Source organism: Salmo salar, chromosome 21 (assembly GCF_965601325.2).
Source record: "Salmo salar chromosome 21, fSalSal1, whole genome shotgun sequence".
Taxonomy (NCBI): domain Eukaryota; kingdom Metazoa; phylum Chordata; class Actinopteri; order Salmoniformes; family Salmonidae; genus Salmo; species Salmo salar.
Window position 1 is genome coordinate 44,226,892 of NC_138311.1, and position 116,707 is coordinate 44,343,598.

The 116,707-nt window shown below is 46.9% G+C and overlaps 2 protein-coding genes and 1 pseudogene across 4 annotated transcripts in view; 2 read left to right on the forward strand and 1 right to left on the reverse strand.

The window, feature by feature from the left end:
- Nucleotides 1-577, reverse strand: part of LOC106562645 (voltage-gated delayed rectifier potassium channel KCNH8) — a 305,465-nt gene extending 304,888 nt beyond the window's left edge. Inside the window, exon 1 of the mRNA XM_045704813.2 lies at nt 111-577. Within this exon, the coding sequence (XP_045560769.2) occupies nt 111-186 (76 nt within the window). The 5' untranslated portion in view covers nt 187-577. The remainder of the gene's footprint in view (nt 1-110) is intronic.
- A 4,141-nt stretch (nt 578-4,718) lies between these two features.
- Nucleotides 4,719-19,782, forward strand: LOC106582376 (isocitrate dehydrogenase [NADP] cytoplasmic). 2 transcript variants are annotated; one of them, XM_014165433.3, is made up of 9 exons: nt 4,719-4,900; nt 6,947-7,076; nt 12,713-13,004; nt 14,249-14,351; nt 14,774-14,951; nt 15,186-15,337; nt 15,599-15,739; nt 16,063-16,225; nt 16,351-19,782. In XM_014165433.3, exons 1-9 carry the CDS (start codon nt 4,867-4,869, stop codon nt 16,442-16,444), a joined length of 1,287 nt encoding a protein of 428 aa, XP_014020908.3. In that variant the 5' UTR covers nt 4,719-4,866; the 3' UTR covers nt 16,445-19,782. The 2 variants fall into 2 exon arrangements, with proteins under 2 accessions (XP_014020908.3, XP_014020909.3); XM_014165434.3 differs by lacking the exon at nt 4,719-4,900 and adding an exon at nt 5,864-6,016.
- Nucleotides 19,783-24,075: 4,293 nt separating this feature from the next.
- Nucleotides 24,076-102,973, forward strand: LOC106582373 (uncharacterized; annotated as a pseudogene). Its single transcript, XR_014381984.1, has 14 exons — nt 24,076-24,442; nt 26,498-27,429; nt 42,038-42,284; nt 42,503-43,267; nt 60,419-60,564; nt 60,763-60,951; nt 64,997-66,230; nt 68,268-68,335; nt 68,446-68,538; nt 68,854-68,901; nt 68,989-69,042; nt 82,398-82,613; nt 93,001-93,158; nt 102,246-102,973. The product of XR_014381984.1 is annotated as an uncharacterized LOC106582373 (transcript).
- Nucleotides 102,974-116,707: the final 13,734 nt, after the last annotated feature.

A 116,707-nucleotide genomic window follows, 5' to 3' on the forward strand; every position in this document is an offset into this window, starting at 1 on the left:
GTCACTAACATTCTACTGGGTAGGCTATAGAGCAAGCCCTGAAAGTTAAAAACAGTAGAGGCTTTTAGGCGACCTAAAACCGCTTTATGACCTGGAGGTTGGTTACTTACGGGTGCCATCGAAGCGGGTGGCGATGGTGTCCAGGAAGGTGTTCTGCGGAGCCAGCAGACCTCTCATCACCGGCATCCTGGTACGGGTCGACTGGGTCCTCCTGCCTCGGCGCCCCGGGGCAGTGGATTCCTGTTCAGACCCAAACCCGGGAAAGAACCTTGACGTTCCGGGCGCGCATCCTAGCCCCTGGAGGAGCGCGCCGATCCGAGATGTGCGTGGCTCCACTTTGAGACCGGGGTTGTGACCATATCCTTCAAAAGTAAACGCGCATACCCAGTCTTGGAGAACCCAAACCTGGCACCAGCCTTTAGCTATAGACTACCAGCTATAAATAGCTTAGATAATGTTTTTCTTTGTCTAGAAGAACCAACGCAGAGTAAGGACAGCGCAAGTTTCGGTACTGATGCTGTGAACTGAACTCCGGAGGCAAGCTCCTCCTCGGCGGTAAGCAATACTGTGCGCGCTCTCCTCCCCCTAGCAGTTGCTTTGTTTCTCCTGGTTACTACTGCGAGCAGATGTCATGTCACGTGATACATTTGGGGGACTATAGTTCCATGGACCAATGCTCCTGGGTACATTGGAGGCTTGGCAGGGGTGATGATCCCTTGTGTTGCCCACAGACTTTACTTTGGGGATAGGATGGGGGGGTTTGACAATAGTAGCTACGCTACAAGATCCCTTTTTTCAACAAAATAAAGGAGATCCATTGTTGTGAACATGTAATATGGTATATTTCAAACTCCCTCCATAATCCGAAAATATATGTCCAGGAACAAATCAAATTCTATGTTTTTCTGTTTAATCAAGTCAGCCTGAAAACTCAATAATTGGCGCGGATAAGCATAACAGCCCCAAAATGTGGGTTTCTCTCCCGTGCACAGCTGTTGGAGTTGCTATGGTGACAGCTGCTGTGCTTCAAGGGAGCCGGTCAGAGATTCAGAAATCAAATTTGACCAGTCACCCACCATACAATAACACATCAACAATAGGCCTATAAAACGTGTTCACCGAGAAACGAAAACCCAATTATGTTTTCTCTGGGGAGAACTAAACTCCATTGCGACAATTTATGTTGCAGAGTTCAAAGCTTTTGACATGTTCCGAGTTTTCTGGTCGTGTTTTGAGAATGTTGTGGCGCCTCCTCGGCTCTCTAACCGGTAGTGAATAGGCTACATTCAGAACTGCGTAAAGGGCATGCAGTGCAGAAGGTTCATCATCAATGAGTAAGCACACAGTTTGTTCAGTCCAACACACTTCCCTTGAGAAATTATTCGATTTTGTTATGTTCTAGTATTGCTCCATTAGCCTTAGTAGCCTATAGAGCTGGGGTCGCAACCTTTTCTACCTTGAGAGCTACTTTTTAAATATGAAACATGTTGTTTCGTAGCTTTTAAATAGACATAGGCACATTCCTCTCTACCCTGCCAATCCTCCCCGGGTCCTTGGTGTAGAAGAGATGTGTCAATATAGGCCCATAGGTCAAATAATGGTTAATTAACAGGAGTCCTATTTGGCATGACAAGCAGCATCAAATTATTGTTTGTATTCTGTTTTCTCTGTAACAATTTTACTGTTTGCAAATATATACTCTACTGTCAAAAGTTTTAGAACACCTACTCATTCAAGGGTTTTTCTTCATTTTGACTATTTTCTACATTGTAGAATAATAGTGAAGACATCAAAACTATGAAATAACATATGGAATCATGTAGTAACCAAAAAAGTGTTAAACAAATCAAAATAGATTTGAGATTTGAGATTCTTCAAATAGCCACCCTTTGCCTTGATGACAGCTCCACAAACTCTTGGCATTCTCTCAACAAGCTTCATGAGGTAGTCACCTGGAATGCATTGCAATTAACAGGTGTGCCTTGTTAAAAGTTAATTTGTGGAATTTCTTTCCTTCTTATTGCGTTTGAGCCAGTCAGTTGTGTTGTGACAAGGTGTCACGTCCTGACCATAGTAAGTTGTTATTTTCTATGGTAGAGTAGGTCAGGGCGTGACAGGGGGTGTTTGTCCGTTTTTGTATTTCTATGTTTAGTTTCTAGTTTTGTATTTCTAGGTTAGTTTTTGTTTGGCATGACCTCCAATTAGAGGCAGCCGGTTGTCGTTTTCTCTAATTGGAGGTCATATTTAAGTTGCTTTTGGTGGGTGATTATATTTTGTGAGTAGTGTTTGTTCCTCCTGTGTCACGGTTTGTTGTTTTGTCCTTCAGTTTATTTTTTGTATTGCATTTAGTTTCACAGTTTAATAAATATGTGGAACGAACCAGACGCTGCATTTTGGTGTGATCATTCAAACAGCCGTGACACAAGGTAGGGGGGTATACAGAAGATAGAGCTATTTGGTAAAAGACCAAGTCCATATTATGGAAAGAACAGCCCAAATAAGCAGAGAGAAACAACAGTCCATTACTGGCCTTTTATTGTCCCCAGCACAAGGTGCACCTGTGTAATGATCATGCTGTTTAATCAGCTTCTTGATTTGCCACACCTGCCAGGTGGATGGATTATCTTGGTAATGGAGAGATGCTCACCAACAGGGATATAAACAACTTGTGTGCACAAAATTTGAGAGAATTAAGCTTTTTGTGCATATGAAACATTTCTGGGATCTTTTATTTCAGCTCATGAAACATACACTTTACATGTTGCGTTTATATTTTCAGTATTCTTTCAGGTAAGCCTACTTGGCAGTTAACATTTAATTGAGAAGATTATTGGGGAAAGTCTGTCTACCCACAAGATGGTTATCAATAGCATCACTAACTGGCTACATGGAGTAGCCAAACACACGCACCATACAGACAACAGACCAGGGGCAATATTGCTTGAAATGAATTGGCAGATATTGTGTTAGGCTACATCTGACTTTTTAAGCAAATAGGGGCTAACCAGGGATGGATAATGTCAATGTGGCTTTGATTGAATAGCAGCCTACCAGTAAGCACGTTCTTTTTCAATGTATTAAGGCAAGCGAAGTTGATTATTAAATTCAAATATGTGACATCAAAGTTATATGATAATAAACTATAGGTTAGCTAAAGTTGAAACGTTATTAGAATTTGAGCAGGTTTGTAAGATAGCTAGCAGAAAAAGGCTACTTTAATTCGCCACTTTACAAGCTTGCCAGTGAACTCCTTCAAACAGTATTTTTTTTATATGGGATATGCCAAATAGAGCTACAGACCCAACCTGACATTGGCAATTAGCTTATTTCATTATTTGTTTCGTGAAACAATTAAAAAACTGTTGCCAACTGAGAGGTACAGTGACTTCGGAAAGTATTCAGACCCCTTGACTTTTTCAACATTTTGTTACGTTACAGCCTTATACTAAAATGGATTTGAAAAGAATCCTCAGCAATCTACACACAATACCTCATAATAACAATGAGAAAACATGTTTGTAGAAATATTTGCAAATGTATTACAAATAAAAAACAGATACCTTATTTACATAAGTATTCAGACCCTTTGCTAAGACTTGAAATTGAGCTCAGATGCATCCTGTTTGCATTGATCATCCTTGGGATGTTTCTACAACTTGATTGGAGTCCACCTGTGGTAAATTCAGTTGATTGGAAATGATTTGGAAAGGCACACACCTGTCTATATAAGGTCCCACAGTTGACGGTGCATGTCAGAGCACAAAACAAGGAATTGTCCGTAGAGCGCAGAGACTGGATTGTATCGAAGCACAGATCTAGGGAAGGGTACCAATAAATATCTGCAGCATTGAAGGTCCCCAAGAACACAGTGGCCTCCATCATTCTTAAATGGAAGAAGTTTGGAACCACCAAGACTCTTCCTAGAGCTGTCCGCCCAGCCAAACTGAGCAATCGGGGGAGCATGGCCCTTCAACAACGTTGAAGATGGCTTATGGTAGAGAAATTAACGTTTAATTCTCTGGCAACAGCTATGGTGGACATTCCTGCAGTCAGCATGCCAATTGCATGCTCCCTCAACTTGAGACATTTGGCATTGTGTTGTGTGACAAAACTGTACATTTTAGTGGCCTTTTATTGTCCCCAGCAGAAGGTGCACTTGTGTAATGATCATGCTGTTTAATCAGCTTCTTGATATGCCACACCTGTCAGGTGGATGGATTATCTTGGCAAAGGAGAAATGCTCACTAACAGGGATGTAAACATCCCCCCCCGCCCCCCTACCTCGGGATTCTAGTGGGGAGACCTGAGGTCAACCTACCCCGCCCTATCTCCTACTTCTGAGTGGGAGACCTTCCCATGCATGCCCATTCTGATCCCTGTGGAATGCTTTCGACACCTTGTAGAATCCATGCCCCGACGAATTGAGGCTGTTCTGAGGTCAAAAGAGGGTGCAACTCCATATTAGGAAGTTGTTCCTAATTTTTGTACACTGTATTTTGATCCGTCCGATGTTGCTACAGCACTGTGGTCTTTTTAGAGTGAAACGTTGTGCAACATTGCAACACAAGCATTAAGGGTGGGGTGCCGTTGGTGATTTGGCAATGTGATCATAAACTTATAGAAAACACCCAGGCGAGTGTATATCTTAAGTCTATCCTCACCTGGGGTGTTTTCTATAAGTTAATGATCACATTGCCAAATCACCATAATGCTCGTGTTGAAATGTTGCACAACATTTTACTTTAAAAATAAGCCCTCCGAGCTGTAGCAACATCGACCTGATCAAAACGTTGAACGCGGCTGTCATTAATTGTAGGCATACGTTCTGAGGCAGACGAAGCTCCCTATACTTCGTTTAACGAAGACATGCTCGGTGCGCCAGATCGACTACGGTTTGGAGGTCAGTATGATCATACATTTTCGCACTTGTGCAATAATGAGGCCACCTTCTCAATGAACAGGCTATGTTCAAAAAGCTGCGGAGACGACCATTACATACGGTAATAAAGTAGGAACGCCAGAATTGTGATAGCCTAGGTTAGTGTGTTTGGGAAAACCTAAATCAACTGCATTTCCTAATAATTTAACATGAACTGTTAAATTATAAAATTAAACGGATTCGCGCAGTGCAATAGAGGCTACCGCGTAGCACAAACAACCCTCTTGGAAAAAAACCAGCTACCCGCCCATAAACCCCTCCCATAGCCGTGTGTGATTACTCTATTGGCTGGTTTAGGAAAAGATGGTGGACGTTTCAGTCCATTGACGTTTCAGTCTACTTAACTGGGTGTGTCTCCCATAGACACCAATGTAATAGCAACTGGGTCTGGTCTACGTAATACATTATTTTATTGAGAACAAAAACAGTGAGTGGGGTGTCTCTGGTTTAGGTTTTGACATTTCCCCTGATTGGTTCAGGGAGTGTCTGTCTTGTGGGTGAGTTCACTGGTGCTGACCAGGAGGGGATTCGATTAATGGCGTGGGTAAACCGGGTTAGCATTGATTACGATAGTTTTGAAACTGGGCTCTCTACCGAGGATGAACCGCGTTCCCCAGTTAAAGCCGACGATGAAGTTGGCTGAAAACCAAAATGGCATAGTTCTATGTAGGCCAGTGTTTTTACATACGAAAGTTTTGCTCTTTATAAAAACACATATCGCTTTACCTGCCTCCCCAAGGGAAACTACTTAAATTGTTATATTTATTTATTAGAAAATACAGGTTTTATGTTTCTGAGCGATGTATCATGTTGTTTTGTTGACATTGTGGCCCTGTCAAGCTCGATTTGAGCCAGGCGCTCCTCCCTTACCGCTTTTGCCCGGTGACGGGCAATAACCCGATTTACCCCGGTTCAGTGTAATCAAACTCCCTCCTGGTTGACGCCTCTATTTAAATGAAACCGCGCCTCTCCTTTCGTCAGTTGTAGCCGCAGCCTTCTAGAACCAGTCCGTGCAGAACAAGACGCTCTACCGGCTAAACTATTACCCACATATTGTGGTTCTGTAAGAAAACGAAGGTAGGCCCTCATAATATCTACTGCAAAGTTATGCTTAGTCATATTGGGTCTAAACGCTTTTATTTGGTCTGATCATCGCTAAATCACCATTGTCTGGCAACAGTGGCTACAATAGCGTAACTAACCATTGTTGGACATAAGAAATACCATCGGGGTCTTTAAAATACAGTGGACTATTTGATACGAACATGTATATTGCAATATGTGTTATGTATCCAGAGAGGGAGAGAGAGATGTAGGCCTGTTGAGATTTGTGAAGGAAGATGATGACAGCTCTCACACCAGCTGATTGTGCACACATTCAGTAAATGGTTATTCGCGATTAACATTAGGTCATTTAGCCCAGACTAACGTTAGATTCTTTAACTTCGTCTAGTCTTTGCCAGTATCCCTAGACTATTAGCCCCTCCTCATCATACGATGGCCAGTCGGTGTGCAATTATGTAACATTCTGGGGTTAACTTTTCCGGGTGGAATGTTAAAACATTGTTACGAAGTTTTCAGAAGAAGCAATGTATCGACTCAACTGTAGCACCAATACTGCCTTGTTGATTGGATGCATTGTATCTCAAGGTTTCTTGCCTTGATCTTGCTTGTAGCTATAGTAGGCTATCTATTTTCAGTTTAGGGAAATGGGCCGTAGGTGCTAAAACTAATTCTGGTTCAGTTGAGGCTGTTATACTTGTAAAACTAGAGGTTGGAATATCTTTGAAACTGTCCCTGTATAGCAAAATGGCATTTAATAGAAGAGAAATGCTGACTCACTAATCTAGTAAGTGCAAATTGTAAATTAATTTAGTATGAACTTTAGACCAGGGGAAAACTGCCTTGACTGTATCACTGCTGAAATAACTTCCACATGCAGAAGGCTTGCCAACTGCCATTTTCTTGTTACTATTGACTGACTCTCTCGTATTCTCCCTCCCCCAGGTTCCAGGATGTCCCAGAAGATCAAGGCAGGTTCGGTGGTGGAGATGCAGGGGGATGAGATGACCAGAGTTATCTGGGAGCTCATTAAGGAGAAGCTTATCTTCCCCTACCTGGAGATGGACCTGCACAGGTGACTTGTACCTGCTGCTACACCTGGGCCTGTAGTCATTACTGTACACTGTAGCAAACGGTAGCGGGAAACATTTTACAATGAAAATGAGCACTTCTTATTGGACAAGTTCAGGTAGCCCTCCTGGTTCTGACACATTTCCTATACCTTAAATACATAGATGGAAAATAGAACTGGAATGAATAGAGCAAAGTTGTGTCAGTGTTCTGAATCTACACGATGGTCAAGCATGTCTTTTCTATTCAATATGTGGGAAGATTCTGTGACAGTGTACCCATGGGGGACGGGAGGTAGGGGTTTGTTAAGGAGGGGGTTGGTGTTGGCATTGGCGTTAGACTTGTCACACCAGACGAGCTTGTCAACACCAGCTTAAGCTCCTCTGATTCAGGTTTTACCTGACTGTCGATACTTGAATCTCCAGAGAGATGCCTGACTTGCACTTGAATTAGTGGGTAGGGTTTGCTAGGTGGGTGGGTGGGTGGGTAGGGTTCGCTAGGTTGGTGGGTGGGTGGGTGGGTAGGGTTCGCTAGGTTGGTGGGTGGGTGGGTAGGGTTCACTAGGTTGGTGGGTGGGTGGGTGGGTGGGTAGGGTTTGCTAGGTGGGTGGGTGGGTGGGTAGGGTTCGCTAGGTGGGTGGGTAGGGTTCGCTAGGTTGGTGGGTGGGTGGGTAGGGTTCGCTAGGTTGGTGGGTGGGTGGGTAGGGTTCGCTAGGTTGGTGGGTGGGTGGGTAGGGTTCGCTAGGTTGGTGGGTGGGTGGGTAGAGTTCGCTAGGTTGGTGGGTGGGTGGGTAGGGTTTGCTAGGTGGGTGGGTAGGGTTCGCTAGGTTGGTGGGTTGGTGGGTGGGTAGGGTTTGCTAGGTGGGTGGGTGGGTAGGGTTCGCTAGGTTGGTGCGTGGGTGGGTAGGGTTTGCTAGGTGGGTGGGTGGGTGGGTAGGGTTCGCTAGGTGGGTGGGTAGGGTTCGCTAGGTTGGTGGGTAGGTGGGTAGGGTTTGCTAGGTGGGTGGGTGGGTAGGGTTCGCTAGGTTGGTGGGTTGGTGGGTGGGTAGGGTTCGCTAGGTGGGTGGGTGGGTGGGTAGGGTTCGCTAGGTTGGTGGGTGGGTGGGTAGGGTTCGCTAGGTTGGTGGGTGGGTGGGTAGGTTTCGCTAGGTTGGTTGGTGGGTGGGTGGGTAGGGTTCGCTAGGTTGGTTGGTGGGTGGGTGGGTGGGTAGGGTTCGCTAGGTTGGTGGGTGGGTGGGTGGGTAGGGTTTGCTAGGTGGGTGGGTGGGTAGGGTTCGCTAGGTTGGTGGGTGGGTGGGTAGGGTTTGCTAGGTGGGTGGGTGGGTGGGTAGGGTTCGCTAGGTGGGTGGGTAGGGTTCGCTAGGTTGGTGGGTAGGTGGGTAGGGTTTGCTAGGTGGGTGGGTGGGTAGGGTTCGCTAGGTTGGTGGGTTGGTGGGTGGGTAGGGTTCGCTAGGTGGGTGGGTGGGTGGGTAGGGTTCGCTAGGTGGGTGGGTGGGTGGGTGGGTGGGTGGGTAGGGTTCGCTAGGTTGGTGGGTGGGTGGGTAGGTTTCGCTAGGTTGGTTGGTGGGTGGGTGGGTAGGGTTCGCTAGGTTGGTTGGTGGGTGGGTGGGTGGGTAGGGTTCGCTAGGTTGGTGGGTGGGTAGGGTTTGCTAGGTGGGTGGGTAGGGTTCGCTAGGTTGGTGGGGTTTGCTAGGTGGGTGGGTGGGTGGGTAGGGTTCGCTAGGTTGGTGGGTGGGTAGGGTTCGCTGGGTGGGTGGGTGGGTAGGGTTCGCTGGGTGGGTGGGTGGGTAGGGTTCGCTAGGTGGGTGGGTAGGGTTCGCTGGGTGGGTGGGTGGGTAGGGTTCGCTAGGTGGGTGGGTGGGTGGGTGGGTAGGGTTCGCTAGGTGGGTGGGTGGGTGGGTAGGGTTCGCTAGGTGGGGGTGGGTGGGTAGGGTTCGCTAGGTGGGTGGTTGGGTGGGTAGGGTTCGCTAGGTGGGTGGGTGGGTAGGGTTCGCTAGGTGGGTGGGTTGGGTTCGCTAGGTGGGTGGGTGGGTGGGTGGGTAGGGTTCGCTACAGGGTTCACTAGGTTGTCATGTAATGCTCAGTTTTTCTTAAGTCGCATGCTCAGGAAAACCCTATAGGTTACAGGAATGCACACGTGATGAGGAAAATGCTGATTGTAGCTGTGCTCTGCACTAACCCTAGACACTAGCAAATATCACCAAGGACAGGTGTGTTGTCACCGCACATTATTGTGCAACATGTTCTTTATTGTACTCTCATGCTATCCTGTGTTAGATGTCTATTCAGCACGTGTGACATGTTTCAAGTGTTGGGTAAAAGGTAGTGTGATGCCCAGATCAAAGGGACTTGCATAATAATTTACCATTTTTGAAAAGACCAATGCATATTGATATTGTGAGTAGCTGTTTGTGCCCAGGGGTAGCTGTTTGTGCCCAGGGGTAGCTGTTTTAAAGAGCAGTGTATTACCCAAACCCTCCAGACCCTCCAGACAATCTGATCACATGACGTCAGCAGACTAGTTGATCTGGATGTGGCGTGATTGATCCAGAACGAATCCTTTCCAAGATCTACAACTCTGGTCTGTCAAATCTGAACTGTTCAGGTCCTATGCTCAAGTCCAGTCCTCTTTTTTGCACTAGACCTTCAGACTGTGGACTGATATTAAACACACGCACGACATTGGCTGCAGTGCTGTGATTATTACAATTGTACGTGTGCTTTTCAGTGTGTCTGTCTTAAAACAGAAATGTTTTTGAGAACTGCCAGTTAAAGGCTAAACACCTAAGGTCTGTTTTTAAGAGCTTTGAAGTTCTTACTACTTTTACAATATTTGCAAAATTGCTGCAACATGATAGTTTGTAATAGTCATTCTATAACCAACAGGAACACATGACCTCATACCAGTGTTCCAAACCCATGACCTAACCTTGTCTCCAAGCTATTGTGCACAGCACATAATAAGCCGGGTACATCAACTATTCAAAGTTGGTCTGTGGGAGTGACCATTTAGAATTCTGTGGGAGTGACCATTTAGAATTCTGTGGGAGTGACCTTAATGAGTCAACTATTTGTAATTTTAGAAAATCACACGACTGAGGCGTGGCTCTGTGCTATTGTACGGGATGGTTAGGGGGAAGGTGTTGTGGGATTTGTGCATTTGGGCAGAAGTGTTTTGGAAAGGGATTACCCATGACCTGACCTCTGTGGTCATGCTTATTACAAATGTCATGGGCAGTTTTTTTCTTTTTCCAGTAATTAAAAAAATATATCAAATTATTGCCATCTGAAGTTGGTCAAGCGAGAAGGATAGATTGAGTTGTATTTTTTGGTTTTGTTTCTTGCAGGTTTGTTATTCCTGCTGTCCCAGTTTCTGTGTCTATAAGGCACACTCATTGGTTTCATAAATCTTAGGAATGCATTCGGTGTGGTTGGGGATGTGGGGTGAGTGGACGGGTCATCTTGGTCAACCACAGTGTGCACACAGCCCTCACCATCACACACCGCCTGTAGTGCTGCATCACACACCGCCTGTAGTGCTGCATCACACACCGCCTGTAGTGCTGCATCACACAGCCCTCACCATTACACACCGCCTGTAGTGCTGCATCACACACCGCCTGTAGTGCTGCATCACACACCGCCTGTAGTGCTGCATCACACACCGCCTGTAGTGCTGCATCACACAGCCCTCACCATTACACGCAGCCCTCACCATTACACACCGCCTGTAGTGCTGCATCACACAGCCCTCACCATTACACACTGCCTGTAGTGCTGCATCACACCGCCTGTAGTGCTGCATCACACAGCCCTCACCATTACACACCGCCTGTAGTGCTGCATCACACAACCCTCACCATTACACACCGCCTGTAGTGCTGCATCACACAACCCTCACCATTACACACCGCCTGTAGTGCTGCATCACACAGCTCTCACCATTACACACCGCCTGTAGTGCTGCCTCACACAGCTCTCACCATTACACACCGCCTGTAGTGCTGCCTCACACAGCTCTCACCATTACACACCGCCTGTAGTGCTGCCTCACACAGCTCTCACCATTACACACCGCCTGTAGTGCTGCCTCACACAGCTCTCACCATTACACACCGCCTGTAGTGCTGCCTCACACAGCTCTCACCATTACACACCGCCTGTAGTGCTGCCTCACACAGCTCTCACCATTACACACCGCCTGTAGTGCTGCCTCACACAGCTCTCACCATTACACACCGCCTGTAGTGCTGCCTCACACAGCTCTCACCATTACACACCGCCTGTAGTGCTGCCTCACACAGCCCTCACCATTACACACCGCCTGTAGTGCTGCATCACACAGCCCTCACCATTACACACCGCCTGTAGTGCTGCCTCACACAGCTGTCACCATTACACACCGCCTGTAGTGCTGCCTCACACAGCTCTCACCATTACACACCGCCTGTAGTGCTATGTTAGTCTCAGATGTGTTGATTTCCCAATGACATTGAGATGCACATCTAACCGCCGGTTGTCTGTGGAGTAGCACATTGTTGTAGTACTAGGCTAAGGGGGAGGCTAAGGGAGAGGCGAGGGAGAAACTGGGTGAAAGGTTGTTAAACAAAACCCAGTTTACACGAGGAAACGCTTACAAGGAAATGAGAGGTATTTATGCTTAGTCTTGTCTTTTTTGGATGTACGTGTGCAGTGCACACATTTTAGTTCTGTATTTGTGGGGTGATTTCAATTTAGTGTTAAATCAATAAACCAGTGTTCCTTCTTGCATTGTTGTAGTTTGTGAGCGCAGACAACCCAGTCTCTAACTGTGTACTATATGTAGAAATGGGAAGTTGTTTATGTAATAATACCTCAAACTAATACTTCAATGCCACCAGGAGAAATGGGTCAGTTGTCACTAGCTGCCACAAAGTCATAAGCTGTGTCTATTTATACGATTTCTCTTAAAATAAAATGTTAAACAACCTTAACCACACTGCTAACCTTAAATTTAAGATTAAAAAGACACTTTTTTTACGATCTAGCCAATTGACTTTTTGCTTGCGGGAACTAGTGGAAATCCAGAGCACCCCCATCGCCTGCTAAGATGTGTTGGGTCTTTCAGAGGAGTAATTCATTAGTTCAGTCACGTAGCAGCAGCCTGTGAACACTGGCCTCTTTGTTCACATGTTAGCATATTGTATACTGTTTCTGGTTCAGCCTCTCACCAAGTTTGTGACCCTATCTGTGACTTACATCATTTCACACTGATTGAATGTTGCTCTGTTTGACAAATACATTCTACTTTTTGCAAGTGTTTAATTCCTGCTGCATTTGAAACAGGAATGTTTAGTTTTCTGGGTCCTGTGCTGGTTGCTACAGTGTGGCTCTGTTAGACCTGATAGAGTAGGAACTCCCTGATGAGGTGGTTCAGTCATCAGAGGTAGGCTTTGTATTGGAACCCCACTGACTTCATTATAGAAATCTAAATGACATCAAACAAAAACACACAGTAAATGTATTAGCTTTATTCTGTTAGAAACATATTTAACTTCAATTGGTTTCACAGGCCCACATACTTTTCATAGCATTTGTCCTCCCATGAACCCTAAAGGTAACAATTATCCTCCTCCCTGCTGCTCATCTGCCCTTCCCTCAGCTACGACCTGGGCATGGAGAACCGCGATGCCACAGACGACAAGGTGACTGTTGAGGCGGCGGAGGCGACGCGGCGCTACAACGTGGGCATTAAGTGTGCCACCATCACGCCGGATGAAAACCGGGTGGAGGAATTCAAGCTAAAGCAGATGTGGCGCTCGCCCAACGGGACCATCCGTAACATCCTGGGAGGCACCGTGTTCAGGGAGGCCATCATCTGTAAGAACATCCCCCGCCTGGTGCCCGGCTGGGTCAAACCCATCATCATCGGCAGGCATGCTCACGGAGACCAGGTAACCTTTTACCACCCCTTCAGCAGTAGAACCCTTACTAACCATTCATCAAAATGTCTTTATACCAGGCCCCACCCTCCTAATGATTGGCTCTCTAGGTTTCTCTAGGCCCTTCCTCCCTCACTTCCTTGAATCTGATTACCTCGAGAGAAAGGATGGATGCTTTGCTTTAGGTAAATGAAGCAATGTGTTAGTGGCATCCCGTCTCTGTTAACACCTTTTTAATTAAAGGAGATATTCTACAGTCTCCAGTTGATCACATGTTAACTTCATGCCGACTAGAGGTGTGGTGGTCAGGCCTGCTCACAGAGAGAAACATGGACTGGCGTTGTCACTGAATGCTCAGTTAGTCACTGATTAAATGGCTTTGTTGCCCTTTAGACCATGATGTTGCCACACTGGCTCCACGTCTCACAGTGCTCCATCATTCATACTGTACTATAGCTAGAGAATAATCTAACCTCTACATGGCACCATGCTGTAGTCAATACGCTTCAACTCCATTGAGAAGTGAGGTGGGAGCTTGACCTTTTGGGTGGTTACTGTATTTGAGTCACGTCACGGTATGGCCTGTAGGATTGATAAGCAGGATACATGTTTTTATGTATTGTAATACAGTGCTATTTCGGATTGCTCTTTCGGTTGCATCCACACTACTAATTGGTTGAAGCCAACCATAACAATGTTTCATTTTGGCCAGATGCATCTGTTTTTCAGCTCTCCAACAGCAATGTAACCTGTCATCTATTCTGAGATTACAGGTTACTGTCATCTACCCAGTGAACAGTAGTCAAGTGCCTGGTTGCCCCAGACAGGGATTGCACTTCTATATTTCTCCACTAGATGGAGCCCTTGTCTGTTACATCTATGATCTCTCTTTCTCTCTCTCTTTCTCTCTCTCTTTCTCTCTCTCTCTCTCTCTCTCTTCTCTCTCTCTTTCTCTCTCTTTCTCTCTCTTTCTCTCTCTTTCTCTCTCTTTCTCTCTCTTTCTCTCTCTTTCTCTCTCTCTTCTCTCTCTCTTTCTCTCTCTCTTTCTCTCTCTCTCTTCTCTCTCTCTTTCTCTCTCTCTTTCTCTCTCTCTTTCTCTCTCTCTTTCTCTCTCTCTCTTCTCTCTCTCTTTCTCTCTCTCTTTCTCTCTCTCTTTCTCTCTCTCTTTCTCTCTCTCTTTCTCTCTCTCTTTCTCTCTCTCTCTCTCTCTTTCTCTCTCTCTTTCTCTCTCTCTTTCTCTCTCTTTCTCTTTGCAGTACAAGGCCACAGACTTTGTGGTACCTGGACCTGGGAGACTGGAGATGAAATTCACACCCAAAATTGGGGAGCCAATGAACTTTGTGGTCCATGACTTTGAAGGTAAAACCACAAGTTTACTTGTCGATGAAAATCAATTTTAAAATGTAACCTTTGCTTGTAAGGGAAAGTAATATCCAGAATAGATTTTGTCCGTTATATAATATTGTGTTAGCCGATGGTGCCAGCCTGTGTATGTCAATATGACAATCTTTACAAATGTTTGCAGTGTAAATATTACAATATGAGAACGGCATTATCTGATTTAACTCTGAATGATAAATCAGCTGTGTACCTCCCTCTCCTGCACATACTGTAGACAAACATTGAATTTTGATTAACTAGAGGGTGTGATTAAGGTTGGCTCCATTGCTCTGTTTGCAAAATGGGGGGGGGGGGGCGGCGGCGGCGGCAGCTGTGTGTGTCGTGTATTCATGTGCGTGTACAGTATCTTCATGAGAATGATACATGTCTCTGTCCTCCAGGTTCAGGTGGTGTGGCTCTGGGAATGTACAACACAGACAACTCCATCAGGGACTTTGCCCACAGCTCCTTCCAGATGGGGCTGCAGAAAGCCTGGCCTCTGTACCTCAGCACCAAGAACACCATCCTCAAGAAGTACGACGGACGCTTCAAAGATATCTTCCAGGAGATCTATGAAAAGTATGTCTGCCTGGCCTCAGACATTTAAATTTAGAGTAAATCTTTATTTTCCCTATTGACAATACATTTTTCAGCATGTAGTCGATACACGAGTCACATACAATGTATGGTTGACGATAAAGGGTAATTAGCCGACAAGCCCCCCCACCTACTATGCATATTTTCAATATCTGACTCCTTTATAAAGGACAATACGAGGTTTAGGTGTGTAAACCCTGTTCCCGTGTGTCCCAGGCAGTACCGCTCTAAGTTTGAGCAGAAGGGGATCTGGTATGAGCATCGTCTGATTGATGACATGGTGGCTCAGGCCATGAAGTCTGATGGTGGATTCATCTGGGCCTGCAAGAACTACGACGGAGACGTCCAGTCTGACTCTGTAGCCCAAGGTAAGGCCAGCTAGTTAAGTCCAGTCTAGTGTACTCTGATGTAATCCAGACGCTAGTCCATTTTTGAATTTGTCATCTTTAAATTTATTTTTCAAGGAATATTCTAAGCCTAGCTCAATAGAATTACTTTTAGTTCCAGAACACTGAGGAGAATGCAGATAAAAAAAGTTTTTGTCTTGGCACTGTCTCTGAGCGTTTATATCCAGTTAGCTGTTAAGTACTTTGTGACAGATGTATTTAATATCTCTGTGTGTACCCCAGGTTATGGGTCCCTTGGTATGATGACCAGTGTGCTCATCTGTCCTGACGGTCGTACGGTCGAGTCAGAGGCGGCCCACGGCACGGTAACACGCCACTACAGACAGCACCAGCAGGGCAAGGAGACATCCACCAACCCCATCGGTAAATTAGACACGGATACAATGTATGTTCTATTTCATTCTGTCTCCGACTGATAATGCCTGCTCTTAAAAACCATTCAGCCCAGCTCATTCCCCTGCTGGATGTAGATCTGCATGTAGCAGGGCTGTATTCATTACGCTGATTCTGTTGCAAAACGTTTCTTAAACTAAACCAAACTGGGAGGGACCTACCTGAATTTGTCCAAAGAAACTGCGTTTTCTATTGATTACAGCACAGAGAAACACAGGCAACACGAGGACCTAGGAAAAGAGCTCAACGTTTTGAAATGTCCCTAACGCGTGTGTGTGTGTGTGTGAGCGCAGCGTCCATCTTTGCTTGGTCGCGGGGGCTGCTGCACCGGGCGAAGCTGGATGACAACGCAGAGCTGCGTGTGTTTGCTGAGGCCCTGGAGGTCGTCTGCGTCGAGACCATCGAGGCTGGCTTCATGACCAAGGATCTGGCCATCTGTATCAAAGGCATGGCAGGGTGAGTAGCATGCATCGTGTGTACATGCATGCATACATACGCACAGTAAACCTGACTATGAAACTAGACTGACTCCAACGGTCTTTCTTTCTGTCTTTCCTTCATCTTCTCTTCTCCCTTCTTAGTACCAAACGCTCAGACTACCTGAACACCTTTGAGTTCCTGGATAAACTGTCAGAGAACCTGAAGACCAAGATGTCCAACCAACCCAAACTGTGATGACCTCATCTCCCAACTTTAAACACACACACTATTGACAGCAGGGACTATGGGCCCCGGCCAACACTGAACCAATGACGGGGGACTGTCTGCCAGAACCCAACCAGAGCTTCTAGAAGACCTAGGACCCTCTGGACTTAATCATTCCCCCCACCAGCAGTCTGTCTGCTTCAAGGAGGTGTCTTGTCCAGGGGAGGGGGATGTCCTCCCAAAGCAAATGAATCATTCACATCTGAACTACTTGCCATTGCTGTCCCACTCTCCCCCTGCTTGCTGTTGCTTGGCAATATGAATATTCATGTGGACTCATTACACTCAACTTGCCTCAGATTTCATTGCTGTTCTGGACTGTTTCAATGTTATCCAACAATACAGACCATCTCCTTCTGCAACATAAAAGCTGTTGACCCCCTCCAACTCTCTAATGCTATCTGCTCTGCCCCTTGACCACGCCCCCAACTCACCCGATGAACTAGCTGCCCAAGTCAACACTGCTGTCTTCCTCAATTCTCTGTCCTGTGTCCTTCTCCCCCTGGTTGACCCCTGAGGTCCGTGCCCTGAAGCAAGCTGGCCGCTGCCTGGAGCGCCTGAGCAGGAAGTCTGGTCTCACTGTCCACGCTGAGGCCTACAGAGATGGCCTCAGTGCTGCCAGGTACACCTACTTCTCCAACATCAACAGCAGCTCCAATAAGAACTCCTGGACTCTGTTCTCCACTGTCAGCAAACTACTTCAGCCTTCGTGAAGACACCTTCTCTACTCGCTCCACTGAACTCTGCAACTCCTTCCTTCAGCTATTTTCAAGGAAAAGCTCACCAAAATACACTTCACTGACTGATCAATTTCTCTTAGCCGCCCCTCCCCCCATCAACCTCCAAACCGTCATCCCTGAAACCCGGCTCTACGAATTTGCACTCATTGACTCTCCCTATATCTCAACATTCATGTCATCAACACCATAACTTACTCATTAAAGCCTGCCTGCTCTCTGTCCATCCCTGGATCCTCTCCCTACTGTTCTCATTAAAGCCTGCCTGCTCTCTGTCCATCCCTGGATCCTCTCCCTACTGTTCTCATTAAAGCCTGCCTGCTCTCTGTCCATCCCTGGATCCTCTCCCTACTGTTCTCATTAAAGCCGGCCTGCTCTCTGTCCATCCCTGGATCCTCTCCCTACTGTTCTCATTAAAGCCGGCCTGCTCTCTGTCCATCCCTGGATCCTCTCCCTACTGTTCTCATTAAAGCCTGCCTGCTCTCTGTCCATATCACACACCATCAACCTCTCCCTTGCCCACGGATCTCACCTCTCCAACTACAGAACAGCTGCAGCCCCCCCCAATCTTAAAAATGGCAGGAACGGACACCATCTTTCTGCCCAATTTTCAACCTTCCTTTCCAAGACTCTGGAACAGACTGTTGCCTCCCAATTACAAACCCACCTGCTAGTCAACAACTAATTCAAGCCCCTCCAGTCTGGTTTCCACCACAGTACTGAAACTGCATTCAAAGTTGTGAATGACCTCACCTCTGCTGATGCTGGTGCCCTTAACATCCTGATTCTCCTTGACCGGCGTGCCGCTTTTAACACTGAGCCATCAGATTGAGGGTACAGCACTCTCCTGACTACAATCATACCTCATAAACCGGACCCACTACATCTCCCTCAATGGCCATACCTCAGACGCCACTGCAGTTACACAGGGTGTCCCCCAAGGTACTGTGCTGGGCCCCTTCCTCTTCATCTTCCTTGGTCAGGTGATACCCAGATCACCTCGGCACCAAATCCCTATTCAACCCACCTGTGACCCACATTGAATTCCCTTTCTCTGCAATAAAACATGACTGCAACAACACTTCCTCAAGCTAAACATTAATAAAACGGAACTCCTACTCATAGGCACCAAATCCACCTTTGCCAAAGCTAGCAATCTTGCGATTGACACCACTGTTTTCCCCCCCACGCACGCAACCTTGGCGTCATCCTGGACTCCACCCTCTCCTTTGACCACCACATAAGACAGACTGGCAAATCGTCATTCTTCCACCTCCGCAACACTGCCAAAGTCAGGTCCTCCCTGTCCTGCCGTTGAAACACGCATTCATCTCCTCCTGTCTTGACTACTGCAACTCACTACTCTCCAGCATCAACTCAAGCTCCCTCAATAAGCTCCAAATGGTTCCAAACTCTGCAGCCCGACCCCCTCGCTCACACTAAGTACTGGCAGCACATCACCCCTGTCCTCTGAACTTCACTAGCTCCCTGTCTCCCAACGCATTGATTACAAGCTCTTCTTTCTGACCTACAAAGCCCTTCACCACCTTGTCCCCTACCAACCCACACGCCCCTTACCCTAAACCAGGTTCGTATCCTAACCCCAACCCTCCCCTCCCCATACACTGATACATCTCTCTTATTTCAGCCCACCCCTCTCTTTTATTAATGTTTTTGTAAACTTTCTTTTTTTAAATTGTATTTCTCTTTTTTACAATTGTGAAGAGACTTTGGTCCTTGAAAAGCGCTATATTAATCCCATGTTGTGTTACTATATGTAGGGTTCAGATGTAGGCTGAGTTGAGTTTATTTGTATTTTTACAGGGACAGTGCACATTAATCAACGTTTCAGTAAAAGTGCTGGTTTTAGCCAGCCGGCTAATTTTCAACCGCAGTCCCTGGGCAGGTTGTGAGGCCCTCTTCTCCATTGATCACTTACCACTATGGTCTAGCCATATCTTTTGGTAACACTCAGCCAATCTAAGTGGCCTGAATCCTAATTTGAGATCCACGAGCATAACTTGTGATTTTTAAGCAATTGCCGAGTGAAGTATGTGTATATGATTCTGCCATGTATGACCGTTTTTTTATTTTTAATGAATGATGGACACAGAAATAACCAGTGTTCTTTACGCTAATTGCACTAAGGTCCCCCTATTTTTTTTTTGTTGTGTGTGTATATGGTCGGTCAGTGAGCAGTGATTGCCAGTCCTGCCTGAGGGTGATCTTACCCGTCTGTTGCCTTGTCTTATGTAAAGTGACTTCAGTCTGTCACACCATTATGTATGTATGTATGTATGTATGTCATGATGACTACTGTAGCCTGTTTAGATTTTGACTGACTTGGTGTCATTGATTCACAAAGCTATACTAGCATCACTCACTCCTTGTTTGTGGTTATGGAAGAGGTCGTAAGATATTAAAAACACACTTAACACCTTACCCCCTCATGCAGAAACTAGTGTCAATGTACCTTCATCTGCCAGTAAGCACCCAGAACAAGAGGATATGCAGGTTTGTACTTGACAGTGTGGTCAGAATATCAACTCAATAAATGGGTTTTGGGGAGAATTGTCTAGTGCGTTCAGTATTTATTTTCTATTACCCCATTAATGTTATGTTGTAAAACTGTTTATCTAGCACCACGATCTTACAAAAAACACTTTGGAAGATTTTAAAGTCTCTTACAGTTTGCCACCAGATGGTGCCATTGTAATCCGAGTGACATTGCTCATCAGGTGTAATAGCGTGACAATAGACTGTATCCAACGTATTATCAGTTGCAGTACAACATCCCTCAAATCCTTCTAAAGCACTGTATGACTGGTATGTCCACATGGAGTATAGGCCTACTGTGATGCACCTTCCACATGTACACAGTCAGGAGCACCCTTGGCATGATTAGGTTTTTTGCACCAGATGGAATCCACACGGTTAATCCTAGTGCAAGCGGCGATGGGGGAATAGACCCAGAGGAAAAGAAAGGAAACGGAGGCACTCAGACATCCAATGGAAGAGGGCGAGAACCAAGGCTTCCAAAAAGGTATCAAAGCCTGTAGGGCTGCTACTATTGTCCCAACGTAATTGGATTTTGTCTGGGAGAAGGAAGTCTCATTTACCAGTCTGAGGCTCCACATGGATGGCTTTGCCACTGAAAGAGCAGGATTGTTAGCTGCGAATGGGAACAGTGGTTACTATTTTTTAAAACCTGGCTGGATGGATGGGACAACATAGCTCAAGAAGCCCCACATATCAGCTCTGAGAGAGTAAACACATTAGCTGGTATTGAACCAAAACTCATTTGGCAGTCTTAAAGAAAGCATTTTTGCTGGAAGCTATCTAAAACGGTCAATATATTCCCAAGGCCCACGCGAGTAAGCGACTACCATAGAGATGACCATCTCTGCGCTGTAGAAAGGCTGATGTTCTGAGGCATTATTTAATTTTTCGGCATCACTACGTCGAGGTAAATAAGGTATACTTTCCAACGAAGACATCTACATGTATTTCAGGATGTGTATCACTGGAAATAATCAGAATTCATGTAAACAAGTTTTGAAAACATCGCTTGTTCAAAGAAAGTGGTCTCTTCGCACAACTTATGTAAATTGAGGTGCCTTGCGGTAAGTGGGTGCTGATATCGTGTGATGGTGCTGGTAGGTCAACGTTTAATTCATGGGAAAGGGGTGTGGTATGCTGTATATCTTAAATGTATGCCTACATTCAGATAAAGATCTCTCAGTTCAATATCACTTACCCTTCCATTTTTTGACCAGTTGTCTGGGATGTTGGTTCGATATTCCAATTTGTAAGTTCTCTGCATTTGAGGTTACTTAGCCCATGAAACTGGTCAGAAGATTCTTGATATGTTTAGCTAACTTTTTTGTCAATGAACCCCTTCAATCTCATTGTCTGTTTTCATCCCTTGTTGCTGCTTGAATGGATATCTTCCCTTCATGGGGAATGACGATGTCTGCTTTGAAACAATAAAAATGCACTATCTGGAGTTCATATGCATGACACGTTGCAAAAATACTGCGTAAAACTGACTAAATTATAGTAATTTGTATGGGGTATGGTGGCCATTGGCTCAACTTACCCCAAGGCAAACAAGTTGACTACATCACCCACACAAAAATGGTTCATCAAGATCGGTGTGGAATAACTTGACTGGCCTGCACAGAGCACTGACCTCAACCCCATCGAACTCCTTTGGGATGAATTGGAACGCCAACTGTGAGCCGGGCCTAATCGCCCAACATCAGTGCCTGACCTCACTAATGCTCTTGTGACTGATTGGAAGCAAGTCCCCACAGCACTGTTCCAACATCTAGTGGAAAGCCTTCCCAGAAGAGTGGAGGGGAGACCAACTCCATATTAATGCCCATGATTTTGGAATGAGATGTTTGATGAGCAGGTGTCCACATACTTTTGGTCATGTAGTGTATGTTGACACCGTGTTGGTTTAGTCTGTGCTTTGAACACATTCAGGACCTCTAGTTTTGTGGTCCTAAATGTTTATTGCTACACATTGGGCTGCCTTTCAATGCGGTCTTTGTCAATCCTCACTCTGATATCCTATATGAATGATATTTAAGTAATAAGGCACGAGGGTGTGTGGTATATGGCCAATATGCCACTGCTAAGGGCTGTTCTTAATCACGACGCCTAAGAACAGTGGTGGTTCGAGCCCTGAATGCTGATTGGCTGACAGCCGTGGTATATCAGACTGTATACCACGGGTATGACAAAACATTTATTGTTACTGCTCTAATTATGTTGGTAACCAGTTTATAATAGAAATAAGGCACCTTGAGGGTTTGTGGTATATGGCCAATATACCACGGCTAAGGGCTGTATCCATGCACTCCGCATTGCATTGTGCATAAGAACAGCCCTTAGGCATGGTATATTGGCCATATACCACACTCCCTCATGCCTTATTGCTTAATTATAACATACTATGCCCTTTACAGGCCCTATGGTACAGCACATATAATGGTACATGATTGTTCTGTTTGACCTTTTTACCTAGGATTGAAATGTACTGGATGTCTAAGGGACTTAGCATTACCTATCAAAAAGACATTCTGCCCAAAAAAATGCCATTCCAGCATAAAGAGAACTGATCATAATACAAAGACAAATTGCACCTATTTCTCATGAAATCACTTCCTTTCCAAAGATTTCTAAGATAAGAGCTGTGTTTTTCTTTGTGTCTGTCTGTGTTTAAACTTTGTCTCTGTTCTGATATGAGAACACCTTGCTCCGGTAGGGAGGACATAAGAGGCTTCCTCGCTGCCGTTTCCATGGGGACCCAACAGCCACTCTACTCTTCAAAAGCGGGCGAGCAGAGCAGAGGTAGCGGGCCTTTTGTGTTGGAGAGGGAGAGAGCAGAACAACACTGGCCAGATGAAAGCATTGCCATCCTTAAACCCAATCATAATTTAGTCATCAGTACAGGAGGATATAATCAAAATAAAGGGGTAGATGGATGGGAGAGATAGACAGAGAGAAAAGAGAAATAGAGGGAGGGAGAGTGGAGTTCGTAGGTCAAGGAACGAGAGAGGGAGAGAGTGCTGTTAGATGTAAAAATTAGAGGGGATATGGATAGACATGGTCTTGTTCTTAACGTTGACGCTACCTTATTTGCAATGTCAATCTCGTATCCACTTAGGTTTAAAGGTTTGTTGTGTCTTTCCTGGAGGAAGATGACAAATAATATTACAACGTCACTGACCAGGACATTGTACTCCACAAATATACATAATCAATATGGGACAAATTAGCATTTCTACTTGGAAAATTAACATTTATTTTGAGTATCCGAACGAAGCAACAAATACCATTCAATGTTAGTAGTGTTTGTGCTACATGTTATACAATTGTGTTAAACGCCATGGTGTCCTTGAGGTTATCATAATATATTTCTCTATTTATTTGTATATCCCATTTGAGAAGGCATTTATACATTACAGTATTACAGCTGTAAAACATATCCAACTATAAGTCCCTCTCTGCATCCTCCTGCATCTCTACCAAAGGCTGACTGCCATAATTGACTCTCCTCTCAGAACAAAATAAAAGAGAGGAGAGTTTGCTGGGACAAATAGCATTTAGCAAGAGTTCACATGCAGCTCTATGTAGGTCATACACAATATGGCGTCTGCAAGTTTACAGCTGGGGCTCATAGAGCCATTATCCCACAACAATGGTCCGGAGAGGAACATATTTGAGCCCATTAGCCCGGGCAGGGCCCCCTCCTCCTTCATTAGAGAAGGATTTTTTTAACGAGCCTAAACAATAAGCACATAGAAAGGGTACAGGGGGGCTCTGAGGGATCGAGGGAGGGGAGATCGCATGTTTAGCCGAGAGAGCCCACGATAATTACTGTGTTTCTCTCTCTGGCCTGAAAGAGACTGATGTTTCTCTTTCTGTAGGGTCAGCACAATGGACACTGGGTAGCTTCAAGCACCGCTAGCTTTGCCCCATTAGGAAAAAAATATGCTCCGTTCTCTCCCTGCTCATCCCCCTTTCCTCCACCCCTCCACTCAGATTCATCATTAGAGAAATGTCTTTATGACCTTTGTTGGAGGATTTTCAGTTTGATACATGGCCCCTGCTGCTGTCACCTGCCTTCGTCATTAAATTAGTATTATATTGGTTTTGCCGCAACTGTAGGTTAATTTGTGTGATGTTGAGGAATGGGTATGAAACAGGGTTGGAGTAATTTAAAAGGACTTCAAATGTTCAATTGTAAAAAAAAAACGATGTTATTTTCATGCAAAACACAGGGGGACAATGAGACATATGGATGCAGAATAAATTAGGCACAGATGTAGTAACTGAAAGGTTTGTCAACTTACCAAAAGTTTCTCAATTATTATTACTACATACACTTGTGTAATAATTATCATGTTGTTTCCATCCATGTTGAGATTATAATTACACCAGAATTATCATGTTAGTAGTACCATACTGTTGTATTATTACTTATAGAATCAATTATAAATCCCATGTTATTGCAGAATTGACAACTCTCTACAGTAATTTCTCTGAACTGATCTGCGGAAAATGAACGGTTGAGAATCAGGACACCCTTTCTCCAGAATGCATGGCCAACTCACACAAGTTGCAAGAGACGGAACATTTAATGAAGGAACTATCAGTTCTATCCGGTGAACGTTTTCTCTGACGGACCAGAAAATGATATATTTGTAAACAGAATCAGGTGAGTCAAGACTTATTAATTATTCTTTCGACACCGAGTTTGTAGGTATTTAGCATATATATTTTTTCTAACAATGATAAATATAAATATAGATAAATATGTGCGCGTGTAGCTAGATGGTTTTACCGCTAGAATCGAAATGACATTGTTCAAGGATGGGAGGCTAGTTGACGTTGTTAGCTAGCTTGCTAACTAGATGATGGACATTCACACCTGCTAGTAGAAGTGAACCAATATTCGGTGTTAGCTTGGAACTAGCTAGCTAACTATGTTAGTGAACCACTGAATCAGGATGTAGCTGGTCTGGACGTATATGTAAAACGGTAACAAACTAGTTTGCTAGGATAGCTGCATTGATTGCATTGCATGCTGCACTGTTGTCAGAAGTTATAAGCAAGGCACCTGTCTTGACTGCGCTGTCCCCTTGTATTGATCAATGAATTGTTAACTACACCAGAGCCACTCCTTCAGTTAGTTACCTCATTCATGTCAAATGAATAGACAATATACAGATGTGTAGACTACAAACACACACACACACACCTGTCCTAGCTACTGCAATGAGGGAAGATATGATGCCTGCTGTGTGAGAGAGATGTAAATAGACAGTCAGTGAGGAGGGACAGTGTGCTTCTGTGTCACACCTGCTAGTCTGCTGGGTAAGGTGAGGACACAGTTGTGACTGCTGCTCCTTGCTGCTTGCCTCAGAAAGTCATGCACTAGGTCACTCAGACAGTCATGCACAAGGTCACCAGGATGTGGTTTGTTTTTTTACACATGCTCTTGGGGATGGTTGAATATGTTTTTCTAGTTTTGAGCTGGTTGTTCTCTTTAGTGCAGGATCATTGTCTGTGGGATGATCATTTGCTATGAACATGGCCATGATGACAATGTTTCATTGGATGCAGTGAACTCATTGCTGAAGAGAGATTGATGAGTCAGATCCCTGTAGCTACTGTACCTGGAGTTGTACATGGAGTTGCAGAATTACACCCTGCCCAGGGCTCACAATGACAACATTCCTAAGCACAGCCTCATCTGGCCTGGCTGCCCTCCTTGATCCATCCACCTCACCCCTCCCTCCACCTCCACCTCATCCCCTCCTCACATAGGGCTGGGTGACATGGCCTCAAAATATTATCCAGATTTTTTCCCCCAGACTTATGGGGGATTTCGGATAATATACACTACCTGACCATATGTCCGATTCCCTTCGACCAAACCTCAAATGCAAATAGCGAGTTGAAACCGCTTGTCAGAGAGGAAGTAGTGATCTCTCATCTTTGTTGTGAGTGGCAGGAGGCGTGGCTTGGTTTGTGTGTGTAAATGGGAAGGTGCACAGAAGGAGCGAAGGAGACGAGACCAAAAAGATATGAAAACAAGCAGACATAATCACATTTTTAAATTAAACGTGATTGTTGCGCTACAGGCATGTGGAATATCGTGCTAAAACATGAATTTGATATATCGGCCGGCCCTTATCTCACCCCCTTACCTTACCCCCCCACCTCAGCCCTTCACCTCCGTCCCTCCCTCCCTCCCTCCCTCCAACTCACCCCCTCTCCTCACATCACCCCCCTTTCCCAGTGAAGTGCTGCGTGTATGCCATCCAGGGATAGGCTAGTGGTGATGTCCTCTAAATAATTCATGTCTGGAAGAAAGTGAAAAACCCAGAGCTGGGAGGGAGCAATGGGCCTGTCAGTGACAGAGAGAGAGAGAAAGAGGAAGAGAGAGAGCTAGCGAGGGATGAGGAAGAGAAAAATTGCAACACCCTGGAAGTGAGAGGCTAAACTGTCTGGCCAGAAGGAAGGCAACCCCGCCCCAACCAGGTTGGTCCAAGCCTGAGGCACAGGTTAGCTGTCTGTGTGTTAGACTAGGCTATTCCATTTACTCCCTCCCTTACTGGATAATGCCTATGTTGTTTGATGAGATCAGGAAATGTTAAGCTTGCTAAGCCTTGTTCATTGCTAAACATATCTGATCTTCACCCTGTTCAGTGATAATCAACCCTGACACGTTTCCTTTTTCTGTTCCCTTTTCTGTCCCATGGCACAGTGAAGCCTCACATTGTGCCCTTTTGATGGCATCATCATCCAATGTGGAGGAGGAGCATTCTTCTTTGTTACACACATCCTCATGTGGATTCATGTGAGAGCTGACTCACACACACACAGAGAGAGAGAGAGCCATCAGCCTGTAAGAAAAGCAGTGCCACCCCAAAACTGTGCCATGAGAATTTCTGGCAAAGGCCAGAGCTATCATAAACTCAATAAGAGTGTTTCACCTCTAGCTAGTTGATTAGCAGAGCTGTGTTAAAGAGGAATTGTTTTCCTGGAAGAAGCCTCCTGCCCTCGAGGAACATGGCTTCCCTCTGGGGCTCAGACTGCAGATGCTTCAGCTGCGAGGTCCAGAGCCACTTGGATCGTCCCCTGCCCATAGAACCACCACCCCGCCTCCCCTAACAGCCTCTACACGGGGCCAAGCCGAGGAGCACCATGAAGGAGGTGGAGGACATTAGCCCTGCCCTGGAGGCCACCGAGGACTTCCTACACTGCCTGGACGGAGGTGGAGGACAGGGAGGGGAGGGGGTCCGGCAGCCCAGGCAGCACCACCCCAAGCTGCAGGAGATGTCTGTAGCCCTGGGGAAGCTGAGCTCTAGCGGGGTGTGGGGCCTGCTGGCCAGGGAGCAGGGGACCGAGGTGTCCCCACGTAACGTGGCCTGGGCTGACCAGCCCTCGGCCTTCAGCGTGCTGGCTCTGAGGCAGGGGAAAAGAGACGTGCTCGTTCCACTAATGACCTGGCCGCCCACACCAAGGACACCAACAATACTTCCTCTAACTCCTCCAACGCCGCCTTTAAGAAAGGCCACAACCGCTCACGGTCTGATGTTAATTACCGTCCGTCCTACACAGACAACGCTAACGGCCTGCCTGCTGTGGACAAGAACACGCTGAAGAACATGGCTCTCAACGACCAGAGAGAAGAAGGTAAGGCGGGAAGGAGAGAGTGTGTCCTTCTTTGGTTAGCTGATAAGGACATACTGCCAATGTATTATTGGTTGATACTCAAATCAATGTCAGTGTCTATGAGCTTCAAACAAATCTTCAAAATGTTTGCTAAATAGGCTATCATGACATGTACTTAGTAGAGCTGGGACGATAAACCCCAAATTATGGACGCCGACCATACCGATCATTTATCGCATTTTGCTGATATTGTTTATTACGATAAGTAGCCTATACTAGAGAAATGTAAAGTTTGAAATGAAATAAGTGTGCTAATATGGGTGATTGTTAAAGAGACAATTGATGGCTACAACCATCATACTTGTAGTAGTTTAAAGGATCATGAAACACAAACTGTAGTTCACATTGTTATAAACATATAGTTCTATTTCTAGTTATCACATCAACTCAGGTCATTTATCGCCCACTTTAAGTACTTAGGTTATCATGACACTTGTCCTCTGTGTCAGAGACTAGATTAAGCCTGGGACTAGCTTCCACTTCCACGTTATGAAGATGATGTCAGTGTCCTACAGAAAACAATTGGGCCTAGGCTGTAGTGCAGCAGCCAGCATTTTATTCTGATGGAACTGAGCTTCCACTGCAGTGGCCAGTCAGGATGTGGTGAATAATACCAACCTCCCTGATGCATTGTTTAGTCTGCCTGTTTGTGTTTGTTTAGGGATGTGAATGTGAAGATCTTCACCAAAGACCATAATAGGATGTCATTCTGTCACCAAACAGACCCAAATAAGAAGAAAGAGAGTGGCCCAATTATCCTTAATATTAGGAAGGATTAGCATATGACTGAAAAGGCCTTAGTTGGCTCTGGGCAGGGAGGAGGGATGGATAGTTAGGCTACACTAGAGGACAGTAAAAGCAAGGGCTGCATTCAACAGCACTTTGCATCAGAATACACACTGCTCTTTGCCAGTCGTTATGGTTGGCAATGCTTTTATACACTGTAGCCTAATTGTATCCTCTCATGCCCTGTAACATACTTCCATGACATTTGATGACGTGTGTAGGTAGGCCTAGGCTAGGGCCCATCTCTTCTTAGGACAAACCTCAGCATATCTGTTTAATTGCTAAGAGAGTGAACCATGACATCCCCACTACCTTGAATAACATGGGGGTCCACTGCAGTTAATGTTTTCACATTGGATGCAACAGGGAAAGGAGGCTTTGGAGCTACTGGCATGCAAGAATACTTTCACTCTGTCTTACTGGTAGTGGTTCCCCCATAACGAGCCCAGCCCACACACTGCTGCTGAGTCCCGGTGGGGTGACATTTACTGATTTCCTCAGCAACACACACGCTAATGATGATGGGTCAGTTGATTTCGGCATGCGAGAGCGAGCGGGCGTCACTGAGCCTTCAGCTGTCAGTGTTCTAGTGCTGTAGAGGTTTTACTTCATTTACCACTCTACTCAGTAAGGTTTTAGATTGTCCTCTTAAGACATTTGACCAGACATGTACCTCAGGGATTTGAATGTATTGCCTAGCTTTATTAGCTGTTAATTGGTCATTCCATTGGTTCATTCATCTAATCAATCTGTTATTTTGGCTTTTGATTTAAATAGGAACGCCACAGTATTAAATACAACACTTACATATATGTATCTTAAAACAAATATATATATATATATATATATATATATATATATATATATATATATATATATATATATATATATATATATATATATATATATATATATTTATTTATTTATTTCACCTTTATTTAACTAGGTAGACCAGTTGAGTTCTCATTCACAACTGCGACCTGGCCAAGATAGAGCAAAGCAGTGTGACAAAAAAACAACAGAGTTACACATAGGATAAACAAACGTACAGTCAATAACACAATATGTAGTAAGATTAGGGAGGTAAGGCAATAAATAGGCCATAGTGGTGAAATAATTACAATTTAGCAAATTAACACTGAAGTGATAGATGTGCAGATGATGATGTGCAAGTAGAAATACTGTGTTAACTATGTTATAACTCTATGTTAACTAACTCTATGTTAGGGATGTTTACTTTATTCCTGACTTCTTTGGGTCTGTCTGTCATGGTGTCCAGGAATCACCAGGGGGTCCATTGGTCCAACATCTGCTTCTTTAAAGGCCAAAGTTATAAAATGGCACTTGTTGTTATGATTGGCTGTCCCAGTCGTTGGTCTGTCTGGGTGTGGCAGTCAGTCAGTACAGTAAGATAATTGCTAGAGCAGTCCCTATCTGCCCTTTATGTCTTTGGCAGGTTTAGCTAAGTGAGCTGACCTGACCAGTTCTCCCTATTCCCGGTACAAACCTCCCCCCAAATTACACCCTGGCCCCTGCTACAGTGTTTATCGTCATGTCCCTGTTTAAGCCTTACATGGAACTGTTTAAGCCTTACACGTGCATAAATGTATTTTGTCCCCCTACACCAAACGCGATCACGACATGCAGGTTAAAATATCAAAACAAACTCTGAACCAATTACATTAATTTGGGGACAGGTCGAAAAGCATGAAACATTTATGGCAATTTAGCTACAGTGGGGGGAAAAAGTATTTGATCCCCTGCTGATTTTGTACGTTTGCCCACTGACAAAGAAATGATCAGTCTATCATTTTAATGGTAGGTTTATTTGAACAGTGAGAGACAGAATAACAACAAAAAAATCCAGAACAACGCATGTCAAAAATGTTATAAAATGATTAGCATTTTAATGAGGGAAATAAGTATATGACCCCTCTGCAAAACATTACATTTACATTTACGTCATTTAGCAGACGCTCTTATCCAGAGCGACTTACATCGGACGGCTGTCACAACCAGAAAGATCTGGCTGAGCAGTAAATTGCCGTAAGAATACGACCCTACTGTTACGCTTGTTTACACTGAGCTGCACTGGGGTCGGAACTCAATCATGGTTACATAAGGGTGTTTTCACACTTGGTCTCTTTCAGACAATTTGTGAACTCAGTGCGGTTCACTTTACTTTTTGTGCAGTGTGAATACTCCAGAGGAACTCAGACCCCTCAAAAGAGCCCTAGAATTCCATGGTCGTTCCCTTTTTTAGGGCAATGTGAACACAAAGTTATCCAGGTTCACTTGTCATTATTCCCTCACCGCATAGTAGACCAGGGTTTCCAAAACTCAGTCCTGCCCCCTGCACCTTTTGAATTTTTGCCCTAGCACCAGTGCTTGACTTGGGCAGGAGCTCACTGGAGCTGATTACAGGAGGTCACTGGAGCTGATTACAGGAGGTCACTGGAGCTGATTACAGGAGGTCACTGGAGCTGATTACAGGAGGTCACTGGAGCTGATTACAGGAGGTCACTGGAGCTGAGTAGGGGCACCTCAAATGTTCTACTGCTTGAGCTCCTCCACCTCTTAAAGAATATTATCTCGAAAGGTATTCTGGAGCTCCTGCACCTAAATATAAAGTTACCAGCACCCATAATGAGTACCGGCACCTATTTCAGTCCAAGTCAAACACTGCCTACCACTACACAACTGATTTAAGTAATCAGAACTTGATGATGAGTTGGTTGTTAGTGCTAGGGCAAGAATACAAAACATGCACCCAAGAGTTGCCCAAGACCGAGTTTGGGACACCCTGCACTAGACAACTGCAACACTGTTTCCCCTGCCATCATAATTTTTTTACCATTATTTAATTAGTCACAACCCCTTCCAATGGTGCCACAAAAGAGATGATGATGATGATGATTCTGATGTGCAGGTTCATGGCCAAAATGTGTGCTGTTTTTGGATATGGATTAGCGATTCTCAAAGATGCACAGCAATGCCCAAAATGTGACGTTTTGTACTGACACGATGTTTAGATTATTTGTTTGCAATATGTGATATATAGGCTAAAATAGCTTCAAAAGGGGTGTATTCGATTGTGGGGTTTGAATAGGGTAAGAAGACAGCTTATTTAGTGGGAATCACAACATAGGGTACAAAATCAAGGCCCTTGCTATCAGGGATCCTTGGGACATCCCAACTCTGACGTGACCCCATTGAAGTAGCCATTTAAATTGGTTAAGGGTTAAAATTAGGGTAATCTGCAGTATTCTTCTGCTATTTATTATATTACCAATAATATTTACATGTTAATATCTTCTGATTATAATTATTATGCCTCATATTTTAACTAAATGCAATCTATTAGCTTCCAAAATGTAGTTAAGTGTATCTAGCTGTCCGATAACCAGTGTTGGGGAAGCTACTCTGAAAATATAGTTTACCAAGCTACCAATTACTTCACACTGGAAGAACAACACTAAAGCTACCCTTAAGAAAAATATAGTTTACTTAACTAACATTACTTTAAAACGTATTTCACTACATCCGATATCTAAACCTGAAATGTCAGACTAAATCCCTCTGGAGTCAGATGTTAACAGAATTAGTAATTTAGCCTATTAAGCACAAACTTTTTCATTTGAGATTGAAAACATGACTTAGTACTTGGTGCCAACAAGGGTTTTGCCAATCACAGAGGTCAGACGTTTCTTGTAGTTGGCCACCAGGTTTGTACACATCTCAGGAGGGATTTTGTCCCACTCCTCTTTGCAGGTCTTCTCCAAGTCATTAAGGTTTTGAGGCTGACGTTTGGCAACTCGAACCTTCAGCTCCCTCCACAGATTTTCTATGGGATTAAGGTCTGGAGACTGGCTAGGCCACTCCAGGACCTTAATGTGCTTCTTCTTGAGCCACTCCTTTGTTGCCTTGGCCGTGTGTTTTGGGTCATTGTCATGCTGGAATACCCATCCACGACCCATTTTCAATGCCCTGGCTGAGGGAAGGAGGTTCTCACCCAAGATTTGATGGTACATGGCCCCGTCCATCGTCCCTTTGATGCGGTGAAGTTGTCCTGTCCCCTTAGCAGAAAAACACCCCCAAAGCATAATGTTTCCACCTCCATGTTTGACAGTGGGGATGGTGTTCTTGGGGTCATAGGCAGCATTCCTCCTCCTCCAAACACTGCGAGTTGAGTTGATGTCAAAGAGCTCCATTTTGGTCTCATCTGACCACAACACTTTCACCCAGTTGTCCTCTGAATCATTCAGATGTTCATTGGAAAACTTCAGACGGGCATGTATATGTGCTTTCTTGAGCAGGGGGACCTTGCGGGTGCTGCAGGATTTCAGTCCTTCACGGCGTAGTGTGTTACCAATTGTTTTCTTGGTGACTATGGTCCCAGCTGCCTTGAGATCATTGACAAGATCCTCCTGTGTAGTTCTGGGCTGATTCCTCACCGTTCTCATGATCATTGCAACTCCACGAGGTGAGATCTTGCATGGAGCCCCAGGCCGAGGGAGATTGACAGTTCTTTTGTGTTTCTTCCATTTGCGAATAATCGCACCAACTGTTGTCACCTTCTCACCAAGCTGCTTGGCGATGGTCTTGTAGCCCATTCCAGCCTTGTGTAGGTCTACAATCTTGTCTCTGACATCCTTGGAGAGCTCTTTGGTCTTGGCCATGGTGGAGAGTTTGGAATCTGATTGATTGATTGCTTCTGTGGACAGGTGTCTTTTATACAGGTGACAAACTGAGATTAGGAGCACTCCCTTTAAGAGTGTGCTTCTAATCTCAGTTTGTTACCTGTATAAAAGACACCTGGGAGCCAGAAATCTTTCTGATTGAGACGGGATCATACTTATTTCCCTCATTTAAAATGCAAATCAATTTATAACATTTTTGACATGCGTTTTCTGGATTCTTTTGTTGTTATTCTGTCTCTCACTGTTCAAATAAACCTACCATTAAAATTATAGACTGAGCATTTCTTTGTCAGTGGGCAAACGTACAAAATCAGCATGGGATCAAATACTTTTCCCCCTCACTGTAGTTAGCTTGCACTTGCTAGCTAATTTGTCCTATTTACATTTACATTTTACATTTAAGTCATTTAGCAGACGCTCTTATCCAGAGTGACTTACAAATTGGTGGATTCACCTTATGATATCCAGTGGAACAACCACTTTACAATAGTGCATCTAAATCTTTTAAGGGGGGGGGGGGGTTAGAAGGATTACTTTATCCTATCCTAGGTATTCCTTAAAGAGGTGGGGTTTCAGCTGTCTCCGGAAGGTGGTGATTGACTCCGCTGTCCTGGCGTCGTTAGCTATCTCGCTGTTGCTAGTTTAATTTGTCTTGGGATATTAACCATCATTTTCCATCCATAACTATAACATTTTCCGACAAGATAAAACTGCCAAAGGGGGAGGTAGCCTGCAGAGTTCTGTCTTACTATCCAGGTCTGTACCCAAAGAATTCGAGCTTCAGAGGGTGCTATAGACCACCCTCTGCCCCCAGCTGTCCTCTGGACACCATATGTGAACATATTGCCCCCCCCCCATCGATCTTCAGAGCTCGTGCTACTAGGTGACCTAAACTGGGGCATGCTTAACACCCCGGCCATCCTACAATCTAAGCTTGATGCCCTCAATCTCACACAAATGATCAATGAACCTACCAGGTCAACCCCAAAGCCATAAACACGGGCACCCTCATAGATATCATCCTAACAAACTTGCCCTCCAAATACACCTCTGCTGTTTTCAACCAAGATCTCAGCGATCACTGCCTTCATTGTCGGCATCCGTAATGGGTCTGTGGTCAATCGACCACCCCTCATCACTGTCAAACGCTCCCTAAAACACTTCAGCGAGCAGGCCTTTCTAATCGACCTGGCCCAGGTATCCTGGAAGGATATTGACCTCATCCCGTCAGTAGAGGATGCCTGGTTATTCTTCAAAAGTGCCTTCCTCACCATCTTAAATAAGCATGCCCCGTTCAAAAAATGTAGCCCTCACTCCAGACCTGACTGCCCTTGACCAGCACAAAAACATCCTGTGGCGTTCTGCATTAGCATCGAATAGCCCTCGTGATATGCAACTTTTTCAGGGAAGTTAGGAACCAATATACACAGGCAGTTAGGAAAGCTAAGGCTAGCTTTTTCAAGCCGAAATTTGCATCCTGTAGCACAAACTCAAAAAAGTTCTGGACACTGTAAAGTCCATGGAGAATAAGAGCACCTCCTCCCAGCTGCCCACGGCACTTGAGGCTAGGAAACACTGTCACCACCCATAAATCCACTATAATTGAGAATTTCAATAAGCATTTTTCTATGGCTGGCCATGCTTTCCACCTGGCTACCCCTACCCTGGTCAACAGCACTGCACCCCCCACAGCAACTCAACCAAGCCTCCCCCATTTCTCTTTCTCCCAAATCCAGATAGCTGATGTTCTGAAAGAGTTGCAAAATCTGGACCCCTACAAATCAGCCAGGCTAGACAATCTGGACCCTCTCTTTCTAAAATTATCTGCCGAAAATGTTGCAACCCCTATTACTAGCATGTTCAACCTCTCTTTCGTATCGTCTGAGATTCCCAAAGATTGGAAATCAGCCGCGGTCGTCCCTCTCTTCAAAGGGGGAGACACTCTAGACCCAAACTGCTACAGACCCATATCTATCCTACCCTGCCTTTCTAAGGACTTCGAAAGCCAAGTTAACAAACAGATTACCGACCATTTCGAATCCCACCATACCTTCTCCGCTATGCAATCTGGTTTCAGAGCTGGTCATGGGTGCACCCCAGCCATGCTCAAGGTCCTAAACGATATCATAACCGCCATCGATAAGAGACAGTACTGTGCAGCCGTATTCATCGTCCTGGCCAAGGCTTTCAACTCTGTCAATCACCATATTCTTATCGGCAGACTCAACAGCCTTGGTTTCTCAAATGATTGCCTCGCCTGGTTCACCAACTACTTCTCTGATAGAGTTCAGTGTGTCAAATCGGAGGGCCTGTTGTCCGGACCTCTGGCAGTCTCTATGTGGTGCCACAGGGTTCAATTCTCGGTCTGACTCTCTTCTCTGTGTACATCAGTGATGTCGCTCTTGCTGCTGGTGATTCTCTGATCCACCTCTACGCAGACGACACCATTCTGTATACTTCTGGTCCTTCTTTGGACACTGTGTTATCTAACCTCCAGACGAGCCTCAATGCCATACAACTCTCCTTCCGTGGCCTCCAACTGCTCTTAAATACAAGTAAAACTAAATGCATGCTCTTCAACCGATCGCTGCCCGCACCTGCCCGCCCGTCCAGCATCACTACTCTGGACGGTTCTGACTTAGAATAAGTGGACAACTACAAATACCTAGGTGTCTGGTTAGACTGTAAACTCTCCTTCCAGACTCACTTTAAGCATCTCCAATCCAAAATTAAATCTAGAATCAGCTTCCTATTTCGCAACAAAGCATCCTTTACTCATGCTGCCAAACATACCCTCGTAAAACTGACCATCCTACCGATCCTCGACTTCGGCGATGTCATTTACAAAATAGCCTCCAACACTCCACTCAACAAATTGGATGCAGTCTATCACAGTACCATCCGTTTTGTCACCAAAGCCCCATATACTACCCACCACTGCGACCTGTACGCTCTCATTGGCTGGCCCTCGCTTCATACTCGTCGCCAAACCCACTGGCTCCAGGTCATCTACAAGGCTTTGCTAGGTAAAGCCCCGCCTTATCTCAGCTCACTGGTCACCATAGTAGCACCCACCCGTAGCACACGCTCCATCAGGTATATCTCACTGGTCACCCCCAAAGCCAATTCCTATTTTGTCCACCTTTTCTTCCAGTTCTCTGCTGCCAATGACTGGAACGAACTGCAAAAATCACTGAAGCTGGAGACACATATCTCCCTCATTAGCTTTAAGCACCAGCTGTCAGAGCAGCTCACAGATCACTGTACCTGTACATAGCCCATCTGTAAATAGCCCATCCAACTACCTCATCCCCATACTGTGTTCATTTATTTATCTTGCTCCTTTGCACCCCAGTATCTCTACTTGCACATTCATCTTCTGCACATCTACCATTCCAGTGTTTAATTGCGATTTTGTAATTACTTCACCACCATGGCCTATTTATTGCCTTACCTCCCTTATCTTACCTCATTTGCACACACTGTATATAGATTTTTTTCTACTGTATTATTGACTGTATGTTTGTTTATTCCATGTGTAACTCTGTGTTGTTGTATCTGTCGAACTACTTTGCTTTATCTTGACTGGGTTGCAGTTGTAAAGAACTTGTTCTCAACTAGCCTACCTGGTTAAATAAAGGTGAAATAAATGTTTTTATAAAAATAAAACGGAGTTGTTATTTTACCTGAGATGCACAAGGTCCTCTACTCCGCAAATTAATCCACACATAAAACGGTCCACAGAATCGTTTCTAGTCATCCCTCCTCCTTCCAGGCTTTTTCATCTTTGAACTTATATGGTAATTGGCATCTAAACTTTCATAGTATTACCATGACGACTGGCAACACAGTTCGTCTTTCAATCACCCGCGTGGGTAAAACCAATGAGGAGATGGCACGTGGGTACCTGCTTCTATAAACCAATGAGGAGATCGGGAGGCAGGACTTGCACCGTGATCTGCGTCAGAAATTGAAAGGACTTATTTTTTAGCCCTTGGCAACGCAGACGCTTGCGAGCAGTGTTTGTGCAATAATTGAATAACATGGATTTCTACACACTAGGGGTGTAGTCATGGTATTGTGCGCGAGCGTTGCAAAATAAATTTAGAAATCCATGTTATTCAATTATTGCACCCACACTGCTCGCGAGCGTCTGCGATGCCAAGGGCTAAAATAGAAGTCCTTTCTATATCTGACGCAGATCGCGTTGCAAGTCCTGCCTCTCCCGTCTCCTCATTGGTTTATAGAAGCAGGTACCCATGTGCTATCTCCTCATTGGTTATACCCACGTGGGTGACTGAAAGATGAACGAGGTCAGTGGCGGTAAAAGGTAGCTGCTTCCCGGCTGAAACAGTTCGGAAGAGTTCGTGCATATATTATGATGACATTGTGTGACGTTTTTGTTCATTTTGGACTTCGATGAGGGTTGTTCGGGCACACAATGTTTTCTAGAGGCAATTTCGGAGCCAAACTCTACTCCCCTTCGTCGGTGATTGGTCAACAGTAGGGATTCTTCCATCGTCTTTTTTTGTCATTCAACGAGGGACGACTCGTTTTCATGCACATTTTTCATTGAGAAATACTGTACCAAACATCTTACTTAGATGTAAAATTCCGCGACTAAGATCTCCTATGCAAAAATGTCTGACTTTTGAGGAAGCTTATACTGGCTACGGCGTCTCAAAATGGACAAACAGTACTATTGCTGCTTTTTTTTCTCGTTTTCCATGCAAAGGTCTTTTAAGGGAGTATGCGAGCACACTCGTTCGGTTCACCTAGCCGAGTTGGGCTAGCAGCCAGCTGAACTGAAGCATGCTGACGCCTTTAGTGGGATTACATCTCTGGGTGGACTGATATCCTAGTTCTGCATTTTGACAGCAGGGTTGAGGCAATTGGGCCTGAGGCTGTGTGGCGTAACGTTAGCTTGTTTATGTCTCACAGCGTTACCGGAGCATGATGTCACGACACACGGCGGAGGTGTAATTGAACAGAGCCGCACGCATGCACACACACACTGACACACTAATTCTGCTCCAAACTCCCCTGAGCGTGTCGACTGCCGATCGGAGGCTGAATCCCAATTGAGTTTCCACTGCATCTACATATTTATTAGTCCCTAAAGAGAGTTTAGTTTAGCATGCAAGTGTAAAACTCAGTGACACCTTGTCTGTCAATGATTTTGTGCAGTAAGATGGATGGGACACAGCATTCTCCCCAGGATTTCTTTTAACAAGGTGGTGCTGCTGAGTACGCTGGAGGGGGGGAGTCCCAGAGGGGTGGTGTAACACCTCTAACAGCCTTATATGATAACAAATAAAGAAAAATTCCCAAAATTATTTGGGGAGAACCCTGGGACACACCCCCGCCCTTCTTTACCTCCGTTATTAAAAAAGCAGGAAGGAAAGGGAACTAGAGGGAGAAGGGGACCGTTGTCCATTTAACCAGATTTAGCCATGTTTTTATAAGCGTTTTAAAAATATATTAGGCTAGTTCATCTAGTGAAGCTATTAAGCTATCACTAGGGGACAAGGCACCATTGTAAGTTGAGTATAATATGAAGTGACGGCTCAGACGCCAACAACGAGTTCATAAGATGTCCTCTCCTCACCTGCCTCTGGGCCAGACTATTCACATCACGTTAATGTTAAGACCCTGTGACGTTTCAGCAACGCTATCGCATCAGGTGGCCAGGACAGGCCAGGACAGCCAGTTCAATTCAGTGGAGGTGTAGGACATTGTAGGGCTAGACCGCTGCTGGTTGACCAAGCCCAGCAAAGCAGAGCAAAGCGCAGACTGCTAATTGAGTCATGTCCGTGTGCCTTGCTTCCTCTGTAGCGTGAAATGAACAGTGACCTGCTCCGCACCCACATGCTCACGGGAGCCTTTGAAGCCCAGGGGGACAGGCGAGCCCCCTAGCACCCCCCACCGTCGCCTGAGTGGCTCCTGAAAGCCAAAGCACAGCGGTCCGGCCGTCTGGTCGTCTGCCCTGGGCTTTGCTCTTGGCATCTGCTCCTCTCACCCTGACAAACTTAGACAAATTAGCCCACAACCTCAATTGCCATCGGCCTCGATTGATGGCGTTGAAGGGAGGAGGTTGGGTCAGACAGACAGCCCCCTGAAGGGGAGTAACAGTGGTTAGTAACAGTAAATGCTGCTACACACTTCATGTAGACAGAGCGTCGTATACGATCCCATTCCAAAATTTGAGCCACACAAAAGTATGTAGAACTATGTGTGAAAACGACTTTCCGTCGCTGCGTTTGTGTGAAGTGTGTAGCGGCCCTAACAGTGAAGCTTAGCACAGGGATGCACTGAAATGAACTGTCTTAATCCCTGCCAATTGGTTATCAGGTATTATCATTGATTGGTCAAGGACTACACACACCTGTTAACCCGGGTGTAACTAGGTTTCTGATAAGGATAAGGACGAACACAAGTATACTTTGCAACCCTCAAGGCCTAGAGTTGTTCCCTTGACATGATATTCTGGGCCTAGAGTTGTGTTCCCCTAATATGATATCCGAGGCCTAGAGTTGTGTTCCCCTGATATGATATTCTGGGCCTAGAGTTGTGTTCCCCTCCTCTAAATGATATACATACATACATACATACATACATACATACATACATACATACATACATACATACAGTACCAGTCAAACGTTTGGACACACCTCATTCCACTTTATTCTACTTTGTAGAATACTAGTGAAGACATCAAAACTATGAAATACCACTAATGGAATCATGTATTAACCAAAAAAGTGTTAAACAAATCAATATATTTTATATTTGAGATTCTTCAAACTAGCCACCCTTTGCCTTGATGACATTTTTGGACACTCTTGGCATTCTCTCAACCAGCTTCAACTGGAATGCTTTTCCAACAGTCTTATGTGTTATTTCATAGTTTTGATGTCTTCACTATTATTCTACAATGTAGAAAACAGTAAAAATAAAGAAATTAGTAGGTACAGTTGAAGTCGGAAGTTTACATACACCTTAGCCAAAAACATTTAAACTCAGTTTTAGTAGAGTGATTTTATTTCAGCTTTTATTTCTTTCATCACATTCCTAGTGGGTCAGAAGTTTACATACACTCAATTAGTATTTGGTAGCATTGCCTTTAAATTGTTTAACTTGGGTCAAACATTTCGGGTAGCCTTCAACAAGCTTCCTACAATAAGTTGGGTGAATTTTGGCCCATTCCTCCTGACAGAGCTGGTGTAACTGAGTCAGGTTTGTAGGGCTCCTTGCTCGCACAGGCTTTTTCAGTTCTGCCAACAAATTGTCAATAGGATTGAGGTCAGGGCTTTGTGATGGCTTTGTGATGGCCACTCCAATACTTTGTTGGCCTTAAGCCATCTTGCCACAACTTTGGAAGTATGCTTGGGGTTATTGTCCATTTGGAAGACCCATTTGCGACCAAGCTTTAACTTCCTGACTGATGTCTTGAGATGCTGCTTCAATATATCCACATCATTTTCCGTCCTCATGATGCCATCTATTTTGTGAAGTGCACCAGTCCCTCCTGCAGCAAAGCACCCCCACAACATGATGCTGCCACCCCCGTGCTTCATGGTTGTGATGGTGTTCTCTGGCTTGCAAGCCTCCCTCTTTTTACTCTAAATATAACGATGGTCATTATGGCCAAACAGTTATATTTTTGTTTCATCAGACCAGAGGACATTTCTCCAAAAAGTACGATCTTTGTCTCTATGTGCAGTTGCAAACCGTAGTCTGGCTTTTTTGTGGCGGTTTTGGAGCAGTGGCTTCTTCCTTGCTGAGTGGCCTTTCAGGTTATGTCGATATAGGACTCGTTTTACTGTGGATATAGATACCTTTGTACCCGTTTCCTCCAGCATTTTCACAAGGTCCTTTGCTGTTGTTCTGGAAGTGATTTGCACTTTTCGCACCAAAGTACGTTCATCACTAGGAGACAGAATGCGTCTCCTTCCTGAGCAGTATGGCGTCTGCGTGGTCCCATGGTGTTTATACTTGTGTACTACAGTTTGTACAGATGAACGTGGTACGTTCAGGCGTTTGGAAATGGCTCCCAAGGATGAACCAGACTTGTGGAGGTGTTAAAAAACAAATTCTGAGGTCTTTGCTGATTTCTTCTGATTTTCCCATGATGTCAAGCAGAGGCACTGAGTTTGTAGGTAGGCCTTGAAATACATCCACGGGTACACCTCCAATTGACTCAAATGATGTCAATTAGCCTATCAGAAGCTTCTAAAGCCATGACATAATTTTCTGGAATTTTCCAAGATGTTTAAAGGCACAGTCAACTTAGTGTATGTAAACTTCTGACCCAATGGAATTGTGATTAAGTGAAATAATCTGTCTGGAAACAATTGTTGGAAAAATGACTTGTCATGCACAAAGTAGATATCCTAACCGACATGCCAAAACTATAGTTTGTTAACAAGAATTTTGTGCAGTGGTTGAAAAACGAGTTTTAATGACTCCAACCTAATTCAACTGTATGTCCAAACTTTTGGCTGGTACTGTATATAAACGTGCTATCAGATTTGTGGCCCTCAAATGGGTGGAATTGCATAGTAGGCTTATTCTTTTTGTGTGAAAAAGCTGGCTGAGCAAGCTGAACCTGAATAGGCTAGACAGTTCCAAGTTTGTCCCTGCTCTTGGTGATGTGTTGCATTTGATTTGTGTTTTTTAATAAGCGGGGAATTCTATGTTTTGAAGATGTGACTTTAATGAGTGGAGAATTAATGTCCTATGTGGTATATTAGCTAAGAGAACACTGTTGAGTGCTGACTGACAAACGGAGGACAAGGTTATTGATCCAATGAGCAGATAATAAGATGAAATTGCTGCAGAGTGGTAGTAGTGTGTGGGGCCATTTGAATGGACTGCCCCCCCCCCCCCCCCCCCGTCTAGTCTCTGTTATTTTATCCACCCAGTTGGCTTCTACTTGTAACCTGTTCCAGTAGGCTATATGTTATTAAATATAAGTCAGGCCTAATAAATGTATTCCTATAGACGATGTGTTTAGTTAGTATATTAAATAGTGTCTTCCGCAGATGATCTTTTTGCTGAATATACTGTGTTTTTTGCAGGCTGTAAGGACAGCAGCAGCAGCGGCAGTGTGGTGAAACAGGGTTCCCTGGAGCATCGTGAGGGTCAGAAGGGTCGTTGGCGCGTCTGTCATGTAGAGCTTACCCCGTGTGAGCTGCGCGTCTACAGCCTGGACAGCAGCGGTAACTGGCAGCTCTGCACTGCCTACTCCCTGTCCCACTGCCAGGGGGTCACCCAGCCCCAGCCGCCCCAGGACGGGCGAGTCCTCCAGGCCCTCTTCTTCAACAGGTAAAGGAAGAAAACCATGATTCTCAACTCTTATCCTCTTGCCAGGTCTCCCTTGTTAAAGAAGTCTTCTGACCTCAACAGGACTTCCTGGATAAATATAAATTTAATGTTTATGTCAATCACATAAACATGAAAAAAATGGCCTGCACTCACTTGAAAATAAGTTGTAATTGAAGCTTTGTTGCAATGTTCTTTCTCTCATAGCAACGGGTTAAAAGATCACTCACTGACCTCTTCTTCAACAGCTCCACCCGCCTGCAGTTACGTGCCGCCTGCCAGTGGGAGGCGCTAGACTGGAGGAGGCTGATCTGGGCGAAAGTACTGGCTGCCCAGCCCGCCCACAAAAATGCAGAGTCGCTTCCAGCCTTATCCCTGTCGTCATCCGTTACCTCTGGAGGTCTCGACACCAGACCAGATCCCCGTGGTCCTGCTGAGGCTGCCCTGACCCCTGGTTGCTCCCATCTCCTCCCAGCCCGGCACACGGCCCTGCCCCTGTTCACCCAGTGCTGTACGGATGTCCTCAAGGCTGGGCTCCTCCACCAGCTGACTGACCAGAACAACTGGAGGGCCTTCACCTTCGTACTGAATCGCTCCACGCTGCAGGCCTTTCCCGCCGGGGGCCCGTGTCCGAGCCCATCCTCCACTACCCGCTGGCCTCCTGCCTGGCTGCTTCCAAGGCGTCTTCCCCAGCGAGGTGCTCCGTCTGCAGGCTGAGAGCCAACTCAAGGCCCAGGACTGGATGGAGGCCCTGCGGACAGCCGTGGCGGCCCAGAGGCCCCAGGGTGAGGAGGGACAGGGTTCCGGCCAGGCCCAGCTGGGTGCAGTGTCGACGGGGATTCTGCTGAGGACCAAGCCCTCCAGGGAGAGGAGGCAGAGGGACACCCAGAGGGCCAAGAGACAGTCAGTCACCACCAGCTTCCTCAGTATCCTCACCTGCCTGGCTGTGGAGAAGGGCCTGACCACCCAGAGCTTCCGGTGTGCAGGTAGAGACCTCCACCTCTTACCAACCACACACACACAGTGCTAAAGTGACACATTCTTCACTAGAAGAATATCTTGTCATCACACCCCACGTACTGGTTCACCTACATATCTCTGTTTATGGAAAGATCCATGCCAAATGGCTACCCGGACTATTTGGTGTGTGTGTGTGTGTGTGTGTGTGTGTGTGTGTGTGTGTGTGTGTGTGTGTGTGTGTGTGTGTGTGTGTGTGTGTGTGTGTGTGTGTGTGTGTGTGGTGTGTGTGTGTGTGTGTGTGTGTGTGTGTGTGTGTGTGTGTGTGTGTGTGTGTGTGTGTGTGTGTGTGTGTGTGTGTGTGTGTGTGTGTGTGTGTGTGTGTGTCCCAACCCCTCTTTTACGCTGCTGTTACTCAATGTTTATCATCTATGCATAGTCACTTTAACTATATCTACATATTAGCCCAACTAACCGGTGCCTGTATAGCCTCTCTACTGTATATAGCCTTGCTACTGTTATAGCCTCTCTGCTGTATAATTGGCTTGCTACTGTATATAGCCTCGCTACTGTATATAGCCTCGCTACTGTATATAGCATCGCTACTGTATATAGCCTTGCTACTGTTATAGCCTCTACTGTATGTAGCCTCTCTACTGTATATAGCCTCTCTACTGTTATACTCTCTCTACTGTTATACTCTCTCTACTGTATATAGCCTCTCTACTGTATATAGCCTCACTACTGTATGTCGCCTCGCTACTGTATATAGCCTCGCTACTGTATATAGCCTCTCTACTGTATGTAGCCTCGCTACTGTATGTAGCCTCGCTACTGTATATAGCCTCGCTACTGTATGTAGCCTCGCTACTGTATATAGCCTCTCTACTGTATATAGCCTCACTACTGTATGTAGCCTCGCTACTGTAAATAGCCTCGCTACTGTATATAGCCTCGCTACTGTATATAGTCTCTACTGTATATAGCCTCTCTACTGTTATACTCTCTCTACTGTATATAGCCTCGCTGCTGTTATTTTCACTGTCTTTTTACTGTTGTTTTTATATTTTTACTTATCCATTGTTCACCTACTACGTGTTCTTTACTTAAAAATTGCATTGTTGGTTAGGGCCTGTAAGTAAGCATTTCACTGTAAGGTCTACACCTATTTTATTCAGCGCACGTGACAAATAAACTTTGATTTGATTTTTACAACATAATCCATCAAAACCATGGCTAAATATTGACCCAAGGGGTAACTAATGTCATTAGTCAAATATCTACTGATATACACAAAAGTTTGTGGACACCCCTTCAAATTAGTGATTTCGGCTACATCCGTTGCGTAAAAGGTGTATAAAATTGAGCACACAGCCATGCAATCTCTATAGACAAACAATGGCAGTAGAATGGCCTTTCTGAAGAGCTCAGTGACTTTCAATGTGGCACTGTCATAGGATTCCTTTCCAACAAGTCAGTTTGTCAAATTTCTGCCCTGCTAGAGCTGTCCAGTCAACTGTAAGTGCTGTTATTGAGAAGTGGAAACGTCTAGGATCAACAACTGCTCAGCTGCAAAGTGGTAGGCTACACAAGGCCATAGAATGGGACCACTGAGTGCTGAAGCACGTAGCACGTAAAAATCATTTGTCCTCGTTTGCAACACTCACTACCGAGTTCCAAACTGCCTCTGGAAGCAACGTCAGCACAAGAACTGTTCGTCAGGAGCTTCATGAAATGGGTTTCCATGGCCGAGCAGCCGCACACAAGCCTAAGATCACCATGCGCAATGCCACGCGTCGGGTGGAGCGGTGTAAAGCTCGCCGCCATTTGATTCAGGAGCAGTGGAAACGCATTCTCTGGAGTGATGAATCACGCTTCACTATCTGGCAGTCTGACAGACAACTCTGGGTTTGGCGGATGCCAGGAGAACGTTACCTGCCCAAATGCATAGTGCCGACTGTAAAGTTCGGTGAAGGAGGAATAATGGTTCGGGCTAGGCCCATTGTAAGATGGCGCCAGAGAAGAAGGCAGACGTTTTACCTGTCCCCAACCGATTGTGTTTTTTTTCTTTGTTTATTTGCGTTGTTTGTAACTTCTATTTTTTTACTTATTTTGTACATAATGTTGCCGCTACCGTCTCTTATGACCAAAAATAACTTCTGGACATCAGGATTGCGATTAGTCACCATGGACTGGCAGAATCCTTTTTTTCCTTTAACGAGTCTGACGAGGCCGACGCGAACGATATACTGCTTTCTCGGGAACAGGCCCAGATCCTCGTGATTTGCGTGAAGAGGAGGCAGGGAAAAAGGGGCCAGAGGGCGGGCTGCCTTCTGAGAATTTGTAGGTGATCGAATAAATCCCCACTTCCTTCCATTCTGCTAGCAAACGTGAAATCTTTTAACAATAAAACAGATGACCTACGCGGAAGATTAAACTACCAACGGGACATTAAAAACTGTAATATCTTATGCTTCACGGAGACGTGGCTGAACGACGACACTATCAACATACAGCTGGCTGATTTATACGCTGCACCGGCAGGATCGAATAGCGGCGTCTGGTAAGACAAGGGGCGGCGGACTATGTATTTTTGTAAATAACAGCTGGTGCACGATATCTAAGGAAGTCTCGAGATATTGCTCGCCTGAGGTAGAGTATCTCATGATAAACTGTAGACCACACTACCTACCTAGTTTTCATCTGTATTTTTCGTAGCTGTTTACATACCACCACAGTCAGAGGCTGGCACTAAGACTGCATTGAATGAGCTGTGTTCCGCCATAAGCAAACAAGAAAACGCTCACCCAGAGGCGGCGCTCCTAGTAGCCGGGAACTTTAATGCAGGGAAACTTAAATCCGTTTTACCAAATTTCTATCAGCAAGTTAATTGTGCAACAAGAGGAGAAAAAAAACTCTGGACCACCTTTACTCCACACACAGAGATGCATACAAAGCTCTCCCTCACCCTCCATTTGGCAAATCTGACTATAATTCTATCCTCCTGATTCCTGCTGACAAGCAAAAATGAAGCAGGAAGCACCAGTAACTAGATCAATAAAAAAGTGGTCAGATGAAGCAGATGCTAAGCTACAGGACTGTTTTGCTAGCACAGACTGGAATATGTTCTGGGATTCCTCCGATGGCATTGAGGAGTACACCACATCAGTCATTGGCTTCATAAATAAGTGCATGGATGACGTCGTCCCCACAGTGACCGTACGTACATACCCCAACCAAAAGCCATGGATTACAGGCAACACTGAGCTAAAGGCTCGACCTGCCGCTTTCAAGGAGCGGACTCTAACCTGGAAGCTTATACGAAATCCCGCTATGCCCACCGACGAACCATCGAACAGGCAAAGCTTCAATACAGGACTAAGATCAAATCCTACTTCACCGGCTCTAACGCTCATCTGATGTGGCAGGGCTAGCTAACCATTACAGACTACAAAGGGAAGCACAGCTGAGAGCTGCCCAGTGACACGAGCCTACCAGATGAACTTAACTACTTCTATGCTCGCTTCGAGGCAAATATCACTGAAACATGCATGAGAGCACCAGCTGTTCTGGAAGACTGTGTGATCACGCTCTCCGCAGCCGATGTGAGTAAGACCTTTAAACAAGTCAACATTCACAAGGCGGCAGGGCCAGACTGATTACCAGGACGTGTACTGTGAGCATGCACTGACCAACTGGCAAGTGTCTCCACTGATGTTTTCAGCCTCTCCCAGTCCGAGTCTGTAATACCAACTTGTTTTAAGCAGACCACCATAGTGCCTGTGCCCAAGACCACTAAGGTAACCTGCCTAAACGACTACCGACCCGTAGCACTCACGCCTGTAGCCATGAAGTGCTTCAAAAGGCTGGCCATGGCTCACATCAACACCATTATCCCAGAAACCCTAGACCCACTCCAATTTGCATACCACCCCAACAGATCCACAGATGATGCAATCTCCATTGCACTCTACAGTGCCCTTTCCCACCTGGACAAAAGGAACACCTATGTGAGAATGCTATTCATTGACTACAGCTCAGCGTTCAACACCATAGTGCCCTCAAAGCTCATCAATAAGCTAAGGGCCCTAGGACTAAACACCACCTTCTGCAACTGGATCCTGGACTTCCTGATGGGCAGCCCCAGGTGGTAAGGGTAGGTAACAACACATCCACCACGCTGATCCTCAACACTGGGGCCCCTCAGGGGTGCGTGCTCAGTCCCCTCCTGTACTCTCTCTTCACTCATGACTGCATGACTCCAACACCATCATTAAGTTTGCTGATGAAACAACAGTGGTAGGCCTGATCACCGACAACGACGAGACAGCTTATAGGGAGGAGGTCAGAGACCTGGGCATGTGGTGTCAGGACAACAACCTCTCCCGTAACGTGATTAAGACAAAAGAGATTGTGGACTACAGGAAAAAGAGGACCGAGCATGCCCCCATTCTCATCGACAGGGCTGCAGTGAAGCAGGTTGAGAGCTTCAAGTTCCTTGGTGTCCACATCACCAACAAACTAAAATGGTCCAAACACACCAAGACAGTTGTGAAGAGAGCACGACAAAACCTATTCCCCCTCAGGAGACTGAAAAGATTTGGCATGGGTCCTCAGATCTTCAAAAGGTTCTACAGCTGCACCAATCATCCCCAGCTAACAATTGGCTCATTCATCCCCCCTCCTCTCCCCTGTAACTATTCCCCAGGTCGTTGCTGTAAATGAGAATGTGTTCTCCATCAACCTACCTGGTAAAATAAGGGTTAAACGCTACAGCATTCTAGACGATTCTGTGCTTCCAACTTTTTGGCAACAGTTTGTGGAAGGCCTTTTTCTGTTTCAGCATGACAATGCCCCCGTGCACAAAGCGAGGTCCATACAGAAATGGTTTGTGGAGATTGTTGTAGAAGAACTTTACTGGCCTGCACAAAGCCCTGACCTCAACCCCATCGAACACCTTTGGGATGAATTGGAACGCCGACTACAAGCCAGGCCTAATCGCCCAACATCAGAGCCCTAACGCTCTCACTAACGCTCCTGTGGCTGAATGGAAGCAAGTCCCTGCAGCAATGTTCCAACATCTAGTGGAAAGCCTTCCCAGAAGAGTGGATGGAGGCTGTTATAGCAGCAAAGGGGGGGTCCCACTATTAATGCCCATGAATGAGATGTTTGATGAGCAGGTGTCCACATACTTATGTTCACCAACCGAAAGGTTAATAGTGGTCTGAAAACATGTCCTGAGGTTTGTATATGTTTTTCTTCATTTATTTAACCTTTATTTAACTAGGCAAGTCAGTTAAGAACAAATTCTTATTTACAATGAAGGCCGAACCTGGACGACGCTGGGCCAAATGTGCGCCGCCCTATGTTACTCCCAATCACGGCCGGTTGTGATACAGCCTGGAATCAAACCAGGGTCTGTAGTGATCCCTCTAGCACTGAGATACAGTGCCTTAGAATGCTTTACTGTGTTCAGTAGGCGTTCTTGTCATCTCTGTGTATAATTCAGTGGAGGTTAGGAGGTCAGCTGGCTAAGGACTGTCAGATGGTGCAATACAGGTCTTGTGTCTCTCAGTCCAATGTAAGTAGAACACACAAACAGCAATAAGCATAGGCCCTGTTGAAGAAGTCCAGTGTGACATTAGCCAATGGGGGCATAATATCCTAAACCCTATCAGAAGGACTCGTCCCTTATCCTCCTCGTCAACCTTGACCTTTGTGACATCTTAACCCCTTTGAGGTTACACAAGGAAGTGTGTGTTTGTGTGCAGCTTATCTATTCGTCAACCCACATTTCACCACGTTTAACGACGCCAACTTGAATGGCATGTCCTGAGTAAGACCAGTGTCCTTGAATCCTTCGCCGTTCCTCTTTCCCTCCAAACAAACAATCAAACAAACACAGACAAGTGGACAACTGCAGCTCTCCAAAGTAACAATTGATAGAACATCAGTTTTTTTGTCTGTAATTTATATGAACCTCAACCCAAATATAACCCCTTTTTAGTTTGTCTTCATTTTCCATGGTATTCCCCAGAGTCCCGTGCAGTGACAAGGCAGCTTTGTTGTGTTTAGCTTCAAAAGGGCGGCTGGGGGTCATGGTGTCTGGGTCTCTCTTTTGACCTCAGACCAGTCACCTGTTACTCTACTGGGGGTCACAGACCCCTCCCCAAAATGAACACCTTACACATACACACACACACACACATACATACTGGTCATTGTCTGGTGGTAGATGTTTTATTATTCACTATGGCCTGTCTGTAATATATGAGTTCCATTACTATGCAATTGAAATGCAATTACTCAAGTACTATCTATGTAAAAACATGTTATTACAATGTTGATACTAGTGTAAAGTACACAGTTATAAGAGCAACTTAATGTAAGTTGTAACCTAGAGATATAGCTACAGTTCATAATTCCCCCTAGAGATGTCCTACTCCCCACTATATCTGTTTGCGTCGTCAGCCTCTGGACCTTAACTGATATCTCACTACCAGATAGAGAGAGACTTCACAAGCTGACTGACAGACAGCTCAGTAAATGGAACCATGGCGGCGCTGCGTTTGGTCTCTCTGGGTGTGAAATGTGTGCTCACTAAAAGGGGATGAATGAGGTGTTTTCCTCCTCTTCTGTAACCAGTCCAGTCTGTAACCAGTCCTCTATTAATGCATCTGAAAGGTCCTCTGAACAAAGAGAGCGGGCACCTGACAATAATTGGCCCGCATAAAGCGCAGGGGGAAAAATCCCTTTTTAGAATCAAAGACAGGCACCCGGGCGGCCGGGATGCTGTGGTCAATGCGGAAGCTAATTGTTGGATTCAGGGGCTCTGTTCTGTTCGCTTTGGCTGCAGAGGTGTTTGAATGAGTCGTGTCGAGACCCAAGCTTAGAATAACAGCTGGATACAGCTTTTTCCATGCTCTGTTCACAAACCTCTTTTATTACGCTCTCTTTCTCTCCCCATTTATCCTTTTTCCTTTCTCTCTCGTTCATTCAAACTCGCTCGTCTCTCATGCTCTCACTGTGTTCACTGAACTCTCTACTCTCTCTCTCTGTCCCGCTCTTTCTCTCTCTCTTTCTCTCTCTCTTTCTCTCTTTCTCTGTTCCCTCTCTGTCCAACTCTCTCTGTCCCTGCCTGGCTCCTTGGTAGAGTGCCAATTTCCTTTTGACTGCTTGGTCTTGTCAGTCACTTATCTTAGGACAGAGAGTCAGGGGCCAGTCTGTTGTATTACACTTTAATCTCTTTCCCCTAAACAAATATCTCTGGCCACCAGGGCTCTCTTAGGGGGATTAGGGGGCGTGAGGACAGCAGGCAAAGGCAGGGAGAGAGTACGAGAGAGCTAGTGTAAGTTAGAGAGAGGGGGGGAAGCATAGAGGGGAAGTTACCATGGTGGGGTCTGCCGGAGGGGGGAAGTTACCATGGTGGGGTCTGACGGAGGGGGGAAGTTACCATTGTGGGGTCTGCCGGAGGGGCGGGGGAGTTACCATTGTTGGGTCTGACGGAGGGGGGGGAGTTACCATTGTTGGGTCTGACGGAGGGGGGGGGAGTTACCATTGTTGGGTCTGACGGAGGGGGGAAGTTACCATTGTTGGGTCTGACGGAGGGGGGAAGTTACCATGGTGGGGTCTGACGGAGGGGGGAAGTTACCATGGTGGGGTCTGACGGAGGGGGGGGGGGAGTTACCATTGTTGGGTCTGACGGAGGGGGGAAGTTACCATGGTGGGGTCTGACGGAGGGGGGAAGTTACCATTGTTGGGTCTGACGGAGGGGGGAAGTTACCATTGTTGGGTCTGACGGAGGGGGGAAGTTACCATTGTTGGGTCTGACGGAGGGGGGAAGTTACCATTGTTGGGTCTGACGGAGGGGGGGGGAGTTACCATTGTTGGGTCTGACGGAGGGGGGGGGAGTTACCATGGTGGGGTCTGACGGAGGGGGGAAGTTACCATGGTGGGGTCTGACGGAGGGGGGGGGGGAGTTACCATTGTTGGGTCTGACGGAGGGGGGAAGTTACCATGGTGGGGTCTGACGGAGGGGGGAAGTTACCATTGTTGGGTCTGACGGAGGGGGGGGGGGAGTTACCATTGTTGGGTCTGACGGAGGGGGGGGGGGGAGTTACCATTGTTGGGTCTGACGGAGGGGGGAAGTTACCATTGTTGGGTCTGACGGAGGGGGGAAGTTATCATTGTTGGGTCTGACGGAGGGGGGAAGTTACCATGGTGGGGTCTGACGGAGGGGGGGGGGGGAGTTACCATTGTGGGGTCTGACGGAGGGGGGGGGGAAGTTACCATTGTGGGGTCTGATGGAGGGGGGAAGTTACCATTGTGGGGTCTGACGGAGGGGGGAACTTACCATGGTGGGGTCTGACAGAGGGGGGAAGTTACCATGGTGGGGTCTGACGGAGGGGGGAAGTTACCATGGTGGGGTCTGACGGAGGGGGGAAGTTACCATGGTGGGGTCTGACGGAGGGGGGGGGGGGGGGGTTACCATTGTTGGGTCTGACGGAGGGGGAAGTTACCATGGTGGGGTCTGACGGAGGGGGGAAGTTACCATGGTGGGGTCTGACGGAGGGGGGAAGTTACCATGGTGGGGTCTGACGGAGGGGGGAAGTTACCATGGTGGGGTCTGACGGAGGGGGGAAGTTACCATGGTGGGGTCTGACGGAGGGGGAAGTTACTATGGTGGGGTCTGACGGAGGGGGGGGGGGGGTTACCATTGTTGGGTCTGACGGAGGGGGGAAGTTACCATGGTGGGGTCTGACGGAGGGGGGAAGTTACCATGGTGGGGTCTGACGGAGGGGGGAAGTTACCATTGTGGGGTCTGACGGAGGGGGGAAGTTACCTTTGTGGGGTCTGACGGAGGGGGGAAGTTACCATTGTGGGGTCTGCCGGAGGGGGGAAGTTACCATTGTGGGGTCTGCCGGAGGGGGGGAAGTTACCATTGTGGGGTCTGCCGGAGGGGGGGAAGTTACCATTGTGGGGTCTGCCGGAGGGGGGAAGTTACCATTGTGGGGTCTGACAGTGGGGGGAAGTTACCATTGTGGGGTCTGACGGAGGGGGGAAGTTAGCATTGTGGGGTCTGACGGAGGGGGGAAGTTAGCATTGTGGGGTCTGACAGAGGGGGGAAGTTACCATTGTGGGGTCTGACGGAGGGGGGAAGTTACCATTGTGGGGTCTGACGGAGGGGGGAAGTTACCATTGTGGGGTCTGACGGAGGGGGGAAGATACCATTGTGGGGTCTGACGGAGAGCACAATGTCCAGGGAGTGTAGGAGGGGGTTCAGGGGTCCCCATTACTATAGCTTTTGCCCCTCACTTCTCTGTCTATGTGGGGTCTGTGATTGAGCACCCTGTCCCTCTTCTATCCCCCCCACCGCCCAACACCCCCATGTCCCAATTTGTTACCCCCCCACAAAGGATGGATGGTGGATTGGACCCCCTCCTGTGCCTGTGTGAGGGGCTCTGGGGGGGAGCATGTGCACCCTCCTTTCACCTGCCTTGCCCTGTCCTTTTCCCTGATAGCTTCCTGTCTGCCTTCCCCCCCTGCCCTGCCCTGTCCTTTTCCCTGATAGCTTCCTGTCTGCCTTCCCCCCTGCCCTGTCCTTTTCCCTGATAGCTTCCTGTCTGCCTTCCCCCCCTGCCCTGCCCTGACCTTTTCCCTGATAGCTTCCTGTCTGCCTTCCCCCCCTGCCCTGCCCTGTCCTTTTCCCTGATAGCTTCCTGTCTGCCTTCCCCCCCCTGCCTTGCCCTGTCCTTTTCCCTGATAGCTTCCTGTCTGCCTTCCCCCCTGCCTTGCCCTGTCCTTTTCCCTGATAGCTTCCTGTCTGCCTTCCCCCCCTGCCTTGCCCTGTCCTTTTCCCTGATAGCTTCCTGTCTGCCTTCCCCCCCCTGCCTTGCCCTGTCCTTTTCCCTGATAGCTTCCTGTCTGCCTTCCCCCCCTGCCTTGCCCTGTCCTTTTCCCTGATAGCTTCCTGTCTGCCCCCCCCTGCCTTGCCCTGTCCTTTTCCCTGATAGCTTCCTGTCTGCCTTCCCCCCCTGCCTTGCCCTGTCCTTTTCCCTGATAGCTTCCTGTCTGCCTTCCCCCCCTGCCTTGCCCTGTCCTTTTCCCTGATAGCTTCCTGTCTGCCTTCCCCCCCTGCCTTGCCCTGTCCTTTTCCCTGATAGCTTCCTGTCTGCCTTCCCCCCCTGCCTTGCCCTGTCCTTTTCCCTGATAGCTTCCTGTCTGCCTTCCCCCCCTGCCTTGCCCTGTCCTTTTCCCTGATAGCTTCCTGTCTGCCTTCCCCCCCTGCCTTGCCCTGTCCTTTTCCCTGATAGCTTCCTGTCTGCCTTCCCCCCCTGTCTTGCCCTGTCCTTTTCCCTGATAGCTTCCTGTCTGCCTTCCCCCCCCTGCCTTGCCCTGTCCTTTTCCCTGATAGCTTCCTGTCTGCCTTCCCCCCCTGCCTTGCCCTGTCCTTTTCCCTGATAGCTTCCTGTCTGCCTTCCCCCCCTGCCTTGCCCTGTCCTTTTCCCTGATAGCTTCCTGTCTGCCTTCCCCCCCTGCCTTGCCCTGTCCTTTTCCCTGATAGCTTCCTGTCTGTCTTCCCCCCCTGCCTTGCCCTGTCCTTTTCCCTGATAGCTTCCTGTCTGCCTTCCCCCCCCTGCCTTGCCCTGTCCTTTTCCCTGATAGCTTCCTGTCTGCCTTCCCCCCCTGCCTTGCCCTGTCCTTTTCCCTGATAGCTTCCTGTCTGCCTTCCCCCCCTGCCTTGCCCTGTCCTTTTCCCTGATAGCTTCCTGTCTGCCTTCCCCCCCCCCTGCCTTGCCCTGTCCTTTTCCCTGATAGCTTCTTGTCTGCCTTCCCCCCCCTGCCTTGCCCTGTCCTTTTCCCTGATAGCTTCCTGTCTGCCTTCCCCCCCTGCCTTGCCCTGTCCTTTTCCCTGATAGCTTCCTGTCTGCCTTCCCCCCCCTGCCTTGCCCTGTCCTTTTCCCTGATAGCTTCCTGTCTGCCTTCCCCCCCTGCCTTGCCCTGTCCTTTTCCCTGATAGCTTCTTGAACCTTCCCCCCCAAAAAGTGTTTGGCTAACTCAAAATGTCTACTGTTTCTCTCTCAGCTTTCTTCTTGACTGGAGAAAGAAATCAGAATATCATTGTTAGAGCAGCGGCCTGTCATGAGGAATTTTGGCCTGGCGTCTCAAAGCTACTTACATGAACCACAAACAACATTCTCAAAAATGTTCTGAGCCTGGCTGAACACATTCAGTGTATCAGTTCTTGATGAATATTGAACTTAAGACCTGTATGCATCTGGCCAGATGAATACTACTATTTGAATGCACTACAGTGAATTCGGAAAGTATTCAGACGACCTTGACTTATCCACATTTTCTTACGTTACAGCCTTATTCTAAAATGGATTAAGTAGTTTTTTCCCCTCATCAATCTCCACACAATACCCCATAATGACAAAGCAAAAAACAGTTTTAGACATTTTTGCAAATGTATTAAGAATAAAATATCACATTTACATAAGTATTCAGACCCTTTACTCAGTACTTTGCGGAAGCACCTTTGGCAGCGATTACAGCTTGGCACACCTGTATTTAGGGAGTTTCTCCCATTCTTCTCTGCAGATCCTCTCAAGCTATGTTAGGTTGGATGGGGAGCGTCGCTGCACAGAGATTTTCAGGTTTCTCCAGAGATGTTCAAGTCCGGGCTCTGGCTGGGCCACTCAAGGACATTCATAAACTTTTCCCGAAGCCACTCCTGTGTAGTCTTGGCTGTGTGCTTAGGGTCGTTGTCCTGTTGGAAGGTGAACCTTTGCCCCAGTCTGAGGTCCTGAGCACTCTGGAGCAGGTTTTCATCAAGGATCTCTCTGTACTTTGCTCCGTTCATCTTTCCCTTGATCCTGACTAGTCTCCCAGTCCCTGCCTCTGAAAAACATCCTCACAGCATGATGCTGTCACCACCATGCTTCACCGTAGGGATAGTGCCAGGTTTTCTCCAGACTTGACACTTGGCATTCAGGCCAAAGAGTTAAATCTTGGTTTCATCAGACCAAATAATCTTTTTTCTAATGTTCTGAGAGTCCTTTACTTGCCTTTGTGGCAAAGTTCAAGCGGGCTGTCATGTGCCTTTTACCAGGGAGTGGCTTCCGTCTGGCCACTTTACCATAAAGGTCTGATTGGTGGAGCGCTGCAGAGATGGTTATCCTTCTGGAAGGTTCTCCCATCTCCACAGAGGAACTCTGGAGCTCTGTCTTAGTGACCATAAGGTTGACCAAGGCCCTTCTCCCCTGATTTGCTCAGGTTGGCCAGGCGGCCAGCTCTAGGAAGAGTCTTAGTTGTTCCAAACTTCTTCCATTTAAGAATGATGGAGGCCACTGTGTTCTTGGGGACCTTCAATGCTGCAGAAATGCTTTGGTACCCTTCCCCAGATCTGTGCCTCAATACAATCCTGTCTCGGAGCTCTAGGGACAATTCCTTTGACCTCACGGCTTGGTTTTTGCTCTGACATGCACTGTCAACTGGACCTTTTCTGTAGACAGGTGTGTGCCTTTTTAAAATCATGTCCGATCAATTGAATTTACCACAGGTGGACTCCAATCAAGTTGTAGAAACATCTCAAGGATGATCAGTGGAAACAGGAAGCACCTGAGCTCAATTTCGAGTCTAATGGCAAAGGGTTTGAATACTTATGTAAGTAAAGTATTTCTGTTTTTAAGTTTGCAAACATTTCTGTAGATTTATGTGGAAAATGTCTTATTTAATCCTTTTAGAATAAGGTTATAACGTAACAAAATACTTTCGGAATGCGCTGTAGATTAGCTAATCTATACAATCATCTACACAGGTCTATATCTTGCTGGCCAGTCATGCAGGACTCACCATGAAAGACTGCCCTTCCACCCATGTGTTGTCTTCGTCAATATGTTTCAACTCAATAGAATGGCACCACATATGCATATGCGAGCCCCACCCCCATCCACGGCAAGTGATTGTTCACATCAAACCCATACTGAACCAGTATTTAATTAGCAATATTTATTCAGCTAATTACACATGGAGGAACACAGGGTTGTTCTTTTGTGGCCGGTGTTCGTTTGAAGCCTGAGACCCCCCAATACCACCTCTAGCCCTCTATGGGGTGCAGAATGTACCCCCAGGTTCCTCTTAAAGTTTGCTTGACCCTGGTCATTCAGCTTGTGTGGATTCACGGGGTCCGCAGAGGAGAGGGCTTTGTAGGGACAAGGAGGACAGGAGAACTGAGGAGAGGACTGCACTGTCCATACTCTCACTGTGTTCACTGCATTCTCTACTCTTCCGCTGTCTCTGTGCTTTTGTCTCTCTTTCTCTTTCTGTCTCTGTCTCTCTGTGTTTCTGTCTCTCTGTCTCTTTGCACACATTTTAATTTGAGTGTTGAATGAGACACATCAAAGAAGAGGCCTCTTGTCTTTGCCCCCTGTGCCACACACACACACACACACACACACACACACACACACACACACACACACACACACACACACACACACACACACACACAGAGGTGTTAAAAGCGTGGCTGAGTGGGAGCCCCTTTCTGGGGACGACAGAGCAGAAAGACCCTCTAGCTGTGCGACTGGGGCACAGGGGCCACAGATTCACCATAGAAGGCAAGCCTGGGGGGCCTCAGTATTAGAATAGTGTTTCTGTTCTAATCTAGGTGGCCTCTCAAGTGGGAGCATGAGATGGGGGGGTCATGGTTTGATACCTCTTCTTCTTTCCCACTTCCCACACTGGTGGACACAGGATTTCCAAGAGGGCATGTTGTTCCCATGAGCACCACTGCTCTGTCCCTCTGCCCTCTACACTCTACCTTAGAAGGCTTGTAGAATGCACCCAGCTGTGTTCGTGAGCTGTGGTTCTTTGGGGAGGACATGTATCCATGATGTAGCTCCACATGCGTTTGGGATTATCATTTTTTTGTGCAAGGGTTTTTCTTGTTTGTTTTCTTTACTGACCGTATCAGTAGTGCTGTCCACAAGACCCAGCAGCTAGCTGGGTCACAGCGTTTGGCCACTGGCGCTGACCATCCTCTCCTCTCTGCTGGCTGGACATTCTCCCTGGAGGCCTTGGCATCCATCTCACTCTCACTAAGGGAATCCACATCGTCCGCATCATTAGTATAGGAGCCGCACCATCCAACACAAGTTACGGTCCAGATTTAGAGATGCTGGTCTATTTCAGAGAATATAGACCATACAGAAGCCAAGGTGTAGTTGTGTAAACGACGATGTTAGCGATTTGGTAACTTACCAATCATCAATAATTTCCGAGGAACCCTTTTGAGAAAAACCCCAATGGCTAAAGCCCATCCATCCGCTGTGAGATGAGTGGATGGGTAGCAGAGCAAGCTGGTTTCTGGGGGAGTGGATGTATTTATGGAGCAGGGGTGGTTAGTGTGGGTTTGTGCTGCGCTCCTACGCTGATGACAGGGCAGCATCGACATACGACACCCCGCTGCGTGGTCTGTGGTACGCTCTGCACTGCAGCCTCCAGGACACGTGTGTGTGTGTGTGTGTGTGTGTGTGTGTGTGTGTGTGTGTGTGTGTGTGTGTGTGTTTAGGCTCAGAGTTGGATGGTAGAGAGGGGACTAGAGTTGAGGGGGAAGACACCAACTCTGTCTTTTTATAGCTTGGGGTCCCTGCCCCAAAAACCTCAAGTTGACATTAGCTCCAGTGTGCCTGATGGTGGCTGGCTGGTGCATGGCTAGCTCCTAACCTCAGCCAGTGGCAGGACAGCCCCTGTATTTATGCCATATTGGTTTGGGTTTAGGAAGGCATAAGGAGGAGATGGTCTCTCTCTCCAAGAGAAACAGGGCCACAGCACATCAGTCCCTGCTTAGTAATTTATCATACTCATTTATAATGTGGCCTCTGTTATATTGCGTTGGGTTGAGTTCTAAGTTTTTCCCTCTGACCGAATAATAAAGTAGAAACTAATGGGCCTCAAAGTTTGTCCCCAGAGTCTGAGGGGACCTTAAGGAAGACATTATTCTAATTAAGATGTCGGCTGGGGAGGTTTTGTGGTTTATGTATTCTTTGAGGTCTGTAATGTTTTTTACATTGACTTCTCTTTTGTCCACAGTGGGGAATGGAAAACCAACTCCCAGATTCATTTTACACTTGGCCCTCCATTAAAAGTGCTAGGCTTCATCTGGGTCCAGGAATACTCTTGAACCGGCCCTGTATGTGTTTTAGTTTGTTTTCTCTCTGTATCCCTAGAGCAGTAGAGCCAGTCTCACTTCCTCTAGGTCTTCATTGACAGAGCTTCAACAACAGCCAATAGAAAGCCTCTGCAGAAAACAGAGACTTGTAATGTAGTTCACAAAAGTTCAATCAGGTAGGCTGATCTGAATGTTCAATCAGGTAGGCTGATCTGAATGTTCAGTCAGGGAGGCTGATCTGAATGTTCAATCAGGGAGGCTGATCTGAATGTTCAGTCAGGGAGGCTGATCTGAATGTTCAATCAGGGAGGCTGATCTGAATGTTCAATCAGGGAGGCTGATCTGAATGTTCAGTCAGGGAGGCTGATCTGAATGTTCAGTCAGGGAGGCTGATCTGAATGTTCAGTCAGGGAGGCTGATCTGAATGTTCAGTCAGGGAGGCTGATCTGAATGCTTGTTTAACTTCATCAAGCAGCATTACCTAATTCACTCTGTTTCCTGTTCTACGGTCGTAGTGGGAATGAATACAAACATATCATCATCAGCGTAGCATCTCGTTAATCTCCTCTTATTAGCCATCAGCTGAATGTCATTTACCTATTTACCTTTAGCCTATAAGCACGGCACAATAAAGCGCGTTTGCTTTTTAACCTATGGGCTCGCTCTTATTCTCGCAATTATCACTTTCCTGTCTCAACCAATTGGTGTAAATGTTGATGTATTTATATGTCAACTTGCCCATGTTCTCTCACTTCCTGTTTTTCAGCAACAGTCTTGGACAACCCTCCACCTCCTCACCACCACCAGCTATAATAACCTTAAGGCCCGTCGCTGGAACTCCTTTCCCCCAGCGGGGGGGTTTCGATGCCATCTGCCCAGCAAAGGGCTACCTGTCATCAGCATCTGGCTCCAAGGAGACGAGGCCATACCCCAAACTATTTCATCAAATTCCATATTGCATTCTGTCTCTGTTGTCCATTCAGTTAATTAAGCCTGTACTCGATTGAATAAGGTTCATTCTGAACCTCTCTCCAGTCCAGATCGGCTGTTTTGATAGCCGCTGTTGGTGTGTTATCCTCTGTTTTTTCTCTCCTCCGTCTCTTTCCTTCTTTCTCTCTATCCACGCCTGATCTCTTCCCCCTCTCGTCTCTGTGAAGTACAGAGGCAGGCGCTACGCTCCACCGAAAAAGACAAAGAGCGTGCAAGTCCGTATCCGTCTGCGCTCCTTCCCCCTCTCCCTCCATTACCTTCTCCATCTCCTTCTTCCCTTGTTCCTTTCTTCCTCCGTGGCGTCCTGGGCCCCGTCCCTCCCAGATCGTCCTGGGGATAAGGGACACCTGCCGTTGCCGCGGTCACCTGTTTGGGTTCTGAGCGTGGCCCGTGGCGTGGGCCCAGAGTGTTTGGGGGAGCGCAGACAGCAACAACAAAGAGACCAAGACAAAGCAGAGAGTTTTCAGAGGATAGCAGCACTACTGAAGGACATCAATAGAAGCCTAGGATCTTTCCTTTCTACTGTTTTCTAAGCGAGTTGAGCATTGAGTTCACCTCTTATTTTGACTACAGGGTGGAGTGGGGAAACCTTGTAATCTGTGCCTCAGCCTCAACTGGGTTGGAGGGATTCACTGAACAGGGGATGTTTTTGGAAGTCCTTGTAGTTCTAGATGTTGGTTTGCTTGGTTGCAAGTGGTTAGTGTGGCATTGAGAGAGAGGTACATATGAAGTCTTTCAGACTGGGACTCTAATCATTAACCATGGCAAATCTGTTTTTCTATCTCCTGACCTTTGACCTGTGGAGGTCAACAGCCCCTCAATCGTTGACCTGCATGGCTGTTGCAACGTGTAATAACAGCTAATAAATTAGGGACTTCATCACTCACCTTTTTGAATTGTAGATACAGAGAGTGTTTAGTGGTTTAGTTTATCTGTAGACCCATACACTCATTCAGATATGAGCACACACACACACTCCCTCACCCAGTATCTCCTCTCTATCTCTGTGCAGGGTGTCAGAAGCCAGTAGGGTTGTCGCGGGGCAAGGCCAAGGTGTGTTGCTACAGTGGCTGGTACTACTGCCAGAGCTGTCATCAAGACAACCTGTTCCTCATCCCTGCCCGCCTGCTGCACAACTGGGACACCAACAGACACAAGGTGAGAATGGTGATGTTCTCCACAAGTCATTTACCAGAGCGACTTATGTGTTCATATGCACTCGCACGCAACCTATTCACAAACCTACAGAAAAAGTCTGAAACACCCACTGAGTGGGACAGTTTTAGTTACGTATACTTCTGAAGTTAGGATTTGACCTTACACACAGCCCACCCCTCCTCTCCCTATTCTGTCCAGGTGTCCAAGCAGGCCAAGGAGTTCCTGGAGTTTGTTTACGAGGAGCCCCTGCTGGATGTGCAGCAGTTGAACCCGTGTCTGTATGAACACTGTGAGGGTCTGGCTGCAGTACTGTGCCTGAGACAGCAGCTCCAGTCACTCAGAGCATAACTGTTCAGCTGCCGCGCTGCCGTGGCCGAGGCTGTATGGGTATGAAGAGGCTGTATGGGTATGAAGTGTGAGGAGTGTAGGGTAGAAGAGGCTGTATGGGTATGACGTGTGAGGAGTGTAGGGTAGAAGAGGCTGTATGGGTATGAAGTGTGAGGGGAGTGTAGGGTAGAAGAGGCTGTATGGGTATGATGTGTGAGGAGTGTAGGGTAGAAGAGGCTGTATGGGTATGAAGTGTGAGGAGTGTAGGGTAGAAGAGGCTGTATGGGTATGACGTGTGAGGAGTGTAGGGTAGAAGGGGCTGTATGGGTATGAAGTGTGAGGACTGTAGGGTAGAAGAGGCTGTATGGGTATGAAGTGTGAGGAGTGTAGGGTAGAAGAGGCTGTATGGGTATGAAGTGTGAGGAGTGTAGGGTAGAAGAGGCTGTATGGGTATGACGTGTGAGGAGTGTAGGGTAGAAGGGGCTGTATGGGTATGAAGTGTAAGGGGAGTGTAGGGTAGAAGAGGCTGTATGGGTATGATGTGTGAGGAGTGTAGGGTAGAAGAGGCTGTATGGGTATGAAGTGTGAGGAGTGTAGGGTAGAAGGGGCTGTATGGGTATGACGTGTGAGGAGTGTAGGGTAGAAGGGGCTGTATGGGTATGAAGTGTGAGGAGTGTAGGGTAGAAGAGGCTGTATGGGTATGACGTGTGAGGAGTGTAGGGTAGAAGAGGCTGTATGGGTATGAAGTGTGAGGAGTGAGGAGTGTAGGGTAGAAGGGGCTGTATGGGTATGACATGTGAGGAGTGTAGGGTAGAAGGGGCTGTATGGGTATGAAGTGTGAGGAGTGTAGGGTAGAAGGGGCTGTGTGAGGGGAGCGTAGGGTAGAAGAGGCTGTATGGGTATGAAGTGTGAGGAGCGTAGGGTAGAAGAGGCTGTATGGGTATGAAGTGTGAGGAGCGTAGGGTAGAAGAGGCTGTATGGGTATGAAGTGTGAGTAGTGTAGGGTAGAAGAGGCTGTATGGGTATGAAGTGTGAGGAGCGTAGGGTAGGAGAGGCTGTATGGGTATGAAGTGTGAGGAGTGTAGGGTAGAAGAGGCTGTATGGGTATGAAGTGTGAGGAGTGTAGGGTAGAAGAGGCTGTATGGGTATGAAGTGTGAGGAGTGTAGGGTAGAAGAGGCTGTATGGGGGGGTAGAAGCTCCAGTCCTTCAGAGCATACTTGTTCAACTGCCTCGCTGATATCACTGAGGACCTCTGTAGAAGGGGAGGTCTGGACAGGGGGAGGGGTAAGGACGAGGGGTAAGGACGAGGGCTGGACAGGGGGAGGGGTAAGGACGAGGGCTGACAGGGGGAGGGGTAAGGATGAGGGGTAAGGACGAGGGCTGGACAGGGGGAGGGGTAAGGACGAGGGCTGGATGGACAGGGGAGGGGGAGGGATGGACGAGAGGGGGATGAGGTATGATTCATCAAGGCCTTGATTGTTAATTAAATCCATTTTGACTAGAGATGTAAATGGTTGTCAATGGGCAAGATGTTGGGGGATGAGACAGTGAAAGGATGACGCAGTACCATAGTAGGAAGATGAAGGAGGAACACAGAGAATGGTTTTATGAGACTGGAAACATCAAAGTAGGCTTTCATAAAGCACAGGAACATAATGAAGAAGTATGGAAGGGGATTGTATGTCTGATGTCCATTGAAAGCCCCTTTGTTGACTTGATTCCTAGTCCATGTTAAGCATGAATGTGTTAAGTGTAGCCTGAAGGCTCCGCTGAGGCCAGTATGTGAGTGTATGATGGGAATGTGTTTATGTGAGGGTGCCCAGACTAAAAGGTCTGTCTCTGGGGTGATGGACGCCCTCTGACACTCCCTAACCCCCTCCTCACACTCCACACACACTAGCTCTGTTTGGTACATCAACGCTCAACATGTCTGTGAAAACAGTGTTCTCTGGTCAGTCAATTTGTAATTGAGAAGCTAATTTTCCCCCTCAATTCCTGGCATTCCAAAATATATATACAGTTGAAGTCGAAAGTTAGCCAAATACATTTAAACTCAGTTTTTCACAATTCCTGACATTTAATCAGAGTAAAAATTCCCTGTCTTAGGTCAGTTAGGATCACCACTTTATTTTAAGAATGTGAAATGTCAGAATAATAGTAGAGAGAATTATCTTTTTCAGCTTTTATTTCTTTCATCACATTCCCAGTGGGTCAGAAGTTTACATACACTCAATTAGTATTTGGTAGCATTGCCTTTAAATTGTTTAACTTGGGTCAAACGTTTCACGTAGCCTTCCACAAGCTTCTCACAATAAGTTGGGTGAATTTTGGCCCATTCCCCCTGACAGAGCTGGTGTAACGGAGTCAGGTTTGTAGGCCTCCTTGCTCGCACAGGCTTTTTCAGGATTGAGGTCAGGGCTTTGTGATGGCCACTTCAATACCTTGACTTTGTTGTCCTTAAGCCATTTTGCCACAACTTTGGAAGTATGATTGAGGTCATTGTCCATTTGGAAGACCCATTTGCGACCAAGCTTTAACTTCCTGACTGATGTCTTGAGATGTTGCTTCAATATATCCACGTCATTTTCCGTCCTCATGATGCCATCTATTTTGTGAAGTGCACCAGCCCCTCCTGCAGCAAGCACCCCCACAACATGATGCTGCCACCCCCGTGCTTCATGGTTGGGATGGTGTTCTTTGGCTTGCAAGCCTCCCCCTTTTTCCTCCAAACATAACGATGGTCATTATGGCCAAACAGTTCTATTTTTGTTTCATCAGACCAGAGGACATTTCTCCAGTTGGTAGAGCATGGTGTGTGCAACACCTCGGTTGTGGGTTCGATTCCCACGGGGGCCAGTACAAAAACAAAAAAAATGCATGAAATGTATGCATTCATTACTGTAAATCGCTCTGGATTAGAGCGTCTGCTAAATGACTAAAATGTCAAATGTAAAATGTTTGTCCCCATGTGCAGTTGCAAACCGTAGTCTGGCTTTTTTAATGGCGGTTTTGGAGCAGTGGCTTCTTCCTTGCTGAGCGGCCTTTCAGGTTATGTCGATATATAGAACTCGTTTTACTGTGGATATAGATAGTTTTATACCTGTTTCCTCCAGCATCTTCACAAGGTCCTTTGCTGTTGTTCTGGGATTGAGTTTCACTTTTCGCACCAAAGTACGTTAATCTCTAGGAGACAGAACGCGTCTCCTTCCTGAGCTGTATGGCGTCTGCGTGGTCCCATGGTGTTTATACTTGTGTACTATTGTTTGTACAGATGAACGTGGTACGTTCAGGCGTTTGGAATTTGCTCCCAAGGATGAACCAGACTTGTGGAGGTCTACAATTTTTTTTTCTGTGATCTTGGCTGAGTTCTTTTGATTTTCCCTTGATGTCAAGCAAAGAGGCACTGAGTTTGAAGGTAGGCCTTGAAATACATCCACAGGTACACCTCCAATTGACTCAAATGATGTCAATTAGCCTATCAGAAGCTTCTAAAGTTATGACATCATTTTCTGGAATTTTCAAGCTGTTTAAAGGCACAGTCAACTTAGTGTATGTAAACTTCTGACCCAATGGAATTGTGATACAGTGAATTATAAGTGAAATAATCTGTCTGTAAACAATTGTTGGAAAAATGACTTGTGTCATGCACACAGTAGATATCCTAACCGACTTGCCAAAACTATAATTTGTTAACAAGAAATTTGTGGAGTGGTTGAAAAACGAGTTTTAATGACTCCATCCTAGGTGTATGTAAACTTCCCACTTCAACTGTATTTTCATCCAGATGACTTGTATTGAGCTAAAATGTATTTTTTAAGTGAGGCATGGTCCATGCGTGTGGTCTTCATGCGTTTTAGGAGTCCTATCCATTCTGGAATGGCAGGCTTATATCGTCTGTGTGTGTTTAGTGTAGTCTACTGTTGACCATGACAGGTTCACCTGTTCTTTTGATGTCTGTCTCAATCTCTCTGCTGTGCTGTTGTTGCAGTCTGTTTGAAGACCGAGACGAACAGAGAGAGTGGGGCTCTGAGACGCTCCTACTCCACACACACACACACACACACACACACATCCCCCAGAGTTATCCCAGCTGGTTTTCGGAAGGGGAAGAAGGCCGTGGTGTTCACGGCAGTGGTGGCGACCCCGGAGTGCTCCTCTCTCACTAGAGACCCTGTTTACCAGTACATCATTAGCGCTCGGCGACTAACGCCTTGCACTTCAAAACACTGCAGGATTAATGAGGCCGGTGGTGCTAAAACCTTCCCCCGGCCATCCATGGACCCTCTGGGCCTACCATCGGCCATCCATGGACCCTCTATGGGGCTGCCATGGACCCTCTGGGCCTACCATCGGCCATCCATGGACCCTCTATGGGCCTACCATAGGCCATGGACCCTCTGGGCCTACCATCGGCCATCCATGGACCCGCTATGGGCCTGCCATGGACCCTCTGAGCGTACCATCGGCCATCCATGGACCCTCTGTGGGCCTGCCATGGGCCATGGACCCTCTGGGCCTACCATCAGCCATCCATGGACCCTCTGGGCCTACCATGGGCCATGGACCCTCTGGGCCTACCATCGGCCATCCATGGACCCTCTGGGCCTACCATCAGCCATCCATGGACCCTCTGGGCCTACCATCGGCCATCCATGGACCCTCTGGGCCTACCATTGGCCATCCATGGACCCTCTATGGGCCTACCATAGCCCATGGACCCTCTATGGGCCTACCGTCGGCCATCCATGGACCCTCTATGGGCCTACCATGGGCCATGGACCCTCTGGGCCTACCATCAGCCGTCCATGGACCCTCTGGGCCTACCATCGGCCATCCCATGGATCCTCTGGGCCTACCATCGGCCATCCCATGGATCCTCTGGGCCTACCATCAGCCATCCATGGACCCTCTGGGCCTACCATCAGCCATCCATGGACCCTCTGGGCCTACCATCAGCCATCCATGGACCCTCTGGGCCTGCCATGGACCCTCTGGGCCTACCATCAGCCATCCATGGACCCTCTGGGCCTACCATCAGCCATCCATGGACCCTCTGGGCCTACCATCAGCCATCTATGGAACCTCTGGGCCTACCATCGGCCATCCCATGGACCCTCTGGGCCTACCATCAGCCATCCATGGACCCTCTGGGCCTACCATCAGCCATCCATGGAACCTCTGGGCCTACCATCGGCCATCCATGGACCCTCTGGGCCTACCATCAGCCATCCATGGACCCTCTATGGGCCTACCATTGGCCTGGAGGGGGCTCTGAGGAGGCCTGTCACGGCCAACACCGCCCGCACTAATCTAACACACTCCTCTGAACCCCACGGATGTACCCCACACATACACACACGTAGGGATGCATACATAGTACACGTTAGACACACATATCTGCTGCATACGTGTGGATAGTCTGCACGCACACACACATGCATATATGAACACAGGCAGTCATATACTGTTTAAAGACATGGTTCTGTACTTCAGTCATATACTGTTTAAAGACATGGTTCTGTACTTCAGTCATATACTGTTTAAAAACATGGTTCTGTACAGTCGTGGCCAAAAGTTTTGAGAATGACACAAATATAAATTTTCAGTCTGCTGCCTCAGTTTGTATGATGGCAATTTTCATATACTCCAGAATGTTATGAAGAATGATCAGATGAATTGCAATTAATTGCAAAGTCCCTCTTCGCCATGCAAATTAACTGAATCCCCCAAAAACATTTCCACTGCATTTCAGCCCTGCCACAAAAGGACCAGCTGATATCATGTCAGTGATTCTCTCGTTAACACAGGTGTGAGTGTTGACGAGTACAAGGCTGGGGATCACTCTGTCATGCTGATTGAGTTCGAATAACAGACTGGAAGCTTCAAAAGGAGGGTGGTGCTTGGAATCATTGTTCTTCCTCTGTCAATCATGGTTACCTGCAAGGAAACATGTGCCGTCATCATTGCTTTGCACAAAAAGGGCTTCACAGGCAAGGATATTGCTGCCAGTAAGATTGCAACTAAATCAATCATTTATCGGATCATCAAGAACTTCAAGAAGAGCGGTTCAATTGTTGTGAAGAAGGCTTCAGTGCGCCCAAGAAAGTCCAGCAAGCGCCAGGACCGTCTCCTAAAGTTGATTCAGCTGCAGGATCGGGGCACCACAAGTACAGAGCTTGCTCAGGAATGGCAGCAGGCAGGTGTGAGTGCATCTGTACGCACAGTGAGGCGAAGACATTTGGAGGATGGCCTGGTGTCAAGACAGGCAGCAAAGAAGCCACTTCTCTCCAGGAAAAACATCAGGGACAGACTGATATTCTACAAAAGGTACAGGGATTGAACTGCTGAGGCCTGGGGTAAAGTCATTTTCTCTGATGAATCCCCTTTCCGATTGTTTGGGGCATCCGGAAAAAAGCTTGTCCGGAGAAGACAAGGTGAGCGCTACCATCAGTCCTGTGTCATGCCAACAGTAAAGCATCCTGAGACCGTTCATGTGTAGGGTTGCTTCTCAGCCAAGGGAGTGGGCTCACTCACAATTTTGCCTAAGAACACAGCCATGAATAAAGAATGGTACCAACACATCCTCCGAGAGCAACTTCTCCCAACCATCCAGGAACAGTTAGGTGACGAATAATGCCTTTTCCAGCATGATGGAGCACCTTGCCATAAGGCAAAAGTGATAACTAAGTGGCTCGGGGAACAAAACATCAATATTTTGGGTCCATGGCCAGGAAACTCCCCAGACCTTAATCCCATTGAGATCTTGTGGTCAATGCTCAAGAGGTGGGTGGACAAGCAAAAACCCACAAATTCTGACAAACTCCAAGCATTGATTATGCAAGAATGGGCTGCCGTCAGTCAGGATGTGGCCCAGAAGTTAATTGACAGCATGCCAAGGCGGATTGCAGAGGTCTTGAAAAAGAAGGGTCAACACTGCAAATATTGACTCTTTGCATCAACTTCATGTAATTGTCAATAAAAGCCTTTGACACTTATGAAATGCTTGTAATTATACTTCAGTATTCCATAGTAACATCTGACAAAAATATCTAGAGGCATTGAGGCAGCAAACTTTGTGAAAATGTATATTTGTGTCATTCTCAAAACTTTTGGCCACGACTGTACATCGTTTCCGCTTTCACACATAAGCTTAGGTCAGGATGTCCTTCATTAAACCTGTTGTAATCAATGAATTTATAGTTGTAGTCTTCTCAATCCACACATTGACTGCCTGGCTTGGCTGTGATGGTTACCCCCAGCAGGGTGTGATGGTTACCCCAGCAGGCTGTGACGGTTACCCCAGCAGGGTGTGATGGTTACCCCCAGCAGGGTGTGATGGTTACCCCCAGCAGGGTGTGATGGTTACCCCCAGCAGGGTGTGATGGTTACCCCCAGCAGGGTGTGATGGTTACCCCAGCAGGGTGTGATGGTTACCCCAGCAGGGTGTGATGGTTACCCCCAGCAGGGTGTGATGGTTACCCCCAGCAGGGTGTGATGGTTACCCCCAGCAGGGTGTGATGGTTACCCCCAGCAGGGTGTGATGGTTACCCCAGCAGGCTGTGACGGTTACCCCAGCAGGCTGTGATGGTTACCCCCAGCAGGGTGTGATGGTTACCCCAGCAGGGTGTGATGGTTACCCCAGCAGGGTGTGACGGTTACCCCAGCAGGGTGTGATGGTTACTCCAGCAGGGTGTGATGGTTACCCCCAGCAGGGTGTGATGGTTACCCCCAGCAGGGTGTGATGGTTACCCCCAGCAGGCTGTGATGGTTACCCCCAGCAGGGTGTGATGGTTACCCCCAGCAGGGTGTGATGGTTACCCCCAGCAGGGTGTGATGGTTACCCCCAGCAGGGTGTGATGGTTACCCCCAGCAGGGTGTGATGGTTACCCCCAGCAGGGTGTGATGGTTACCCCCAGCAGGGTGTGATGGTTACCCCCAGCAGGGTGTGATGGTTACCCCAGCAGGGTGTGATGGTTACCCCAGCAGGGTGTGACGGTTACTCCAGCAGGGTGTGACGGTTACCCCAGCAGGGTGTGACGGTTACTCCAGCAGGGTGTGACGGTTACCCCAGCAGGGTGTGACGGTTACCCCAGCAGGGTGTGACGGTTACCCCAGCAGGGTGTGACGGTTACCCCCAGCAGGGCGTGACGGTTACCCCCAGCAGGGCGTGACGGTTACCCCCAGCAGGGCGTGACGGTTACCCCCAGCAGGGCGTGACGGTTACCCCCAGCAGGGCGTGACGGTTACCCCCAGCAGGGCGTGACGGTTACCCCCAGCAGGGCGTGACGGTTACTCCAGCAGGGCGTGACGGTTACTCCAGCAGGGCGTGACGGTTACCCCAGCAGGGCGTGACGGTTACCCCAGCAGGGCGTGACGGTTACCGTGAAGGAGCCAACACCTCAGTCAATACACTCTGTGGGTGTGTGGGTGTGTGTACGCGTGTGTGTGTGACCAACACGTCTTACATGTGATACAGTCACCTCTGATTAGTAGTATCCCTCAATAGCTGGCTCTACTCTGTTACACAGACAGGCCTGTATCTGGGGGTTACCACCACCGCAAACACTTGGCCAATGAGAAGAAATAAGACAAGCGGAGAGGAGGAGAACAGTTGTTACTGTCCAGCCCTTGTTGACAGGCAGGCAGGCCCCTGAGAAAATGACCCAATCACACACACCTCACAGGGGATTTAGCAGGGAGTCACACGGCAGACTGTCTGGCTACTGAATGTCTCTATTGGAGGCTGACACTCAGGTTAGATATCACAGTTATGATGGAGGGCTTTTAAAACAACACTTTTTCTGTCTTCAGTGATTTGTAGTTTTGGAAGAGGGTTCTGGGTCAGGTATGTTCTTTAGAATGTAGAAGGGAAGTTCTTATGGAGACCCGTAGAGGGTTGTCAGTCATGTAATATGTCCCAAACATGTTTTGGAGGAATCAGGGTGAGAGGCAGGTAATCTCCCCTAAATATTACTGCAGAGATATACCCTCTGGTCCTGCTCTTCTGAACACTGATATCCTCCAGTATCTAGTGTTGTCTGTCTGTTGAACCCTACAGCAGTTAGATCAGTCTTCTGTTGAACCCTACAGCAGTTAGATCAGTCTTCTGTTGAACCCTACAGCAGTTAGATCAGTCTTCTGTTGAACCCTACAGCAGTTAGATCAGTCTTCTGTTGAACCCTACAGCAGTTAGATCAGTCTGTCTGTTGAACCCTACAGCAGTTAGATCAGTCTTATGTTGAACCCTGTAGCAGTTAGATCAGTCTTCTGTTGAACCCTACAGCAGTTAGATCAGTCTTCTGTTGAACCCTACAGCAGTTCGATCAGTCTTCTGTTGAACCCTACAGCAGTTAGATCAGTCTGTCTGTTGAACCCTACAGCAGTTAGATCAGTCTTATGTTGAACCCTGTAGCAGTTAGATCAGTCTTCTGTTGAACCCTACAGCAGTTAGATCAGTCTTCTGTTGAACCCTACAGCAGTTAGATCAGTCTGTCTGTTGAACCCTACAGCAGTTAGATCAGTCTTCTGTTGAACCCTACAGCAGTTAGATCAGTCTTCTGTTGAACCCTACAGCAGTTAGATCAGTCTTCTGTTGAACCCTACAGCAGTTAGATCAGTCTTCTGTTGAACCCTACAGCAGTTAGATCAGTCTGTCTGTTGAACCCTACAGCAGTTAGATCAGTCTTATGTTGAACCCTGTAGCAGTTAGATCAGTCTTCTGTTGAACCCTACAGCAGTTAGATCAGTCTTCTGTTGAACCCTACAGCAGTTAGATCAGTCTTCTGTTGAACCCTACAGCAGTTAGATCAGTCTGTCTGTTGAACCCTACAGCAGTTAGATCAGTCTTATGTTGAACCCTGTAGCAGTTAGATCAGTCTTCTGTTGAACCCTACAGCAGTTAGATCAGTCTTCTGTTGAACCCTACAGCAGTTAGATCAGTCTGTCTGTTGAACCCTACAGCAGTTAGATCAGTCTTCTGTTGAACCCTACAGCAGTTAGATCAGTCTTATGTTGAACCCTGTAGCAGTTAGATCAGTCTTCTGTTGAACCCTACAGCAGTTAGATCAGTCTTCTGTTGAACCCTACAGCAGTTAGATCAGTCTTATGTTGAACCCTACAGCAGTTAGATCAGTCTGTCTGTTGAACCCTACAGCAGTTAGATCAGTCTCCTGTTGAACCCTACAGCAGTTAGATCAGTCTTCTGTTGAACCCTACAGCAGTTAGATCAGTCTGTCTGTTGAACCCTGTAGCAGTTAGATCAGTCTTCTGTTGAACCCTACAGCAGTTAGATCAGTCTTCTGTTGAACCCTACAGCAGTTAGATCAGTCTGTCTGTTGAACCCTACAGCAGTTAGATCAGTCTTCTGTTGAACCCTACAGCAGTTAGATCAGTCTTCTGTTGAACCCTACAGCAGTTAGATCAGTCTGTCTGTTGAACCCTACAGCAGTTAGATCAGTCTTCTGTTGAACCCTGTAGCAGTTAGATCAGTCTGTCTGTTGAACCCTACAGCAGTTAGATCAGTCTGTCTGTTGAACCCTACAGCAGTTAGATCAGTCTGTCTGTTGAACCCTACAGCAGTTAGATCAGTCTGTCTGTTGAACCCTACAGCAGTTAGATCAGTCTTCTGTTGAACCCTACAGCAGTTAGATCAGTCTTCTGTTGAACCCTACAGCAGTTAGATCAGTCTTCTGTTGAACCCTACAGCAGTTAGATCAGTCTTCTGTTGAACCCTACAGCAGTTAGATCAGTCTTCTGTTGAACCCTACAGCAGTTAGATCAGTCTTCTGTTGAACCCTACAGCAGTTAGATCAGTCTTCTGTTGAACCCTACAGCAGTTAGATCAGTCTTCTGTTGAACCCTACAGCAGTTAGATCAGTCTGTCTGTTGAACCCTACAGCAGTTAGATCAGTCTTCTGTTGAACCCTGTAGCAGTTAGATCAGTCTTCTGTTGTACCCTGTAGCAGTTAGATCAGTCTTCTGTTGAACCATGTAGCAGTTAGATCAGTCTTCTGTTGAACCCTGTAGCAGTTAGATCAGTCTTCTGTTGAACCCTACAGCAGTTAGATCAGTCTTCTGTTGAACCCTACAGCAGTTAGATCAGTCTTATGTTGAACCCTACAGCAGTTAGATCAGTCTTATGTTGAACCCTACAGCAGTTAGATCAGTCTTCTGTTGAACCCTACAGCAGTTAGATCAGTCTGTCTGTTGAACCCTACAGCAGTTAGATCAGTCTGTCTGTTGAACCCTACAGCAGTTAGATCAGTCTTCTGTTGAACCCTACAGCAGTTAGATCAGTCTTCTGTTGAACCCTACAGCAGTTAGATCAGTCTTCTGTTGAACCCTACAGCAGTTAGATCAGTCTTCTGTTGAACCCTACAGCAGTTAGATCAGTCTTCTGTTGAACCCTACAGCAGTTAGATCAGTCTTCTGTTGAACCCTACAGCAGTTAGATCAGTCTTCTGTTGAACCCTACAGCAGTTAGATCAGTCTTCTGTTGAACCCTACAGCAGTTAGATCAGTCTGTCTGTTGAACCCTACAGCAGTTAGATCAGTCTTCTGTTGAACCCTGTAGCAGTTAGATCAGTCTTCTGTTGTACCCTGTAGCAGTTAGATCAGTCTTCTGTTGAACCATGTAGCAGTTAGATCAGTCTTCTGTTGAACCCTGTAGCAGTTAGATCAGTCTTCTGTTGAACCCTACAGCAGTTAGATCAGTCTTCTGTTGAACCCTACAGCAGTTAGATCAGTCTTATGTTGAACCCTACAGCAGTTAGATCAGTCTTATGTTGAACCCTACAGCAGTTAGATCAGTCTTCTGTTGAACCCTACAGCAGTTAGATCAGTCTGTCTGTTGAACCCTACAGCAGTTAGATCAGTCTGTCTGTTGAACCCTACAGCAGTTAGATCAGTCTTCTGTTGAACCCTACAGCAGTTAGATCAGTCTTCTGTTGAACCCTACAGCAGTTAGATCAGTCTTCTGTTGAACCCTACAGCAGTTAGATCAGTCTGTCTGTTGAACCCTACAGCAGTTAGATCAGTCTGTCTGTTGAACCCTACAGCAGTTAGATCAGTCTTCTGTTGAACCCTACAGCAGTTAGATCAGTCTTCTGTTGAACCCTACAGCAGTTAGATCAGTCTTCTGTTGAACCCTACAGCAGTTAGATCAGTCTTCTGTTGAACCCTACAGCAGTTAGATCAGTCTTCTGTTGAACCCTACAGCAGTTAGATCAGTCTGTCTGTTGAACCCTACAGCAGTTAGATCAGTCTGTCTGTTGAACCCTACAGCAGTTAGATCAGTCTTCTGTTGAACCCTACAGCAGTTAGATCAGTCTGTCTGTTGAACCCTACAGCAGTTAGATCAGTCTTCTGTTGAACCCTACAGCAGTTAGATCAGTCTTCTGTTGAACCCTACAGCAGTTAGATCAGTCTTCTGTTGAACCCTACAGCAGTTAGATCAGTCTGTCTGTTGAACCCTACAGCAGTTAGATCAGTCTTATGTTGAACCCTGTAGCAGTTAGATCAGTCTTCTGTTGAACCCTACAGCAGTTAGATCAGTCTCCTGTTGAACCCTACAGCAGTTAGATCAGTCTTCTGTTGAACCCTACAGCAGTTAGATCAGTCTGTCTGTTGAACCCTGTAGCAGTTAGATCAGTCTTATGTTGAACCCTGTAGCAGTTAGATCAGTCTTCTGTTGAACCCTACAGCAGTTAGATCAGTCTTCTGTTGAACCCTACAGCAGTTAGATCAGTCTTCTGTTGAACCCTACAGCAGTTAGATCAGTCTTCTGTTGAACCCTACAGCAGTTAGATCAGTCTGTCTGTTGAACCCTACAGCAGTTAGATCAGTCTGTCTGTTGAACCCTACAGCAGTTAGATCAGTCTTCTGTTGAACCCTACAGCAGTTAGATCAGTCTTCTGTTGAACCCTACAGCAGTTAGATCAGTCTTCTGTTGAACCCTACAGCAGTTAGATCAGTCTGTCTGTTGAACCCTACAGCAGTTAGATCAGTCTTATGTTGAACCCTGTAGCAGTTAGATCAGTCTTCTGTTGAACCCTACAGCAGTTAGATCAGTCTCCTGTTGAACCCTACAGCAGTTAGATCAGTCTTCTGTTGAACCCTACAGCAGTTAGATCAGTCTGTCTGTTGAACCCTGTAGCAGTTAGATCAGTCTTCTGTTGAACCCTACAGCAGTTAGATCAGTCTTCTGTTGAACCCTACAGCAGTTAGATCAGTCTGTCTGTTGAACCCTACAGCAGTTAGATCAGTCTTCTGTTGAACCCTACAGCAGTTAGATCAGTCTGTCTGTTGAACCCTACAGCAGTTAGATCAGTCTTCTGTTGAACCCTGTAGCAGTTAGATCAGTCTTCTGTTGAACCATGTAGCAGTTAGATCAGTCTTCTGTTGAACCATGTAGCAGTTAGATCAGTCTTCTGTTGAACCATGTAGCAGTTAGATCAGTCTTCTGTTGAACCCTACAGCAGTTAGATCAGTCTTCTGTTGAACCCTACAGCAGTTAGATCAGTCTTCTGTTGAACCCTACAGCAGTTAGATCAGTCTTCTGTTGAACCCTACAGCAGTTAGATCAGTCTGTCTGTTGAACCCTACAGCAGTTAGATCAGTCTGTCTGTTGAACCCTACAGCAGTTAGATCAGTCTTCTGTTGAACCCTGTAGCAGTTAGATCAGTCTTCTGTTGAACCATGTAGCAGTTAGATCAGTCTTCTGTTGAACCATGTAGCAGTTAGATCAGTCTTCTGTTGAACCATGTAGCAGTTAGATCAGTCTTCTGTTGAACCCTACAGCAGTTAGATCAGTCTTCTGTTGAACCTTACAGCAGTTAGATCAGTCTTATGTTGAACCCTGTAGCAGTTAGATCAGTCTGTCTGTTGAACCCTACAGCAGTTAGATCAGTCTTATGTTGAACCCTGTAGCAGTTAGATCAGTCTGTCTGTTGAACCCTACAGCAGTTAGATCAGTCTGTCTGTTGAACCCTACAGCAGTTAGATCAGTCTTCTGTTGAACCCTGTAGCAGTTAGATCAGTCTGTCTGTTGAACCATGTAGCAGTTAGATCAGTCTGTCTGTTGAACCCTACAGCAGTTAGATCAGTCTTCTGTTGAACCCTGTAGCAGTTAGATCAGTCTTATGTTGAACCCTACAGCAGTTAGATCAGTCTGTCTGTTGAACCCTACAGCAGTTAGATCAGTCTTCTGTTGAACCCTACAGCAGTTAGATCAGTCTTCTGTTGAACCCTACAGCAGTTAGATCAGTCTGTCTGTTGAACCCTGTAGCAGTTAGATCAGTCTTCTGTTGAACCCTACAGCAGTTAGATCAGTCTTCTGTTGAACCCTACAGCAGTTAGATCAGTCTGTCTGTTGAACCCTGTAGCAGTTAGATCAGTCTTCTGTTGAACCCTACAGCAGTTAGATCAGTCTTCTGTTGAACCCTACAGCAGTTAGATCAGTCTTCTGTTGAACCCTACAGCAGTTAGATCAGTCTTCTGTTGAACCCTACAGCAGTTAGATCAGTCTGTCTGTTGAACCCTACAGCAGTTAGATCAGTCTTCTGTTGAACCCTACAGCAGTTAGATCAGTCTTCTGTTGAACCCTACAGCAGTTAGATCAGTCTGTCTGTTGAACCCTACAGCAGTTAGATCAGTCTTCTGTTGAACCCTACAGCAGTTAGATCAGTCTGTCTGTTGAACCCTACAGCAGTTAGATCAGTCTTCTGTTGAACCCTGTAGCAGTTAGATCAGTCTTATGTTGAACCCTACAGCAGTTAGATCAGTCTTCTGTTGAACCATGTAGCAGTTAGATCAGTCTTCTGTTGAACCCTACAGCAGTTAGATCAGTCTTCTGTTGAACCCTACAGCAGTTAGATCAGTCTTCTGTTGAACCCTACAGCAGTTAGATCAGTCTTCTGTTGAACCCTACAGCAGTTAGATCAGTCTTCTGTTGAACCCTACAGCAGTTAGATCAGTCTTCTGTTGAACCCTACAGCAGTTAGATCAGTCTTCTGTTGAACCCTACAGCAGTTAGATCAGTCTGTCTGTTGAACCCTACAGCAGTTAGATCAGTCTTCTGTTGAACCCTACAGCAGTTAGATCAGTCTTCTGTTGAACCCTACAGCAGTTAGATCAGTCTGTCTGTTGAACCCTACAGCAGTTAGATCAGTCTGTCTGTTGAACCCTACAGCAGTTAGATCAGTCTTCTGTTGAACCCTACAGCAGTTAGATCAGTCTTCTGTTGAACCCTACAGCAGTTAGATCAGTCTTCTGTTGAACCCTACAGCAGTTAGATCAGTCTTCTGTTGAACCCTACAGCAGTTAGATCAGTCTTATGTTGAACCCTGTAGCAGTTAGATCAGTCTGTCTGTTGAACCCTACAGCAGTTAGATCAGTCTTATGTTGAACCCTACAGCAGTTAGATCAGTCTTCTGTTGAACCCTACAGCAGTTAGATCAGTCTGTCTGTTGAACCCTACAGCAGTTAGATCAGTCTTCTGTTGAACCCTACAGCAGTTAGATCAGTCTGTCTGTTGAACCCTGTAGCAGTTAGATCAGTCTTCTGTTGAACCCTACAGCAGTTAGATCAGTCTTCTGTTGAACCCTACAGCAGTTAGATCAGTCTGTCTGTTGAACCCTACAGCAGTTAGATCAGTCTTCTGTTGAACCCTACAGCAGTTAGATCAGTCTTCTGTTGAACCCTACAGCAGTTAGATCAGTCTTCTGTTGAACCCTGTAGCAGTTAGATCAGTCTTCTGTTGAACCCTACAGCAGTTAGATCAGTCTTCTGTTGAACCCTACAGCAGTTAGATCAGTCTGTCTGTTGAACCCTACAGCAGTTAGATCAGTCTTCTGTTGAACCCTACAGCAGTTAGATCAGTCTTCTGTTGAACCCTACAGCAGTTAGATCAGTCTCCTGTTGAACCCTACAGCAGTTAGATCAGTCTTCTGTTGAACCCTACAGCAGTTAGATCAGTCTGTCTGTTGAACCCTACAGCAGTTAGATCAGTCTTCTCAGTTGCATCATGGACTGTACATTCCCTCTGTCTGGTATGGATGCTCTGTTCTGATCTTGGTTTCGTTCCAGATGGCAACAGGACCATGAACAGCGTCCACCACCAAGCCATAAGACTGCTAAACAAGACTGCTGAATAGCTAATGAAACGGCTACCCAGACTACCTGCATTCACCTTTTCTTGCACTAACGCTCTTTCACTGACTCTATGCAAACACACTGTAGTCTACCCACACACTGACACATACTTACACTGACACCCAACACACACACACACACACACACACACACACACACACACACACACACACACACACACACACACACACACACACACACACACACACGCACACAACATAAGCCCACACACGCATAACATGCACACACGTGCATACAGATGCAACACACTGACACACACACACACACACACACACACACACACACACACACACGCACACGACATACGCCCACACACGCATAACATGCACACACGTGCATACAGATGCAACACACTTTCACACTCACCACATACAGTATGCTGCTGCTACTGTCTATTATCTATCCTGTTGTCTAGTCACTAACCCTACCTACAGTATACTGCTGCTACTGTCTATTATCTATCCTGTTGTCTAGTCACTAACCCTACCTACAGTATACTGCTGCTACTGTCTATTATCTATCCTGTTACCTAGTCACTTTACCCCTACCTACAGTATACTGCTGTTACTGTCTATTATCTATCCTGTTGTCTAGTCACTTTATCCCTACCTACAGTATACTGCTGCTACTGTCTATTATCTATCCTGTTACCTAGTCACTTTATCCCTACCTACAGTATACTGCTGCTACTGTCTATAATCTATCCTGTTGCCTAGTCACTTTACCCCTACCTACAGTATACTGCTGTTACTGTCTATTATCTATCCTGTTGCCTAGTCACTTTACCCCTACCTACAGTATACTGCTGTTACTGTCTAATATCTATCCTGTTGTCTAGTCACTTTACCCCTACCTACAGTATACTGCTGTTACTGTCTATTATCTATCCTGTTGCCTAGTCACTTTACCCCTACCTACAGTATACTGCTGTTACTGTCTATTATCTATCCTGTTGTCTAGTCACTTTACCCCTACCTACAGTATACTGCTGTTACTGTCTATTATCTATCCTGTTGTCTAGTCACTTTACCCTACCTACAGTATACTGCTGTTACTGTCTATTATCTATCCTGTTACCTAGTCACTTTACCCCTACCTACAGTATACTGCTGCTACTGTCTATTATCTATCCTGTTGTCTAGTCACTTTACCCCTACCTACAGTATACTGCTGCTACTGTCTATTATCTATCCTGTTGTCTAGTCACTTTACCCCTACCTACAGTATACTGCTGTTACTGTCTATTATCTATCCTGTTGTCTAGTCACTAACCCTACCTACAGTATACTGCTGCTACTGTCTATTATCTATCCTGTTGTCTAGTCACTTTATCCCTACCTACATGTACATAGCTACCTCAATTACCTTGTACCCCTGCTCATCGACTCAGTACTGGTACTCCCTGTATATAGCCATGTTATTACCTCGTACCCCTGCTCATTGACTCAGTACTGGTACTCCCTGTATATAGCCATGTTATTACCTCGTACCCCTGCTCATTGACTCAGTACTGGTACTCCCTGTATATAGCCATGTTATTACCTCGTACCCCTGCACATTGACTCAGTACTGGTACTCCCTGTATATAGCCATGTTATTACCTCGTACCCCTGCTCATCGACTCAGTACTGGTACTCCCTGTATATAGCCATGTTATTACCTCGTACCCCTGCTCATCGACTCAGTACTGGTACTCCCTGTATATAGCCATGTTATTACCTTGTACCCCTGCTCATCAACTCAGTACTGGTACTCCCTGTATATAGCCATGTTATTACCTCGTATCCCTGTTCATCGACTCAGTACTGGTACTCCCTGTATATAGCCATGTTATTACCTCGTACCCCTGCTCATCGACTCAGTACTGGTACTCCCTGTATATAGCCATGTTATTACCTCGTATCCCTGAACATTGACTCAGTACTGGTACTCCCTGTATATAGCCATGTTATTACCTCGTACCCCTGCACATCGACTCAGTACTGGTACTCCCTGTATATAACCATGTTATTACCTCGTACCCCTGCTCATCGACTCAGTACTGGTTCCCACATATGCACTTGGCTGCTTTTCTTTCACTCTAAGGTCCAACTCATCCCAAACCATCTCAATTGGGTTGAGGTCGGGTGATTGTGGAGGCCAGGTCATCTGATGCAGCACTCTGTCACTCTCCTTCTTACATTTACATTTACATTTAAGTCATTTAGCAGACGCTCTTATCCAGAGCGACTTAATAGCCCTTACACAGCCTGGAGGTGTGTTGGGTCATTGTCCTGTTGAAAAACAAATGATAGTCCCACTAAGTGCAAAACAGATGGGATGGAGTATCACTGCAGAATTCTGTGACTGCCGGCTTCACTCTCTCAGTAGGAGCTTCTCTCTCTGACTGCTGGCTTCACTCTCTCAGTAGGAGCTTCTCTCTCTGACTGCTGGCTTCACTCTCTCAGTAGGAGCTTCTCTCTCTGACTGCTGGCTTCACTCTCTCAGTAGGAGCTTCTCTCTCTGACTGCCGGCTTCACTCTCTCAGTAGGAGCTTCTCTCTCTGACTGCCGGCTTCTCTCTCAGTAGGAGCTTCTCTCTCTCACTGCCGGCTTCTTTCTCTCAGTAGGAGCTTCTCTCTCTGACTGCCGGCTTCTCTCTCAGTAGGAGCTTCTCTCTCTGACTGCCGGCTTCACTCTCTTAGTAGGAGCTTCTCTCTCTGACTGCCGGCTTCTTTCTCTCTCTGACTGCCGGCTTCACTCTCTTAGTAGGAGCTTCTCTCTCTGACTGCCGGATTCACTCTCTCAGTAGGAGCTTCTCTCTCTGACTGCCGGCTTCACTCTCTTAGTAGGAGCTTCTCTCTCTGACTGCCGGATTCACTCTCTCAGTAGGAGCTTCTCTCTCTGACTGCCGGATTCACTCTCTCAGTAGGAGCTTCTCTCTCTGACTGCCGGATTCACTCTCTCAGTGGGAGCTTCTCTCTCTGACTGCCGGCTTCTCTCTCTGACTGCCGGCTTCACTCTCTTAGTAGGAGCTTCTCTCTCTGACTGCCGGATTCACTCTCTTAGTAGGAGCTTCTCTCTCTGACTGCCGGATTCACTCTCTCAGTAGGAGCTTCTCTCTCTGACTGCCGGCTTCTCTCTCAGTAGGAGCTTGTCTCTCTGACTGCCGGCTTCTCTCTCAGTAGGAGCTTCTCTCTCTGACTGCCGGCTTCATTCTCTCAGTAGGAGCTTTTCTCTCTGACAGTTTAGCACTAATGAAAGTCCACCAACCTCTTTGTCTATCGCTCAATGGCTGTAAAGCCACACTTACATACACACACACACACCTCCCTGTCTATCTCTCAATGGCTTTAAAGCTTCCCATAAACACATGAAAAGGGAATTTATCCTCAGCTGAACAAATTGCCCGCCCTCTGAGTTTGAGCCTGTGTGTTTGCGTGTGTGTGTTTGCATGTGTGTGCGTGCGTGCATGCCTGCGCGTGCTTGTCAGATTAGAGCTGTAATGAAGCCAGTCTAATGAGGCCTGGGGCTAATGTGTGAATGAGGCTCTGCTCTGACTGGACCTCTGCCATCCCTCCTCCTCTCACAATGGCTACATAAACACTATCTGTCTGTAGAGAGGCAGAGAGAGTGTGTGTTTCCCTATCTGCAGAACACACTCCTGCACAAACACACTCATGTTGTTACGCGGGGTGGAGCAGGTGAACTCAGGTGCAGACTCAGACGAGGAGACAGGGATAAGGTAACCAAGGTATTTATTGAAAAGTGGAGGGGGGTGCAGGCCAGGGGAGCTCTGGCGGGTAGCAGGGAACCAGGAACTGAGGCTGGGGCAAGGGTAAGCGGGTCCGGAGCGGAATTCAAGGAAGCAGTAGAGCGGGGGTCCAGGGCAGGGAAGCTGGACTGGCGAGAAGGACCAGAGTCAGAGCGAATGGAACTGTAGCGGAGAGAAAAGCAGCGTCAGGCTAGGGAAAACAGGCACCACAGGATAATAAGGTCTGTGCAGGAACAAACAGCTTGAAATGCAGACTGACGGAGCAGAGGTTACGATCTGGCAGCGTGGAAGTGGCAAGACTGAGTATTTGTAGAGGTCTTGATTAAGGAACAGGTTGCAGCTGGTGGGGATCTGCTCTGCCTCCAGCACACCTGTCTCCACACACACAATCAGAAACACCCACACAGAGAGAGAGAGAGGGAGAGAGCACTGGGGGAGTGGCAGCAGGTTAGGGAGACACAGGATGAGAAGTAGAGGGCGTGGAAGAGACAGATGTAACTCACGTATACAGTATATGCACTCAAATTCACATAATTCATATAGATACTACTGCCTCTTTCCACAAAGGTTTCCATGGTACCTGCATAGAGCTGTGTGTGTGTTTCTCTCCACTCCCAGGAGAGGCATTGGAGGGGGGGGGGGGGGGGGGGGGGGTGTGTGTGTGTGTGTGTGTGTGTGTGTGTGTGTGTGTGTGTGTGTGTGTGTGTGTGTGTGTGTGTGTGTGTGTGTGTGTGTGTGTGTGTGTGTCCGTCCGTCCGTCCGTCCGTCCGTCCGTCCGTCCGTCCCTCTCCACTCCCAGGAGAGGCATTGGAGCTGTGTGTCCCTTCAGTGTTAGTGCAGAGAGAGACAGCGCTGCGTTATTAGTGCAGAGAGAGACACGCGGCGGTATTAGTGCAGAGAGAGACACAGCGCGGCGTTATTAGTGCAGAGAGAGAGACAGCACGGCGTTATTAGTGCAGAGAGAGAGACAGCGCGGCGGTAATAGTGCAGAGAGCGAGACAGCGCGGCGTTATTAGTGCAGAGAGAGAGAGAGACAGCGCGCCGTTATTAGTGCATAGAGTCTATATGATCCCATCTCTCGCCCTCTCCAACTCCCACCTCTCTGTCTCTTGCTATGTCACTTTGTGGATCCTTGAGCTGTAATGTGAGCTGGTGTGGATGAGTGTGTGAATTACTGTGTGTGTGTGTAGGTTTGGTAGAGAGTGTTGTGCAGAGGGCTATAATAGCGAGCCTGATGAGACGGAGAGAGCAGAGAGAGACCTCCACTTCGCTCCATTATAAGGCAGAGAGCTTTTAAACACCCATTCCCCTTCTGCCCCAGCCTGACTCTCATTCTATTGAATTAACCCCCATTTTCTCTGCAATTTGGCCCCGCCGTTACCATGGTTACACAGGCACTATCATGGTCCTTGTGTGTATGTGTGACATGACTCATCGTGTACATTCTGTTATCGTTCTCTATGAATCTCAACATGAACCTCAAATCTCCTTCCTGTCATGTTTTAATATACAATAAACCATTTCAACAGCTTTGCTGTTACAGGTCAGTACAGTGAGAGACAATGACACACAGCATTGAATTCTACTTTTTATTGGTGGGGCCACCCATACACAGTGCTGTAAATCTGCTAAATGGCATATATTATTACATTTTCTGAAAGGATCTGACTTATGGTTCCAAGAAAATTGCATAACTAAAATTGACAAAATGTTGGTCTTTCTCTCTCCCCAAAGAATCTTCCCCAGAGAAAACCTACTGCAACATATCCACCTGTACTCTCTGGCTGACCTGCAACAGGTAATACACACACTACACACATACTGTATAGTCTACACACTCATTGCAATCAATATACCACGGCTAAGGGCTGTTCTTGTGCACGACGCAATGCAGACTGCCTGGATACAGCCCTTAGCCGTGGTATACAGGCCATATACAACAAACCCTGAGGTGCCTTATTGCAATTATAAACTGTTTACCAACATAATTAGAGCAGGAACAAGAAATGTTTTGTCGTACTCGTGGTATACAGTCTGATATACCACGGCTGTTAGCCAATCAGCATTCAGGGTTTGAACATTCAGTTTACACGTGTCAGGACAATGCATTGCTGCTAGGACCAGCGTCTGTCTCTGCTTGGACTCAGACAGGCATGTGGAGCTAAAGCAGTCCCTCCCAGTGAAGAGGTGCTCTGTCTCTGCTCGGACTCAGACAGGCATGTGGAGCTAAAGCAGTCCCTCCCAGTGAAGAGGTGCTCTGTCTCTGACACCTCAACCTGCTATCAGCACCAGGCGCTGGGAGAAGAGCTCACAGTCAGAGGACAAATTGTCCTTTGCCAGTTACAGTGGGGAGCGTTTCCCTCAGCCCTCTCACTAGCAGTTTCTAGGCTGTTATGGAGGCATGAATAACTGTTATTGGGATGAGGGTTACTTTGGTTTGGCGTAATCTCTTGCCTCTCTCTCTCACCCCCTCTCTCTGATCCCCCTCCCCCAGCCTGGAGTTCTTCCACACTACTACTCTCCCATATCTCCCACCTTCCCCACCCAGCCCCCTCTACACCACCCAACCGCTCTCCCTCTCCCCTTCATGTTCCTCTCACCCTGGCCCGCTCACTAATTACAGACATTCAGAATCAACAAGCAGAAAAACTAGTGTGTTGAAGTCCACCATTCTTCCCTACATCCCCTGGCCTGACACTCTTCTCTCGCGCTCACTCTCTTTCTCTCTTTCCCTCGCGCTCTTTATCTTTCTCTCTCTCTATTGATCTCTATCATCGCTTACTCTCTCTCTGTGTGTCTTTCTCTCCCTCTCCCCTCTCTATGTGTGTCTTTCTCTCCCTCTCCCCTCTCTCTGTGTGTCTTTCTCTCCCTCTCTCTGTGTGTCTTTCTCTCCCCCTCCCCTTTCTCTCTCTGTGTCTTTCTCTCTCTCTCCCCTCTCTCTGTGTCTTTCTCTCCCTCTCCCCTCTCTCTGTGTGTCTTTCTCTCTCCCCCCTCTCTCTGTGTGTCTTTCTCTCCCCCTCCCCTTTCTCTCTCTGTGTCTTTCTCTCTCTCTCCCCTCTCTCTGTGTGTCTTTCTCTCTCTCTCCCCTTTCTCTCTATGTGTATTTCTCTCCCCCTCCCCTTTCTCTCTGTGTGTCTTTCTCTCCCCCTCCCCTTTCTCTCTGTGTGTCTTTCTCTCCCTCTCCCCTCTCTGTGTGTCTTTCTCTCTCTCTCCCCTCTCTCTGTGTGCCCCCCCCCCTCGTGTGTCTCTCTCTCCCCCTCTCTCTGTGTGTCTTTCTCTCTCCCCCCTCTCTCTGTGTGTCTTTCTCTCCCCCTCCCCTTTCTCTCTCTGTGTGTCTTTCTCTCTCTCCCCTCTCTCTGTGTGTCTTTCTCTCCCTCTCCCCTCTCTCTGTGTCTTTCTCTCCCTCTCCCCTCTCTCTGTGTCTTTCTCTCTCTCTCCCCTCTCTCTGTGTGTCTTTCTCTCCCTCTCCCCTCTCTCTGTGTGTCTTTCTCTCCCTCTCCCTCTCTCTGTGTGTCTTTGTCTCCCCCTCCCCTCTCTGTGTGTCTTTCTCTCTCTCTCCCCTCTCTCTGTGTGTCTTTCTCTCCCCCTCCCCTCTCTCTGTGTGTCTTTCTCTCCCTCTCCCTCTCTCTGTGTGTCTTTGTCTCCCCCTCCCCTCTCTGTGTGTCTTTCTCTCCCTCTCCCCTCTCTCTGTGTGTCTTTCTCTCCCTCTCCCTCTCTCTGTGTGTCTTTCTCTCCCTCTCCCCTCTCTCTGTGTGTCTTTCTCTCCCTCTCCCCTCTCTCTGTGTGTCTTTCTCTCCCTCTCCCTCTCTCTGTGTGTCTTTGTCTCCCCCTCCCCTCTCTGTGTGTCTTTCTCTCTCTCCCCTCTCTCTGTGTCTTTCTCTCGTTCTCCCCTCTCTCTGTGTGTCTTTCTCTCTCTCCCCTCTCTCTGTGTGTCTTTCTCTCTCTCTCCCCTCTCTCTGTGTCTTTCTCTCCCTCTCCCCTCTCTCTGTGTGTCTTTCTCTCCCCCTCCCCTTTCTGTGTGTCTTTCTCTCTCTCTCCCCTCTCTCTCTGTGTCTTTCTCTCCCTCTCCCCTCTCTCTGTGTGTCTTTCTCTCCCCCTCCCCTCTCTCTGTGTGTCTTTCTCTCCCTCTCCCCTCTCTCTCTGTGTCTTTCTCTCTCTCTCCCCTTTCTCTGTGTGTCTTTCTCTCCCCCTCCCCTTTCTCTCTGTGTGTCTTTCTCTCTCTCCCCTCTCTCTGTGTGTCTTTCTCTCTCTCCCCTCTCTCTGTGTGTCTTTCTCGCTCTCTCCCCTCTCTCTCTGTGTCTTTCTCTCCCCCTCCCCTTTCTCTCTGTGTGTCTTTCTCTCTCTCCCCTCTCTCTGTGTGTCTTTCTCGCTCTCTCCCCTCTCTCTGTGTGTCTTTCTCTCCCCCTCCCCTTTCTCTCTGTGTGTCTTTCTCTCTCTCTCCCCTTTCTCTCTGTGTGTCTTTCTCTCTCTCTCCCCTCTCTCTGTGTGTCTTTCTCTCCCCCTCTCCTTTCTCTCTGTGTGTCTTTCTCTCTCTCTCCCCTCTCTCTGTGTGTCTTTCTCTCTCTCTCCCCTCTCTCTCTTTACAGCTAATTGGCTTTCCATATTAACAAGCTGTTTCTTTTATTTCTCCTGAATAATCAAAGCTCGTTCATCAAGCCTGGCTTTTATTGTTTCACAGTGAGATTCAATAAAGACCGTCTCCCTGGCTAGTTATAGAGTAGACCCAGTCCTTCATGGAAAGCAGTAGTGCACTTGGCTCTATTTGCTATTGAAATCCCAACAAACACCTCCTATTCGGAGCAGCTTTTCTCTCTTTAAAGCAGTGTACCGTTTGCCCAGGGCCTGCCCAGAGGCTGGACTAGTTTGGCTACTGGCCCTTTTGTTGCTGCATAAAAACATTTTATGTTTTTCCAGTTGTGGGGTAGTGGAGAGATGGGCTTGTTGTAAAGTAGTGGGATGGTGGAGAGGTGGACTTGTGTAAAGTAGTGGAGAGATGGGCTTGTTGTAAAGTGGTGGAGAGGTGGGCTTGTTGTGTAAAGTAGTGGAGAGGTGGGCTTGTTGTGTAAAGTAGTGGAGAGGTGGGCTTGTTGTGTAAAGTAGTGGAGAGGTGGGCTTGTTGTGTAAAATAGTGGAGAGGTGGGCTTGTTGTGTAAAATAGTGGAGAGGCGGGCTTGTTGTGTAAAATAGTGGAGAGGCGGGCTTGTTGTGTAAAGTAGTGGAGAGGCGGGCTTGTTGTGTAAAGTAGTGGAGAGGCGGGCTTGTTGTGTAAAGTAGTGGAGAGGTGGGCTTGTTGTGTAAAGTAGTGGAGAGGTGGGCTTGTTGTGTAAAGTAGTGGGGTGGTGGAGAGGTGGGCTTGTTGTAAAGTAGTGGGGTGGTGGAGAGGTGGGCTTGTGTAAAATAGTGGAGAGGCGGGCTTGTTGTGTAAAGTGGTGGAGAGGTGGGCTTGTTGTGTAAAGTAGTGGAGAGGTGGGCTTGCTGTGTAAAGTAGTGGAGAGGTGGGCTTGCTGTGTAAAGTAGTGGAGAGGTGGGCTTGTTGTGTAAAGAAGTGGGGAGGTGGGCTTGTTGTGTAAAGAAGTGGGGAGGTGGGCTTGTTGTGTAAAGAAGTGGGGAGGTGGAGAGGTGGACTTGTGGGGTAGTGGAGATGTGGGCTTGTTGTAAAGTAGTGGAGAGGTGGGCTTGTTGTAAAGTAGTGGAGAGGTGGGCTTGTTGTAAAGTAGTGGAGAGGTGGGCTTATTGTAAAGTAGTGGAGAGGTGGGCTTGTAGTGGGGTGGTGGAGAGGTGGGCTTGTTGTTAAGTAGTGGAGAGGTGGGCTTGTTATGGAGAGGTGGGCTTATTGTAAATAAGTAGTGGGGTGGTGGGCTTGTTGTTAAGTAGTGGAGGGGTGGGCTTGTTGTAAAGTAGTGGAGTGGTGGGCTTGTTGTAAAGTAGTGGAGAGGTGGGCTTGTTGTAAAGTAGTGGGGTGGTGGGCTTGTTGTAAAGTAGTGGAGAGGTGGGCTTGTTGTAAAGTAGTGGAGAGGTGGGCTTGTTGTAAAGTAGTGGGGTGGTGGGCTTGTTTTGTGAAGTAGGGGAGAGGTGGGCTTGTTGTGTGAAGTAGTGGAGAGGTGGGCTTGTTATGGAGAGGTGGGCTTATTGTAAATAAGTAGTGGGGTGGTGGGCTTGTTGTTAAGTAGTGGAGGGGTGGGCTTGTTGTAAAGTAGTGGAGTGGTGGGCTTGTTGTAAAGTAGTGGAGAGGTGGGCTTGTTGTAAAGTATTGGGGTGGTGGGCTTGTTGTAAAGTAGTGGAGAGGTGGGCTTGTTGTAAAGTAGTGGAGAGGTGGGCTTGTTGTAAAGTAGTGGAGAGGTGGGCTTGTTGTAAAGTAGTGGAGAGGTGGGCTTGTTGTAAAGTAGTGGAGAGGTGGGCTTGTTGTGTGAAGTAGTGGAGAGGTGGGCTTGTTGTGTGAAGTAGTGGAGAGGTGGGCTTGTTGTGTGAAGTAGTGGAGAGGTGGGCTTGTTGTGTGAAGTAGTGGAGAGGTGGGCTTGTTGTAAATTTGTGGGGAGGTTGGCTTGTTGTAAAGTGATGGGGTTTTAGAGAGGTGGACTTGTTGTGGAGAGGTGGGCTTGTTTTAAAGTAGTGGGGAGGTGGGCTTGTTGTAAATTTGTGGGGAGGTTGGCTTGTTGTAAAGTGATGGGGTTTTAGAGAGGTGGACTTGTTGTGGAGAGGTGGGCTTGTTTTAAAGTAGTGGGGAGGTGGGCTTGTTTTAAAGTAGTGGGGAGGTGGGCTTGTTGTAAAGTAGTGGGGAGGTGGACTTGTTTTAAAGTAGTGGGGAGGTGGGCTTGTTTTAAAGTAGTGGGGAGGTGGGCTTGTTTTAAAGTAGTGGGGAGGTGGACTTGTTGTAAAGTAGTGGGGAGGTGGGCTTGTTGTAAAGTAGTGGGGAGGTGGGCTTGTTTTAAAGTAGTGGGGAGGTGGACTTGTTTTAAAGTAGTGGGGAGGTGGACTTGTTTTAAAGTAGTGGGGAGGTGGACTTGTTTTAAAGTAGTGGGGAGGTGGGCTTGTTGTAAAGTAGTGGGGAGGTGGGCTTGTTTTAAAGTAGTGGGGAGGTGGGCTTGTTTTAAAGTAGTGGGGAGGTGGGCTTGTTGTAAAGTAGTGGGGAGGTGGGCTTGTTGTAAAGTAGTGGGGAGGTGGGCTTGTTGTAAAGTAGTGGGGAGGTGGACTTGTTGTAAAGTAGTGGGGTAGTGGAGAGGTGGGCTTGTTGTGGAGGACTGAGCACTGCCATGTAGATGCTAATTGTATTGTGTGCCATGCAGCGCTGGTCCTGCCAACGACCTACAAACAACTGGAGGAGACAAAAGGGCATTGAGGGACCCGGCCCGGACTGGCTCAGCGGCCACGGTGACACACACTTACGTGCAGGGAGGCAGATTCCCACACTGACACCCTGGCATGCAGCATATGCAGGACACAAACTATGTAGTAGCCACCCTGATGTAGCCACAAGGACTCTCTAGTATAGACACCAACACTTTCACATAGACATCATGCAGGCATAGACACAGGCAGTATTCCCATGTATGCCCTTACACTGTCACTGGGTTAGGGGCATGTTGGTCATCTTGAGAACTGTTGGTAAATTATAATTATGCTGTTTTTTCCTAAGTGGAAGATATTGCACGTATTTCTGCATTAAAGAAAAAAACTCAAACACGACTGCCTCTCTTTCCCACACCACACACAGGCATTCTCACTCTCTCTCTCTCACACGTTAGTCCATAATCACTCTATACGTCTTCTGTAATCACTCTATACGTCTTCTGTAATCACTCTATACGTCTCCCGTAATCACTCTATACATCTCCCCGTAATCACTCTATACGTCTCCCCGTAATCACTCTATACGTCTCCCCGTAATCACTCCATACGTCTCCCGTAATCACTCTATACGTCTCCCGTAATCACTCTATACGTCTCCCGTAATCACTCTATACGTCTCCCGTAATCACTCTATACGTCTCCCGTAATCACTCTATACGTCTCCCGTAATCACTCTATACGTCTCCCGTAATCACTCTATAGGTCTCCCGTAATCACTCTATACGTCTCCCCGTAATCACTCTATACGTCTCCCCGTAATCACTCTATACGTCTCCCCGTAATCACTCTATACGTCTCCCGTAATCACTCTATACGTCTCCCGTAATCACTCTATACGTCTCCCGTAATCACTCTATACGTCTCCCGTAATCACTCTATACGTCTCCCGTAATCACTCTATACGTCTCCCGTAATCACTCTATACGTCTCCCGTAATCACTCTATAGGTCTCCCGTAATCACTGTATAGGTCTCCCGTAATCACTGTATACGTCTCCCGTAATCACTCTATACGTCTCCCGTAATCACTCTATACGTCTCCCGTAATCACTCTATACGTCTCCCGTAATCACTCTATACGTCTCCCGTAATCACTGTATACGTCTCCCGTAATCACTGTATACGTCTCCCGTAATCACTCTATACGTTTCCCGTAATCACTCTATACGTCTCCCCGTAATCACTCTATAGGTCTCCCGTAATCACTCTATAGGTCTCCCGTAATCACTCTATACGTTTCCCGTAATCACTCTATACGTCTCCCCGTAATCACTCTATACGTCTCCCGTAATCACTCTATACGTCTCCCGTAATCACTCTATACGTCTCCCGTAATCACTCTATACGTCTCCCGTAATCACTCTATACGTCTCCCGTAATCACTCTATACGTCTCCCGTAATCACTCTATACGTCTCCCGTAATCACTCTATACGTCTCCCGTAATCACTCTATAGGTCTCCCGTAATCACTGTATAGGTCTCCCGTAATCACTGTATAGGTCTCCCGTAATCACTGTATACGTCTCCCGTAATCACTGTATACGTCTCCCGTAATCACTCTATAGGTCTCCCCGTAATCACTCTATACGTCTCCCGTAATCACTCTATACGTCTCCCGTAATCACTCTATAGGTCTCCCGTAATCACTGTATAGGTCTCCCGTAATCACTCTATACGTCTCCCGTAATCACTCTATACGTCTCCCGTAATCACTGTATACGTCTCCCGTAATCACTGTATACGTCTCCCGTAATCACTGTATACGTCTCCCGTAATCACTGTATAGGTCTCCCGTAATCACTGTATACGTCTCCCGTAATCACTCTATACGTCTCCCGTAATCACTCTATACGTCTCCCGTAATCACTCTATACGTCTCCCGTAATCACTCTATACGTCTCCCGTAATCACTCTATACGTCTCCCGTAATCACTCTATACGTCTCCCGTAATCACTGTATACGTCTCCCGTAATCACTGTATACGTCTCCCGTAATCACTCTATACGTTTCCCGTAATCACTCTATACGTCTCCCCGTAATCACTCTATAGGTCTCCCGTAATCACTCTATAGGTCTCCCGTAATCACTCTATAGGTCTCCCGTAATCACTCTATACGTTTCCCGTAATCACTCTATACGTCTCCCCGTAATCACTCTATACGTCTCCCGTAATCACTCTATACGTCTCCCGTAATCACTCTATACGTCTCCCTTAATCACTCTATACGTCTCCCGTAATCACTCTATACGTCTCCCGTAATCACTCTATACGTCTCCCCGTAATCACTCTATACGTCTCCCGTAATCACTCTATACGTCTCCCGTAATCACTCTATACGTCTCCCGTAATCACTCTATACGTCTCCCGTAATCACTCTATACGTCTCCCGTAATCACTCTATAGGTCTCCCGTAATCACTGTATAGGTCTCCCGTAATCACTGTATACGTCTCCCGTAATCACTGTATACGTCTCCCGTAATCACTGTATACGTCTCCCGTAATCACTCTATAGGTCTCCCCGTAATCACTCTATACGTCTCCCGTAATCACTCTATACGTCTCCCTTAATCACTCTATACGTCTCCCGTAATCAGTCTATAGGTCTCCCGTAATCAGTCTGTCACTCACTAGTAGACAGACTCTCCTCTCTGCACACTGGGGGCTGGTGGTAATCCTGTTTGGTGAGTGGGGTGGCAGGGAGCGTGTCATCCAAACAGAGCTCACCATGTCTTTATGTGGGTAATCCGGGTGGCTTTCTTAGCATCACTAATGGAGGTTCCAGGCCTTCATCAGGGAACACTAGAGAGGGATAACGTAGCGGGTGTTAAATAGAGGTTTTAGGGGATTAAGTGTTTTGGACCACAAAGCCCCCTGCACGGGACAGGGCCAGAGGGGTGTGACTTTATGGGATGTGAGGGACGAGGAGGATTTGGGGAGGGTGAAAGAAGTTTGGGGTGGTTTGTTCCAGGAACAGTCACAATGACACTGCAGCTGTAGGCAGGACAAACAAACGGTGGCCCCTCTCCACTCTGTTCTGCCACCCCTTCTTCAGACCAGCTCTGGGTGGAGGGTAACTTCTCTGAGGAGAATGTATCCACCTGGTTGGCAGATGGGGAGCCCTAGTGCTACTGCCATCCAAAGCATCCCCCTGTGCATTCATACCTCTCCCGCCATTTATTTTCCTTCCTTTAATTCCACTCTCTCCCTCCTCTCTCCCTCCCTCAGTTTCCCTTAATCTCCCTCTCTCCCTGTCCACTGAGCATCAGTCACAGTCAGAACCCAGAGTGGTGTGGTGCCAGTCGTTCCATTCAGCTTAGCTAAATGATGGACTGTCTAAATTACCCCTAGTGTCAGAGTTGATCAGGGGGAGCATATATCATCTGGACTAGGCTAGGGGATGAGGCTGGCCGGCTGCTCGGCCTGGCTGGCTGGTTTATTGCTCGGCCTGGCTGGCTGGCTGCTCGGCCTGGCTGGCTGGCTGACTCCCTACCTGCTCCACACTACACACAGCCTTTGATTGGTGGGCAGCAGGCTGACTCATGTCACCATTCTAAACAGCTTTATTCACAGTGTTGTATCTCTCCCAGAATGGAGGGAACACAGCCTCTGGGATCGAGGGATGGGGGGCTGTGTTTTCAGCCACTGCTTCAGGTGTTACTGTATAAGGACTGTTCTTGGTTGTCGCCCATTCTTTAGGTCAGGGATCATCAACTAGATTCAGCCGCGGGATGATTTTTGTGTTGAGTGGATGGTCAGGGGGCTAGAACATAATGACAAATCATTTGTAAACTGCAAATTGACCACAAGAAGCACAAACAGATATAATATTTTACTTAAACGTACTCATTTCAAACTTAGCTTACATTTGTATGCAATCACATACAGTACCAGTCAAAAGTTTGGACACACCTACTCATTCCAAGGTTTTTCTTTATTTTTACTATTTTCTACATTGAAGACATCAAAACTATGAAATAACACATATGGAATCATGTCGTAACCCAAAAAGTGTTAAACAAATCAAAATATATTTTATGTATATTACATTTTACATGATGTAATGTCTTTCTCTGTCCAAACCATACAGACAACCTCCCCCTCCCCTGCAGAGCATCCATCTCCAGTAGGAGTGGGGGTTGGGGTGGTCTCCTTCTCCCTCTCCTTCCCTCTGCCCCTCTCTCTCTCTCTTTCTCCTCATTTCTCCTTCTCTTCTCTCCCCCAGGCTGAAGAATGCCTGGCAGGCCCTTTAATTGGTGCAGCCGGGGCGCTGCCAGGTGTAGCCACTTGTCTCAGCCTCCCTCAGTGTTCTCTGGAGGTCCACTCAGGCGGGGCCCCTTCCCTTCCCCAGACCCATTCAAAGGGGCCACAATGCTCTCTCTACCAGGCCCCCAAGATTCAAAGGCCCTGCTGGTTTTTAACTACGCACCCCCCGGTCCAGTAAATGGTGTTCACATATCATTTTTTTTGCTAAAACGGCCCCTCAAAAAAAGGACTTCCCCCTCGGTTACCCCCCAACACCTCCTTCCCAGGCCACTCCAGCCTCCAGTTCTTTCTCCCAGGGCCTTTATTAGTTTTGTGAATTCCTGACGAACTCTTGTCCATCTCTTTGCAGTGGCTCCCGTTGGGACCTGTATCAACAGTGTTTGTCCTCCCCAGGGAAAATTCTCCTGTCTTGTTCTCTCTCTATAGTACAATATATGACTGCAGGGAATTATTGTAGATGGGAAATATAATGGTTGCTTTAGAATGAGAATTTAGAAAATGTTTCATTTTTATTCAATAACATGTAATTAGGAAAATGTACTATATTTTTTTCCCTCCCTCTCTCCCTACAGGTGATAGATGGGAAGCTTGCTCCCTTCCTCTCCAAGGTAATTAAGTTTGCCAGTTCCCACGTCTACAGCTGCAGCCAGTGCCGAGAGAAGGGTTTCATCTGTGAGATGTGTCAGAATGGACAGGTCATCTACCCCTTCCAGGAGAGTGCTACTAAGAGGTGAGTCCCCTGTATGCACAGATCTAGGATCAGCCCAATATCCCACTAACCCGCAACCAGGAAATGGCGGAGCGATTCGGGGAAATGCAGAAAACTGATCTTAGATCATGATGGCATCCTGGAAGAATGAATGGAGTAAAGAGGAGTGTGTCTCTATCTCTTGTTAGTCACACCAGCTGGAAGGAGCACGGGTGACAGGGACATGGCACCGTGCTGGAGAGGAGCAGTTAATCCTCCTTGCACCTTGCTCTGTCCCTGTCACTGTCCTCGTCTCCTTCTGCCTGAGCCTTATGACATGCTACTGAGAAGGAATGGCCCTCTCACCTCAGGGAGGTTTGATGTTTCACTGATAAGGAATGGAGATGAGGAGAGGACAGAGAGGAGGTCAAGAAGGAGGAGATGACAGAGAGGAGGTCAGGAAGGAAGAGGAGAGATCAGGAAGGAAGAGGAGAGGACAGATGAGGTCAGGAAGGAAGAGGAGATGACAGAGAGGAGGTCAGGAAGGAAGAGGAGAGGTCAGGAAGGAAGGAAGAGGAGAGGACACAGAGGAGGTCAGGAAGGAGGAGGAGAGGACAGAGGTCAGGAAGGAGGAGGAGAGGACAGAGAGGAGGTCAGGAAGGAGGAGGAGAGGACACAGAGGAGGTCAGGAAGGAGGAGGAGAGGACAGAGGTCAGGAAGGAGGAGGAGAGGACAGAGAGGAGGTCAGGAAGGAGGAGGAGAGGACAGAGAGGAGGTCAGGAAGGAAGAGGAGAGTACAGAGGAGGTCAGGAAGGAAGAGGAGAGGACAGGGAGAGGAGAGGACAGAGGAGGTCAGGAAGGGAGAGAAGAGGACAGAGGTCAGGAAGAGGAGAGGACAGAGAGGAGGTCAGGAAGGGAAAGGAGAGGAGGTCAGGAAGGGAAAGGAGAGGAGGTCAGGAAGGAAGAGAAGAGGACCGAGAGGTCAGGAAGAGGAGAGGACAGAGAGGAGTTCAGGAAGGAAGAGGAGAGGACAGAGGAGGTCAGGAAGGAAGAGGAGAGGACAGAGGAGGTCAGGAAGGAAGAGGAGAGGACAGGGAGAGGAGAGGACAGAGGAGGTCAGGAAGGGAGAGAAGAGGACAGAGGTCAGGAAGAGGAGAGGACAGAGAGGAGATCAGGAAGGAAGAGGAGAGGACGGAGAGGAGGTCAGGAAGGGAAAGGAGAGAGGAGGTCAGGAAGGAAGAGAAGAGGACAGAGAGGTCAGGAAGAGGAGAGGACAGAGAGGAGTTCAGGAAGGAAGAGGAGAGGACAGAGGAGGTCAGGAAGGAAGAGGAGAGGACAGAGGAGGTCAGGAAGGGAGAGAAGAGGACAGAGGTCAGGAAGAGGAGAGGACAGAGAGGAGTTCAGGAAGGAAGAGGAGAGGACAGAGAGGTCAGGAAGGAAGAGAGGACAGAGGTCAGGAAGGAAAAGAGGAGGACGGCGTGGAGGTCAGGAAGGGAGAGGACAGAGTAGAGGTCAGGAAGGAAGAGGACAGGGTGGAGGTCAGGAAGGGAGGACAGGGTGGAGGTCAGGAAGAGAGGACGGGGTGGAGTTCAGGATGCGAGAAGGCAGGGTGGAGGTCAGGAAGGGAGAGGACAGAGTGGAGGTCAGGAAGGCTAGAGAGAGAGAGAGAGAGAGAGAGAGCGCTCTAGGCTAGAGACAGAGCGAGCATTCTAGGCTAGAGAGAGAGAGGGAAGGAGAGAGAGAGCGCTCTAGGCCAGGGAGGGAGGGAGGGAGGGAGGGAGGGAGGGAGGGAGGGCGAGAGCTCTAGACCAGAGAGGGAAGGAGAGAGAGAGAGCGCTCTAGGCCAGAGAGGGAGGGAGGGTGAGAGCTCTCGGCCAGAGAGGGAGGGAGAGCGAGAGCTCTAGACCAGCGAGGGAGAGCGCGAGCTCGAGGCCAGAGAGGGAGAGTGCGAGAGAGCTCTAGGCCAGAGAGGGAGAGGGAGCTCTAGGCCAGAGAGAGAGGGGGAGAGAGGGCTCTAGGCCAGGGAGGGAGAGCGCGAGAGAGCTCTAGGCCAGAGAGGGAGAGGGAGCTCTAGGCCAGAGAGAGAGGGGGAGAGAGGGCTCTAGGCCAGAGAGGGAGAGGGAGGGGGAGAGAGGGCTCTAGGCCAGAGAGGGAGAGGGAGAGAGAGAGAGAGCTCTAGGCCAGAGAGAGACCTGCTCCTCTCCTGGTCTGGTTGTGTCAGCTTTACCACCCCATTAATAACATAACCTTGGACACTCAGTCAGTTTGCCCGCTATATATACAGTGGCTTGCGAAAGTGTTCACCCCCTTGGCGTTTTTTCAATTTTGTTGCCTTACAACCTGGAATTAAAATGAGATTTTTGAGGGGGTTTGTATCATTTGATTTACACAACATGCCTACCACTGAAGATACAAAATATTTTTTATTGTGAAACTGAAGACTTCAGCGTGCATAACTATTCACCCACCAAAAGTCAATACTTTGTAGAGCCACCTTTTGCAGCAATTACAGCTGCAAGTGTCTTGGGGTATGTCTCTATAAGCTTGGCACTTCTAGCCACTGGGATTTTTGCCTATTCTTCAAGGCAAAACTGCTCCAGCTCCTTCAAGTTGGATGGGTTCCGCTGGTGTACAACAATCTTTAAGTCATACCACAGATTCTCAATTGGATTGAGGTCTGGGCTTTGACTAGGCCATTCCAAGACGTTGAAATGTTTCCCCTTAAACCACTCAAGTGCTGCTTTAGCAGTATGCATGGGGTCATTGTCCTGCTGGAAAGTGAACAGGTTTCCCTCAAGAATTTCCCTGTATTTAGCGCCATCCATCATTCCTTCAATTCTGACCAGTTTCCCAGTCCCTGCCGATGGAAAAACATCCACACAACATGATGCTGCCACCACCATGCTTCACTGTGGGGATGTTGTTCTCGGGGTGATGGGAGGTGTTGGGTTTGCGCCAGACATAGCGTTTTCCTTGATGGCCAAAAAGCTACATTTTTGTCTCATCTGACCAGAGTACCTTCTTCCATATGTTTGGGGAGTCTCCCACATGCCTTTTGGCAAACACCAAAGATGTTTGCTTATTTTTTTCTTTAAGCAATGGCTTTTTTTTCTGGCCACTCTTCCATAAAGGCCATCTCTGTGGAGTGTACGGCTTAAAGTGGTCCTATGGACAGATACTCCAATCTCCGCTGTGGAGCTTTGCAGCTCCTTCAGGGTTATCTTTGGTCTCTTTGTTGCCTCTCTGTTTAATGCCCTCCTTGCCTGGTCTGTGAGTTTTGGTGGGCGGCCCTCTCTTGGCAGGTTTGTTGTGGTGCCATATCCTTAAAAAAATAATAATAATGGATTTAATGGTGCTCCGTGGGATGTTCAAAGTTTCTGATATTTGTTTATAACCCAACCCTGATCTGTACTTCTCCAAAACTTTGTCGCTGACCTGTTTGGAGAGCTCCTTGGTCTTCATGGTGCCCCTTGCTTGGTGGTGCTCCTTGCTTAGTGCAAACTACGGTTTGCAGACTCTGGGGCCTTTCAGAACAGGTGTGTGTATGTATGTGTATATATACAGTTGAAGTCGAAAGTTTACATACACTTTGGTTGGAGTCATTAAAACTTGTTTTTCAACCACTCCACACATTTCTTGTTAACTAACTATAGTTTTGTCAAGTCGATTAGGACATCTACTTTGTGCATGACACAAGTAAGTTTTCCAACAATTGTTTACAGACAGATTATTTAACTTATAATTCACTGTATCACAATTCCAGTGGGTCAGAAGTTTACATACACTAAGTTTACTGTGCCTTTAAACAGTTTGGAAAATTCCAGAAAATGTTTAGATACTTCTGACATCATTTGAGTCAATTGGAGGTGTACCTGTGGATGTATTTCAAGGCCTACCTTCAAACTCAGTGCCTCTTTGCTTGACCTCATTGGAAAATCAAATGAGTCTGGTTCATCCTTGGGAGCAATTTCCAAACGCCTGAAGTACCACGTTCATCTGTACAAACAATAGTATGCAAGTATAAACACCATGGGACCACACAGCCGTCATACCGTTCAGGAAGGAGACGCGTTCTGTCGCCTAGAGATGAACGTATTTTGGTGCGAAAAGTGCAAATCAATCCCAGAACAACAGCAAAGGACCTTGTGAAGATGCTGGAGGAAACAGGTACAAAAGTATCTATATCCATAGTAAAACGAGTCCCATATCGACATAACCTGAAAGGCCGTTTGGCAAGGAAGAAGCCACTGCTCCAAAACCGACATAAAAAAAGCCAGACTACGGTTTGCAACTGCACATGGGGACAAAGATCGTACTTTTTGGAGAAATGTCCTCTGGTCTGATGAAACAAAAATAGAACTGTTTGGCCTTAATGACCATCGTTATGTTTGGAGGAAAAAGGGGGATGCTTGCAAGCCGAAGAACACCATCCCAACCATGAAGCACAGGGGTGGCAGCATCATGTTGTGGGGGTGCTTTGCTGCAGGTGGGACTGGTGCACCTCACAAAATAGATGGCATCATGAGGAAGGAAAATTATGTGGATATATTGAAGCAACATCTCAAGACATCAGTCAGGAAGTTAAAACTTGGTCGCAAATGGTTCTTCCAAATGGACAATGACCCCAAGCATACTTCCAAAGTTGTGGCAAAATGGCTTAAGGACAACAAAGTTAAGGTTATTAGAGTGGCCATCACAAAGCCCTGACCTCAATCCTTTAGAACATTTGTGGGCAGAACTGAAAAAGTGTGTGCGAGCAAGGAGGCCTACAAACCTGACTCCGTTACACCAGCTCTGTCAGGAAGAATGGGCCAAAATTCACCCAACTTATTGTGGAAAGCTTGTGGAAGGCTACCCAAAACGTTTTACCCAAGTTAAACAATTTAAAGGCAATGCTACCAAATACTAATTGAGTGTATGTAAACTTCTGACCCACTGGGAATGTGATGAAAGAAATAAAAGCTGAAATAAATAATTCTCTCTACTATTATTCTGACATTTCACATTCTTAAAATAAAGTGGTGATCCTAACTGACCTAAGACAGGGAATTTTTACTCTGATTAAATGTCAGGAATTGTTTAACACTGAGTTTAAATGTATTTGGCTGTATGTAAACTTCCGACTTCAACTGTAGATATGTATATATACTGAGATCATGTGACACTTAGATTGCACACAGGTGGACTTTATTTAACTAATTATGTGACATCTGAAGGTAATTGGTTGCTCCAGATCTTACTTAGGGGCTTCATAGCAAAAGGGGCAAATACATATGAACGCTCCAGTTTTTAATTTTTTCGAATTTTTTGAAACAAGTAATTTTTTTCATTTCACTACACCAATTTGGACTATTTTGTGTATGTCCATTACATGAATTCCAAATAAAAATCAATTTAAATTACAGGTTGTAATGCAACAAAATAGGAAAAACACCAAGGGGGATGAATACTTTTGCAAGGCACTGTATACGCTGTTAACCATCAAGAGGTGCCGAATTGGATTCTATTGGACTGGTGCCCCGTTTTGGTGCAAATGTCATAACCAATGCTATAGATCAAATCAAAGTTTATTTGTCACGTGCGCCGAATACAACAGGTGTAGACCTTACAGTGAAATGCTTACTTACAGGCTCTAACCAATAGTGCAAAAAAAGGTATTAGGTGAACAATAGGTAGGTAAAGAAATAAAACAACAGTAAAAAGACAGGCTATATACAGTAGCGAGGCTATAAAAGTAGCGAGGCTACATACAGACACCGGTTAGTCAGGCTGATTGAGGTAGTATGTACATGTAGATATGGTTAAAGTGACTATGCATAAATGATGAACAGAGAGTAGCAGTAGCATAAAAGAGGGGTGGGGGGGGCACACAATGCAGATAGCCTGGTTAGCCAATGTGCGGGAGCACTGGTTGGTTGGCCCAATTGAGGTAGTATGTACATGTAGATATGGTTAAAGTGACTATGCATATATGATGAACAGAGAGTAGCAGTAGCGTAAAAGAGGGGTTGGCGGGTGGTGGGTGGGACACAATGCAGATAGCCTGGTTAGCCAATGTGCGGGAGCACTGGTTGGTTGGCCCAATTGAGGTAGTATGTACATGTAGATATGGTTAAAGTGACTATGCATATATGATGAACAGAGAGTAGCAGTAGCGTAAAAGAGGGGTTGGCGGGTGGTGGGTGGGACACAATGCAGTTAGCCTGGTTAGCCAATGTGCGGGAGCACTGGTTGGTTGGCCCAATTGAGGTAGTATGTACATGAATGTATAGTTAAAGTGACTATGCATATATGATAAACAGAGAGTAGCAGCAGCGTAGAAGAGGGGTTGGGGGGTTGAGGGGGCACACAATGCAAATTGCCCAGGAAGCCATTTGATTACCTGTTCAGGAGTCTTAAGCCTTGGGGGTAAAAACTGTTGAGAAGCCTTTTTGTCCTAGATTTGGCACTCCGGTACCGCTTGCCATTTGGTAGTAGAGAGAACAATCTATGACTGGGGTGGCTGGGGTCTTTGACAATTTTTAGGGCCTTCCTCTGACACCGCCTGGTGTAGAGGTCCTGGATGGCAGGCAGCTTAGCCCCAGTTATGATCTGGGCCGTACGCACTCCCCTCTGTAGTGCCTTGCGGTCGGAAAGCCGAGCAATTGCCGTACCAGGCAGTGATGCAACCAGTCAGGATGCTCTCAATATTGCAGCTGTAGAACCTTTTGAGGATCTGAGGACCCATGCCAAATCTTTTTAGTTTCCTGAGGGGGAATAGGCTCTCTTCACGACTGTCTTGGTGTGTTTGGACCATGATAGTTTGTTGGTGATGTGGACACCAAGGAACTTGAAGCTCTCAACCTGTTCAACTACAGCCCCGTCGATGACATATGTTGAGTCTGATGCATTCCATAATCATGCTCTACAATAATGTGTATTCCAATTTGTCTCTTTTGACCTTTCAAAATGTCACTCTAAATGTTGTTCTTTTCAGACACAGTAGATGCTTTCACCATTCTATGTTCCATACGTTTTAGGATGCAATCTCATCTTTTCTTCTAGTCATTGAGATACTTACAGTGCTTTCAGAAAGTTTTCACAGCTCTTGACTTTTTCCACATTTTGTTGTGTTACAGCCTGAATTTAAAATTGATTACATTTAGATTTTGTGTCACTGGCTTACACACAATACCCCATGTCAAAGTGGAATTACTTTTGTTCATTAAAAGATGAAATGTCAATAAGTATTCAACACGTTAGTTATGGCAAGCCTAAATAAGTTCATGAGTAACAATGTGCTTAATTAACAAGACGCATAATAAGTAGCATGGACTCACTGTGTGCAATAACAGTGTTAACATGATTTCTGAATGACTACCTCATCTCTATAACTCACACATACAATTATCTGTAAGGTCCCTCAGTCCTGCAGTGAATTTAAACACAGATTCAGCCACAAAGACCAGGGAGGTTTTCCAATGCCTCATGAAGAAGGGCACCTATTGGTAGATGGGTAAAAAAAATTGACATTGAATATCCCTTTGGGCATGGTGAAGTTATGAATTACACTTTGGATAGTGTATCAATACACCCAGTCACTACACATATTCAGGCGTCCTTCCTAACTCAGTTGCCGGAGACGAAGGAAACCCCTCAGGGATTTCAACCATGAGGCCAATGGTGATTTTAACCCAGTTACAGAGATATTAATGGTTGTGATAGGAGAAAACTGAGGATGGATCAACAACATTGTAGTTACTCCCCATACTAACCTAGAAGGAAGCCTGTACAGAATACAAATATTCCAATACATGCATTCTGTTTGCAACAAGGCACTTAAGGAACTGCAAAAAATGTGGCAAAGAAATTAACTTTGTCTTGAATACAAAGCGTTATGTTTGGGGCAAATCCAACACATTACTACCAGTACCACCCTTCATATTTTCAAGCTTTGTGGTGACTGCATCATGTTATGGTTATGCTTGTCATTGGCAAGGACTAGGGAGTTTTTTTAGGATAAAAAGAAAGAATAGAGCTAAGCACAGACAGAATCCAAGAGGAAAACCTGGTTCAGTCTGTTTTCCACCAGACACTGGGAGACAAATTCACCTTTCAGCAGGACAATAACCTAAAACACAAGACCAAGACGACATTGAATGTTCCTGAGTGGCCGCGTTGTCTTAAATCAGCGGGAAAATCTATGGCAAGACTTCAAAATGGCTTTCTAGCAATGATCTACAACCAACTTGACAGAGTTTGAAGAGTTTTAAAAATAATAATGTGCAAATATTTTCCAATCCAGGTGTGTAAAGCTCTTAGAGACTTACCCAGAAAGACTCACAGCTGTAATTGCTGCGAAAAGTGATTCAAACATGTCTCAGGGGTGTGAATACTTATGTAAATTAGATATTTCTGTATTTCATTTTCAATAAATGTGCACTTTGCCATTATGGGGTATTGTGTTTAGATGGGGGAGAAAGAAATCCATTTAATCCATTTTGAATTCAGGCTGTAACACAACAAAATGTGGAATAAGTCAAGGGGTATGAATACTTCCTGAAGGCACTGTATGTAGTAAAGATGCATATGTATTGCTCAGCGGATGGATGGATGGATGGATGGAATGATGGATGGATGGATGGATGGAATGATGGATGGATGGATGGATGGAATGATTGATGGATGGAATGATGGAATGATTGATGGATGATTGATGGACTGATGGAATGATGGATGGAATGGATGATGGACTGGTGGTTGGATGGATGGATGGAATGATGGATGGATGGAATGATGGATGGATGGATGGAACGGTGGATGGATGGATGGATGGATGGATGGATGGATGGATGGATGGATGGATGGATGGATGGATGGATGGAACGGTGGATGGATGGATGGAATGATGGATGGAGAGACAGCCACCTGTGTAGTATGCTGTCCTGTCCTATAGATACCTGGCAGGATGGCAACAGGTGATACATCTTAGACAGACAGGGCTGAACTGAACAGGGCCATTACATTTTATCCACATTTTTACTATAGTGATGTTTTCCCTCTGATTTACCATACATTTCTGACATTGGTGAAATCGACCAACCTACAATCACCACAGATTGTTGTTGTATTTTGGTGTGTGTGATCCAGATGTGATGTCTGCGGAGCAGTGTTCCATACAGAGTGTCGTCAGAAGGCCCAGCCATGTCCACGCTGCGTCCGCAGGGAGCTCCACCACACGAGACCCTCGTCCTCCTGGAGCCCTAACGACGATACACCAGGCTGCTTCACAATGCCCTACCAGGACACCTGATCACACACAATATACTTCCGGAGATACACGCACACACAGAGAGAAACATCGGACCCACTCCACAGAGCTGCTCTTACCAAAGTCTGTGTGTGTGTGTGTGTGTGTGTGTGTGTGTGTGTGTGTGTGTGTGTGTGTGTGTGTGTGTGTGTGTGTGTGTGTGTGTGTGTGTGTGTGTGTGTGTGTGTGTGTGTGTGTGTGTGTGTGTGTGTGTGTGTGTGTGTGTGTGAGAGAGAGTGAGTCGGCCAGGATACACAGTAACAGAAGTGTCGATGACTAAGAGAGGATCATGCTCTCTGACACACCTGCTTTTTGATCTGACATCACTCTCACCTGGGAGAGATTGACACTAACGCAACACCCACTGGAGAGGAACTACTCTGCTTTTTAGCCTCTCTGCTTTCTGCATGAGAAACACTCTTTTCACGCCACTTTAAACAGCTATGACCGGAAGCAGGGCTTGGAACCAAAATGATTTTTCAATCATTTCGTTCTGAACAGAACCACTCGTTTTTTCGTTCCATTCCGCTGTTCTGATCTGCAAAATAAAGTTCCAAAAAGTACTGGTTTATATGGTTCTTTAGTTCCTTTTTAAACCTCCGAAATGTATACAGTACCAGTCAAAAGTTTGGACACACCTACTCATTCCAGGGTTTTTCTTTATTTTGACTATTTTCTACATTGTAGAATAATAGTGAAGACATCAAAACTATGAAATAACTCATATGGAATCATGTAGTAACCAAAAAGAGTTAAACAATCGGTGGCTACTTTGGTTACGACATGATTCCATATGAGTTATTTCATAGTTTGATGTCTTCACTATTATTCTACAATGTAGAAAATAGTCAAAATAAAGAAAAGCCCTGGAATGAGTAGGTGTGTCCAAACTTTTGACTGGTACTGTATATTTTTTATATTTAGCTCGACATTAAATGACTTTACCAATCAGTGCAGATAGAGCAGCTTGCTTTGGAGCGGGAAAGCGATTAATCTGCATAGGAAAGTTGTTAAGAGCAAATTGTATTTTGCCGTAAGAGTATGGTTTAATCAGGAAGAGAGAGGATTGAGGAAGCTTGCTTTGAAGCACTGGGCATCTTGTTATGACATGCATGATCTGAATTAGGCCCACAGAATTATACCTACAGAGGAGCGCTTCTTTGGATCAACTTTGAATGTCTTTGAACTTCCGAGTTGGTTTAACGTTGGACTGGAGCAAACGTTAGCTAGCTAGTGGTGTGAAAAGAGTGTGTCCCCTATCATCATAGTGCTCACACACACACACACACACACACACACACACACACACACACACACACACACACACACACACACACACACACACACAAATAAAGGAAGACAGACTATGATGACTGAACAGCAGTGATGCGTCCTTTTGAGTTTCTGCACACAAACACACCACCTGAAGGTTTTACGGGATGACCTTTCCACACAGACACACACACCAGGTGACTCAACAGCTGGTTATGAGAAGGACAGCTGGTGCCAGTTGGTGTGATGTCACTATATGCAGTGTGTATGGACTATATGTGGACTCAGTTGGTGTGATGTGGCAATTCGCTATATATCTGAAGTCTACATTAGGATACTGTCCCCAGCCTTTCCCCACACTGTCTCTCTGGACGTCATTCTCTTTCCCTCCCTCTCCTTCACATGTTTTTGCACTATTAATGCATGTTAATTCAGATGTCAAGCCACACACTGGGCTAGTAGCCACAGACTGGGCTAGTAGCCACAGACTGGGCTAGTAGCCACAGACTGGGCTAGTAGCCACAGTATTGAAGGATGCATTTGCTTATTTAACTCGCCTATTACCGTTTGGAGCCCCTCTAACCCAGGGTTTCCCAAACTCGGTCCTGCCCCCCCCCGGGTACACATTTTTTGTTTTTTTGCCATAGCACTACCCAGAAAATAATTTAAGTTTGATGCTGAGTTGGTTATTTAAAAAAATATATATGTTTTACCTTTATTTAACTAGGCAAGTCAGTTATGAACAGATTGTTATTTACAATGACGGCCTACCCCGGCCAAACCTGGACGACACTGGCCCAATTGTGCACCCTGCTCTAACCTGTCAACCCTTTATCTGGACATAGTTAATAGAAGGGTCCAAGACTGACATGAAACTAGAATGAGATTGAGTCATAGTCATTCCACATATCATGTATACTTAATCCTGGTTAAATAAGGGCAACTAGTCCTGTCCTCTGAGGCTGGTGGAGTTATTGACTGTCCAGTATATTCAGCAGGAAAAGCTTTCAGGTCAGCCCTCAGCCACAGGAGGCCCATAATTACAGTCCAGGGAAAACACCATGCATGGCTTAGTTCTGTTACACAAGCCAAGCCATCACAAACCCACAGGAGCTGGGACTGTGATGGCTCAGTGCTCTCACTCTGGAGCTGTGTGTGTGTGTGTGTGTGTGTGTGTGTGTGTGTGTGTGTGTGTGTGTGTGTGTGTGTGTGTGTGTGTGTGTGTGTGTGTGTGTGTGTGTGTGTGTGTGTGTGTGTGTGTGTGTGTGTGTGTGTGTGTGTGTGTGTGTGTGTGTAGGTTTTTCCATTACCGGAACTATACTTGGGGCAATAATATACATTTTTCTTTTCATTGTTGCCTTTTTCTCTCCTCTGTTTCTTATCCTTTTTGAGGTACTGTGCTTTAATCGTGCAAAACTTTCAAAGACTGAAGGTTTACCTTGAGTTGAGTGTCTTCCCTATGCAACTAGGTCTTTATAGTCATACTCTGCTTTCTCTAGAATACATTTCTCTGGTTATCACTGTCCTCTTTCCTTCCCATGTCGTCCCATCTCTCCTGGAAGGGCCCTTAATCTAGTCATCCAAGTTCTGGTACTTTATTTCTCCATGTATTTGTATGTAAATGTGTTATTTTTCCTGTCGTTTACATTTGAAGTAACAAGTCATATAATTTCTGGAAATGTCTTGCGTTGATTGAAAACTGGATAATGGCTAGCTCTAATCCAGGGTGTTGGTGTGGCTGACACTGAGCCAGCGATACCAAACTGCACTAATGCCCCGGACAAGGTCCAGATAACAGCTAGCTAAGTGGGTGTGCTTGTTTAAATGCAGCTACATTATCCTTTTGGCATGTTGCACTCAATTATTTTGCTAGTATTGTTTTTTGTGTGTGAATGCATAATGAGTACATGCTTTTGAACATTTGATGAATGGTATTTGAGTGACTGTACATTCGCCTGCCTTAACAGCCTGTTGACATGTTCCTTACAGCGATCATGTAGTTTGTGTGAGACTGACATGTGGGCTTCTATCTTTAATCATGTCACCATGCCTCAGATTCCCATTTAGTATTGAACCATGTTTCTGTTTGTTCATTGTATAGAACGAGGTCCAAAAAACGATGGTCACTGTTGCTTGAATAAGGGTGCCTACTCGAATCTGGAAAGCAAAGGAGAAAATATCCTAAATGTCATGTTTTCTTTTAATTGGCTTCTGGCAAAGCTCCTCAATGTACTACTAGTAATGTGCTGAGAGGACAGGGAGGGCATATAACCTCTGTTCCTTGAAGTAAAACGCTGTACATAAATGCAGTAAAATGTACATAACTAAAGTCTATCAGAGTGCAGACTACTAATGTTAGCTCTGTGATCGTCTGTAACGGCTTCTCTTAATGTGTGTTGATCTTTTGAACATCAGGGATTCTGTGCACTGTAAATGGTGAACAATATTGTCACTACTGAGGGTCTGATGAGGGCATTGAACCAAAGGAATAATCCTCCTGGACATGTTTTTCTGTTTGGACTCGGAGTACCAAATAGGGATTTATTTACTTCCATGAGCACTTGGTTTCTGAATGAATGAATGCACCCTGCTTTTCATTACTGTGTTTTTATTCATTTCAGTGTTTTACTCTGCCTTTGTTACATTTTGTTACTTTGGCCCAATATTTATTGTATTTATGTTGTGCACCAACCACCATCATGTCTGTCTGGACTTCCGCACTGTTTCAGGTTTATCTACCATTCTATCTTTGTTTCAGTCTGTATCACAGCCAACAGACGACCTCTGACCCGACCGTTCTGCCTTGGTTTCAGTCTGTATCCCAGCCAACAGACGACCTCTGACCCGACCGTTCTGCCTTGGTTTCAGTCTGTATCCCAGCCAACAGACGACCTCTGACCTGACCGTTCTGCCTTGGTTTCAGTCTGTATCCCAGCCAACAGACGACCTCTGACCCGACCGTTCTGCCTTGGTTTCAGTCTGTATCCCAGCCAACAGACGACCTCTGACCTGACCGTTCTGCCTTGGTTTCAGTCTGTATCCCAGCCAACAGACGACCTCTGACCTGACCGTTCTGCCTTGGTTTCAGTCTGTATCCCAGCCAACAGACGACCTCTGACCCGACCGTTCTGCCTTGGTTTCAGTCTGTATCCCAGCCAACAGACGACCTCTGACCTGACCGTTCTGCCTTGGTTTCAGTCTGTATCCCAGCCAACAGACGACCTCTGACCCGACCGTTCTGCCTTGGTTTCAGTCTGTATCCCAGCCAACAGACGACCTCTGACCTGACCGTTCTGCCTTGGTTTCAGTCTGTATCCCAGCCAACAGACGACCTCTGACCTGACCGTTCTGCCTTGGTTTCAGTCTGTATCCCAGCCAACAGACGACCTCTGACCCGACCGTTCTGCCTTGGTTTCAGTCTGTATCCCAGCCAACAGACGACCTCTGACCCGACCGTTCTGCCTTGGTTTCAGTCTGTATCCCAGCCAACAGACGACCTCTGACCCGACCGTTCTGCCTTGGTTTCAGTCTGTATCCCAGCCAACAGACGACCTCTGACCCGACCGTTCTGCCTTGGTTTCAGTCTGTATCCCAGCCAACAGACGACCTCTGACCTGACCGTTCTGCCTTGGTTTCAGTCTGTATCACAGCCAACAGACGACCTCTGACCCGACCGTTCTGCCTTGGTTTCAGTCTGTATCCCAGCCAACAGACGACGTCTGACCCGACCGTTCTGCCTTGGTTTCAGTCTGTATCCCAGCCAACAGACGACCTCTGACCCGACCGTTCTGCCTTGGTTTCAGTCTGTATCCCAGCCAACAGACGACCTCTGACCTGACCGTTCTGCCTTGGTTTCAGTCTGTATCACAGCCAACAGACGACCTCTGACCCGACCGTTCTGCCTTGGTTTCAGTCTGTATCCCAGCCAACAGACGACGTCTGACCCGACCGTTCTGCCTTGGTTTCAGTCTGTATCCCAGCCAACAGACGACGTCTGACCCGACCGTTCTGCCTTGGTTTCAGTCTGTATCCCAGCCAACAGACGACCTCTGACCTGACCGTTCTGCCTTGGTTTCAGTCTGTATCACAGCCAACAGACGACCTCTGACCCGACCGTTCTGCCTTGGTTTCAGTCTGTATCCCAGCCAACAGACGACCTCTGACCCGACCGTTCTGCCTTGGTTTCAGTCTGTATCCCAGCCAACAGACGACCTCTGACCTGACCGTTCTGCCTTGGTTTCAGTCTGTATCCCAGCCAACAGACGACGTCTGACCCGACCGTTCTGCCTTGGTTTCAGTCTGTATCCCAGCCAACAGACGACCTCTCTCTGTACCTGACCCCTCGTTCCTCTGCTGTTTTTTCTTCTTTTCTCTTTTTACCACTGATGCCAATAAAACAAACTACTACAGTGATGTTGAGATCTGGCTTGTCATTTCACATCAGAGACATGATATACTATAGGGACAGAAGATTTTCCTGAGCAGGAGAAGTAAACCAGTTAAAAAGCATTGCCTACACAGATATTTTCCTTCTCTGGTCACACATGGTCTGGAAAAACCCATGGCCCTAGTTAAACAATACATTATGCACTATATATGAAATACATAATTATTCCCTGGTTATGAGTCAGAACAAACCTAAGAATGGTTACAGAGTGGAACAACTGATTCAGTTCTGTCTATTTCTACCCCTATAGTTCTGTTAATGGTCCTGATGGTTCCTATTGGGCTTGGTTGGTCTTGGTTTGGTTTAGGGCCAGAGAAGGTCCAAACACTAACTCTTGACTCTCACTAATCCCAAATTACAACCTAACTTCCAGATGGACCAGGTTCCCTGGAGGAGAACCAAGAGCCAGCCAGAGGACCTGTCATAAACCACACTATACTACCAGCCTTGTAATGTCATGTAAGATGATGCACCAAGGATCTGATTGAGTTCTACCACTCGCTTTGTGTCCTTTTTTAATACTGAATTGTATTATATTGCTTACGCTGGCACGTTATCTCGTTCTATCCTTTTCGAAGGTTAAGGTCTGGAAGAACCCTAAAGACATTGGGTTAATTCATTGGCATGCCCTCGTGGGTGAGACAACATCCACCTGGTATCACATTCTACCAACTCTCCAGCCTGGCATAGGAGTAGATAGGAGTTGCCCCTAACCACTAATACAGGGTCAGAAATGATTTCATCCAACCCAATGGTTAATGGTAGGATTATCATCTGATCCTGGATCTGTGGTTAGGGCATACAGCAGCCAATGGGATCCCTGTTCCATCTGTCAGGGCAAACCACTGAGTCCACACAAAGCTTGAGAAACCCACTCTCCTACCACCCCCCTGCTCTGGTGGCCCTTTCCCCAATCCCCATGTAGTTTACTTTGTCAACGCTCCACTTTTCCTCCCTGCCTTTTTTCCTGTCCTGCGGCAGGCAGCAGCCATTTCTCCTGGTCTGGTCTGGGAGAGAGCGAGAGATGAAGCACTGAAGCTGACAGGCAGTAATCCACAGGCATCTGAGGACCCATTTGAGGCCCGACGATGGGCTGGAACACGCCCGCCTGTCGTGGATGTGTGTTTGTGCGTGTGTGCCCGCCACATTTTTTTTTTTTTCATGAAGTGGCAGAGAGATCTGAAAGGTTTGGGTTGTTTTTAGAGGGTCCTTGAGCCTTGCCGCTCTGTTGATTCCAAACCCCATTAAGATCTTAATGTTGGGCAGGTCAGAGTTGAAGTCTCACCTCTCTGCCCTCTCTCTCTCTTCTAAATGGAGCCCTCACACATTTCTTTCCCTGGGGGACACAAGGGTTATAGGCTTTGTAACCATTTAAGATTTAAAACAGATTTTCAGTGTGAGGTTGTTTAACTACACCAAGTTTGTGAATGTTTTCTCTCTGTAAATGTATGAAATGAGTGAGTGGAAGGGTTGAAACATTCCATCTCTTTTATTGGAAATGCATATACTTACCAGAGGAATGAAAGCCCTGTAAAATGTCAATGGACTTTGAAACTATGAACTCTGCATGCAGTTTGCTGACATGACAAAATGTGGTTGAAAGAAAATGAGCTCAGCCTTGTTCCTGTCCTTGTTCCGTCTGCAGGCTTCCCAAACGAGGCAAGAGTCTGCAGGCTTCCCAAACGAGGCAAGAGTCTGCAGGCTTCCCAACCAGTCCCAAACGAGGCAAGAGTCTGCATGCTTCCCAACCACTCCCAAACAAGGCAAAAGTCAGCAGGCTTCCCAACCAGTACCAAACGAGGCAAGAGTCTGCAGGCTTTCCAACCAGTCCCAAACGAGGCAAGAGTCTGCAGGCTTTCCAACCAGTCCCAAACGAGGCAAGAGTCTGCAGGCTTTCCACCCAGTCCCAAACGAGGCAAGAGTCTGCAGGCTTCCCACCCAATCCCAAACGAGGCAAGAGTCTGCAGGCTTCCCAACCAGTCCCAAACGAGGCAAGAGTGTGCAGGCTTCCCAACCAGTCCCAAACCAGGCAAGAGTCTGCAGGCTTCCCAACCAGTCCCAAACGAGGCAAAAGTCTGCAGGCTTTCCAACCAGTCCAAAACCATGCAAGTCTGCAGGCTTCCCACAAGTCCCCAACCAGGCAAGAGAAAACTGTAACAAAACAATGTGTGTGTGTGTTCAAACTGTGTATCGCCTGACTCATTTGCCTGTGATTTGTATTGAGGAGCAGGCAAATTGAACCTGAGTGTCGACCGCGCTTAATTGTCATTGCCAATTAGTGCGTTGTCAGCAGCCACAATGGCTCAACTGTAGCGAGCGGAACACGATCCTTTGTGTTTCTCCAGTGACCCGGGGGCCGGTCAAGACTCATTTAGGGCCTTGACAACAAGAGAGGAGAAATGCCATCAGAAAAAGAAAACAAAAGATGGTTTAAGGAGAAAAAGACGATGGGAGAGAGGATGGGTGCAAAGGGGAGAGGGAGGAGGGGGTAACATGGGATGGAACGCGAGGGGTGAGGGTCGGTGCTTGTGAAAGGAGGAAAATAGTGGCTTTGAAACCCCCCCTTCCACCATCCCCCCGTTCTCTGACACACACACACACACTGGCCCCCTGACGTTGAGCAGCCACACAAAGGCACACTGGACCCTGCTGTTCCGGGTGACCTGGATCAGAGAGAGAGTAGCTAGTACTGCTGCTCTGTAGAATTACAACTGTTGCCTCATGGTATATTCAGACTGGGGCCTCTAGTTTGGACCTATGTCCTTGTGTGAAAGCCTATGAATCTAAACTTCAGATAGTTGGTCTGCTCAGAATTTTTTTTGCTTTACTTAAGTTAGTAGATCGGTTGGGGTCAGTTCCATTTGATTTAAATTAAAATTAAAGCATTTTAGAGGCCATTTATTTTCAATGAGAATTTTTTTATTCATAAAGTGGAATTCCAATCCACTTCCTTAGTTGACTGAATAAAGATGGGGTTGACCTATAATCTGTCACAACCCACCCAAATCCCCTCTATAACCTGTCACAACCAACCCAACACCCTCTATAACCTGTCACAACCAACCTAACCCCCTCTATAACCTGTCACAACCAACCCAACCCCCTCTATAACCAGTGACAACCAACCCAACCCCCTCTATAACCTGTCACAATCCACCCAAATCCCCTCTATAACCTGTCACAACCAACCCAACCCCCTCTATAACCTGTCACAACCAACCCAACCCCCTCTATAACCTGTCACAACCAACCCAACCCCCTCTATAACCTGTCACAACCAACCCAACCCCCTCTATAACCTGTCACAACCAACCCAACCCCCTCTATAACCTGTCACAATCCACCCAAACCCCCTCTCTAACCTGTCACAACCAACCCAACCCCCTCTATAACCTGTCACAACCAACCCAACCCCCTCTATAACCTGTCACAATCCACCCAAATCCCCTCTCTAACCTGTCACAACCAACCCAACCCCCTCTATAACCTGTCACAATCCACCCAAACCCCCTCTATAACCTGTCACAACCAACCCAACCCCCTCTATAACCTGTCACAATCCACCCAAACCCCCTCTATAACCTGTCACAACCAACCCAACCCCCTCTATAACCTGTCACAATCCACCCAAACCCCCTCTATAACCTGTCACAACCAACCTAACCCCCTCTATAACCTGTCAAAAACCAACCCAATCCCCTCTATAACCTGTCACAATCCACCCAAACCCCCTCTATAACCTGTCATAACCCAACGCAACTCCCTCTGTAACTTGTCACAACCCAACCCCCTCTGTAACCTGTCACAACCCAACCCAACCCCCTCTATAACCTGTCACAACCCAACCCCCTGTATAACCTGTCCCAACCCAACCCCCTCTATAACCTGTCATAACCCACCCCAACCCAACCCCATTTATTACCTGTCACAACCCAACCCCCTCTATAACCTGTCACAACCCAACCCCCTCTATAACCTGTCACAACCCAACCCCCTCTATAACCTGTCACAACCCAACCCCTCTATAACCTGTCACAACCCAACCCCTCTATAACCTGTCACAACCCAGCCCAACCCAACCCCCTGTATAACCTGTCACAACCCAACCCAACCCCCTCTATAACCTGTCATAACCCAACCCAGCCCAACCCCCTATATAACCTGTCATAACCCAACCCAATCCAACCGCCTATATAACCTGTCATAACCCACCCCAACCCCCTTTATAACCTGTCAAAAACCAACCCAACCCCTCTATAACCTGTCCCAACCCAACCCCCTCTATAACCTGTCACAACCCAACCCCTCTATAACCTGTCACAACCCAACCCCTCTATAACCTGTTACAACCCAACCCCCTCAATAACCTGTCACAACCCAACCCCCTCAAAACCTGTTACAAGCCAGCCCAACCCAACCCCCTGTATAACCTGTCACAACCCAACCCCTCTATAACCTGTTACAACCCAACCCCTCTATAACCTGTTACAACCCAACCCAACCCCCTCAATAACCTGTCACAACCCAACCCTCTAAAAACCTGTTACAACCCAGCCCAACCCAACCCCTTGTATAACCTGAACACAACCCACCCAAACCCAACCCCCTCTATAACCTGTTACAACCCAACCCCTCTATAACCTGTTACAACCCAACGCCCTCAATAACCTGTCACAGCCCAACCCTCTGAAAACCTGTTACAACCCAGCCCAACCCAACCCCCTATATAACATGTCATAACTCACCCCAACCCAACCCCCTTTATAACCTGTCACAACACAACCCAACCCCCTCTATAACCTGTCCCAACCCAACCCCCTCTATAACCTGTCACAACCCAACCCAACCCCCTCTATAACCTGTCACAACCCAACCCCTCTATGACCTGTTACAACCCAACCCCCACAATAACCTGTCACAACCAACCCCCTCAAAACCTGTTACAACCCAGCCCAACCCAACCCCCTGTATAACCTGTCACAACCTAACCCCTCTATAACCTGTTACAACCCAACCCCCTCTATAACCTGTTATAACCCAACCAACCCCCTCTATAACCTGTTACAACCCAACCCCCTCTATAACCTGTCACAACCCAACCCCTCTATAACCTGTCACAACCCAACCCCTCTATAACCTGTCACAACCAAACCCCTCTATAACCTGTTACAACCCAACCCCCTCAATAACCTGTCACAACCCAACCCTCTAAAAACCTGTTACAACCCAGCCCAACCCAACCCCCTGTATAACCTGTCACAACCCACCCAAACCCAACCCCCTCTATAACCTGTTACAACCCAACCCCTCTATAACCTGTTACAACCCAACGCCCTCAATAACCTGTCACAGCCCAACCCTCTAAAAACCTGTTACAACCCAACCCAACCCCCTATATAACTTGTCATAACTCACCCCAACCCAACCCCCTTTATAACCTGTCACAACACAACCCAACCCTCTCTATAACCTGTCACAACCCAACACCCTCTATAACCTGTCCCAACCCAACCTCCTCTATAACCTGTTACAACCCAACCCCCTCAATAACCTGTCACAACCAACCCCCTCAAAACCTGTTACAACCCAGCCCAACCCAACCCCCTGTATAACCTGTCACAACCCAACCCAACCCCTCTATAACCTGTTACAACCCAACCCCCTCTATAACCTGTTATAACCCAACCAACCCCCTCTATAACCTGTTACAACCCAACCCCCTCTATAACCTGCTACAACCCAACCCCTCTATAACCTGTCACAACCAACCCCCTCTATAACCTGTTACAACCCATCCCCCTCTATAACCTGTTACAACCCAACCCCCTCTATAACCTGTCACAACCCAACCCCCTCTATAACCTGTCACAACCCAACCCCTCTATAACCTGTTACAACCCAACCCCTCTATAACCTGTTACAACCCAACCCCCTCAAAACCTGTTACAACCCAGCCCAACCCCCTGTGTAACCTGTCACAACCCACCCAAACCCCTCTATAACCTGTTACAACCCATCCCCCTCTATAACCTGTTACAACCCAACCCCCTCTATAACCTGTCACAACCCAATCTCTCTATAACCTGTTACAACCCAACCCCCTCAATAACCTGTCACAACCCAACCCCCTCAAAACCTGTTACAACCCAGCCCAACCCAACCCCCTGTATAACCTGTCACAACCCACCCAAACCCAACCCCCTCTATAACCTGTTACAACCCAACCCAACCCCCTCTATAACCTGTTACAACCCATCCCCCTCTATAAACTGTTACAACCCAACCCCCTCTATAACCTGTCACAACCCAACCCCTCTATAACCTGTTACAACCCAACCCCTCTATAACCTGTTACAACCCAACCCCCTCAAAACCTGTTACAACCCAGCCCAACCCAACCCCTGTGTAACCTGTCACAACCCACCCAAACCCCTCTATAACCTGTTACAACCCATCCCCCTCTATAACCTGTCACAACCCAACCTCTCTATAACCTGTTACAACCCAACCCCCTCAAAACCTGTTACAACCCAGCCCAACCCAACCCCCTGTATAACCTGTCACAACCCACCCAAACCCAACCCCCTCTATAACCTGTTACAACCCAACCCAACCCCCTCTATAACCTGTTACAACCCATCCCCCTCTATAAACTGTTACAACCCAACCCCCTCTATAACCTGTTACAACCCAACCCCTCTATAACCTGTTACAACCCAACCCCCTCAAAACCTGTTACAACCCAACCCCCTCAAAACCTGTTACAACCCAGCCCAACCCAACCCCCTGTATAACCTGTCACAACCCACCCAAACCCAACCCCCTCTATAACCTGTTACAACCCAACCCAACCCCCTCTATAACCTGTTACAACCATCCCCCTCTATAACCTGTTACAACCCAACCCCCTCTATAACCTGTTACAACCCAGCCCAACCCAACCCCCTGTATAACCTGTCACAACCCACCCAAACCCAACCCAACCCCCTCTATAACCTGTCACAACACAACCCAACCCCTCTGTAACCTGTTACAACCCAACCCAACCCCCTATATAACATGTCATAACCCACCCCAACCCAACCCCCTTTATAACCTGTTACAACCCAACCCAACCCCCTCTATAACCTGTTACAACCCATCCCCCTCTATAACCTGTTACAACCCATCCCCCTCTATAACCTGTCACAACCCATCCCCCTCTATAACCTGTCACAACCCAACCCCCTCTATAACCTGTCACAACCCAACCCCTCTATAACCTGTCACAACCCAACCCCTCTATAACCTGTCACAACCCAACCCAACCACTCTATAACCTGTTACAACCCAACCCCTCTATAACCTGTTATAACCCAACCAACCCCCTCTGTAACCTTTTACAACCCAACCCCCTCAATAACCTGTCACAACCCAACCCCCTCAAAACCTGTTACAACCCAGCCCAAATCAACCCCCTGTATAACCTGTCACAACCCACCCAAACCCAACCCAACCCCCTCTATAACCTGTCACAACCCAACCCCCTCAAAACCTGTTACAACCCAGCCCAACCCAACTCCTGTATAACCTGTCACAACCCACCCAAACCCAACCCCCTCTATAACCTGTTACAACCCAACCCCCTCTATAACCTGTTACAACCCAACCCCCTCTATAACCTGTTACAACCCAACCCCCTCTATAACCTGTTACAACCCAACCCCCTCTATAACCTGTTACAACCCAACCCCCTCTATAACCTGTTACAATCCAACCCCCTCTATAACCTGTTACAACCCAATACAACCCAACCCCCTCTATAACCTGTTACAACCCAACCCCCTCAATAACCTGTCACAACCCAACCCCCTCAAAACCTGTTACAACCCAGCCCAACCCAACCCCCTGTATAACCTGTCACAACCCACCCAAACCCAACCCCCTCTATAACCTGTTACAACCCAACCCAACCCCCTCTATAACCTGTTACAACCCATCCCCCTCTATAAACTGTTACAACCCAACCCCCTCTATAACCTGTTACAACCCAACCCCTCTATAACCTGTTACAACCCAACCCCCTCAAAACCTGTTACAACCCAACCCCCTCAAAACCTGTTACAACCCAGCCCAACCCAACCCCCTGTATAACCTGTCACAACCCACCCAAACCCAACCCCCTCTATAACCTGTTACAACCCAACCCAACCCCCTCTATAACCTGTTACAACCATCCCCCTCTATAACCTGTTACAACCCAACCCCCTCTATAACCTGTTACAACCCAGCCCAACCCAACCCCCTGTATAACCTGTCACAACCCACCCAAACCCAACCCAACCCCCTCTATAACCTGTCACAACCCAACCCAACCCCTCTGTAACCTGTTACAACCCAACCCAACCCCCCATATAGCATGTCATAACCCACCCCAACCCAACCCCCTTTATAACCTGTTACAACCCAACCCAACCCCCTCTATAACCTGTTACAACCCATCCCCCTCTATAACCTGTTACAACCCATCCCCCTCTATAACCTGTCACAACCCATCCCCCTCTATAACCTGTCACAACCCTACCCCCTCTATAACCTGTCACA

Excerpts from the sequence above, each read along its gene's own strand:
- LOC106582376 (XM_014165433.3), top strand. The coding sequence starts at position 4,867 with ATGCTCGGTGCGCCAGATCGACTACGGTTTGGAG. Across the intron at positions 7,077-12,712 it reads CTGGAGATGGACCTGCACAG|CTACGACCTGGGCATGGAGA; the intron begins GTGACTTGTACC and ends CCCTTCCCTCAG. Across the intron at positions 14,952-15,185 it reads TTCCAGGAGATCTATGAAAA|GCAGTACCGCTCTAAGTTTG; the intron begins GTATGTCTGCCT and ends CGTGTGTCCCAG.